This window comes from Vulpes lagopus, chromosome 13 (assembly GCF_018345385.1).
Source record: "Vulpes lagopus strain Blue_001 chromosome 13, ASM1834538v1, whole genome shotgun sequence".
Lineage (NCBI taxonomy): Eukaryota > Metazoa > Chordata > Mammalia > Carnivora > Canidae > Vulpes > Vulpes lagopus.
This window is the reverse complement of record NC_054836.1, coordinates 60,768,809-60,889,555: the sequence shown is the minus strand read 5'-3', so window position 1 is coordinate 60,889,555 and position 120,747 is coordinate 60,768,809. Positions and strand designations below refer to the sequence as shown.

The window sequence follows — 120,747 nt, the reverse complement described above, 5'->3', positions numbered from 1 at the left end:
CGAACAAACAAAATACTTACTCTTACCTAGTATGCATTCTGCTGCTTGAGAGAACCAAAATCTTAAAGTAAGACACAAATTAATCATTGGGAAATCATTCATTCATTCATCCAAAAATATCTGTTGATCTTAGCCTACTGGTAAGCAAAAACAAGTAGAGATCTCTCCTCTTAAAGCTTACTATCTTGTTGGAGAGAGAGAGAGAGAGAGAGAGATGTTAGAAAAATATCCACCAGGCACCTACTGTGGGTAAGGCATATGGTAAAGTACAAAGGGGTCCACCTAAAGATAAGAGTTCTCAGAATGTTAGAGTTGAGTCAGAGGTGATTTAAAAATGTACATATTAAAAGATAAGCAAATTCTCAACAAAATTAGTACAGAAGATACATATCTCAATATAATAAAGGTCATATATGACAAACCCACAGCTAAAGTATACTGAACAATGAAAAAAATGAATACTTCTCCTGTAGGATCCAGAAAAAGAATGTTCAGTCTAACCACTTTTCTTCAAGATCGTATTGGAAGTCCTGGCCACAGAAATTAGGCAAGAAATAAAGGCATCTACACTGTAAAGGAAGAAGTAAAACTGTCACTATTTGCAGGTGAAATGATATTAGATATAGAAAACCCTAAAAACTCCACCAAAACCTTTAGAGCTAATAAATGAAATAAGTAAACTCACAGGATACGAATGTAATATATGGAAATCAGTTGAATTTCTATGCACTAATAATGAGCTATCAGAAAGATAAATGGAAAAAAAAAGAAAATCCCATTTGGAAGAATTAATATTTTTAAAATGTCCATACTACCCCACATGATCTAGAATCAGTGCAATCCCCATCAAAATACCAATAGCATTTTTCACAGGACTGGAACAGAGAATCTTAAAATTTGTATGGAACCACAGAAAACCCAAAACAGCCAAAGCAATCTTGAGAAAGAAAAAAAAAGAGCTGGAGGTTATCACACTCCTTGATTTCAAACTTTACTAAAAGCCGTAGTAATCAAACAGTATAGAACTGGCATGAAAACAGACACATATATCAATGGAATAGAATAGAGAACCCAGAAATAAATCCACACTTAAATGTCAATTAATCCATGATAAAGGGGACAGGAATATGCAATAGGGAAAAGACAGTATCCTTAATAAATGGAATTGGGTAAACTGGACAGCTACATGCAAAAGAATGAAACTGGACCACTATCTTACACAGTATACAAAAATAAATTCAAAATGCCTTAAAGACTTAAATGTAAGACCCAAAACCATAAAACTTCTAGAAAAAAACGTAGGCAGGAAGCTCTTTGACATTAATCTTAGCAATATTTTTTTGTACCAGTCTCCTCAGGCAAACAACAAAAGCTAAAATACACAAATGGGATTATATTAAACTAAAAAAACTTTTCCACAGCAAAGGAAACCAAAAACAAAACAGGCAAACTACAGACTGGGAGACGATATTTGCAAATCATCTATCAATTAGGGTGTTAAGGGCAGCCTGGGTGGCTCAGCCCAGGGCGTGACCCCGGGGTCCTGGAATCGAGTTCCGCGTCGGGCTTCCTGCAGGGAGCCTGCTTCTACCTCTGCCTGTGTCTCTGTCTCTCTTTCTCTCTTTCTGTGTGTGTCTCTCATGAGTAAATAAATAAAATCTTTTTTTAAAAATAGGGTGTTAATACCCAAGATATATAAAGAACTTACACAATTTCATGTTTTAAGAAATCTAATTTTAAAATGGGCAGAGGGATGCCTGGGTGGCTCAGAGGTTGAGCATCTGCCTTCAGCCCAGGGTGTGATCTGGAGTCCCAGGATCGAGTCCCACGTCGTGCTCCCTGCATGGAGCCTGCTTCTCCCTCTGCCTATGTCTCTGCCTCTCTGTCACTCTTTCTCTCTGTGTGTCTCTTATGAATAAATAAATAAAAATTTTTAAAAATGGGCAGAGGGCTTGAATAGACATTTTTTTGAAGAATACATACAAGTGCACCCAAAAAGATGCTCAACATCACTAATTATCAGGGAAATGCAAATGGAAACCCCATGATATATCACTTCACACAGGTCAGACTGGCTATATTCAAAAAGACAAAAAAATAACAAGTGTTGGTGAAAGTGGCAAAAAGGGAATCTTCATACACTGTTGTTGGGAATCTAAATTGGTACACCTACTATGGAAAATAGTATGGAAGTTCCTAAAAAATTCAGAACAGATCTACAGAGGAGCCTAGGTGGCTCAGTCAGTTAAGTGTCTGACTGTTGATCTCGGCTCAGGTCTTGAGTTCCAAGTCCCACATTGGGCTCCAGGCTGGGCATGTAGCCTACTTAAAATAAAATAACAAATATAACTACAATACAATCCAGCAATACCACTTCTGAGTATCCAAAGAAAATGAAAACACCAATTCAAAGAGATACATGCCAGTCTATGTTCACATAATAGATACGATATGGAAGCAACTTAAGTATCTACCAATAGATGAGTGGAAAAAGGTGTGAAGTGTGTGTGTGTGTGTGTGTGTGTAGTGAAATATTAGTTAGCTATAAAAATATTGAAATCTTGCCATTTAAGATAACATGAATGGACATGGAGGGCATTATGCTAAGTGAAAGAAGTCAGACAAAGAAAGAAATACCAAATGGTTTTACTTATTTGTGAAATCTAAAAGACAAAATGAATGAATAAACAAAGCAGAAACAGACATAGATATAGGAGATAAACTCTTGGTTACCAAAGCAGGGAGGGGTTGGGGGAGGGGGGAGAAAAATCAGTGAAGAGGGTTAAAAGGTATAAACTTTCAGGTATAAAGCAAATAAGTCACGGGGGTATAATATATAGCATAGGCTATGGAATATAGTCAATAATATTATAATAACTTTTTATGGTGACTAATGGTAACTAATTTGAGGTAAGTAATTTTCACAATGTATGAAAATATTGAACCACTACACTAATAGGATGTTGTATGTCAGTTTTACTTCAATAAAAAAAATCTATCTTATGGAAAAAATAAAAGCAAACCAGTAGAGATTCAGAAAAATTCAATGGGAAAGAATAATCTTTTCAATAAATTGTGGTGGAAAGACTAGATAGACACATGAAAATGAAATTGAATACTTACTTCACACCACACACAAAAGTAGTTCTAAATGGAGCAGAGGCCTAAACGTAAGAGCTCAAACTAGAAAACTCTTAGAAGAAAACATATGTGGAAACTTCATGACGTTGGATTAGGTACTGGTTTCTTAGGAATGACATCAGAATCACAAGCAAACAAAGAAAACATAAATTGGACATCATTAAAATTAAAAACTTTTGTGCTTCAAAAGGCCCAATAAAGAAAGTGAAAATACAACCTATTGATAGGGAGAAAATATTTGTGAATCATATACTTAATAAAAGTCTAGTATCCTTTTTTTTTTTTTTTTTTTTTTTTTTAAATTTTAATTTATTTATGATAGTCACAGAGAGAGAGAGATGCAGAGACATAGGCAGAGGGAGAAGCAGGCTCCATGCACCGGGAGCCCGACGTGGGATTCGATCCCGCGTCTCCAGGATCGCGCCCTGGGCCAAAGGCAGGCGCCAAACCGCTGCGCCACCCAGGGATCCCAAAAGTCTAGTATCCTAATGGATTTTTAAAAAGCTTACGCCTCAACAACCAAAAAAGACAAATACCCAATTTCAAAAGTGGCAAAGGATTTGAGCACATATTTCTCCAAGGAAAACATATAAATTGCCAAAAAGCACATGAAAAGATGCCCAGCATCATTAGTCACTAGGGAAATGCAAACTGAAACCACAATGAGAAACTGCATCACCGCCCCTGGATATGGCTGTAATCAAAAAGAAAGTGACAAGAGTTGGTGAGTATTTGAAGAAATTGCAGTCCTCGTATAATATTGCTAGTGGTAATACAAAATGGTGTAACTCCTCGAAAAATATATTGGCAGTTCTTCAGAGAGCTAAATGTAAAGTTACTAAAAGACCCAGTAGCCTACTAATAGATATATTCTCAAGGGAACTGAAAACATAGGATCACACAGAAACTTGTATACAAAAAGCTGAAACAACCCAAATGTCTATTAACTGATGAACAGATAAAGAAAATGTGGTATATCCATATAATAAAACATTATTTAAGCCATCGAAAGGAATGATGTTCTGGTACATGCCACAATATGGATGAACCTTGGAAGCACCTCATCAAGTACAGGAAGCCAGATAAAAGAAGCCACATATTTATGATTCTATTTACACAAGATGCCAGTGACAGGCAAATCTATAGAAACAGAGCAAAGGTTAGTGGTTGCCAGAGGCTGGGGGGAGGGGGAAACGGAGAATGACTACTAATTAATTCATGTTTCCTTTGGAGGTGATGAAAATATTCTGGAATTGATAGTGGTGATGGTTACAAAACTTGGTGAATATATTTTAAAATGCTTAAAATGGGTGGGTTTTATGGTATGTGAATTATATTCCAATAAAAATAATTTTAAAAGAGAAGGCGACCAGGAAAGACTAAATAACAGTAAAATGCCCTAGTGCACAGCACAAAACAGCTGCTCAAGAGTGTTACAGGAGATGAGTGAGCTCTGAGAGGGCTTAGAGCATCACGAGAAAATCTCATGGAATAGGAGGGATCTTAGTTGAATTGGGAATAGGTAGAAATTCTATAGAAAGAAAATAAGAAAAAAATATTCCAGGTAAGTGGGACAATACACAGGATGAAAACAGAAACATTCTAGTTATGATCAGGGCAGTAACAAAATTACCTGGATGGGCTCTGGTTAAATTAGTGGGTAGTTAGACCCAAGGCAATAGAGAAAGTAGCCTGGGCAGCAGTGTGCAGAACCTCCAATGTCCACCCGTATCTGGACTTGGGTTCGTAAGCATTAGGGAATCACTGTAGGTGTTTGAGTGGGGAAGCAAGAAATTACAATCGATAGCTCAGAAAACAAGTGAGACAACAGGAATAAAGAAGAAAGTAGACCTGAGTTAAAAACTAGAAGAAAGAGGGGAGTGTATTTAAAGATATTCTGGGGTAGACAGGACTTAATGGATGTGAAGGACTTTTTAATCTATGAAAGGGAGGACATCAAAGAGCTCTGTCAGCTTTGACTTTGGATGATAGGGTTAGGAGGGCATGAGGCGGGGATGATGCTACCGGAGAGAGATGAAGCTGAGCCACTAGGAGCACAGGAATTGGATCGTGAGCTCAGACTGGACTGGCCCCAGAATCTCACACTATAGACGGAAGATTCATTCCGATATGCAAACACCTGCAAGTCCAAGTTTGAAAATCAGACTGGAAAACAGGCCTGAAAATGGAAGTGCAGGAAGGATTTGCCTAAACCTGATAGAGTTCATGAATAGGCCCTCCTGGAGGAGGGCGACGCTCTCTAAGGAATGCCCATACTTAGCTGCTGCCAAAGAAAGTGAAATCAGTGAAGATGACACTGAGGATGTCCAGGAAAGTAGGAGGGGGACTTAAAAGAGTGTCCTGTCCCTGAAGCTGAAGAAGGACATGTGTCCCAAAGGGCAAGGAGGCAGCATAGCAGTGTTGCTGAGAAGTCCTAAAGCATGAGGACTGAACGGAGGCTACTGGGTTCAGGAATCAGGAGGTCACAGGCAGCATTAGGAGAAAAAATAGTAGAGGGGTATCCAGCAAAGAACCCACACTGCAGTTCACTGAAGAATGAATGTGGCAGGAAAACATTTAAACCTTCAGGGCACCTGCTTTGGGATGTTTCGTCATTAAGGGAAGGGAGAGAGGAGGATTCAGCGGTTTGAGTGAGGAGCAGGGAGGGGATTGCCCAGAATGCTAGGCAGCCTAAATCCTGCAGGCACAGGCAAGTACCAGGCTGCACTCATTTAACAGAGTCAACTATTGAGTACCTACCACGCGCTTTGTACTGTTCTAAGTGATGAGGATGTAAGCAGTGAAGACCACAGACAAACATTCCAGCCTTTGTGGGGGTCACATCACTCAGATGCATTAACCTACCATCACTAGTGAGTGGGGAAGCGGATGTGGCCAAAGTGCGGACATTGGGGTTTACTTAACAGCTGGGGTTCAGTTGTATCACTTCCAGCTTACATTCTGACAGCTTGGTGACAACTGTGGGTGACTTTTACAGTGTCCCTGATCTTCAAATCAGTATGTTCTCAGTCTTGATAGGAACAACCAACCGCCAGCCAGATTGCAACCAATCCGTGGGCTGCAGCATCACTGCAGTGCACAGCACAAAACAGAGCAACAGTTCTCGGTGAACCAGGTGAGATGAAGGAAAGAAAAGTCCAGGCCCTGAAATGCCTAGAAGCTCCCATAGAGTAAATAACTCTATTTTTCAAGAAGCTCCCATTGTAAAAGAACTGCCCAGAGATCCAGCCACCGCTCTGTGCTTTCATCTTCATAGGAAATGAAACTTGTTCAAGTTATGCTTTTACGTTTGCAGGAAACAGCTGCAGCGAATCTAAGTTTATGGCAGGAACAATCCAAGTCACAAGATGGTAGAAAACTTTATTAAGACTTTTTACGTGAAGCAGATACATGCATTTTTTTTCTCTTAATTAAACTTGAAATTTTAAAAACTCTCGTGAGATTCTAAGGTGCTTTGGTTTGAGGACCACAGTTCTAAATCCCTTTAATGGAATCCAAAAAATTAAGATAAAAGAATTTAGGCAAGTTCTTATCACATTAAACAGTTCTTAAAATACACTTTTGCATCGTAAAGACATAATTTCAGAATTTTGAAGAAATGATGGGGAAAAAAATACAACATAAAATGTAATGGTCTTTTCTGACCACCCAATTTTCACCTTGTTCTCTAGGTACTTCCACTTCATTATAATTCTCTGCCTGGCACTCATTCTCTGCCTTGACACAATCTGAGGTTCTTTGTTCGTTTCTCCTTCCTAGAAAACAAGCGCCCAGGGGCTGAGACTTGACTGTTCATCCCTGAGCCTCCAGCACGCCAGAGTGTGTGGTACAGAGAAGGTCCTCAAACAATATTTATTAAATAATGATGGCTGAGAAGCAGCTCTTTATATAGTTGCTCATATGAATCAAGAGACACTCTTTTCTCTATGTGACATTTATAATGGGTTTCTTTTTTTTAAAGATTTCATTTATCTGGAAGAGAGAGCGGGTGGGCGAGAGAGGATGGGCAGTGGGGAGGGGCCAGGGAGGGGGAGAAGCGGCCCGACAAGGGGCGCGATCCCTGGATCCCCGACCCCAGGATCATGCCCCAGCTGAGGACAGATGCTTAACCGACCGAGCCTCCCAGGCGCCCCTATAACGGGTTTCTATGCGACATTCTTAATTTAACGGCCCCACTACAGTCCATCACTGGAAATGCCAGAATAACTTCCTCAGCTACCCCATTGGTGAGCGCCCGGGTTGGCTTTGGCCGCGGGGTGCTCCGGGGCGCGGCTGGGGCAGGGCTGGGTCGGGGCCAGGCCTAGGCAGGGCTCAGGGTGCTCGTGGGTGCGGGGGGCGCTCGGGGGCGCTCGGGGGCTGTGGGGGGCACGGGGGCGCTCGGGGGCGCTCGGGGGCGCTCGGGGGCTGCGGGGGGCACGGGGGCGCTCGGGGGCGCTCGGGGGCTGTGGGGGGCACGGGGGCGCTCGGGGGCGCTCGGGGGCTGTGGGGGGCACGGGGGCGCTCGGGGGCGCTCGGGGGCGCTCGGGGGCGCTCGGGGGCTGCGGGGGGCACGGGGGCGCTCGGGGGCTGCAGGGGGCGCTCGGGGGCTGCGGGGGGCGCTCGGGGGCGCTCGGGGGCTGCGGGGGGCACGGGGGCGCTCGGGGGCGCTCGGGGGCTGCGGGGGGCGCTCGGGGGCGCTCGGGGGCGCTCGGGGGCTGCGGGGGACACGGGGGGCGCTCGGGGGAGCTCGGGGGCTGCAGGGGGCGCTCGGGGCGCTGGGGGGCTCTTGGGGACGCGGGGGCTGCGGGGGCCCTCGAGGGCGCTGGGGGGCGCTCGGGGGCGCGGGGGGTGCTTGGGGCGCTGGGGGGCGCTCGGGGGCGCGGGGGGCGCTTGGGGCGCTGGGGGGCGCTTGGGGGCACGGGGACCCTCGGGGGCGCTCGGGGGCTCTGGGGGGCACAGGCGACTGTGGGGGGCGCGGGAGGCACAGGGGGCGCGGGGGGCGCTCGGGGGCTGCGGGGGGCACTCGGAGCGCTGGGGGGCGCTTGGGGGCGTGGGGGCTGCGGGGGCCCTCGGGGGCGCTCGGGGGCGCGGGGGGCGCTTGGGGGCGCGGGGACCCTCGGGGGCTCTGGGGGCACAGGCGACTGGGGGGCGCGGGGGGCGCTCGGGGCGCTGGGGGACGCTCGGGGGCTCTGGGGGGCGCGGGGGCCCTCGGGGGCGTGGGGTGCACGGGGGGCGCTCGGGGGCGCTCGGGGCGCTGGGGGACGCTGGGGGGCGCTGGGGGGAGTGGGGGGCGCTGGGGGTCAGGGCTGCTTCGGGTCAAAACCCAAACTGGGCCCAGGGATGAGGCCGCGGCCTGCGGACGCCCATCCTGCCCCCATGGTGGGGGCCGCCCCCGGGCTGAGCGGGGATCAGCGTGAGGATCCGCTGAGGCTTAGCCTCTGGCTCCTCCGCTCCTCGTGCGGATGCTGAGGATCTGCTGGGCTTGGGGCGCCTCCCTCTGTCTCGGGCTCCCCTCTTGGCCTCTCATTGGACCGCACCATTTGCAAACGGGCAGGCTGACCAGCACGCTGGGGCTCACTAGACCCCATTATTTCAAGAGAGGAGACAGGCCTTTAGGGCGAAGCCAGGGTGAGGGCGAGGGTGAGGGTGAGGGTGAGGGTGAGGGTTACTGGTTATAGTTAGTGTTAGGGTGAGGGTTACAGTTGGAACTAGGGTTAGGTATATTCTTAGGGACTAGGGGTTACTGTTTTGGTTTCCGGTTACTGATAGGTCTAGTTAGGCTAGGTTAGGTTTAAGATTAGGGTTAGGGGGGACGCCTCGGTGGTTCAGCAATTGAGCATCTGCCTTTGGCCCAGGTCATGATCCTGGAGACCCAGGATCGAGTCCCACATCAGGCTCCCTGCATGGAGCCTGCTTCTCCCTCTGCCTGTGTCTCTGCCTCCCTCTCTCTCTCTGTGTCTCTCATGAGTGAATAAATAAAATCTTAAAAAAATAAAGATTAGGTTTAGGGTTATTGTCTATATACAAGTAGAGATTGGATCTGGTCACGTGCTTGGCACTGGGGCTCCCAGTATTTTCAGTGGGTTAGTTTTAAGCCTTATAGTTATGTTTTGGGTTAGGGTTTGTGCCGGGCATCCATCCATTCAGAGGCCTCTCCAGAGAATCAAACTCCAGGGTTCTGCGGAGTTGAGAATAGCCATGGCAGGCATCTCCTGAGCTGGGATAAGGACGGGATTTGTGGCTCTAAATACTTTTTATTTGGATTTTCAATTTCCTTTCTGTTTTTATCTCTTGTGTGCATGCATTCTATCAATACTAACAATTGTTATTTTAAAGTTTTAATTGAATCCCCGTTTGTTAACACAGTATAATATAGTTTCATGGGTACGACATAGTGATTCAACCCTTGGCTACAACACCTGGTACAGGTCACAGGTGCCCTCCACTATCCCCATCCCCTGGTTCCCCATTTCCCCCCCCACACACACACACCTTCCTCTGGTATTTATTAGTTTATTCTCAATGGTTAAGAGTGTGTTTCTTGGTTTGCTTCTCTCATCTCCCCCCCTCCGCCCTTTGCCAGTTTGATTGGTTTCTTAAAATCCACACGTGAACGCAATCGTATGGTATTTGTCTTTCTCTGACTGACTTAGTTCATATAGCGTAAGTCCTTTCTGCTTCTCCCACGTCGTTGTCAACGGCTTCATTCCATCCCTTCTGATGCCTGAGTGACGTCGCAGTGACTGTATTTCCCCCATCGTCTGTGCCCACTCATCTGTCGGTGGACGCCTGGGCCCGGTCCGCTGTTCGGCTGCTGTTGATGACGCTGCTGCAGACACTGGGCTGCGCGTCCCCCTTCGAATCTGTACTTCTGTATCCTCGGGGCAAGTACCTCGCTGCGCAATTCCAGGATCGTAGGGTCGCTCTGTTTTAACTTCTTGAGGCCCCTCCGCACCGTCCTCCACAGTGGCCGCACCTGTTCGCATTCCCACCAGGAGTGCAAGGGGGCTCCCCCTTCTCCCCAGCCTCACCAACACCTGTTGTTTCTCGTGTTGTGAATTTTAGCCATTCTGACGGCTGTCAGATGACATCTCATTGTGGTTTGGGTCTGCATTTCCCTGGTGATGGGTGATGCTGAGCGACTTTCCGTGTGTCTGGTGGCCATCTGGATGTCCTGTCAATGTCCATTCATGTCTTCTGCCCATTTTCAGTTGGTAATTTGTGTTTAGGATGCTGAGATTTATATTTGCTTTATCTATTTTGGACACTAACTCTTTATCGGATGCGTCGTTTACAAATATCTCCTCTCATTTTGTACGTTGCCTTTTCGCTACGGTTGTTTCCTCCACTGTGCGGAACCTTTTCAACTTGATGAAGTCCCAATAGTTTATTTTTGCTTTTGTTTCCCTCACCTCAGAGGCATATCTAGAAAGAAGATCCAATGGCCAATGTCAAAGATGTTGCTGCCTATCTTCTCTTCTTTTTATGGTTTCAGGTCTCACATTTAGGTCTTTAATCCATTTTGAATTTATTTTTTATATATGGTGTAAGAAAGTGGTCCAGTTTCATTCTTCTGCATGTGGCTGCCTGGTTTTCCTAACACCATTTGTTGAAGAGACTGGTTTTTTGCTGTTGGATATTCTTTCCTGCTTTGTTGAAGATTAATTGATCATAGAGTTACAGGTGTGTGTCTTGTTCCGGTTTTCCATTCTATTCTATTGATCTAAGGCTCTCCTTCTTGTGCCCGCACCATACTCTTTGGATCACTAGAGCTCTGTGATATAACTTGAAATCTGGAACCCTAGATTTGGTTTTTTTTCAACACTGCTTTGGCTATTTTCCTAAACCGCTGCCCCCCAAGGCAGCCCATCTTCCATGGTTCTATACAAATTTTAGGATCATTTGTTCCAGCTCTGTGAAAAATATTATTGCTATGTTGATGAGGATCACATTAAATGTGTAGATTGCTTTGAGTAGTATATAGCCTTTTAAACAACAGGGCAGCCTGGGGGGCTCAGTGGTCTAGCGCCGCCTTCGGCCCAGGGCCTGATCCTGGAGACCCGGGATCAAGTCCCACATCAGGCTCCTTGCGTGGAGCCTGCTTCTCCCTCTGCCTGTGTCTCTACCTCTCTGTCTCTCTGTTTCTCATGAATAAATAAGTAAAATCTTTAAAAAATATAAACAATATTTGTTCTTCCAATCCATGAGCATGAAATGACTTTCTATTTATTTGTGTCATCTTCAATTTCTTTCATCAGTGTTTTATAGGATTTACAGTGCAGGGCATTCACCTCTTTGGTTAGGCTTAATCCTATGTATCTTACTGTTTTTGGTGCTGGTATACATGGGATTGAGTCCTCAATAACTTTTCCTGCTGCCTCATTACTGTTGCATAGAAATGAAACAGATTTCTGCAAGTTCACTTTGTATCCTTTACTGAATTTAACAGTTTTAGCAGTTTTTTGATGGATATTTTTGGGTTTTCTATACAGAAAACCATTCATCATCAAACAGTGAAAGCTTGACATCTTCCTAGCTGATTTGGATGCCTTTTATTTCTTTTTGTTGTCTGATTGCTGTGGCTAGGACTTCCAGGCTGTGTTGAGTCAGAGTGATGAGGGCGGACATCCCTGTCTTAGTCCTGGCTGTACAGGAAAAGTTCTTGGTGTTTCCCTATTGAGGATGATATTCTGGGTTTCTCATCTCATCTTTTTTATTATGTTGCGATACATCCCCTCTAAACTTAATCTGTTGAGGGTTTTCACCATGACTGGATGTTGTGTTTTGTCAGTGCTTTTCCTGCATCTGTTGAAATGGTCACTTCGTTCTTATTCTTTCCTTTACTAATGTGGTGTATCGCAGTGATTGATCTGTTAATATGGAACCACCTTGGCAACCCAGAAATAACTCCCACTTGATCATGGTGAATAATTTACTTAATGTATTGTTGGATTCACTGTGCTAGTTTTTTATTGAGAGTTTTTGATCTCTGTTAATCAGGAATATTGGCCTTTAGTTCTCTCTCTCTCTCTCTCTTTCTGTAGTGGGGTCTTTATCTGGTTTTGGTATCAGGGTAATGCTGGCCGCATAGAATGAATTTGAAAGTTTTCCTTTCTTTTTTCTTTGGGCGGGAGGATACTTTGAGAAGAATGGATATTAATTCTTCTTTAGATGTCTGGAGGAATTGCCCCGGGAAGGCCATCTGGTCCTGGACTTTGTTTGTTGGGAGATTTTTTTATTGCTGAATCAATTTCTTTGCTGGTTATCTGTCTGTTCAAGTTTCTTATTTCTTCCCTTTTCATTTTTGCTATGTTATATATTTCTAGGAATTGATCTATTTCTTCCAGTTTTTCTAAGTTGTTGGAATATAGTTTTTCTCTTATAATCATTTGTTTTTCTGTGGTGTTGGTTGTTATTTCTCTTCTCTCATTTGTGATTTTATTTGGGTCCTTTCTCATCTTTTATTTCTTTTTTAAAAAATATTTTATTTATTTATTCATGAGAGACACACACACAGAGAGGCAGAGGTATAGGCAGGGGGAAAATCAGGCTCCATGCGGGGAGCCTGATGTGGGACTCGATCCCCCAGGACTCTGGGATCCTGACCTGAGCCAAAGCAGACGCTCAACCACTGAGACACCCAGGTGCCTTGCTGATTCATTCCTTTGCTAGTTATGGGTCTGTTCACATTTTCTATTTCTTCCTATTTCAGTTTTGTTCATTTGCACATTTCTAGGGATTCGTTCATTTCTTCTAGGTCTCCTAGTTTGTTAGCATATAATTTTTCAGAGTATTCCCTTATAATTGTCTTATTTTTCTAGTGTTGATTGTGATCTCTCTTCTCTCATTTGTGATTTTATGTATTTAGGTCCTTTCTCTTTTCTTGTTGATGAGGCTGGCTAGGGCTTGATCCATTTGATTAATTATTTTGAAGAACCAGCTCTTAGTTTCATTATTCCACTCTACTGTTTTGTTGTTTCTGTATTGTTTATTTCTGCTCTCATCTTTATTTTTTCCCTTCTTCTGGCCTTGTTTGCTATTCCTTTTCCAGCTCCTTTAGGTGTAGGGTTAGGTCGTGTATTGGAGACTTCTTGTTTCTTGAGGTAGGCCTGTATCGCTATGTACATCCCTCTTAGGACTGCCTTTGCTGCATCCCAAAGGTTTGGAGAAACATATTTTCATTTTCATTTGTTTCTATTTTTTTTCAATCTCCTCTTTAATTTCCTAGTTGCTCCATTCAATCTCTAGTAAGATGTTCATAATCTCCACATATTTTTGGTCTGTCCAAATTTTTTCTTGCCGTTGACTTCGAGTTTCATAGCGTCGTGGTCTGAAAATGTACACAGTATGATCTCAATCTTCTTGTACCTGTTGAGGGCTGATTTGTGGCCCATGATGGGATCTGTTCTGGAGAATGTCCCATGTGCACTTGAAAGGAATGTGTATTCTGCTGCTTTAGGAGGAAATGTTCTGACTATATCTGTTGAGTCCCTCTGGTCCAATGTGTCAAGGTCATTGTTCCCCTGTTGATTTTCTGCATAGATGATCTGTCCATTGCTGTAAGTGGGTGTTAAAACCCCCATCAATGTATTATTATCAGTGAGTTTCTGTATGTTTGCTGTTAATTGGTTTCTATATTTAGGTACTCCCATGTTGGCAGCATAAATATTTACAGTTGTTTGATCTTCTTGATGGAGAGTCTTCTTAATTATGAAATAATGTCCTTCTTCATCCCTTTTTACAGTATTTGTTCTTTTTTTTAATTTAAAGATTTTATTTATTTATTCATGAGAGATACACAGAGAGAAGCAGAGGCAGAAACATAGGCAGAAGGAGAAGCAGGCTCCCCAAGGGAAGGCTGATGTGGGACCCGATCCTGGGACCCCAGGATCACATCCTGAGCTAAAGGCAGATGCTCAACCACTGAGCCACCAGGTGTCCCCAGTGTTTGGTTTCAAATCTAGTTTGTCTGATATAAGTACGGGTCCTCCAGCTTTCTTTTGATGTCCATTAGCGTGATAGATGATTTTCCGTCCCCTGGCTTTCAATCTTCTGGTGTCTATAGGTCTAAGGTGAGCGTCTTGTAGGCAGCATATACATGGCTCTGTTTTTTTGTTTTTTAAGATTTTATTTATGAGAGAGAGAATGAGAGAGGCAGAAACCTAGGCAGAGAGAGAAGCAGGCTCCCCAACAGGAGCCCGATGTGGGACTCGATACCAGACTCCAGGATCACACCCTGAGGCATTGGCTTGGATGTAGGGTGGAGGCTGAAGGAGAATGAGGAAGAACAAACTGGGGGAAAAACAGAAGCTGAAGGAGAGGGGGACAGCTGTCAGCATCGGGAGCCTTCGCGGGGACCCGGCGTCCTTTCCCAGGGGGGGCCCCCCTCTGTAGGGTGCTTCCCGCCGCCCCGCGCTCCCCGTGGGCACCCGCAGGCGCATCCCCGGGCCTCCAGCGCCTCTGCAGCCGTGGTCTGGAGCGTCCTCCGTGTGTCCTACCGGGGACCCCAGCGTCACGTCTGTAACCGTCCGGCTGCTGTCTGACAACAGTCGGGGGATTCCGACGTTTGTTGGGTTTGGGGTGTGTGCCTGTCTGTCGCCGTGCCGCGATCTGATCCTCGGGCCGCGTCGTCCTGACGCCGAAACGGTTGAAACACCATCATTTCTGGTGCTGGCGCTGGGCGGCTAGCTGGGTTCTCCCGGCCGACCCGGGCCACCTCGTGCCGTCCCGTGCCGTCCCGTCCCGCCGGGGGGTCAGCTGAGCTGGAAGGTCCGGCTCGGCCACATTCCCGTGGGTGGCAGCGGGTCCCCGCCGAGCGCCGGCCGCTTCTCTTCTCCCCGATGCCTCTCCAGCGGGGAGCCAGACCTCGGGGCCGCCCTGGGGGGAGCTCCTGAGGGGCCGGCTGCCCGTGGGGGGAGCCCTGGGGCTGCCTGTGTGTGTGTGTGTGTGGGAGTCGGGGTGGGGACGGGGACGGGGTCCCTCGGTCCCCTGTGCTGCCTGCCCCCAGGCCGAGCCCCGCGCTCACCCAGCCCCTACTCTCCAGGGCGTGCAGGGTGCCCTCCGCACTCTGGTGCGAGGGATCCAGCAGCACCGGGTGTGCACGCTGAGCCCGCCCGGTGAGGGTGGCCCAGGTGTGAGAGCTGCAAGGGCCTGCTGTCCTGACGTCCGCTCCGGGGCCACGCTGACCGCCCCGCGGGCCCTCTGTGCCCCAGGCGCACAGGCCCGGGGCGGGGAGGGGAGGAAGCGCCCCGGAGCCCGGGCAGCCCAGGCCCCCTGGACAGAGGGGGCACAGACCTCCCAGGGCGCTTAGCACAGACCCCGGTGACCTGAGGCTCCCCGGCGGTCACTCTGTCCCAGGCCCGTCCTGGCCACGGGCACAGGCTGAGTCGCAGTAGAGTCTGCGGGGTCCTGACCCTGGCGTCTGGCCGCCCCGGGAAGGCACGTGGGGACGTCAGCTGTGTGTGCCTGGCGGCGCCCCCGCAGGGGCTGGTCGGGGCCTGGGCGGCGCCCCCTCCTCCTCTCTGGGGGTGTCTCCGCACCCCGTGCACAGAGCTCCGGGAGACGCAGAAACGAGCCGGCCGTGCCCTCTCACACAACAACACTTTATTGAACTTGCAACAGCAAACAGGGGCTCAGAGCCGAGGGTGCGCGCCTTCCCCTGGGAGACCTTCCTGTCCTTAGAGGAAAGCGGGAATCCCACAGGGGTGCGGGTGCTGGAGTCCCCCGCCTGGGAGCCTGTGCGGACTCGGGTGCGACTCCGGGTGGGGGCGCGTGTCCTGAGGTCGGGGCGTTGAGAGGCGGTTCTGGGGGCGGCAGGGCTGACGTGGACCTGCGGCCCATGGGCTCCTGCGCTGGGTCCCCGCAGGGCAGCTGGACCCCGGCCTCGGGCCCCCTGGGGCTGGGTGACTGACTGCTGGAGCCCCAGCACGTAGAGGAGCCTGGCTCCTGGTGTGGGTGCAGGTGGGGCCCACGGGCCTGGCCCTGCTGCCCTGCCCTGGGGAGTCCCGGGATCCCCAGGGCTGCCCTACGTCAGCGACCTGTTTCTGTGGGGCACGCCCAGGGCCCAGGAGGCCACATCCAGCTGAGAAAAGGCTCGCACAGCCCGGGGCCAGAACCCAGGCCTGGCCAGGGCCCCAGGGCGCTGGATCCCATTAGTCTTCGTGATGGGCCTGGGGGAGCTCAAATCGCCCCTGCCCCGACAGAGTCCGGGGCCAGGCCAGCCCAGGTCCCTCTGGGTCAGGGGCTGGTGTCCCGTGCGGGGGGTGCCGCCCTCCGGGAGGGACAGCGAGACGAGGCAGGGCACGGTGACGGCGGGCCGGAGCCTCCGGGCCCCAGCCCTCACCGCCACGCTCTGCCCCCGAGGCCTGCGAGCATCGAGCTGCCCCGTGGACGCGGGGGGCAGAGGGTCCCGGGCCTGTGCGGGGCCTCGGGGCAGCGGGCTCAGCGCCGCCCTGGCTCTGCCCTGGCTGTGCCCGTCACTGCCCAGCGAGGGGCAGAAGCTGCAGTTCCCGCGGGGCAGGAAGGGTGTCCTGGGCCCGACAGCGTCATCCCTAGGGGGCTGGGGGACCCAGTGATGGGAGTCCCGGGGGTGCTCCAGGGCGCGGTCCGTCGCAGGGCCTCTGGGGTGGCCTAAGCAAGTGCCGAAGGGAAGGGGACCCCGTTTTTTGTCTTCAAGCCCACCATGTCCCGGGGCCGCATGCCTGCACCGCCTTGTTGCCCCGGGAGGGTGGGGAGGGAGTTCCACCGCTGGAGCTGGGGGGGAAGTTGGATGATGGCCTGGCCGGGAGAGGGTCCGGGCGGCTCAGGCCGGGCGGCTGGGCCCGGGGAGGCCGGCTCCTCCACCCTGGGCGGTGGCTCAGAGGCCGGAGAAGGGAGGAGAGGCCCGGGCGCCGGGGACACTGGCTCCAGGCCCAGGGGCCTCGTGGGGAACTCCTCAGGTCCCGCTGGAAAGAGGCCGACGGGGTCAGCGTCTCCAGCAGGCTGTGTGTCCCCCGCTGGGGGCCCCGGGGGTCCTCACGGCTCCCGCGTGGCACCCCCGTCCTGACCCTGTGCTCAGCCCCCCACACTGCTGCCCGGGCCCTGCAGTGGGTACCCGCCCGCCCAGCCCTGGCCTGGGGTCCCCGAGGCTGGAGCAGAAGAGGAGAGCCCCAGAGATGAGGACGGGGGCCCCCGGGGGCTCTGTCCCCTGTGGGCAGCCCCAGCAGGCCGAGTCGGGAGGGGCCGGGGCCCTGAGCCCACCTGGCGGGGGCAGGTCGCACTGCATCCTGCGGAGCTGGGTGATGGAGGCCCGAAGGTGTCTGAGCACGGCCTCGTCCTCCAGGGCCCAGGGCTGGGCCAGAGAGGCCTGGAGGAACTCTCGGAGCCCTTCCAGGGGCAGCTTCAGGAGGCGCTCTGGGCGGTGGGCGAGAGTCAGGCCAGCGGCTGGGGTCCCGCTGTGCCTAGGAGCGCCGCGGGCAGTGCGCTGGCCGGGGTGGCCCCTGCCCGCTGCTCCACTCGGGGAGCCCCGCTGCACCCGCCTGCCCCGCCGTCCCCCCGCCCCAGGTCTGGGTGCTGCTCAGAGCCCAGGGTCACCGCCCCTGCCCCCCGCCCCCGGCACACCTGGGCTCCCGGGGGCTCACTTACTCCTGTGCACCTTGAGGATGGTGTAGGCCATGGCCGTGAGCACCCTCTCCCCATCGAGGATGTAGGCATCCCACAGCTTCAGGGTGAGCGAGAAGGGGGTCTAGGGGGACGACGGGTTGGGAAGAGTGGCCTGAGCAGGGCCCCTGGGGGACTCGGCTGGGGCTAGGCTAGGCCTGCCATCTGGCCCCCGGCTGCCTCCGACGAGGCCCCGCAGCGCCCCCCCGCCCCCCCCCCCCCCCCGCCTCCCCGTGCGTGCCCTCCTCCCAGGGAGATCAGGGACTCCCGGCCGCTCCGGGTTCCGACCATGGCCGGCACCCCCTGCACCCCTGGGGGCACAGACTCTGCCCGCACTTGACGACACCACGCCTCGAGAGGACCCCAGGCTGGCCGCCCGATGGGCCGAGGGCCCGTCCACACCCCGGGCTGACCCGGCCTCCCCCGGGGGAGCTGAGGTAGAGACGGCCCGCCCCCCGGGACCTCGTCCAGGGACCCTCTGGGCTTCTCCAGGACGGGCTGGGCTGCGAGCCTCAGCCTCAGCCTCAGCCTCAGGACCCCGGGGTCGGGCCTGGCTCGTCTGGAGGGTGGGGCTGAGCTGGGCCCTCCCCGGGGGCAGGGGGCAGGTCCGGGAGCGGGGGTCCCGGGGTGGGGGCCTCACCCGGCCGAGGAAGCACTGCATAAACCATTTGGGGCTGTAGATGCCGGTGGACATCTGCTCCTCGTCCTGGCGGGAGGGCAGGGGGTGCTCAGGCCCCACGCCGCGGCCCCTGGAGCCGGGTGGACGCGCTCCCCACGGCCCAGCCCAGCCCCGAGGGCGCCCCCGGGCCCCAGGGGGAGGAACGTGACCCCAACTCTGGGCAGCTCGGAGGGAGGGCCATGCCCCCCACCCCCTGCCCCGGGCTCCGAGGACGGAGCCTCAGGAGCTCCCACTCGCCCCCACTCGCCATGTGCTTCCTCAGGTCCGGGAGAGCTCTTTGGAGGACCCGCTTGTTCTGACTCTGGAACCTGAGGAGCTTCGGGAAGCCCGGGACGAAGAAGCCTGAGAAGGCCCCAGGCCCCCACGGTCAGGGCCTCCTCCTGCACCAGGTGGGGTGGGGGGTGTCGGGGCAGGGGCCTCCCCGCCACACCCTGACCCCCGTGTGCTCACCGCCCTCGGAGCCCTGACTGGATCCGCTCTTCCCAGAGGGCAGGGCCTGCCTCCCAGGCAGGGGGCGCGGGGCCCGGGGACCCTCGTCCTCACAGAGACCCCGCGGGGCGTGGGCTGGGGGCTGAGGACCGGGCCCGGCTGACCCAGCACCCTCTCTCCTGCGGGGGCCGCCGCGGGGACAGGCGGGTCCCCAGCCCCGAGCGGCAGCGGGTGCAGGCCACGGGGAGGGTGATGGGCGTGCACGGCCCTCTGCTGTGGGGCTTGGGAGTGAGGCTGGGGGCCCCCGGGAGGGGGAGACGCTGCCCCCTGGGCCCCGTGTGGCCGTGGGCTGGCAGGGGGGCCTGGGGGACAAGCCGGCAGCCCGGCGGGAGGCTGGGGGAGCAACGGGAGTGCGTGCCTGGCCTGCAGACGGTGGGGCGGGTGGCCGTGGCTCCGGGACCCCGAGGCCACCGGGGAGGCGGGGCCCTTGCCCGTGGGGGGGCGAGCTGGGGGGTCCCCGCCTGCCCCCCGGTGCAGCAGCCTGCAGGGAGGCCCTCCTGAGCTCCCCGGCGGGCCCCTACCGTGCATGGAGTGCCGGTCGCCCACCATCAGCTGGGCCAGCGCCCAGAAGGCGTCCTCCTCGGGGAGGAACATGAGGAGGACGGCCGCGATCTCGCTCATGCCCTGGCAGTAGCCCACCTCCTGCAAGAGCCAGAGCCCCACGGAGGGCGTGCGCCCCGAGGCCCCCTCTGAGCCCTCCCCGCGGGCGTCAGGCTCCCCCGGCTCCCTCCCAGCCCGGGCTCCCGGAGGGGGCTCCCAGAGGGCGGGGGAGCAGGTGAGGGCCACCCGGACCAGCTGGGGCGCGAGCACCCCGGGCCCCGCTACCGAGCCCTGCGGCCGCCGTGCCACGACCCCCGTCATCAGGCCAGCAGGAGGGGCCTCCGTGAGCTGTGCCAGGCTGTAGGGGACCCGCCAGGTCTGGAGACCCCCCAGAGGGCAGGTCGGCGGGGGGGGGGGGGGGGGGGGGGGCCTGACTGTGGCCCCTGGCAGGTCCCACGAGGGGAGCTGGGCCAGGACACCCCGCGGGGCCGGGGAGCGTGTGAGCTGGGGTCCTCGGGGACCCTTCTGGAATGCGCCGTGGAAGGGGGCGGCCTCCTGGGCGCCTCGGCCTCGTTCCCTTCGGGGGAGTGGGAGCCTTCCCCGCCCGGGCTCTCGTCGGTAGTGCCGTCTGTCAGGGTCCAGACCCGAGCTCTAGGACGGCCGCGGTGCACGCGGGGGCCCTGGGCAGCCCCGGCCCTCGGGCACGCAGGCCCTGCCTCCCCTGGGAGGTCTGCACCCCGCCCCCTGCCCGTCCCGGAGGAGAGAGACCCTCCCCGGCATCTCGGGGGCCGTGGAGCCGGGGCCATAACTGTGAGTCCCGCTGGTCACCCCCACTCAGGACAAGGCCGCCCGCGGGGCAGGAGGCGGGGGCAGGGACACTCACCGTGTCGTACACCGAGTAGGCTGCCAGCACACAGAACAGGGCTCGCTGCCTAGGAGGGGGGACAGCGGGGGGCTCTGCTCAGTCAGCCCCCGCCCAGCGAGGCCGCCGAGGTGCCGACACCCGCCCCGCAGGCCCCGCGGCCCGCAGGGCCCCTCCGCGGGGGCCGATCTCCGGGGTCAGGTCTGCGCACGGGGACAGGCGGCGACCTCACACGTGCAGCGTGCCGGGGGTTCAGTGCACCCTGGGGTGTCCGACGCCTCCGAGCGGCTCCCGCCGTGGGGTGTGCAGCTCCGGGCTCCCCCAGCGCCGCCAGCGCCCCGGGCCTCCAGCCCTGGAGCGGCCCCGCCCCCCCCCCCGCCGCACGCCCCCATGGGAGCCAGCGCTCCCCCTGCCCCGGTCCCCGCAGCCCCTGACGCCTCTCCTCCGCTGCCCTGGCCTGGCCCGGCCCCGTGTCCCGGGAACACCACCAGCCCCACGTGACCCCTGCCCCGAGCCCACGCAGCCGGGGCATCCGTGGCCCTGAGCGCACCCCCAGGTCTTCCCAGGTGTCCCTGGGCTGGACTCTGTGGGGGGCACCCCGGGCCCGCCCATCCCAGAGCATCTCGGGGCTCCAGGTCTGAGCCGCCGTGAGGAGAGCAGGGAACGTCGTGCAGGTGTGACCCCGATACAGGCTGCGAACCCCTGGGGTCACTATCTGAGCACGGGGGGGGTACGGGGTGCGGCCCCCTCAGCGCTGCCAGGAGCCGCCCGATGCCCCCCGCACGGCGGCCCGAGTCTGCACCCCGGCTCCGCCCCCGCCCAGGCCCCGCCCACAGCCCTTCCCGGCCCCGCCCACCGCACGCTGCCGCTCCGAGCCCCACATCGCAGAAACAGCCAGAGACGGACAACAGGAGCTTCGCACGGACTGAAGCGAAGGTGGAGCTTCGTCCTGCGGCCAGGCAGCCCCGACCCCGCGGGACAGCGCCCGCACACAGCTCCGCGCCCGCGCCCGGGCTCCCCGCTCCAGGCCGGTCTGCGCAGGGGCCAGGAGAGGCAGCCAGAACCTGTCCTCCCACCTGACCGAGGGACGCAGCCACCGGGTCGCTGAGGTTTCGAGGGAGCCGCGTCCGCACCCGCCCCGCCGCTTTCTCTGATGCCCGCCGCATCCTAGCAACGGCCGTGCAGCCGGCTCCGGGTCTCGCGAGAAGAGGCGGCGCTCCCGCGGGACGAAGGGCTGTGGAGAGGGGCGGCCCGGGGCCCAGGGGGCGGGGCCGGAATCGGGGGGCGGAGCTGGGCCTAGGGGCGGGGCCAGGGTCGGAGCTGGGGTGGGCGGGGCCAGCGGCGGGGCGGGGCTGGGGGCGGGGCTTACGGGCCGGGCCGGGGGCGTGGCCGAGAGGAAAGCCGGGGGCGGGGTCTGGTGCTGGGCACCCAGATCCCTGAGTGAATGTGGCGCTACTGTCCAAACTCCCTCATACACTGTGCGAGGGCACAGTTCTCAGAACCAAACGCTGACAGCAGTTTGGTTTATAGATCTAAAAAATCAGGATTGGTGAAAATACAGAGTGAGAGTGAAAACCTTGACAGAGGAGAACATAGTCCAAGGCGTTAGGTGCCACTTGGCTTATGTTCAAATTAGAACTTGACTCTTAGCTTCCTGGCAGCCTAAGAGAAAGGGGAGACAGGGGCTATTTCCTCTTCTAAATCAGGAGAAGCAAAGGTTTTGTTAATCACGGAATCATCTTATATTTATTTTTCCATTGCTATAAATTCTGCAAATTAGGGTTTTTAAAGAAGCACGTTTATTGGGGGAAAGGATGAATTCTGCTCCTCTTGCAAATATATTGGTAACTATCATGTATTTTCATTTTAATTAGTTTCCATGAGTCTTTTTTAATTGTCTAATTTGCTGGTTGACCCTCTTCCTTTAGTGGGATGCCCAAACACTGAGTTTCTTCCAAATTTCTTCTTCTGATTGAGTTGTAGTTTCAAAGCATTGTGGTCTGAAAATATGCAGGGCACAATCCCAATCTTATGGTATCAATTGAGACCTGATTTGTGACCCAGTATATGGTCTATTCTGGAGAAAGTTCCATGTGCCCTTGGGAAGAATGTGTATTCAGTTGGGTTCGGATGGAACGTTCTGTATATATCTGTGAAATTCATCTGGTCCAGTGTATCATTTAAAGCCCTGGTTTCCGTGTTGATGTTCTGCTTAGAATATCCCTCATTGGCTGAGAGTGCCATGTGGAAGTCTACTATTAGTGTATTATTATAAAGTATCTCTTTACTTTGGTTATTAATTGATTGACGGACTTGGCGGGTCCCACATTAGGGGCATAAATATTCATAATTTTTAGTTCTTCTTGTGGAACAGATCCTTTAAGTACGATATAGTGTCCCTCTTCATCCGTTACTAGAGTCTTTGGTATAAACCCTAATTTATCTGATATTAGGATTGCTACCCCAGCTGTCTTTTGAGACCATTTGGAAGGTAAAGGAGGCTCCACCCCTTCGTTTTCAGGCTGGAATTGTCCTTAGGTCTGAAAGAGTCTGTTTAGCTTGTGTTCGCCTCTATGATATTAATGGATTCTTCTCTCACATTTAGATCTTTCATCCATTTTGAGTTCACCTTTGTGTCTGGTGTAAGAGAATGGTCCAGTTTCATTCTTCTGCACGTGGCTGTCCAATTTTCCCAGCACCATTTATTGAAGAGACTGTCCTTTTTCCAGTGTATATTCTTTCCTACTTTGTTGAATATTAGTTGACCATAGAGATCAAGGCCCATTTCTGGATTCTCTTTTCTGTTCCATTGATCTATTTGTCTGTTTTTGTGCCAGTACCGCAGTGTCTTGGTGATCACAGCTTTGTAGTACAACTTGAAATCTGGCATTCTGATGCCCCCAGCTCTGGTTTTCTTTTTCAATATTTCCCTGGCTATTCGGGGTCTTTCCGATTCCACACAAATATTTTTTTAAGATTTTGTTTATTTATTCATGAGAAAGTGAGAGAGAGACAGAGAGAGAGGCAGAGACACAGGCAGAGGGAGAAGCAGGCTCCATGCAGGGAGCGACGTGGGACTCAATCCCAGGTCTTCAGGATCATGCCCTGGGCCGAAGATGGTGCTAAACCATTGAGCCACTAGGGCTCCCCCATACAAATCTTAAGATGATTTGTTTCAGCTCTGAAGAAAGTCCACGGTAGGGATCCCTGGGTGGCTCAGCCGCTTAGCGCCTGCCTTTGGCCCAGGGTGTGATCCTGGAGTCCCAGGATCAAGTCCTGTGTCGGGCTCCCTGCATGGAGCCTGCTTCTCCCTCTGCCTGTGTCTCTGCCTCTCTCTCTCTATGTTTATCATGAATAAATAAATAAAATCTTTAAAAAAAAGAAAGAAAATTGTGGGCGACCGCGGACTAGCTGGAGTAACTGAACCAAACCAGGCCCGGACTTGCGTCCCTCATTCACTCAAAAGGCTCGGGAGCCTAAAGGGTAAATAGTTGGTAGACGCTTGAGACAGGGCTTGAGAAATGGTTCTCAGGGCTCGCTTGTACGTGATCGCCCACATTACACAATAGATACAACTTATACTGACCTGGTCATAAATGTAAATAAGGGTCTGTCTGTCCTTGCTGGTCTGTTTACCAAACCTAATATTCCTTTGAAGTATGCACATCTGGAGCAACAAGCTTATCTATTTACCAAGGTCTTCTGGCACCTGTGAGTCTGTCTTGCATGCTGAGAAAGGGGAACTTTGGAGGGTTTCACAAACCTGCTAAAAATAAACACCTTCTTGGCTTTGTTTTGCTCATGCTATAAAATGTTGTAAAACCTTGAATAAAGCTGGAACTGCTTGGACATCATCCACAGTGTCCCTCCTGTCCCCATCTCTTTACTTTTGTTTTCCTCATCCCCTTATCCTCAGGACCCTGATCGTGTTGCTGCAGCGCATGCAACAGAAAGTCCATGCTATTTTGATTGGGATTGAATTAAATGTGTTAATTGCCGGGGTAGCATTGACACTTTCACAATATTAATTTGTCCAATCCATGAGCACGGAATGTTTTTCCATCTCTTTGTGTCTTCCTCAATTTCTTTCACAAGTATTCTATAGTTGTTAGGGTACAGATCCTTTACCTCTTTGGTTAGGTTTATTCCTAGGTATCTTATGCTTTTGGGTGCAATTTTACATGGGATTGACTCCTTAATTTCCCTTTCTTCACTCTCATTGTCTCAGGGTAGAGAAATGCCACTGACTTCTGGGCATTGATTGTGTATCCTGCCACACTGCCGAATTGCTGTATGAGTTCTAGCAATTCCTGGGGTGGAGTCTTTTGGGTTTTCTATGGACAGTGTCATGTCATCTGTGAAGAGGGAGAGTTTGACTTCTTATTTGCCAATTTGAATGCCTTTTATTTCTTTTTTTTTTCTTTTATTTCTTTTTGTTGCCTGATTGCTGAGGCTCGTACTTCTAGTACAATGTTGAATAGCAGTGGTGAGAGTGGACATCCCTGTCGTGTTCCTGATCTTAGGGGAAAGGCTCCCAGTGCTTCCCTATTGAGAATGATATTTGCTGTGGGCTTTTCGCTATGGCTTTTAAGATGTTGAGGAATGTTCCCTCTATACCTACACTCTGAAGAGTTTTGATCAGGAATGGATGCTGTATTTTGTCAAACGCTTTCTCTGCATCCCTTGAGAGGATCATAAGGTTTTGTTTTGTTTTGTTTTGTTTTGTTTTAGGATCATAAGGTTCTTGTTTCTTCTCTTATTGCTGTGATCTATCACGTTGATTGTTTTATCAATGTTGGACCAACCTTGCATCCTGGGGATAAATCCCATTTGGTTGTGGTGAATAATCCACTTAATATACTGTTGACCCTATTGACTACCATCTTGGTGAGAATTTTTGCATCCGGGTTCATCAGGGATGCTGGTCTGTAATTCTCCTCTATGGTGGGGTCTTTGTCTAATTTTGAGATAAGGTAATGCCGGCCTCTTAAGATTGGAGGTGTTCATGCTCTTTATACCTTCAAAACAGCTTCACTAGAATAGGTATTATTTCTTTTTTAAACTTTTGATAGAATTCGCCTGAGAAGCCAGTTGTCCCTGTCTTTTATGTCTCCGGAGTTTGATGATGACTGCATCACGTTCTAACCTGGATATTGGTCCGTTAAGGTTCTCTGTCATCCCATATCGCAGTTTTGGAAATTTGTGGTGAGGGTAAGGGTGGTGGTTAGGCTTAGAGTAAGGGGTTAGGGGTTCGGGGTTAGGGTTCGGGTTCAGGTTCGGATTGGGGCTCGGGTTAGGGTTCTGGTTCCAGTTTGGGATTAGGGTTCAGGATTGGGTTCAGGTTCGGGCTTGGTTTAGGGTTCAGGTTCAGGTTAGGGTTCGGTTAGGGTTCAGGTTCGGGTTCAGGGTTGGGGTTAGGGGTTTGAGTTTGGGTTCGGGGTTAGGGGTCGGGTTAGGGCTTCGGGTTTCGGTTAGAGTTCGGGTTTGGGTTCCAGTTCAGTTTAGAATTTGGGTTCGGGTTTGGGTTCAGGGTTTGGGGTTAGGGTTACGGTTAGAGTTCGAGATAGGGTTCGGGATAGGGTTTGAGTTCGGGATAGGGTTTAGGGTTCGGTTTCAGAATAAGGCTTGGGTCCAGGTTTGGGATAGGGTTTAGGGTTAGGGTTCGGGTTCTGGTTCAGGTTAGGGTTCCAGTTCTGGTTCAGGTTAGGGTTAGGGTATGGGTTAGGGAATGGGTTGGGGTACTGGTTATGGTATGGATTAGGGTACGGGTTAGGATACGGGTTTATGGTACAGGTTAGGGTACGGGTTAGAGGTTAGGGTAGGGTGAGGGTACAGGTTAGGGTATGGGTTAGGGTATGAGTTAGGATACGGTTTTTTGTACCCCATTTTTTGTCTTCAAGCCCACCATGTCTGGGGTGGCACCTGCCTGCACGTATGAACCGTGCACCATCCTGCAGCTGGACACGTTGCACCGGGAGGGTGGGGAGGGAGTTCCATCGCTGGGGGGGAGGTTTGACGATGGCCTGGCCGGGAGGGGGTCCGGGTGGCTCAGGCTGGGTGACTGGGCCCGGGGAGGCTGGCTCCTCCACCCTGGGGGGTGGCTCAGAGGCCGGAGAAGGGAGGAGAGGCCCGGGCGCCGGGGACACTGGCTCCAGGCCCAGGGGCCTCGTGGGGAACTCCGCTGGAAAGAGGCCGACGGGGTCAGCGTCTCCAGCAGGCTGTGTGTCCCCCGCTGGGGGCCCCGGGGGTCCTCACGGCTCCCGCGTGGCTCCCCGGCCTGACCCTGTGCTCAGCCCCCCACACTGCTGCCCGGGCCCTGCAGTGGGTACCCGCCCGCCCAGCCCTGGCCTGGGGTCCCCGAGGCTGGAGCAGAAGAGGAGAGCCCCAGAGATGAGGACGGGGGCCCCGGGGGCTCTGTCCTCTGTGGGCGGCCCCAGCAGGCCGAGTCGGGAGGGGCCGGGGCCCTGAGCCCACCTGGCGGGGGCAGGTCCCACCACATCCTCCGGAGCTGGGTCATGGAGGCCCGAAGGTGTCTGAGCACCGCCTCGTCCTCCAGGGCCCAGGGCTGGGCCAGAGAGTCCTGGAGGAACTCCCGGAGCCCTTCCAGGGGCAGCTTCAGGAGGCGCTCTGGGCAGTGGGCGAGAGTCAGACCCAGAGGGCCCCGCCCTGGGGCCCCCGGGGCCCCCAGGCCAGCGGCTGGGGTCCCGCTGTGCCCAGGAGCGCCGCGGGCAGTACGCTGGCCGGGGTGGCCCCTGCCCGCTGCTCCACTCGGGGAGCCCCGCTGCACCCGCCTGCCCCGCCGTCCCCCCGCCCCAGGTCTGGGTGCTGCTCAGAGCCCAGGGTCACCGCCCCTGCCCCCCGCCCCCGGCACACCTGGGCTCCCGGGGGCTCACTTACTCCTGTGCACCTTGAGGATGGTGTAGGCCATGGCCGTGAGCACCCTCTCCCCATCGAGAATGTAGGCATCCCACAGCTTCAGGGTGAGCGAGAAGGGGGTCTAGGGGGACGGCGGGGTGGGAGGAGCAGCCTGAGCAGGGCCCCTGGGGGGCTCGGCTGGGGCTAGGCTAGGCCTGCCATCTGGCCCCTGGCTGCCTCCGACGAGGCCCCGCAGCGCCCCCCCCCCCCCCGCCTCCCCGTGCGTGCCCTCCTCCCAGGGAGATCAGGGACTCCCGGCCGCTCCGGGTTCCGACCCCGGCCAGCACCTCCCGCACCCCTGGGGGCACAGACTCTGCCTGCACTTGACGACACCACGCCTCGAGAGGACCCCAGGCTGGCCGCCCGATGGGCCGAGGGCCCGTCCACACCCCGGGCTGACCCTGTCCCGTGGGACCTGGAGGAGCCAGGAAGGCACAAGGCGCCCCCGCGGACCGCGGCTCCGGGTCTGGGGTGCGTTCCTGGCAGCCCGTGCAGCGCTGGGACGGGGGACTGGGGAGACACCCGGGGATGTCCTGGGGGACAGGGTGCAGACAGCTGGCCCCAGCCCCCCCCATGTCCTGCCCGGGGCCCAGGACGGGCTCTCACATTGGCCTCGCGGGGGCTGGGGCTGGGCAGCTCCTTGTCCCTGGAAGGCAAGAGACGCAGATCCCTGAGGCCCCAGCCCCCCAGACCCCCCCCCCCCCGTCTGCACCCAGGTGCAGCCCTCGGCAGTGCAGGTGACGGCAGCAGGATGCCGGGCGGAGGGCCGGGGCTGTTCCGATCAGGCCCGTGGCCCGCAGTCCTGCCAATTCAGAGCATTTCTTCCGGAGCCACCTAGACAGGGCCGTGTGTGCACATGTCACCGTCCTCACCCTGCTTGTGCCGTGAGACGACCAAGTGTCTGTGCGGTGACCCGGCGCTCGGCTCCCACGGACCTCCTGTCTGCGTGTCGGGAGGGGGCCGCGGTGACCGGAGCCACGGCGGTGGGGTGGACAGAGCAGCCTCCGTGGGAAGGGTGTTGGTGTGTTCAGGCCCCACGAGCAGGGCGTAGGTGTCCTCGCACACGGCGCACACTCAGCGGGCCGCCCCAGGGACCCCGGCCCTGCCTTGGGGCCCTCGTGCCGCACACGGTGGCGTGGAATTCCTGCTCACGCTGGAGACAAAGCGAGTGTGTGTGTCAGAACCTGAGCTGTTGATTCACGCCTCTGAGCAACTCCTTTGACTTTTTCCCTAGATCTTCAGCAATTAAGGAGTTTTTTCGAAGCCCAAGTACAACCACATTTTGAAGCCAGAAGACTGTCTGTCTGAACCGTGCACCATCCTGCAGCTGGACACGAGAACCGTGCAGATCGCTGACCTGGAGGTGAGAGCCCCGGAGGCTAAGTGGGCGGCGCACGGACCAGACTCTGTGCGAATAAACAGGTTGAGGAAACTTGCCTTTGATTTTCTGAGTCTTGTCTTTTTTATGCTCTGATTTTATATTTTTACATTATTTTTTCATGTACCTCTTTAACACCATCAGTAATTTTTATATTTATGTTTAATATTTTCAGCATCTTGAGATTCTAATAAATTATATCTAGTTTCTTCAAGGATTTCAAGTTAAAAATTTTTTTTCTAAGTTGTGCTGCCGTGGATGACAAAATTCTTAATTCTTACTCTTACATTCCTCCTGTTGCCACGAGGTGGCGCGTGTGCATTCAGGAGCGGCTCATTTTCAGGGTGTGCTCAGAGGTGCAAAGCTTGGGAGCGGGTCCCTGGAACCCCCTGGAGCTCAGCCGGGAGCTAAGCTGTTGGCTCTGCACTTAGTTTCGCAGTATAGAGAGGCCCGGTTCTTTATGCCAAGAATGAGAAGAAATAGGATTCCACTCAAATATGGGACCAGAAAATGAGGCAAGTGAGGCCCACGTTGCTTGAAACCTTTTCTGATTATCTGCCGCATGTGAATTTGTGCTGCCAGCTTTAGTGGTTCTTTCCCGAGGAGCAGGTTTGCTGTGTTTGTCTACACTAGCAAGTTGCATCCACAGTTACTGGACTAGACGTGGGCCCGGCAGTGCAGCGGCATTGAGCGGGGCTGGCGGGGGGACAGCTGCTAGTTCCTGCCCGGAGCCCTCCCGCCTGCTGTCACGTGCTCACGGCAGCCGCGTCCCTTCCTTATCGTTGCCTGAACAGACCATGAGCGGCGAGCTGCACTTTGAGATCAGGAAGGCCGGCGCGCTGCATGGATTCACTGCCTGGTTCAGTGTCCGGTTCCAGAGCCCGGAGGAGGACGAGCCGCAGCTGGTGCTGAGCACAGGCCCGTTTCACCCGTGAGTGTGCAGCACCCGCAGGGGCTCCGCTGCCCCGGGAGGAGCAGGTGCAGGTCCCCTGCCGCGAGGCCGTCGCGGAGGCAGCGGCATGTGCGGGCGGTGGGCGGGGGACCCGGACCGTGCCCCACCCCCCCCTGCCCTGGGCTGCCCTGCCTGCCCTCTGACCCCTGCATGAACGGGCGGAGCGCACTTTGCCTGCCTCAGTGGCCCTGGACACTGCTTCAGCTTCCCATGGTCTAATACAAGCACAACCCATGGAATTTTAGGGGCTTTTAACTCCCCAAGACTTTCTTGGGGAAGGTCAGTGTTTCTTGAGACAAATTTTTTTTAAAGATTTTATTTGAGGGAGAGAGTGGGCGAGAGAGCACATGAGCAGAGGCGGGGGCAGGGGAGGGGGAGGCAGATGCCCCACTGAGCAGGGAGCCCGATGCGGGACTCGATCCCAGGCCCCGGGGTCATCCCTGAGCCAAGGCATATGCTCCCCAGACCGAGCCCCCAGCCACCCCCGGGACACTTCTGTGCAGTAGCATCTTGATGCTGCTCGCTGCTCCGGTGAGCCGGGCGCTGCGGTCCGCCTCGGAGCTGGACCCAGCAGCCCGGCAGCGCTGCCTTCCTGGGACCTCCGCGGGCCTGTGCGGTAGGTGCCCGGGGCCGGGGCGGGCAGCTGCGCTGCTCGGGTCAACACTGGCTGCAGCGGGGGTCCTCGGGGCCTCGCGTCTGTCTGCACCACAGGAGCCAGGCTGTTGGCCGGAGCGTCCGTGGAGCTGGCGGGGCCAGGCCTCCGGCCGCCCTTCCCAGTCCCGGCGCACAGATGCGAGCTGTCACCAGTCGAGGGCGGGAACTCAGGCCCCTGGGGTCGTGCGCCCGCACACCGTGGGATGGGGCAGGCAGGTGCCGAGCCCGGGCAGCGCTCTGGGACGCGGGGACAGGGGCCCTCACGGCGACTGGGGCCGGAGGGACGTGAGGGCTGAGCGTGACCCCGAGGCCGTGGAGCCGTGTCCTCAGGGCCTGCAGAACCCAGAGAGTGCGGAGCGTGACTGTTTGTCCCAGATGTCGCACTTGCCACTCACCCTCCAGCCCGACTCCCAGGGGCAGTGACCTTCCTGCGCTGCGGAAACTAGAACTCGGCATTGGCAGCCTAGGGACCGGGCAGGGATGTGGTAGACGCCCGTGCCAGGGTGCTGGGCCCTGGGAGCACCTAGAGCCGCGTGCTCGCTGGGCTGTGGCCCAGTCCCTGGCGCCCACAGAGGCCTCGCCGTGGGCCTGGTGCGTCTGCCCCGCGGGAGAGCCTGGGGGTCCGCCCCACAGAGGTGACGCGTGCCCCGTGTCTTGCAGAACCACCCACTGGAAGCAGGTGCTGTTTATGATGGACGAGCCCATGTCCATGCTCTCGGGAGATGTGGTCACAGGCTCAGTTGTGCTGCAGAGAAACCCCGTGTGGAGGAGGCACATGTCCGTGGCGCTCAGCTGGTCCGTCACTTCCACACAAGACCCCACATCTCCCGAGAGCACGGACACGGGCTCGTCCATCATAAACAGCACCTGCCTCCAGTGGGTGGTTCTGCAAACCACGGGGCACGCATCACCTCTGTGGGGGGGCCCCCAGGCTCCCCCGCGGGGCAGACGCACCAGGCCCACGGCGAGGCCTCTGTGGGCGCCAGGGACTGGGCCACAGCCCAGCGAGCACGCGGCTCTGGGTGCTCCCAGGGCCCCGCACCCTGGCACGGGGCGTCTACCGCGTCCCTGCCTGGTCCCTAGGCTGCCAAGCCGAGTTCTAGTTTCCGCAGCGCAGGAAGGTCACTGCCCCTGGGAGTCGGGCTGGAGGGGGTGTGGCAAGTGCGACATCTGGGACAAACGGTCACGCTCCGCGCTCTTCAGGTTCTGCAGGCCCTGAGGACACGGCTCCACGGCCTCAGGGTCATGCTCAACCCTCACGTCCCTCCGGCCCCAGCCGCCGTGAGGGCCCCTGTCCCCGCGTCCCAGAGCGCTGCCCGGGCTCAGCACCTGCCTGCCCCACCCCACCGTGTGCGGGCGCACGACCCCCGGGGCCTGAGTTCCCGCCCTCGACTGGCAACAGCTGGCATCTGTGTGCTGGGACCGCGAAGGGCGGCCGGAGGCCTGGCCCCGCCACCTCCACGGACGCTCTGGCCAACAGCCTGGCTCCTGTGGTGCGGACGGACGCGAGGCCCCGAGGACTCCCGCTGCGGCCAGTGTTGACCCGAGCAGCGCGGCTGCCCGCCCCGGCCCGGGCACCTACCGCGCAGGCCCACGGAGGCCCCAGGAAGGCAGCGCTGCCGGGCTGCTGGGTCCAGCTCCAAGGCAGACCGCAGCGCCCGGCCCGTCCGAGCAGCGAGCAGCGTCAAGATGCTACTGCACAGAAGTGTCCCGGGGGCGGCTGGGGGCTCGGTCCAGGGAGCGTCTGCCTTCGGCTCAGGGATGACCCTGGGGCCTGGGATCGAGTCCCGCATGGGGCTCCCTGCTCAGCGGGGCATCTGCCTCTCCCTCCCCCACCCTCTGCTCATGTGCTCTCTCGCCCACTCTCTCCCTCAAATAAAATCTTTAAAAAAAAAATTGTCTCAAGAAACACTGACCTTCCCCAAGAAAGTCTTGGGGAGTTAAAAGCCCCTACAATTCCATGGGTTGTGCTTGTATTAGACCATGGGAAGCTGAAGCAGCGTCCAGGGCAACTGAGGCAGGCAAAGTGCGTTCCGCCCGTTCATGCAGGGGTCAGAGGGCAGGCAGGGCAGCCCAGGGCAGGGGCGGGTGGGGCACGGTCCCGGTCCCCCACCTGCACACACTGCTGCCTCCCTGACGGCCACCCGGCAGGGGACCTGCACCCGCTCCTCCCGGGCAGCGGAGCCCCTGCGGGTTCTGCACACTCACAGGTGAAACGGGCCTGTGCTCAGCACCAGCTGCGGCTCGTCCTCCTGCAGGCTCTGGAACCGGACACTGAACCAGGCGGTGAATCCATGCAGCGCGCCAGCCTTCCTGATCTCAAAGTGCAGCTCGCCGCTCATGGTCTGTTCAGGCAACGATGAGGAAGGGACGCGGCTCCCGTGAGCGCGTGACAGCAGGCGGGAGGGCTCCGGGCAGGAACTAGCAGCTGTCCCCCCGCCAGCCCCGCTCAATGCCGCTGCACTGCCGGGCCCACGTCTAGTCCAGTAACTGTGGATGCAACTTGCTAGTGTAGCCAAACACAGCAAACCTGCTCCTCGGGAAAGAACCACTAAAGCTGGCAGCACAAATTCACATGCGGCAGATAATCAGAAAAGGTTTCAAGCAACGTGGGCCTCACTTGCCTCATTTTCTGGCCCCATATTTGAGTGGAATCCTATTTCTTCTCATTCTTGGCATAAAGAACCGGGCCCTCTATACTGCGAAACTAAGTGCAGAGCCAACAGCTTAGCTCCCGGCTGAGCTCCAGGGGGTTCCAGGCACCCGCTCCCAAGCTCTGCACCTCCAAGCACACCCTTAAAATGAGACGCTCCTGAATGCACACGCGCCACCTCGTGGCAACAGGGGGAATGTAAGAGTAAGAATTAAGAATTTTGTCATCCACGGCAGCACAACTTAGAAAAAAAATTTTTAACTTGAAATCCTTGAAGAAACTAGATATAATTTATTAGAATCTCAAGATGCTGAAAATATTAAACATAAATATAAAAATGACTGATGGTGTTAAAGAGGTCCGTGAAAAAATAATGTAAAACTACAAAATCAGAGCATAAAAAAGACAAGACTCGGAAAATCAAAGGCAAGGTTCCTCAATCTGTGTATTCGCACAGTCTGGTACGTGCGCCGCCCACTTAGCCTCCGGGGCTCTCACCTCCAGGTCAGGGATCTGCACGGTTCTCGTGTCCAGCTGCAGGATGGTGCACGGTTCAGACAGACAGTCTTCTGGCTTCAAAATGTGGTTGTACTTGGGCTTCGAAAAAAAACTCCTTAATCGCTAAAGATCTAGGGAAAAAGTCAAAGGAGTTGCTCAGAGGCGTGAACCAACAGCTCAGGTTCTGACACACGCACTCGCTTTGTCTCCAGCGTGAGCAGGAATTCCACGCCACCGTGTGCGGCACGAGGGCCCCAAGGCAGGGCCGGGGTCCCTGGGGCGGCCCGCTGAGCGTGCGCCGTGTGCGAGCACACCTACACCCTGCTCGTGGGGCCTGACCACACCAACACCCTTCCCACGCAGGCTGCCCGGCCCAGCCCACCGCCGTGGCTCCGGTCACCGCGGCCCCCTCCCGACACGCGGACAGGAGGTCCGTGGGAGCCAAGCGCCGGGTCACCGCGCAGACACTTGGTCGTCTCACGGCACAAGCAGGGTGAGGACGGTGACATGTGCACACACGGCCCTGTCTAGGTGGCTCCGTAAGAAATGCTCTGAAGCGGCAGGACTGCGGGCCACGGGCCCGATCGGAGCAGCCCCGGCCCTCCGCCCGGCGTCCTACTGCCGTCACCTGCACTGCCAAGGACTGCACCTGGGTGCAGACTGGGGGGGGGGGTGGCTGTGGGGCTGGGGCCTCAGGGCTCTGTGTCTCTTGCCTTCCAGGGACAAGGAACTGCCCGGCCCCAGCCCCCGCGAGGCCAAATGAGAGCCCGTCCTGGGCCCCGGGCAGGACGTGGTGGGGGGCTGGGGCCAGCTGTCTGCACCCCGTCCCCCAGGACATCCCCTGGTGTCTCCCCAGTCCCCCGTCCCAGCGCTGCATGGGCCGCCGGGAACGCACCCCAGACCCGGAGCCGCGGTCCGCGGGGGGCCCTGTGCCTTCCTGGCTCCTCCGGGTCCCACGGGACCGGGTCAGCCCGGGGTGTGGACGGGCCCTCGGCCCATCGGGCGGCCAGCCTGGGGTCCTCTCGAGGCGTGGTGTCGTCAAGTGCGGGCAGAGTCTGTGCCCCCAGGGGTGCGGGAGGTGCTGGCCGGGGTCGGACCCCGGAGCGGCCTGGAGTCCCTGATCTCCCTGGGAGGAGGGCACGCACGGGGAGGCTGCGGGGCCTCGTCGGAGGCAGCCGGGGGCCAGATGGCAGGCCTAGCCTAGCCCCAGCCGAGCCCCCCAGGGGCCCTGCTCAGGCCGCTCCTCCCACCCCGCCGTCCCCCTAGACCCCCTTCTCGCTCACCCTGAAGCTGTGGGATGCCTACGTGTTGGATGGGGAGAGGGTGCTCACGGCCATGGCCTATACCATCCTCAAGGTGCACAGGAGTAAGTGAGCCCCCGGGAGCCCAGGTGTGCCGGGGGCGGGGGGCAGGGGCGGTGACCCTGGGCTCTGAGCAGCACCCAGACCTGGGGTGGGGGGACGGCGGGGCAGGCGGGTGCAGCGGGGCTCCCCGAGTGGAGCAGCGGGCAGGGGCCACCCCGGCCAGCGCACTGCCCGCGGCGCTCCTGGGCACAGCGGGACCCCAGCCGCTGGCCTGGGGGCCCCGGGGGCCCCAGGGCGGGGCCCTCTGGGTCTGACTCTCGCCCACCGCCCAGAGCGCCTCCTGAAGCTGCCCCTGGAAGGGCTCCGGGAGTTCCTCCAGGACTCTCTGGCCCAGCCCTGGGCCCTGGAGGACGAGGCGGTGCTCAGACACCTTCGGGCCTCCATGACCCAGCTCCGCAGGATGCGGTGCGACCTGCCCCCGCCAGGTGGGCTCAGGGCCCCGGCCCCTCCCGACTCGGCCTGCTGGGGCCGCCCACAGGGGACAGAGCCCCCGGGGCCCCCGTCCTCATCTCTGGGGCTCTCCTCTTCTGCTCCAACCTCGGGGACCCCAGGCCAGGGCTGGGCGGGCGGGCGGGCGGGTACCCACTGCAGGGCCCGGGCAGCAGTGTGGGGGGCTGAGCACAGGGTCAGGCCGGGGGGGGCCACGCGGGAGCCGTGAGGACCCCCGGGGCCCCCAGCGGGGGACACACAGCCTGCTGGAGACGCTGACCCCGTCGGCCTCTTTCCAGCGGGACCTGAGGAGTTCCCCACGAGGCCCCTGGGCCTGGAGCCAGTGTCCCCGGCGCCCGGGCCTCTCCTCCCTTCTCCGGCCTCTGAGCCACCGCCCAGGGTGGAGGAGCCGGCCTCCCCGGGCCCAGTCGCCCGGCCTGAGCCGCCCGGACCCCCTCCCGGCCAGGCCATCATCAAACCTCCCCCCCAGCGATGGAACTCCCTCCCCACCCTCCCGGTGCAACGTGTCCAGCTACAGGATGGTGCACGGTTCAGACGTGCAGGCAGGTGCCACCCCAGATATGGTGGGCTTGAAGACAAAAAATGGGGTACAAAAAACCGTATCCTAACTCATACCCTAACCCATACCCTAACCTGTACCCTCACCCTACCCTAACCTCTAACCCGTACCCTAACCTGTACCATAAACCCGTACCCTAACCCATACCCTAATCCATACCATAACTAGTACCCCAACCCATTCCCTAACCCATACCCTAACCCTAACCTGAACCAGAACTGGAACCCTAACCCGAACCGGAACCTGAACCCTAACCCTAAACCCTATCCCAAACCTGGACCCAAGCCCTATCCCGAAACCGAACCCTAAACCCTAAACCCTATCCCGAACTCGAATCCTATCCTGAACCCTATCTCGAACTCTAACCGTAAGCCTAACCCCAAACCCTGAACCCAAACCCGAACCCAAATTCTAAACTGAACTGGAACCCAAACCCGAACTCTAACCGAAACCCGAACCCCTAACCCGACCCCTAACCTCGAACCCAAACTCAAACCCCTAACCCCAACCCTGAACCCAAACCTGAACCCTAACCGAACCCTAGCCTGAACCTGAACCCTAAACCAAGCCCGAACCTGAACCCAATCCTGAACCCTAATCCCAAACCGGAACCAGAACCCTAACCCGAGCCCCAATCCGAACCTGAACCCGAACCCTAACCCCGAACCCCTAACCCCTTCCTCTAAGCCTAACCACCACCCTTACCCTCACCACAAATTTCCAAAACTGTGATATGAGATGACAGAGAACCTTAACGGACTAATATCCAGGTTAGAACGTGATGCAGTCATCATCAAACTCCAGAGACATAAAAGACAGGGACAACTGGCTTCTCAGGCGAATTCTATCAAAAGTTTAAAAAAAAGGGGATCCCTGGGTGGCGCAGCGGTTTGGCGCCTGCCTTTGGCCCAGGGCGCGATCCTGGAGACCCGGGATCGAATCCCACATCGGGCTCCCGGTGCATGGAGCCTGCTTCTCCCTCTGCCTGTGTCTCTGCCTCTCTCTCTCTCTCTCTCTCTGTGACTATCATAAATAAATAAAAAAAAAAATTAAAAAAAAAGTTTAAAAAAGAAATAATACCTATTCTAGTGAAGCTGTTTTGAAGGTATAAAGAGCATGAACACCTCCAATCTTAAGAGGCCGGCATTACCTTATCTCAAAATTAGACAAAGACCCCACCATAGAGGAGAATTACAGACCAGCATCCCTGACGAACCCGGATGCAAAAATTCTCACCAAGATGGTAGTCAATAGGGTCAACAGTATATTGAGTGGATTATTCACCACAACCAAGTGGGATTTATCCCCAGGATGCAAGGTTGGTCCAACATTGATAAAACAATCAACGTGATAGATCACAGCAATAAGAGAAGAAACAAGAACCTTATGATCCTAAAACAAAACAAAACAAAACAAAAAACAAAACCTTATGATCCTCTCAAGGGATGCAGAGAAAGCGTTTGACAAAATACAGCATCCATTCCTGATCAAAACTCTTCAGAGTGTTGGGATAGAGGGAACATTCCTCGACATCTTAAAAGCCATAGCAAAAAGCCCACAGCAAACATCATTCTCAATGGGGAAGCACTGGGAGCCTTTCCCCTAAGATCAGGAACACGACAGGGATGTCCACTCTCACCACTGCTATTCAACATTGTACTAGAAGTCCGAGCCTCAGCTATCAGGCAACAAAAAGAAATAAAAGGCATTCAAATTGGCAAAGAAGAAGTCAAACTCTCCCTCTTCACAGATGACATGACACTGTACATAGAAAACCCAAAAGACTCTACCCCAGGAATTGCTAGAACTCATACAGCAATTTGGCAGTGTGGCAGGATACACAATCAATGCCCAGAAGTCAGTGGCATTTCTTTACCCTGAGACAATGAGAGTGAAGAAAGGGAAATTAAGGAGTCAATCCCATGTAAAATTGCACCCAAAAGCGTAAGATACCTAGGAATAAACCTAACCAAAGAGGTAAAGGATCTGTACCCTAACAACTATAGAATACTTGTGAAAGAAATTGAGGAAGACACAAAGAGATGGAAAAACATTCCGTGCTCATGGATTGGACAAATTAATATTGTGAAAGTGTCAATGCTACCCTGGCAATTTACACATTTAATTCAATCCCAATCAAAATACCATGGACTTTCTGTTGCATGCGCTGCAGCAACACGATCAGGGTCCTGAGGATAAGGGGATGAGGAAAATAAAAGTAAAGAGATGGGGACAGGAGGGACACTGTGGATGATGTCCAAGCAGTTCCAGCTTTATTCAAGGTTTTACAACATTTTATAGCATGAACAAAACAAAGCCAAGAAGGTGTTTATTTTTAGCAGGTTTGTGAAACCCTCCAAAGTTCCCCTTTCTCAGCATGCAAGACAGACTCACAGGTGCCAGAAGACCTTGGTAAATAGATAAGCTTGTTGCTCCAGATGTGCATACTTCAAAGGAATATTAGGTCTGGTAAACAGACCAGCAAGGACAGACAGACCCTTACTTACATTTATGACCAGGTCAGTATAAGTTGTATCTATTGTGTAATGTGGGCGATCACGTACAAGCGAGCCCTGAGAACCATTTCTCAAGCCCTTTCTCAAGCGTCTACCAACTATTTACCCTTTAGGCTCCCGAGCCTTTTGAGTGAATGAGGGACGCAAGTCCGGGCCTGGTTTGGTTCAGTTACTCCAGCTAGTTCGCAGTCGCCCACAATTTTCTTTCTTTTTTTTTTTTTAAAGATTTTATTTATTTATTCATGATAAACATAGAGAGAGAGAGGCAGAGACACAGGCAGAGGGAGAAGCAGGCTCCATGCAGGGAGCCCGACACAGGACTCGATCCTGGGACTCCAGGATCACGCCCTGGTCCAAAGGCAGGCACTAAGCCGCTGAGCCACCCAGGGATCCCTACGGTGGACTTTCTTCAGAGCTGAAACAAATCATCTTAAGATTTGTATGGGGGAGCCCTAGTGGCTCAATGGTTTAGCACCATCTTTGGCCCAGGGCATGATCCTGAAGACCTGGGATTGACTCCCACGTCGCTCCCTGCATGGAGCCTGCTTCTCCCTCTGCCTGTGTCTCTGCCTCTCTCTCTCTCTCTCTCTCTCTCTCTCACTTTCTCATGAATAAATAAACAAAATCTTAAAAAAATATTTGTGTGGAATCGGAAAGACCCCGAATAGCCAGGGAAATATTGAAAAAGAAAACCAGAGCTGGGGGCATCAGAATGCCAGATTTCAAGTTGTACTACAAAGCTGTGATCACCAAGACACTGCGGTACTGGCACAAAAACAGACAAATAGATCAATGGAACAGAAAAGAGAACCCAGAAATGGGCCTTGATCTCTATGGTCAACTAATATTCAACAAAGTAGGAAAGAATATACACTGGAAAAAGGACAGTCTCTTCAATAAATGGTGCTGGGAAGATTGGACAGCCACGTGCAGAAGAATGAAACTGGGCCATTCTCTTACACCAGACACAAAGGTGAACTCAAAATGGATGAAAGATCTAAATGTGAGAGAAGAATCCATTAATATCATAGAGGAGAACACAAGCTAAACAGACTCTTTCAGACCTAAGGACAATTCCAGCCTGAAAACGAAGGGGTGGAGCCTCCTTTACCTTCCAAATGGTCTCAAAAGACAGCTGGGGTAGCAATCCTAATATCAGATAAATTAGGGTTTATACCAAAGACTCTAGTAACAGATGAAGAGGGACACTATATCGTACTTAAAGGATCTGTTCCACAAGAAGAACTAAAAATTATGAATATTTATGCCCCTAATGTGGGACCCGCCAAGTCCGTCAATCAATTAATAACCAAAGTAAAGAGATACTTTACAATAATACACTCTCAGCCAATGAGGGATATTCTAAGCAGAACATCAACACGGAAACCAGGGCTTTAAATGATACACTGGACCAGATGAATTTCACAGATATATACAGAACGTTCCATCCGAACCCAACTGAATACACATTCTTCCCAAGGGCACATGGAACTTTCTCCAGAATAGACCACATACTGGGTCACAAATCAGGTCTCAACTGATACCATAAGATTGGGATTGTGCCCTGCATATTTTCAGACCACAATGCTTTGAAACTACAACTCAATCAGAAGAAGAAATTTGGAAGAAACTCAGTGTTTGGGCATCCCACTAAAGGAAGAGGGTCAACCAGCAAATTAGACAATTAAAAAAGACTCATGGAAACTAATGAAAATGAAAATACATGATAGTTACCAATATATTTGCAAGAGGAGCAGAATTCATCGTTTTCCCCAATAAACGTGCTTCTTTAAAAACCCTAATTTGCAGAATTTATAGCAATGGAAAAATACCTATAAGATGATTCCGTGATTAACAAAACCTTTGCTTCTCCTGATTTAGAAGAGGAAATAGCCCCTGTCTCCCCTTTCTCTTAGGCTGCCAGGATGCTAAGAGCCAAGTTCTAATTTGAACATAAGCCAAGTGGCACCTAACGCCTTGGACTATGTTCTCCTCTGTCAAGGTTTTCACTCTCACTCTGTGTTTTCACCAATCCTGATTTTTTATCTATAAACCAAACTGCTGTCAGCGTTTGGTTCTGAGAACTGTGCCCTCGCACAGTGTATGAGGGAGTTTGGACAGTAGCGCCGCATTCACTCTGGGATCTGGGTGCCCAGCACCAGACCCCGCCCCCGGCTTTCCCTCTCGGCCCCGCCCCCGGCCCGTCAGCCCCGCCCCTGGGTCCGCCCCGCCCCGCCCCGGGGCTTCCCCCAGCTCCGCCCCGCCCCGCCCCTAGGTCTGCCCCGCCCCTAGCCTCTGCCCCGCCCCTGCGCTCCACCTAGGTCTGCCCCGCGCCTAGCTCCAGCCCCGCCTCTAGGCTCCACCTAGCTCCGTCCCGCCCCTAGGTCCGTCCCAAAGCTAGCCCCGCCCTTGGACTCCCCCAGCTCCAGCTCCGACGCTAGGCTCCGCCCCTAGCCCCGCCCCACCCCGGCCCAGCTCCTAGCCCCGCCCCCGGATCCCGGCCACGCCCCCCGGGCCCCGGCCACGCCCCTCTCCGCAGCCTTCATCCCGCGGGAGCGCCGCCTCTTCTCGCGGGACCGGCGCTGGCGGCACGGCCGTTGCTAGGATGCGGCGAGCATCAGAGAAAGCGGCGGGGCCCGTGCGGACGCGGCTCCCTCGAAACCTCAGCGACCCGGTGGCTGCGTCCCTCGGTCAGGTGGGAGGACAGGTTCTGGCTGCCTCTCCTGGCCCCTCCGCAGACCGGCCTGGAGCTCCCGGGAGCCCGGGCGCGGGGCGCGGAGCTGTGTGCGGGCGCTGTCCCGCGGGGTCGGGGCTGCCTGGCCGCGGGACGAAGCTCCACCTTCGCTTCAGTCCATGCAAAGCTCCTGTTGTCCGTCTCTGGCTGTTTCTGCGATGTGGGGCTCGGAGCGGCAGCGTGCGGTGGGCGGGGCCGGGAAGGGCTGTGGGCGGGGCCGTGGGCGGGGCCTGGGCGGGGGGCGGAGCCGGGGCGCAGACTCGGGCCGTCGTGCGGGGGGCATCGGGGGGGCGGGGCCGTGGGCGGGGCCGTGGGCGGGGCCGGGGGGGGGGCGGAGCCGGGGCGCAGACTCGGGCCGTCGTGCGGGGGGCATCGGGCGGCTCCTGGCAGCGCTGAGGGGGCCGCACCCCGTACCCCGCGTGCTCAGATAGTGACCCCAGGGGTTCGCAGCCTGTATCGGGGTCACACCTGCACGACGTTCCCTGCTCTCCTCACGGCGGCTCAGACCTGGAGCCCCGAGATGCTCTGGGATGGGCGGGGCCGGGGAGAGTTGTGGGCGGGGCCGTGGGCGGGGCCGTGGGCGGGGCCGTGGGCGGGGCCGTGGGCGGGGCCGTGGGCGGGGCCGTGGGCGGGGCCGCGACGGCGGGAGGGCTGTGGGCGGGGCCGGGCGGGGCCGTGGGCGGGGCCTGGGCGGGGGGCGGAGCCGGGGCGCAGACTCGGGCCGTCGTGCGGGGGGCATCGGGCGGCTCCTGGCAGCGCTGAGGGGGCCGCACCCCGTACCCCGCGTGCTCAGATAGTGACCCCAGGGGTTCGCAGCCTGTATCGGGGTCACACCTGCACGACGTTCCCTGCTCTCCTCACGGCGGCTCAGACCTGGAGCCCCGAGATGCTCTGGGATGGGCGGGGCCGGGGAGAGTTGTGGGCGGGGCCGTGGGCGGGGCCGCGACGGCGGGAGGGCTGTGGGCGGGGCCGGGCGGGGCCGTGGGCGGGGCCGGGAAGGGCTGTGGGCGGGGCCGTGGGCGGGGCCTGGGCGGGGGCGGAGCCGGGGCGCAGACTCGGGCCGTCGTGCGGGGGGCATCGGGCGGCTCCTGGCAGCGCTGAGGGGGCCGCACCCCGTACCCCGCGTGCTCAGATAGTGACCCCAGGGGTTCGCAGCCTGTATCGGGGTCACACCTGCACGACGTTCCCTGCTCTCCTCACGGCGGCTCAGACCTGGAGCCCCGAGATGCTCTGGGATGGGCGGGGCCGGGGAGAGTTGTGGGCGGGGCCTGGGCGGGGGCGGAGCCGGGGCGCAGACTCGGGCCGTCGTGCGGGGGGCATCGGGCGGCTCCTGGCAGCGCTGAGGGGGCCGCACCCCGTACCCCCTGTGCTCAGATAGTGACCCCAGGGGTTCGCAGCCTGTATCGGGGTCACACCTGCACGACGTTCCCTGCTCTCCTCACGGCGGCTCAGACCTGGAGCCCCGAGATGCTCTGGGATGGGCGGGGCCGGGGAGAGTTGTGGGCGGTGCCGTGGGCGGGGCCGTGGGCGGGGCCTGGGCGGGGGCGGAGCCGGGGCGCAGACTCGGGCCGTCGTGCGGGGGGCATCGGGCGGCTCCTGGCAGCGCTGAGGGGGCCGCACCCCGTACCCCGCGTGCTCAGATAGTGACCCCAGGGGTTCGCAGCCTGTATCGGGGTCACACCTGCACGACGTTCCCTGCTCTCCTCACGGCGGCTCAGACCTGGAGCCCCGAGATGCTCTGGGATGGGCGGGGCCGGGGAGAGTTGTGGGCGGGGCCGTGGGCGGGGCCGTGGGCGGGGCCTGGGCGGGGGGCGGAGCCGGGGCGCAGACTCGGGCCGTCGTGCGGGGGGCATCGGGCGGCTCCTGGCAGCGCTGAGGGGGCCGCACCCCGTACCCCGCGTGCTCAGATAGTGACCCCAGGGGTTCGCAGCCTGTATCGGGGTCACACCTGCACGACGTTCCCTGCTCTCCTCACGGCGGCTCAGACCTGGAGCCCCGAGATGCTCTGGGATGGGCGGGGCCGGGGAGAGTTGTGGGCGGGGCCTGGGCGGGGGCGGAGCCGGGGCGCAGACTCGGGCCGTCGTGCGGGGGGCATCGGGCGGCTCCTGGCAGCGCTGAGGGGGCCGCACCCCGTACCCCGCGTGCTCAGATAGTGACCCCAGGGGTTCGCAGCCTGTATCGGGGTCACACCTGCACGACGTTCCCTGCTCTCCTCACGGCGGCTCAGACCTGGAGCCCCGAGATGCTCTGGGATGGGCGGGGCCGGGGAGAGTTGTGGGCGGGGCCTGGGCGGGGGCGGAGCCGGGGCGCAGACTCGGGCCGTCGTGCGGGGGGCATCGGGCGGCTCCTGGCAGCGCTGAGGGGGCCGCACCCCGTACCCCGCGTGCTCAGATAGTGACCCCAGGGGTTCGCAGCCTGTATCGGGGTCACACCTGCACGACGTTCCCTGCTCTCCTCACGGCGGCTCAGACCTGGAGCCCCGAGATGCTCTGGGATGGGCGGGGCCGGGGAGAGTTGTGGGCGGGGCCTGGGCGGGGGGCGGAGCCGGGGCGCAGACTCGGGCCGTCGTGCGGGGGGCATCGGGCGGCTCCTGGCAGCGCTGAGGGGGCCGCACCCCGTACCCCGCGTGCTCAGATAGTGACCCCAGGGGTTCGCAGCCTGTATCGGGGTCACACCTGCACGACGTTCCCTGCTCTCCTCACGGCGGCTCAGACCTGGAGCCCCGAGATGCTCTGGGATGGGCGGGGCCGGGGAGAGTTGTGGGCGGGGCCGTGGCGCCTCGTCTCCCGGCGCCCCGAGTCCGCCGGGTGGTGGGAAGGAAGCCGGACGCGTGCTGACCCGGTCGGGCGGCAGGACACCGCGGGCGCCCAGGGCGACGGCCCCGGGTGGCAAATGGGCGGCTTCAGAACAGCGTCCTCCGTGGCACCCTCCGCTCCCCACGCTCGTGTCCGAGCCTCCTAAAAAACTTAAAGATGCAACAGGTTTGTTTGGCCCCAGGCAGGACTGGGTCCCCCGGAGCAGTGACGCCGGCCTCGTAGGCCCGTCGGGGACCGTGCCTGGGAGGTGAAGGGGCAGGGCCGTGTGGTCGTCACCGGGGCTGTCTTCCCTGCTGAGCAACTCTTAAAGTCTCAGACGTCCACGTCTGAACGGTCCACGGAAGGATGATGCCACCTGGAGCGGCGGCGCAGTGAGCAGCGAAGCCCCGGGGCCCCCGGCTCAGCCCGCCCTCCCCCTCCGCGCCGCGCCCAGGTGCTCCTGCTGGCGGAGGCGCCGCGTTGGCGGTGACCGGGCCCGCTGCGGGCGGGCGGGGAGCCCTCGCGTACAGGGCTGAGCCGCAGGGTCGGTCGTCGGCCCCTTCCTGTCTCCTAGTATGTGGGTCGTGCCTCCACCGAGGAACATTTGTTTGCAGGGTTCGAGATCGAGCATAGGGGCTTCGTGTACTTTCGCAAGCAAATTTGGTGTGAATGTAGTTTTTCACTGCATCAGGGCACACAGACTGCTAGGTGATGTGTGTGTGATTCCATAGGAAAACGGACACTTACTTCAAACGCTGGACCAGTTGCCGCTTTTTTTTTTTCTATGTAAGGATTTGTGCTTAATGTGTTAGCCCCAAACACAGCTTTCCCACTTCACTACTGTTCCAAATTTTAATCCGCCCCTGCTCTTGCCATAGAAATACACCTCCAGGCCACTTCCATCCTCCCTTGCTGGCTGCCAGTTTCTACAGGTAGGCTCCCTGATGTACTGGCTCCTCAGAGCTCTGATCCCGCTGCTGCCCCTGCAGCCTGGCCCTTGGCTGCCCAAGCCCACTCTGGCCCCAGGTCCTGGGTGCTGTCACAGTCTCCCAAGCCAGAGCTCTAGATTGCTGTACCTCGGGCCCCAGGCAGCTCCAAAATCAACCCACACTTGATTGTTGTGGGGAACAAAAGTCATTGGAGACTTGCTACAGTTTGTGAGAACAAAGCTACTACAAAGAGTGCGTACCATCCAGGGTGTGGTTGCTGGGTCCCTGGCAGATCCCTTACAGCTTCTGATCGGTTGTAATACCAGAAATAAAAGTCCTGTGTTAGTTTGTATTCAGAAAGAAAGCTTTTCAAATAAGCCCTTTCACAAGGCATTGTTCATTGGATAGGGAAGCGGTGACAATATATTTTGAAATATTTTTCAATATATTCTTGACAGTAGATTTTTCTCAAATTTATTGTGTTTTGAGGTTCTCGTTTAGTGATATTTTTACTTTTCATGGTGTTTTTATTAAAAATTCCCCGGTGCTTTTACCTAATGCCATTACTAAAATAATCAGTATTTAAAAGAAAGTAGTGAGCAACATTGCAGTATGTTATGAACATCACTGTACACCAGCACTGAATTTGATATTTGGTGTAAGAATTTTTTATGTCTAATAAATACATATATTTTTTTGGTTCAGAAAAATGTCTGATCGGGAAGAAGAATTTGGTGCTCAGAATGCTGTTACTGCATCAGAAGAAAATGATGATGCTTTTGAGACTATCAATGTTCCAGTTTCCTCAGAGGAGCTTCCAGAGTCAGGTCAAGCAGAAGGCAGTGAATCTGAAGTCACACCATCCAGTGAAGGCCACACAACACATGTTAAAGAGGAAAATGACCAGAGCTTCTTGAACGAGGAGCCAGAAGATGAAGAACAACTCATAGAAGAAGTTTTGTTCCCCAAACGAGTTTCATACTCTCGAAGAAATTCTGTAAAGCACAAGTTCACTAAACATGACAATGCAGTGCAGTCAGCCAAACAGTTTTCACATGCTGGATCTCTGGCATTTCTGGATAAGATAAAGGCGATAAAGGAATCTCTGAAAGCATCGATGAAAGATCCTTTAGCAACAGGTATTACTTAGGGAAGACAGGAATCTCTTTTCCTCGTTTTGAAGAATGGTTGCTTTTTCAAATTTATTTTGCTTGAAGATTTGTTTTATATTTGATATTGCGTACTTTTCCTTCCCTTCACCCACCAAACCTCTGTAGCCGCTACCACTTAATCTCTTAATTAAGTGTGAAGGTACTCTATTCTATAGTATATGTTTTCCCTGAATAGATGAACACCGTTACATTTTAAGTTGATATTGATCCATCTTTCCTAAATAAAGTAGGTTTTTAAAATGTTTAGGGACCTGGTAAAATGGGCAAATTCTTGAGTACAATTGTCGTTCTTTTGCATACCTCTTTGGAATTACTTGTTCGTAGCTAGATAGAGTTGGAAGGGAACTTGACTCCAGATTTCTTAGTTTCATATCCAGAGTTCATTCCTCTTATCTCGTTACTTATATATATTTCCACACTTTTTCTTAGTGTTAACTTTATATTTAGCTTCAGAAAAATTGTTGTCCTGAATTGTTGTTTATTTTATTTTATTTTTATATTGTTTAATTTTAAAGGCATAAGATTCATGGCGTGTAGGAGTTACCACTACATTGCTGGTAAAAAAGCCAAAGTGGAGCAGCAAGAAAGTGGTTACATCTAGAACCAGCTTAGTTGGCTGATTAACGGACTGCTACTTCTCTCTCTTGTCCATAAGTTTTTGAAATTGTTCATCCATAGGGTGGTGAATATGGGGCCATCTTTTAACAATAATAACAGCAGCTTGTTTGGCTGATGAAATGTAGCTTTTGAATCCAGTGGAGTAGTTTACCCTTGTGTGGTGTATCCATACAAGAGAAGAATGAGAAGGAAGGAGAAGAAATTAATTAAGCCCTATTATACCTAACTGAAGCTGTTATCCCTCGTTTTCACTATTCACTATAAATTTGGTCTCCATTTGTTTATTTGTTTTTTAAAGTAACCTCTGTACCCAACATGGGGCTCAAACTCACAACCCCGAGATCAAGAATCACATGCTGTACTGACTGAGCCAGCCAGGCGCCCGTGGGCTCCATTTTTTGGTATTTCTGTGATTGCCGGATAGTAGTTTATAACAAATACTTAGGGATTAGAATAAAGTTGTCTTAGTCCTGTACTTTCTGAGGCTCACAAATTCATACACCTCCCTTTCCCAGAGCTTAGGAAGTCACTGTTATGAAAATGTTAAAATATATTAACCATAGAATTTTGAATCCATAGAACAACTAGAATAGCCTTCTGATGACTTAACATCTATGAAAGTGTTTTCTTTGTTGATAGCTGTGAAAGTAAATTTTAACAATCTCAAAGAACCTTAGCATCAACAGTGCCTGGTTAAATTTCATTCTGAGATTATTGATAAAAGTCTCATTTAGCTTTATGAAAATTGTTATGTGTCAGGCATCTAGAAATATATAAAACTTTTTCAGCCTACAGTTTGTACTCTCCCCTCCATCTTACTTATTGATCTTCTCCATTAAAACTTAAAGTCAGTAGATGTAAAAGAAGAAAGTTTACCCCATTATATTAAACTTTTGAAAAGTTTTTATTATTAATATGTAAGTGTCTTGAATTGCTATTTTATAGAATGGCTAGTGAGCCATGTAATGCCTATTTTTGTGAAAAGTAGATTAGTGTGTAGTTATTCTAAATATTTGTAATTAAGAGTGTTTTTTCTGTTTCTCATTTTAGTAACTGTAGACATAAATCAATTATGGAAAGAAGAATGGATTTAGAGATCTTTTACTTTGAAAATTTCTCTATTGGATTTTTTTTAAAGATTGTATTTATTTATTCATGAGAGAGAGAGAGAGAGAGAGAGAGGCAGAGACGACACAGGCAGAGGGAGAGCAGGCTCCCTGCGGGGAGCCTGATATGGGACTTGATCCCAGGACCCCAGGATCATACCCCAGGCCGAAGGCAGGCACTAAACCATTGAGCCACCCAGGAATCCCCCTCTATTGGATTTTCTTAACTTGATGAGTATGCACTGATTTACTGATGCATGCTATCGATATGTAACCAAAGTGTGCACATCATAAGTTCAGGGACACCTTGTAGGTCTCAGGGTCTCATGTTCCAGTACTCAGTACACAAAAATGCTTGATTTTCTGAGCTGTTCCCGTATTTATATCTGAGAATATAATACTAGATGCCAATACCAGATTAGTACCAATTAATACCAAATATTGGGAATCTTTAAAAGCAGTTTAGTTTTCCTATTTCTTGTGCTATTCTGACTGAAGAGTTAATTCTAAATGTGCACTGATACCCATAGCAGAGAATGGAAAAAGGATCTGAACTTTAAGCTGGAGTTGGGGTGCAGGTGTTGACCACTGATGCTAATTATTGAGATTCTGGATTAATCTGCAAAATAAAATCTGAATGTCATTTCCTGTAGATATTAAAATGTAACTCTTATCATGGAGGTGCAGTGGGGGAACATGGCAGGGGCAATCTGCCTTCAATATTATTAAAAATTGTCCCATAATTCTCTGTTTATGGACTGTAGGTTGCTGACCCTTGCTTTTGACTATGATTCTTTTCTCTTTTTATCTACAGTAAAAGTTGTGCTTTTTCCTGTGGGCCAGGAAATTATAATGCCTTTTAAAATAGACACCATTGTAAAATACCTCAAGGATCATTTTTCATACCAATTACTTATTCCATCCAATATACTGCAGATAAGATATGCAGGTAAGTTTGGAAGCTAACAAAACCTACCAAGACTTCTTTAGCTTTACCAGTAAATAATCAAGATCTTTGATTTGTTAAAATATATTGTTATCTTCTGTTGGAACATTATATTGTGATTCTGCATTCATTTGACACATTTTTATTGAGGCTATATATATATTTTATTTATTCATGAGAGACAGAGAGGCAGAGACACAGGCAGAGGGAGAAGCAGGCTCCATGCAGGGCCTGACATGGGACTCATTCCCAGGACCCCGGGGTCACGCCCTGGGCTGAAGGCAGCGCCAAACCACTGAGCCACCCGGGCTGCCCCCTATTGAGTATATATTTGTTCTAAATACTTAGCTAAGAACTGAAGATGTAAAGAAACATGAAACAAAATCTTTGTTCTCAAATTGTTTATAGACTAGTCAGAAAGACAATGTATGCAATAGTTACCACATAATGTGTAAATGTTTTTTAATGGAGATAAGCACAAAACACTCTGAGAACAGAGAGGAAGGAAAGTGGGAGATTCTAAAAAGCTTCATTTAATGAAATGATAATACTTGTGCTTAGTCCCAAAGGGGTGAGAAAATCTGGGACTTTGGGGAAGTGATAAGTTTAGAGTGGCTAGAAGTAGATTCTCTGTGAGGAGTGGGAGGCAATGAGGTTGAGAGAAGTAGATGAGGAATGAGAATAAGAAGAGGACTAAAAATGGTTTATCTGTCAGACTTTATACACTAAGGTCAATTCACAATCCTATGATGTTCAAGTTTATTTATATTTTTGTGGGCAATACTGAGTAACCCACTTTATTGTAGCCTTATGTCATGAGAGGACTTGGTATTTGTAACTGTGATAGAGGGAGTGAGAGCAACATGGCTAAATAAATGTTTCTATAGAATATGTCTGCACAGAGGCTAATATTTTAGTTTAAAAAGTTTTGCTCTTAACTTATAAAATGCCACACACAAAAAAGGTTTCCATGGAGATAAGAATACTTTTTTGTGGGAAAATCCTAAACACTAAAAAGAGGGTAAGCCTTACCTATTAAATTCCTCATCAAATCAAAGAAAAAACAATAAGTTCAATTTCAAAATTATTTTTAAAAAACTATTATAATGAATGTGCTACAAATTAAGATGCTCATGCATTCAAACAACTGACTATTAAAGCTTGGATAGGGAAACAACACGAACATTTAAATAATTACTAGTAATAACAATCACGATGGTTAATTTATTAAGACTTACCATGTGCTAGTCCATCTACAAGATATTTTGCGTCATTATCACATTATCATTAAGTCCACACAATAACCCTTTGAGGTAGGTATTTTATTAACTTTTTTTTTGAAGGAAGGAAACTAAAGCTTGAGAAAGTTGTACAAATTCACGCAGCTAATGAGTGACAGGGTCTGAACTTAAATATACGTATGACTCCAAAAAGGATATTTGAAACTGCTTGGCATTAACTATAAGATGAAGTTCCAAATTGGAGAAGAAAGAGCACTTTGAGAATGGAGTAACTAGCCAGTGGTATCTGAGACTGTTCTTTGTACTTCATGACCTTCATTCGCTGTATTGTAAGTGGCGGCATCTCCACTGGGTACCGGGCTTACGTGAGCCACGACAGTAAAAGAGCGGATTCTGTGTCAGCTTCCCTCTAACATAGGTGCTTTCTTCTCGTCTGCGAATTGGAGTTCAAATTTGGTGGGACTAAGCCTACTACACAAGCCAGAGGAGTGAAGAGGGCTCTGGGCATCTGTATTAGTTTCCTGTGGCTGTTGTAAAAATTAACCACAAGTGTAGTAACACGTGATTCCTCTTAGAGTCCCGAGTGCCGGCAATTGTAGGCCAGTTTCACTCAAATGAAGCCAACCTGTGGGCAGGGCTGTTCCTCCTCTGGGGGTCCTGGGGAGAATCTGCTCCTTGTCTTCTCCAGCTCCTAGAGTTGTACACCTTGCATGGCCCCTTCCCCCATCTGTAAAGCAAGCAGCAGAGCATCTTCAAATCTCTCTCTGCTTCTGGTTTATCATCTTCTCCTCTGTAGTCAAATCTCCCTTCCATCCTCTCTAAGGGCATTTGGAATAAGTTCTGGGGATTAGGACATGGATATATTCTGGAGCCATTATTCAACCTATCACAAAGTCCATATAATATTCATATTAATTTTTTAAGTTAAGAATTTGGGATGTGAAATTGAAACTCAAGGAACTTTGTGCTTTCTTAAACATAGCTAAAGTAGGCTGCGGTATCTGATATTATTTCTAAGAAGGAGGGTAACAAAACCTTTGCTATGTTTAAATTCTTAATTGTAATTTAGGAAGACCATGCATTGGAAGAGTGATATAGATTCTATCAAAACAGCAGCCATTAACATTATGCATATTTTTTATTCCTTAAAATAGAGAAGTAAAATTTGGGTCAATTTATAGAATAAACCAATAAAAGGAGATAGAACTAAAAAAAGACAAAAAATAACATAAAAATAGAGTGATGTACACTTTTTCCAGCACAGACCTGAGGCTTAACCCCACTTTTTCATGAATTTCTTTATATGAGTTTCTGACTATAGGAACAGAAGGGGAACGATGCAACTCTGAGTATATGCTTTTCTGTACTGGAGAGAGGGATGGGTATGAAAATCAATTTTTCCCTGATAAAGATATGTCCTGTGTTTACATATAACACACAGATTTTTTGGAGAGTCAATGTCTAGAATATGATTTTGCTATAGAATATGGGTTTTTCTTGTTTTTGTTTTTAAATAGTTACGGAGTTTCATGGTTATTATGTATTTGTATTTCTGATGAGAAATCCTACGAGAGTTGTAGCTTATAATGCTGAATTCTTGCATCTTAACTTTTCCCATTGTGGAGTTTTCTGTACTAACATTACAGCAAGGAATGAACATCATCAATATTCTATTCAGTACTTAAACTATATGTGTTTATTATATAATCATCTTTGACATTTTCCATCCCCTTGAAATTAGTATGTATAGTTATTTCTTTGCCATACTTCTACGAATGCTTCTTCTTCTAATTTCATGTCATTTTTAGGAAGGATTCTTAAAAATAATGAGACTCTACTGCAATATGGAGCTAAGCCACAGGATATTGTACAGGTGGAAATCTTTTCTACAGATCCGGATCAATTTCCAATCAAAAGAATACATGGATTAACTGATGCCTCTCAAATCATAACTGTCAAAGTACAAACTGGTTAGTTATTTGATGTCTTTTAGATAAAGTATTTTAGAGTCCCTTTGTAGGTGAACTTTCATTCAATCTTGGTTTTACCTCCTTAGGCATTGCTCAGTACCAGGAGGTACCTGTTGAGATTATTAAATCTGACTTTCACAAACCATTTCTTGGTGGATTCAGACATAAAATAACAGGAATAGAATATCATAATGCTGGAACACAAACTGTACCTAAAAAGATTCCTGAAAAAGACAATGTATTTTGTAGAGATACCCAGGTAATATTTTTATTTTTCTATGTAGGTTTTTCAAACTGCAAATCAACAAATGTTCTGTGTACCTCTCTAAAATAGAAATTTTCCCCATTTGCAATGATTTGGATGGTGCTAGAGCATATTAGCTAAGCAAAATAAGCCAGTCAGAGAAAGACAAATACCATTCATTCTTTTTTTAAAAAAATTATGTATTTATTCAGAGAGAGAGAGAGGCAGAGACACAGGAGGAGGGAGAAGCAGGCTCCCTGCAGGAAGCCCGATGTGGGACTCAGGACTCGATTCCGGGGTCTCCAGGATCACACCCCAGGCTGCAGGCGGCTAAACCACTGCGCCACTGGGGGCTGCCCAATACCATTCACTCTTATGTAGATTTCATTCCTATGTAGAATTTTGGAAACAAAAAAAAGAGAGAGACAGAGAAAGAGGCAAATCAAAAAAACAGACTTAACTATAAAGAACAAATTGACAATATGGGAAGGGAGTGAAGGGAATAGGTAAGTAGGTGATTGAGATTACGGAGTACACTTGTCATGATGAGCACCTTGTCATGATGAGCACCGGGTCATGTATAAAAGTGTTCATTCACTATATTGTACACCTGAAACTAATATTACACTGTATGTTAACTAACTGTAATTCAAATAAAAACTTAAAAAAATAAATTAAAATCTTCCAAGGAATTATATGGTAATTCATATAATAACAGAAAATTAAGAACACAGGAAAATGTACTCTTTACTCACTGATTAATGTCTATATTGTGGATATTTAAATAAATGTTTATGTTTTTATTTTAGACAGTTTTTCTGAGAAAAAAGCTCCAACAAACTACAAATACAACATCCACACAGATGACTAAAATTGGTGTGTATGTATCAAATATGACTGATAAACTGGTGATACCAGGAAAATATTTTTCAGCAGCAGAATACCACGCTCAAAGATTACAGGCGGTAAGAGAATGTTTATTATGAGTAAATACTAAAAATGAAATAAATGAGCCAGTTGTTCTGTGCGTGTCTACATGTGTTTTCTTAAGCCACACCACTTATAAAACAACCCACATGAGTGTTCTTAAAGAAAAAATTATTCATAATACATGTTAAAGATGATAAGGAAGACTTTATTTAAGAGGGGCTAGTACAGTGGAGTTTTGTGGAAGGGAAGAGAGATTGGGTTCAACTCTAAATATAAGGAAAAGTGGGAATTTATAGCCAAGGGGTAGGGTACGGGTCAATGGTGGAAAATTACTAAAACATCAGGAGTAAGGGGAGAGTAAAGCATTCTAACAGGGTCTTTCACTGAGTGGTTAGGCATCATCTGGGGGGTTATGTTTTAAGATGAGGAACCTGATCAAATGAGGGAGGGATTCTCCTTAAACTTGACTTAGCAGGACTTGGGGAAAATCGAACAATGCGGAGATGATCACAGAAGCCAAGAGTTGAAGCCTAATTGAGAAACTGCTCAGAGGAGCTTGATCAGAGTTTGGTCAAGGAGAGAGTCTTTATCAGTGTGAGTTATGTTTCACAGGTATTAAAGGCAGGTTTTATCTCCATTTTCCCCTCAGTAAAAGGAACCAGAACCCTAAATGCTCCTAGTCCTTTCCTTACGCTTGCAGAGCCCCAGGGATTTGTGTGTTACCTCTGGCCATTATTAGCTTTGTCTTCTCTTTACCTTGGCCTTAATCCTTGGTATAGTAGAGTCACCTACGGAGCTTTCCAGAGTAATTGAGAGCAACAGGATACTAAAGTCTGCTTTCTTTGATATAAATATATAGCTCCTCCAACTCCTTTATGTTATTGTTTGCATGGTCTTTTTCTATCCTTTTACTTTCAACCTATTTTGAGTCTTAATCTAGAATGTATGTTTTATAGACAGCGTATAATTGGATCTTATCTTTTTATGCAGTCTAATAATCTCTACTTTGTGATTGGAATGTCTAATACATTTGTTTTTTTTTAATACATTTGTTTTAATGTTATTATTGATAAGATTGGATGGTATCAAACACTTGCTACTTGTTTTCTCTATGTCAGATGTCTCTCTCATCCTCTCTTTTTCTTTTACTGTCTTCTTTTATGTTACATAGGTATTTTCTAATGTACCATTTTAATTCTTTTGTTTTTATTCCATTTAAAACTTTTATTTTCAATATAATATATACTTTTTTAAAAAGTATACAATTTAATGTGTTTTTTTTTTTTTTTTTTTTTACTATAGAAACAGTTACACAACATTTTAGAACATTGTCATCATCCCAGAAAAAATTCCTGGACCCACCAGCAGTCAGTCCCTATTTCCATCCAATGTTTTCTGCCTTGGGAGACCACTAATCCACTTTCTGCCTCTATCAGTTTAACTATTCTGGATATTTCATATACGTGGAATCATACAATATGTAGTTTTTTGTGATTGGCTTTTAAAAATATATATTTTTGGGGATCCCTGGGTGGCTCAGCGGTTTAGCGCCTGCCTTTGGCCCAGGGCGCGATCCTGGAGTCCCGGGATCGAGTCCCATGTCGGGCTCCCGGCATGGAGCCTGCCTCTCCCTCTCCCTCTGCCTGTGCCTCTGCCTCTCTCTATGTCTATCATAAATAAATAAAATCTTCTAAAAAATAATAAAAATAAAAATAAATATTTTTAAACATAGCATAATGTTTTCAAGACTCATCCGTGTTGTGACATGTATCAATACTTCATTCTATTATATTGCAGAATAATATTCCATTGAATATACTCAATTAGGTATATATTGTATCCATGCCAATGCATATACTGTATGTTGTCTGTTTATGGGTTGATGGACATTTTCATGTGGACATATGTTTTCATTTCTCTTGGGATGTAATTGCTAGATCATATGGTAAGTATAGGTTTAACCATTTTAAAGAACTACCAGACTGTTTTCCAGAGCAGCTGCACCATTTTATGTCCCACGAGCAGTATATGAGGATTCCAGTATCTTCACATCCTCATCAATACTTGTTATTTCTGTGTTTTTCATTATAGCTCTCCTAGTGAGTGTGAAGGGTCGTCTCATTGTGGTTTTGATTTCTATACCCTGATGGCTAATGATATTGAATATCTTTTCATGTGCTTAATAGCAACATTTACATTGGTGCAGACATTTTTGATTATGATGACTTGGGGGAGGTGCTACTGTACTTTAATGAGTAGAGGACAAGGATGCTGCCAAACATCCTGTAAGCATAAAAACTCCAGCCCCACTGCAACAGATGATTATCTGGTCCAAAGTATCAACAGTGTCATTGCTGAAATCTGCTTTAGAGAGTCTGTCTCTAGCACGGAAGGTAGCCATTGTGTCTCCACTCAATTTTTTTTTTTTTTTTGGTTGTTGTCTTCCTATTTGTAAGTCTGGCTTCCTAAGGGTTGTCCCTGGTTTAGCATAGCATAATGGTTAGGTAGTGACTGATCAGAGGCTGTGTTCAAGTCCCTTGATCTAGTAAAGCTTCCACTTTTGCTAATGGACTCGTGTGGATTGGAGGATGCATTCAAAGTTCAGACAAGTTGAGTTTCTGTTCATCTTGGCTTTTACTTTCTGCTGGGTTTTCTTGTATTTGTTCTGCACAAGGCCTCACGGTTAGCCTGGGATATTGAAGGGGGGGCCTTTTCTGCTCGCTCCTAGTATGTGTTTACCCTGTACCTGTGTTCCGCCCAGGCTACCAGGCATGCTGGGGATGTTATGGTGGCTCCCTACGGCTGCCTCACTTTCCTGATCTCCCTGATTAATTTCTGGCCACTCACCTGTCTGTTGCTTGCTCTGGAAACCCTTGCGGCTGAGTTGCTGGCCATTTTTTTGTTGTTGTTGTTTCTTTTTGTTTTTTTGGATTGAGTTTACTGTTGTTTGTGACATTGCTCAGGGAATATGGAGTTTTTTCCTTGCCTCACCTTAAATCAATTTAGCGGCCTGAAAGTAGACACAGATGAAGCCAGGGATTAGGGGAAGGAGGCTATGAGAGCAACCCTAAGTTGAAATGCCACAGACTGTCAGTGTTCCTACTTGAAGTTTAGTAATTTTTTTCAATAAACATTTATTTGATGTGTGGCTTTGGTCAATTTCCAGAATCCTGAAATGGCTATTTTTTAAATACAATTTTGTCCAGTTTTATCATTCTGGACAGAGTGTTTGCTGAGACTTTGACTTTTCTGATCTGGTAGTCCTGTCCCCAGGCCCAGATAGAATTTTCAAGGACTTATTTTGACAGGACATGACAGGATTTTTACAATTGGAATAAGATTTACAGGCATTCCCTGTCCATTTCGTGTGTGATGCTTGGAAAGTCAGCTGAACACCACAGCTAGTGCAGGCGTTAAGGGTCTGGAGGAGGTAGGCTGGGCTGGTAGTTTGGAGGTCAAGGAGCCCAAGAACACGAAGGCTTCCCTCCATGCCCCAGTTCATTTGTTACGAGATCATGCATATAACAACTACCGTACTTTCACCACCTGCAAGATCACTCTCAGCAGCCCTGTGCTTTGACTTGATTGTGTCCTGAGGAACCTGCCTCCGTGAGGAAGCCAGAGAAACCACAACCCATGCAACAGGACTCATTAACTTGAAGGAGGGGAAACCAACCAGGACAATTTGGTTAAGGGTGAAGTTGAAACAGAAATTTGATAAAAAGTAATGCTCTCATATTATTGGACTGGCTGGCGTATTTCCTCTCATTTTCCCACACGTATAGAGCACAATTGAGAGCATGCCATGTGTCAAATTGTGTGTCTTGAATTCTTTACTGAATAGCTTCTGGATTGGGTTAAGCTTAAAGAATACCTACTTAGTTTCTTCCTACCCGAAGGTGCTCAACTGAATTGCGTAGTTTTAACACTTGGCAGTTGAAATGGAAAAGACCACTTATTAGTGAAGAAAGAAGTAGCGCTGACTAGCAATCCTCCTTCTTCCGTGCTGGGTGTTTCTGGCTGATTCAGACTCAGTGTTAAGGGTCCTCTTGGATTATGACTCAGCTTTGCTGGGTCTCTAGCTCAGGGCATCATTTGAACAGAAGCAGCCCTTGATGATGACAAAGACTCAAGCCTTTTAGGCTAGTGCAACACAAGTACAAGTGTATGAAAAGTTACGGAATCTGTGCCAGACTATGTCAATGCAGTGCTCCTCTCATTGAAAAGTCTTCCTGTGAGAAAAAAAGTAACCAGATTAAATAATGTGATTTACATTGTGGTGCAGGGTTCCTGAGGACAATTGTATCCTGTTAAAAAGGTAAGAAGCAGTCTAGGCCAGCAGTAGAATCGTAGGCCACATTATGAGTACCACTGTGAGAATTTAGTTTTTTAAAAAGATTTTATTTATTTATTTGAGAGACAGAGAGCACGAGAAGAAGAACAGGAGGAGAGGGAGAAGCAGACTCCCCGCCAAGCAGGGAGCCCAACATGGGGCTCCATCTAAAGATCCCAGGATCAGGACCTGAGCCGAAGGCAGATGCTTAGCTGACTGAGCGAGCCACCCAGGCACCCGCCACTATGAGACTTTTAGACAGATTCCTCCCCACTCGATGTCTCTCTAGTGGTGATGGCTGTTAAATCACAAGATGTCCATTGCTCTTTACTACTTTCTTTTTGAGACTCTGAAGAAGCATCTGATTATTAGGGCCAAAGTTTGACTAATATTCAAGATACTAAAATTCTTTGAATTACTGTCTTACCAACTCAAAATTGTCCAGTACACCATATATTTCATGTTATTTATTTTTTTCAAAATTAAACAATTTTTATTGAGCTATAATTGATACATAACAGTATTTTTTTTCAGGTATACAATTTGATATTTGTAGTACATGTGAAATGATCATCACAGTAAATCTAGTTACCATCTGTCCCCATACAAGGTTAACTTTTAGGATTTATTCTCATGACAACTTACAGGCATGCTTCATAATATAATTAACTATAGTCACCATGCTGCACGTTACATACCCATTTATTTTATAACCGGAAGTTTTTACCTCTTGACTCCATTCATTTCACCTGTGCCCTAACCTTCTTCCCCTCTGGCAACCACCATTCTGTTCTTGACATCTATGATTTTTGTTTGTTCATTTGCTTTGTTTTTAGATCCCGCATATTAACTGAAATCACATGGTATTTGTCTTTGACTTATTTTACTTATCAAAATTCCCTATAAGGTCCATCTATATTTTTACAGATGGCAAGATTTCATTCTTTATTATGGCTGAGTAGTATTCCATAGTGTGTATAGATATATTTATAGATGTATAGATGTATAGATGTATATCTCGCATCCTTTTTATCCACTCATCCACCAGTAGACACTTAGGTTGTTTCCATAGCTTGGCTATTCTAAATAATGTTGCAGTGAACATGGGGGTTCGTGTATCTTTTTGAATTAGTGTTTCTTTCTTTTTCTTTTCTTTCTTTTTTTTTTTTTTTTTTTTTGGCCAAATACCCAGAGGTGGGGTTGCTGGGTCAAATGGTAGTTTTGTTTTTAATTTTTTGAGAAACCTCTATACTGTTTTCCATTGTGACTATATCAATTTACATTCTCACTACAGGGCACAAGGGTTCCCTTTCCTCCACATTCTCACCAACGCTTGTTACTTCTTATCTTCTTGATAATAGCCATTCTAACAGGTGTGAGGTGATATCTTACTGTAGTTTTGATTTGCATTTTCTAGATGATGAGTGATGTTCAGCATCTTGTCATGTGTCTGTTGGCCATCTATATGCATCTGGGGAAATGTCTATTTGAATCCTCTGTCCATTTTTAAATTAGATTGTTTTCTTGCTTTTGAGTTTTAGGAGTTGTTTATGTATTTTGGATGTTAACTGCTTCTCAGATATATGATTGCAAATATTTTCTCCCATTCAGGAGGTTGTCTTTTCATTTTGTTGATGGTTTCCTTTGCTGTGCAGAAGCTTTTTAGTTTGATATAGTCCCACTTGTTTATTTTTGGTTTTGTTACCTTTGCATTTAGAGTCAGATTAAAAAAAAAATCATTGCCAAGACTGATGTCAAGTAGCTTACCACCTATGTTTCCTCCTAGGAGTTTTGTTTGTTTTGGGTCTTACATTCAAGTCTTTAATCCATTTTGAGTTAATTTGTGTGTGTGGTATGAGATAATACCTAGTTTCATTCTTTTGCATTTCAGTTTCCCCATTGTATATTCTTGCCTTCTCTGTCATAAATTAATTGACCATATATGTGGGGGTTTATTTCTGGGTTCTCTATTCTGTCCATTGATCTATATGTCTGTTTTTATGCCAATAGCATACTGTTTTGATTACTCTAGATTTGTAATGTAGTTTGAAATCAGGGAGCATGGTACCTCCAGCTTTGTCCCTTTGGTAACAAAGTTAAGAGGGATGTGGAATGTCTCTTCTTTGAAATTTAGCACGTTGGTTGTAAATCAAGGCTGGTTTTCTCTATCAACGTGACATACGTCCCCCTTGCAAGAATGGTATGTTTCATTCTTAGTTATCTAATTTGAAATAACAAAGTTTCTGGTAGATTATGATTTTAGAGAACTAGATTTCTCAGTAAGTAAGAAAATAGCAGTGACTCCAAGGAGGGGATTGTCAGGATATTTTATAGCTGCAGAATGTCCTTGAAAGAAATATTGTTTCCCATTAACTTCATAACTGACTTTATTAGGGCCTGTTATTCCATCCTGATAGGTTTTTATGTTCTCAGTCCAAACTAATTTTTGCTTTTTTACTGTACAGGGTTTGGATGGTGGCTCTGTGATGTCATATAATTTTTTAATAAGGAAGTAGGGAAAATGGATTAGGTGAGGAGGTGGAAATCTCTACAACACTTTCCAAAATCCAATACAATGATTTTAGAGGAATAAAAAAATATACAGGAACAAAGAATACATGAGAAAAGAGAAGAGTAAATGCCAGTCTATTATTTTAAAGTTGTAAAGAAGACAGAGAAATGTTAGCTTGACTTACTTAAACTGAGGAAGAGAAAATCTAAATGCCTGCCAAGGGGGATGGCATCAGGAACCAAACAGATTTGCCCCATGGAATCCTGGAACATGAATAGGAGGTTCAGAGGGGGTCGAAGTGGGATGTGAGGTGTAAACAGAGCGGTTGATTAAAAGCCAGTATAAGGAGTAAATTTCCATTTAATAAGTTCTTCTTTTGCCCACTGATTCCTTTCTACTTGTATTATATTTATTTTATTCTTGGGCTTTTTATAAACATTTTATTTATTCAGAGGGACAGAAGAAGAAAGAGAGAGACAGCATGAGTGGAGGGAGGGGCACAGGGAGAGGGAGAGAGAGAATCTTAAGCAGACTCTGTGTGGAGCACTGAGCCCAATGCAGGGTTTGATCCCAGGATCCCGAGATCACAACCTGAGTGGAAATCAAGAGTTGGTTGCTCAACCAGCTGTGCCACCCAGGCACCCCTCGAGCTTCTTGATTTCAGTACTTAGTACTTACTTTAAATCTTTTTTGTTTTAACAAGGTTGTATTATGTATGACTATTGATATTTTTGTACTCATTCCTACCATCTCATTTTGGTTTTTATTTGTTCTTCATATCTTGTTTATTTATTCTTTTACTAACCTTTCTTTATCTTTGTTAGTTTGAACTTTTTCGTTCTTTTTTTGTTCTTTCATAATCCAGAAGCAGGTGCCATATTTATTTCTCTTTTTCTAATGGTGCCTCATAAAAAGTTTTAAATTTTTTTATTTCCTAATTTTTTTTTAATACCTAAAGCATATTTATTCAGGTTCTATCTTTTCCATGAATAAATCAAGGACTTTAGCAGGCTTTTCTGTTTTTCATTTCTTTGTCCTCCTCCCTCATTCCTCCTATCCAGTGATGATCTGCAATTACAATTATATATATAATTTGCTATATACTTAAATTTTCTACATAATTATAACTGCTTACTGTTATATGTGTTTATATTGATATATATGATATTTTTACAAATAAGATATATTTAGCTTGATAACTCTCTTGGAAATTTTTGCTCAATCTTTAAATTTTTCCCTTTTAACTTTTTTAATAAAGATTTTATTTATTTATTCATGAGAGACACACAGAGAGAGGCAGAGACACAGGCAGAGGGAGAAGCAGGCTCCACGGAAGGAGCCTGATGCGGGACTCGATCCCTGATTCCGGAATCAGGCCCTGAGCCAAAGGCAGATGCTCAACTGCTGAGCCACCCAGGCATCCCTTAACTTATTTTTCTTGCTAGAACACATTGTCTAATAATTCTTTTAGAGATTATGCATGGGAGATAAACTATCTTAGTCTTGTTGAATCAACCTCATTCTTGAAGTTTAATTTGAGTGTGTGTAGACAGATTTAAACTTATTTTCAAAATTATTTTTCTTTATAACTTTGAAGCTCTATTTGTTTAAAAGTCTGATGCCAATTTCTCATTTCTTTGTTTTCTCTTTCTGGAAGCTTTTAGGATTTTTACTTTACCCTTAGTAATCTTATTGTGATATGCTTGGGATTTGTTCATGAACCCTTTCTATCTGAGTGCTCATGTCTTTCTTTAGTTTGAGGACATGCTCTTTTATTATATTCTGAGTAATTTCTCTAATCAACTTTCTTCATTCTGTCTAGAAATTATATCAGACATATTTTGGAATGTCTGCATTTATCTTCCATGTCTCTTAATTTTCTTTCATTCATTCTCATTTTTATGACTTTTTACTCTTCATCTAAAAGACTTTCTCACCTAAGTTTCTTGCTTACTAATTTCCTCTTAGGCTCTGCACATTCATGCAGATCATTTTATAGTCAACTACTTGCTCTCCACCAATATCTATTCATCTCATTGTGATAAAGCTTTAGCTGGACACCTGGCTGCCCCATTGCAGACTATGTTTCAAAATCTCTTTCGTATATTGGTAATGCCAAATAACTAAGGCCTGAAAATGAAATGTAAAGGGAAGTGATGTATGCCACTTTTTAAAGTCACTGGGTTGCAATTCTTTTGTCTTTTTTCTCCCTGTCTACTTTTCAGAAGATGATGAGAAATAGATCAGCCACTAGGGCAGAAGAGTGGGAAGCCATTTGTTGAATATAATAGAGCTTCCTACCAGCCCTAAACTGCTTGCTAATCCCTGGATTATGATGTAAAAGGGTAAAATTTATATATTATTTAAAAGACTGTGATTTGGTGTCATTATTTAATAAGTTTAACAAGTTTAATAGCACCGAAGTTAAATGCATTCTAATTGATTTTTTAAAATAAAAAAATTGTTTTTTAAATAGTGATTCAATATCCTTTTCTTTTCCTCCATCTGAAAATGTTAATTCTAGTTCTGGTCTTGGCTTTTGTTTTGTTTTGTTTTACTCTAGTACAGTGGTTCTAAACTTTAGCAGACATCAGAAACTTGTAAGATACAGAATCTGTGCCCCACCCAGGATTTCTGATTCAGTAGCTCTGGGGTGGAGCTTGAAAATTTGCATTTCTAACAGTTCTCCAGATGATACTAATAGTGCTGAGTTGACCATCACTCTTTGAGAACCACTATTCTAGTAATTCTGTTTCACACAAAAGTAAACTTTTTGTTGTTGTTGTTGAATGAGGAGCCTTATATTTTGTGGGCTCTTCCCAAATGTTTGGTTATTCTTGGGTGTGTAGGCAGGGTATTGAGATCCCTGATGTCCAGTGTGCTACCCATATTTATTTACTATAGCCTTACGGCAGTGGTTTTAGGAATGGCTAAGCCTTGATTCTGGAAGAGAGCTAGTTTTCTGAAGAAGGAGCTTCTATTCATCCAGGGGGTTGCCAGGGACTCTAACTGTTCTTGCCCAGAGGCAAATACTTCTGTTACTGTTTACCTGAATTGTTTTAGAGATGTCTGTCCCTTTTGTATTTCTCACAGGATGCACTGGTTTGGGGCTTGAAGCAGTCTCACAGACCCTTGTGTGTTTTCTAGTTTACCTTTCCCATGCAGGATAGGCATAGATTCCTTCTCCAATATATTCTTCCTGCCTCCTTTCTTGAGGGAATTCTTCATAGTGTCTGTTCTTTGGAGGACTCCTTTAGTATGATCCAGTATCATTATTGATTTCTGCTTATATGATTTTATATAATTACCAGGGGTTAGGATACAGTACAGAGATGTGTCAGTGTATTCCCTGTCCTCAGTTTTGATCTAGCCTCTCCATATTTTATTTTAATTTATGTGTTTGGTAAATAAAAATGTAAACTCAGCTACATTGCAAGTTTCTTGAGGACCTAATACTATACTATAACCTCAGACATATTTATATCTCTCACAATTTAATACATACTTGTCTGCTTGAGTCTCTCTTCTATCCAGCCTGCCTTTGATGGTTTCTACATATAACCCTATCTACTTTGTGTTTAGATAATGAAAGTTTTAAATATGAGCCTAAGCTAATGATGGTTAAAGACAATATTCATAACAATAATATATTCATTGAGGATTTGTAAGGGTGAAGCTAAACTTTATATGCAAAATAAACCAAAATCAAAAAACAAATGAGTAACAGAGGCAAAATCTAGACTAAATTTTAATCCAGAGACTATGCTTTTAAGCATTGTACCTACTGCCTCCTAGGAAGGCATATTTGCTAGATTTCAAAGTCAAATTGCTGATGTGCATTATCCACAGCTTATATGTTCTAATGGGTTTGAGAATCTCTGGCATAGAGCTAAACCTAGACTCGGTACTTTATAAAAGTTACTACATTGGAATAGAAATAATCACCATTGCTTTTTGTTATTATCTGATATAGTTGATGATAAACACTTTTGATTTCCTTTTAATTGAACTATAGGTAATAGTGTTACAGACTTACTATAGACAATGGCATGCTAAAGTCGTAGTAAAGGATTTAAAAAGACAGAAAATGTTAAGGTTGAAGTGGGAAGCAGAGGAAGAACTAAGGAAGATAAGAGAAAAAGAAGAATGGATTAAATTGGACTATTACCGGAGGCATAATCCTCAAACAAAAGAAGATTTTGAAGTTCTTTATAATGCACTGGAACGTAAGTTTGAAACAGCCTTTGTGTACAATAATAATTTTATAATTTTTCACTAGTAGAAAAAAACAGGTTTACTAAAGACAAAAGGAAGATATTATTTCAGGATGATGTCATTTTGGATTAGAGAATTTAAAGAGATGAATAATGTTTTATATTCGGGACAGGAATTAAGGCAGGAATGAAATTGGGAATGCCTTTATATTAACAATGGATAAATAAAATGTGCATACTGCTCTGTAAATTCTGTGGTTTTAGTGTGTTATCTCACTTGATCATCCCTGTGAGGTAAAAAGAAAAAGTATTGTCCAATCTGGGTCTCTGATGGTCTTGGGAAATTGTGAATTCAGAGTTGAACCATTTGGAATCCCTCAGTTCAGCATCCTGTCTCTGATTCTGCTCTTTAGGGAGGGTACGGGTAATATCTTTTAATTACCACCCATTAATGATCAATATAAATGTATATTCTCAACGCAAGTGACTTTTATGCTTTGTTTCTCCCACGAGATGTGTACTAGTAATTGGCACAATTAAAAACTTCAGTTACTTGACCGATCAAGCACTCCCTACTCAGGGCAGTAGATACACTTTTCTTGCAGCCTTTTCCCATTGCCCCCTTCCAATCTCAGCTTAAATGTCACTTACTCAGAGGCTTCTGTGACTAACAGGAGAACTTGGATTCTCCCCAAAGTTTTCATTTATGTCATCACCACAATTTGTAATACATCTTTTTAACATTAATTTTCCCCACTGGACTGTAGGCTCATGACACAATAACTTTTTCTTTTTTTGGATGATCTCTCTTTTTCTGTGCTCAGCTCACATGCTCAACAAATACTGATAGAATGAATGATTGTCGATGAAGTGGAAACCCAAAGATGTTGTAATGCAGCATCTCTAGCTTGAGTAACAGAACATATCATTGAATATAATTTTAGGTGTCCGATACTGGGTCTGTTCATATAGCTATACGGTAACATGCTATTTACCAAAAGATGATTCGGTCAAACACTAGGTCTAACAAGCAATATTAATAAATTTATCTCTTTGTAACATGCAAAATCGAGTGGCTTTAGGAATGTGGCACAGCTGGAGGTGACAGCCCGCTCCCTTGGCTTTGCCTCCACTTTCTCCTAATTGTTGGCCTCTGCAGATACTTTCTGTTTTACTTTAAACTTCACTTCTATTTTCATTTTCTCTCAGAAGAAAACAAAATTTGTTTCTAAGTGTTAAGAGTTAGAACTGTTGGCAAGGTGTCTATGAGAGGCCTTGTTCACAAGTATAAAACTACAGTTCTGTTATAGCAGAACTCTACTCAGATAATATTTCAAATTCACATGAACAAACTAAAGGATAATGTTACTTTGTTCGGTTGACAGGTGGTTGTGCAAAACAACAGAAAGTTTGCTGAATGAGGTCCCACCTTTCCTACTTATTGGTGGCTATTAACTTGGACAGGTCACTCACTTCTAAGCTCCAGGTTCTTCATCTACAAAAAGACTTAATGATCTCTGGCACATTTACCTCACAGGACTTTATAAAAAGAAAATAAGTACTGCATTTATGAAAGTACTTTTTTATAAGTTTTTTTTTAAGAGATTTTATTTATTTATTCATGAGAGACACTGGGAGAGAGGCAGAGACACAGGCAGAGGGAGAAGCAGGCTCCATGCAGGGAGCTGGACGTGGGACTCAATCCCGGGACCTGGGGCCACAACCTGAGCCGAAGGCAGACGCTCAACCACCAAGCCCCCCAGGCGCCCCTATGAATGTACTTTATTTATTTTTTTGAATGTACTTTAAAAGTGCAAAGACTTGTGCATATATGTTACTATTATGTGATAAATAATTTTATACAGATTTTCTATATTAAAATAGAACACATAGTTTGTATGTATAGACATGATTTATGTGGAAGAAAAGGAAATTTCTTACATAAAAGAGGCATTTTTAAAGTTTTCTTCCAGCCCTAAAATTCTAAATTAAAAGTCTCAGAGTAATAATTTTTAGGTTGTTTTGTTGTAGTCTTTGAAACTGCTGCCCTCCTGTGGCTCATGGTGACAATTGCATAGTTTGAATTCTAACTCCTAACAGGAAGTTTAGCTTTTCCTCTGGGTTCTGTCCCTCGTAATAAAGGCAAAATATATCACTTTAGGAAAATGAACTTAACTATGTAAGATAATATAATGTATCAAAGTCAAAGCCGTTTCCAGGAACACTATTTTATTTTCATGTGTTTTTTTTTTTTTCCTTTCCTTATGAGAGCAGTATGTTGAAGGTGACTCCTTTCATTGATCCGAATTGTCACTCTTACTTCAGATTCAGCATAGGAGTCATCGTCTTCAGGAAACTTCTCTTGACAGCATGAATTGGGCCCAGAGCCTCTTTTCCTTGTCCTTGATTCTCTGTAAACATTGCTTCTTGTGATCCCGGGGGGCTCAGCGGGTTAGCGCCTGCCTTGGGCCCAGGTCGTGACCCGGGTCCCGGGATCGAGTCCCACGTCGGGCTCCCCGCATGGAGCCTGCTTCTCCCTCTGCCTGTGTCTCTGCCTCTCTCTCTCTGTGTCTCATGGATAAATAAATAAAATCTTTAAAAAGAAACATTACTTCTTTAACTGTCTACATTTGTGCCAAGGATCCCTGATAAGAGCCCTGCTCATTATATCTAGTGAGTATCTGTTGAATTGAATCTGCTAACCCTCTGCCTTGTTTTGACTTGTGCTGATGGCAGCTTCCGACTCTTCTCTAATTATTACTTGGTGATCTCAAGGGAGTCCACTGTCATAATCTGGCTCTGGGGATTCGGCCCGAATCTTCCTTGGTTCTCTCCATTCAGGCTTTCAGTCCATGAACGAGAATTTTAAAAAGCATATGCATATAAACTATAGTGGTGGACAAAATCTTGTATGTTCTGCTCTTTCTTTTTTGGAAATTGCAAGTTTATATCTCAGAAATTTTAGAATGTATATAGACTTTAGGACTAGTGCTATCCTTTCACTTTATAGTTGAACTTCAGACCCTGGAAATTGGATGATTTGTCCAAGAAGATAAGTTAAGGAGACAGAATAAATATATTCTTTCAAATGCACTAATCCCTTTAAGATCTTTTTATTTAAAAATATTGGTGGCTATTGACATCTGTAATGGGCTGATGGCTCCTCCAAAATTCATATATTGAAGTCCTGACCCCAGTACCTCAAAATATGACTGAGTTTGGAGACAGGACCTGTGAAAAAGTAATTCAGAAAAAAAATAAGGTCCTACGTATGAGCCCTAACCAACATAGCTGATGTCCTTAGGAGAGGAGATTAGGACACATACACACAGAAGGTCACGTAAAGACCCTGGAGGATAGTGGCCCTTTAGGCACTGGGAGGGAGGCCCTCAGAAGAACCTGACCCTACCATCACCTTCATCTGGAACTTCTCTCTTCCAGAAGTGTGAGGAGATAGATTCCTGTTGTTTAAGCCTCCCAGTCTATGGCACTTTGTCATGGCAGTCCTAGAAAACTAATTCAGTATTCCAGGGTTTTGTTGTTTTTTTTATTAACATCATCCATGTTTTATGAAAGGGGTCAGAGTCTCTTGTTTTCTTCAATGTCTTTTCTGTATAGGCCTAGAAAGTGTTAATTCAGATAAAAAATAAGTTTTGTCCATCTACTCCTGATTCCTGTGTGTTTCCATTCCTTATCCGTAGTTGGAACATGGTATTTCTCCGATACCGCATTCCATTCCTTACCATAGATTTACAGGGAGGTTGTTCATCTAATGGAGAATTTTACTGGAATTGAAGCCCATTATTTTCATTTCTAATTAGCTTCGCTGGATTTTTCCCTTTTTAAAAACCATGCTAATAACTTAAGCAAAATGTAAAGTCTGAATATACATGAATATAAGTGAATTTGAGTGCATATATCTCCAGATTCACCCAGGACTTAAGTATTAATCTAGGAGAGCAGTATATTGCTATTTGAGTTTGGCAGGATAGCTTAAGTAATATCCTAGTGGCCTAAATTTATTACTGGTCCCAAAGGCTTCTAATGTAAAACTGGAAGTAAAATAGGTTTACTTACTTATATCATTCAATTTTTATTTGCTTTCTGGGAGCATCTATATAATCCCATGAGATAAATATTCTCAGTTATTATTTCCAGAAGCAAGCAATTTTTCTCTTCTTTCATATAGTGCCTTTGGATATGTGGATTTTGTCCAATTTTTAAAAGTTCTTTGGGTTGAGAAAACTAAAGGATGAACTCATCAATCATAGATTTCCTGGACTTTCATAACATAATTTAGCCCTTAAATTTACAACCCCTTTGCTGGAGACAATTTAGCTTTTAAATTTAAAAATCTTCTTTTCGAATAGACCAAGCTGTACAGTGCCTGAATAATGTATTCCCGGTAAGGGACAGAGTGGATTCTTGTAAAGAATATCACTGACATGTCCTTGGCCTGATCAAGATGATTTCAAATTGATTCAAGTTGAGAGGAGGGAGAAGTAGTTTGATAAAACTGTAAAACTAAATATCACAAAAGTCAGTGGTTATAGCAGAAGAAGGCCAGAAACAACAGAGAGAACACGAGCAAGTGGAAAGGGCGGAAGGAGAGGGAGAGAGAGAATCTCAAGCTGACTCCCCACTGAGCGTGGAGCCCCACACAGGGCTGGATCCCAGGACCCTGAGATTGTGAACTGAGCTGAGATCAAGAGTCAGCCACTCAACTGACTGAGCCACCCAGGTCCCCTAAAATAAATATTATTAATTTTTAAAGATTTTATTTATTTATTCATGAGAGATATCGAGAGAGATGCAGAGACATAGGCAGAGGGAGAAGCAGGCTCCCTGCCAGGGAGCCTGAGGCAGGACTCGATTCTAGGACCCTGGAATCAAGACCTAACCCAAAGGCAGACAGAGCCACACAGGTTCTCTATAGTTAAGAATCTGTTTCCTGGTTTGTCCCCCCCCAGTCCTGTTTTTTTCTTTTGTTTCTTAAACTCCACAGGAGTAAGATTATATGGTATTTATCTTTCTCTGACTGACTTCTTTTGCTTAGGTGGCAAAAGCAGCTATTCTCTTGATAGGAGATCAGAGTAATATGTGTTCATGGCTGCTACAAACCCAAACCATGTATTTTTTAATACTGGGGAGAACACGTGCTTACTTGGAGGCTTAATTTATCATCATTTTGGCTGATTTCCTTTGGTTTCTCTTTGTTTGACTCTAATTTTATTGCTTTAAGTTTCTCAGCTTCCATTTTATCCTATTTTTTCATATGTCAGGTGTACAATATGAATGCTTATATTCATGTTTAATTTTATTTAAATTGACATAAAAATAAAATACTATTTGTTGGGATATGATGGTAAAAATTTTTCTGGAAAGATGTGGGATTTTAAAAACTCAAGTCTTTCATGTTATTCCTCTAGTCTGGAGGCAAGAAGAATTTGCACGCATTAACCAGTCTTTCACTGGAGCTGAAAGGAAAGCTGCTTTGTGTGAACTTCTGGAAAAAGAGACCCAGATAATTGCTTCCATTGGGAGACATAGATATATTGCAAATATGGCAAACTGGGAAGCATTGATACAAACCTTTTTGGATAAGGTTAGTAAAGTAACAATTATTTAAATAAGAATGTACCCTGAGTTTAAAAATGTAGAATAATGAGCTGAAGAAGAGACTTACATTGTACGAATTTGCATGTTTAAATTTTTTCTAATACAGTGTTAGACTTTTAACTGTGGCGTAGACTAACAGTTAACAATTAACATGAAATTAATATGTTCTTAGCTACAAGGTTTCAGGCCATGAAGGAAAAAATAAAGATACCTTTGACTGTTCATTTAGCTTTAGGTTGGCTATGGAAGTTCGATGACTTGCAAATCCTGATGAAATGGACAGCTACTGAAGTCACAAAATGTCTGGGCTTGGGATGCCTCATAGTAAAGCAACCTGGGGAAAAGAGCTATCGACTAGTGTTTTTGCTTTTGCTCACCAGGTCATTAACTGACTGGGACTTTCTGACCAAAAGCATATATGATTATTGAAAACCATGAAAACATACAATTAATGGAAAAACTAATTATCTTTTCATGTTGAAACTGCCTGTTTGATACTGATTGCGTAGCCTGTTTCCATAGTGACCAATCTCCTATAAACCTGATCTTTCCAAACAAAAGCCAATCCAGACACAAGACGAAGAGTTCTTCAAGATCTTTGCCTTTAGTGATTCTAGTTGTATGGTTCTTGTTACTTGAGAACATTCATTCTTAAAAACCATATTTTTTGGTACCATAAGTGCCCTACTTTCATTTTACTAATACACCCTCCTGTTTGAATCTCAGATTTTCTTGTGGCTTTAACTACTACCTACAGCCTGGAACTTCCTGCAGGTCCAAGTCAGACCTGTCTTAGGAGCTTCCAGATCACATATCCACTTGCCTATTATTTTTATTGCTCTTTGGGTGTCCCAAGAGTACACCTTAAATTGACATGTAAACATTGAAATTACATCATCTCACCATTCTCTGCCTCCTCATCTCCAAACTGATCCTGTTTTGTAGCACTCACATAATTTATCTTTATGAATGTTTTTATCATCTATCCAGTTGCTTCAGGCAGACACTTGGGCATTATTCTTGACATTCCATCCAGCCACCAGACAGTTTGTTCTTGCTTTACTAATCATCTCAATTCTTTATTTCTTCCTTTTCAAGCCCACTACTATTGCATATTAGGGAAATGGCTCTGCCATAGCACACTTGCACGTATCCAAACAGGCCAGGAAGGCAAAGACTTCAACCACAGCTTATCTGAATCTTGGTGGAATGCCTTATGATCCTACTGGAAAATGAAAGGCTGAGAGGCTTCTGAAGAGGTGTTATGGAGCAGTTCCTTTCTTTTGCTTCCCTGTCCCCTGGGAGGCTGTCATGAGACGGCTCTTGTCTTGTGTGTGTGAGCTTGACAGTGATTTAGTTGAATGTGGATTTCCTTCTCATTTGGATGACTTTACATCTCCAAATTAGGCTCTCAGCCTCCAGTCTCACTTCACAGTTCCCTCCTCTGTCATCCATACCACGGCCATAGTGACCTCCCTACGCACAGCTCTACTCTTGCCCCTCCTTACTGCCCTCAGTAAGGGAGTAGGGATTTCTGATTTCCATAATCAATTCTCCACACACCTCACCTGTCCTGCTGATGTCTCACTGTCATCTCCTCTTGCATACGGTAGCCACACTATGCCGGCTATGCTTGGTTACTTGCATGTCCTCAGAAATCCACGTGCTTTCCATGCCTTTGTATCCAGTGTTGCTTATACATGGAGCATCCTCTCCCTGTTTCCTTACTAGCTAACAATGTACCCTTCGATACAAGCTCAGATGCCCCTTCTTCCAGAAAAGATCTGGTGATCATCCTACTTTAGCCTATACTATATACTCTCATGAGACCTTATTTCACTTCTGCCTTAGTACATAGCGGTCAGTTTTTATTATATCTGTTTACATATGTGAATCATTCCTAGATACTGAGCTTCTTAAGCAAGAGCTATCTTTTATCTCTGTATCCTCATATGCTAGCACAGTGCTTATCACAGAGGGTTACTATATGCCTATGGAGGAAGGCAGGGAGGAAAACAAAGGGACAGAGATAATGGTATGTAATTTCATATTTCAGGTGTTATCAAGAAATTAGACAATGTAGATATTGTCATTTCAAATTCCTGAATATCTTCATTCTAGGAAAGATGAAGGCATAATATTCATACTTCTCCAGAGTCCTATTTCAAACTAAACTTAATCTGTTAGCAAATTTCTTTATCTTGAATCCAGCTTCACCACTGGGAACTGTATTCCTTATGTGTTGGATAGTTAAACTTACCAAGGAGGACGGCATGGACTCAGGGCAGCAGGGACCCAGGGTGAAGGAGCTGAGGGCCTCTGAGGTGCAGGGGACAAGCAAGATGAGTGGCACCTTCCTTATTTGAGGCTGGAACTTCTACAGGAATTTCTACTTAGGCTTTCTCTGATGCTTTGTTTCCTATAAACTATTTTAAATTCTTGTTGTAAATATATGGTATCTATTCTTTTTATGCCTTTATGCCCCCCTCCTGCCCTACCACCCCCAGGCCTCATGTTTATCTAACATTGTATCTAAACCTGTTATGAATTATAAAGAGTTCAAAAGTAGATAAAGTCCCAACATATAATATTGACTCTGAAGCCAGCTGATGACCATTGCTCTTTCTCATGAAGTGTAGCACTCTACAAAGGTCTTGAAATCTCATCAAGAAAAGATAAGATGGAGAAATTTTGTTCACAAAAATTTTCGTGAAGAAGAAAGATGAGGTCTTTTTTTGTTTTTGTTTTTGTTTTGTTTTGTAAAAATTGTTAAGTTGTTTAGGTAGAAACTGAGGACCCGAAGGATCCTGGATGTAGGAAGAATTGCCAGGAAGATGGAGATATTTTGATTTCGTTGCCAAGAGAGAAAAAGATAAAGTAGAATGAGGAGACAGTTGGAAGGCAATGGGGGACAGTGTGGCTCCTTGTGACTTTTTACTTAAATTCCTAAATAAACGAAGTATTAAGGGCAAGATTATTATTTGTTTGGCAAGAGGAGAGGGAACACAAGAAATGATTGGGCCTTAGTGTCCACACTGATTTAGGACAGCACACAAGGGTACAAGACCAGAAGACTGAAGGAAAGAGGGAAAAATTAGCCACAAGAACTTGTAGAAATCAAGGGAAAGGCTTTTTGTGGGTCATAGGTTTTAGAATTTGAGTTCTAAATCCATAGTCACCTTAGTTGATCCTAATCTATTACATAGCCTAATTAGTCTAGTCTTTAAAAATATTGACTAACAGTGACTCTGGCCTACTTTTAATCTGTTATAGTAAGGACGCCTGGGTGGCTCAGCGGTTAAGCATCTGCCTTTGGCTGAGGCGGTGATCCTGGAGTCCTGTCCTGAGCCGGAATTCCTGCAGGGAGCCTGCTTCTCCCTCTGCCTGTGTCTCTGCCTCTCTCTCTGTGTATCTCTCATGAATAAATGAAATCTTTAAAAAAAATGAATGAAAGAAAGAAAGAAAGAAGAAGAAAGAAAGAAAGAAAGAAAGAAAGAAAGAAAGAAAGAAAGAAAGAAAGAAAGAAAGAAAGAAAGAAAAGAAAAGAAAGAAAGAATCCTGAATGGAGAAGCAAGTCTAAAAAACAATAATAATCTGTTATAGTAAATGATCAAATCTTTGTTATTTTAATGCAGATTCATTTAAATCACCTTTTTGTATAGGATGCCATGTGAAGCATCATAGAAAACAACTGAGATAGATTGTATAGTCTTTCTTTGCAAATACTTCTACAATATCTATTCATTTAGGCCTACCTACCTCTGCTCCCCCATACCAGCATTGTCTCTAATATTCAGGAGGAGACAGTGCTGATTTCATAAAACTTGAAGTAACTTTGTTTTGTTTTGTTTTTGATTACTAAGAAAAAGTAGCTTATAATTAATCCCTGAAACTAGACGAGGTCAGAGTTTTTTTTTTTTCAAATGTCAAAACTAGCAACCAGAGCTGCTGGTTTATTATGTGGTTTATTGAACTAATATTTTATTTTTTAATCTTCTTATTCCTGATCATAATATTTTCCTGAGTAATAAATGATATTATTTCCAGTTAGTCCAATCAAGGAATTAAACTAATCAGCTATTATGGATTCTATACTAAACCTTCATTCTCCATAAAAGGCTTAACCTAAAGATTTTTTGAAGTATTAGTTAAATAGTTTGTAATTTTAACACATCAAACGTTGCCCTCGGCAGGTTATCAAATGTTAAAAACCCACAAGCTGACCGAGGTGAAAAAAGCAGGTCAAGAAATTTGAATAAAAAACTGTCAGCCAGTTTCTAATGCATCTTGAGTTCTCTTCACCCAAGCTGTGTTCAAGAGACAATTTGAATTTCTGCAAGAGATTTTCCCTAGATTCAAGACCGTTTATTTCTTTGATTCACATACCACTTCTCACAGTCCTTGTTAGCTGTGTCATTTAAATGTTATTTTCTCCCCCATACTCTGGTGGCCAACACCTAATGGGATAGAAAAATGCAACCGATTTTTGCTTCTCTCTGAGCACCATAGTGCACAGGGGTGTCCTCTGTATATGAACAAAACCTCTTTTCTGTGTCAAAGAAAACTTGATCACTACACAGTAGCTTTTGGGGGGTTGGGGTTATTCTTAATTTGTGCCCTTGGGGACCTGAGTATTAATTTAGGAGGAAGAAAGCCCTCTTCTCCCAATGCAGTCATTTCTTCTCTTTTGTGGAAGCCTGCTGCTCTCCAGGTTTTTGTTATCTCTGCACCGTCCCCTCCTTGAAACGTGTCTTCCTGCTGTTCTTCTGTTTCTCTCCTCCGGAGACTGCCCTGTCTCATTTGTTGGCAGCTTAATGGAATTTATTACGCTCCCGTTTTCTGAAGCAATTTAAGAACATGATTGTTGTATATCTCTTATTACAGCCAAAGCATTCAAAGAAAAAAGGAGATAGGAAAGAGAAATAAGCAAAGTTGACACATTTTCCTGTGTCAGAGTAAAAAATAAATAAAATAAAATAAAATAAAATAAAATAAAATAAAATAAAATAAAATAAAATAAAAATACCTTAAAGCCTGAAATCAAAGCAGCTTAAACTTGAATGAAGACCAAGTTATCAGTGTTGGCAGAAATACATCCAAGTATTAAAAACAGCTTTGTCAAACAGATTTTAAAATATATCTTTGAGTGCTAGCTAGGGAAACTCAAACTTCAAATCCAGAATTATTTGATTATATCACTCAGTTCACTTTACTCTGGCTAATTCCTGGTTATTCTTCAGGTTTCACCTTAGATACGATTTTCTTTTCATAGCAACCTTTTCATTTACCTGCAGTCATCAAGCATAATAACCCTTTATTTTAGTTACTTATTTTCTTTTCTTTACATGTTATTAGATTTGAGAATTCTTGAAATCAGTATATATATTTACTCTGCCTGGTACACTGACTAATATATAGTAAACATAACAAATATTTGTTGAATGAATGAATGCATACCCTAGGCCCTATCACATATACAGAACTATATGAGCAATTTATTTCTTATAATCTTTCAGGAGAAATAAAATTAACAAACAAAATAACTATATAACAATTTGTATTTAGATTTCATTGCCCTGAGTGATTGAAATAGAGACACTGCATACTCGTGTGTGTTTGTGTTACAAGTACAATAGGACTTCAGGTACTAGCAATTTCCATGGTTCAAAACATAGTGGTTAGGAATTTTTGTGGAAAAGGTAGGGTTTGAGTTAAAAATTGGAGGGTGGGGAGGATTTGACTGTTGAATATATTTGGAAAAAACCCAAGAGATTACTATATCATAGTACATTAGATGGGGTTAAAAACTTGGAGGGGAGGTGGAGTTAAATCAGTCTGTCAGCTAAAATACAATTTAGTAGATGAACTAGGCATTTCATTAAAAGGTAATTATACTTAGATTACTACAAATAAAGTTACCGCCTGCAGAGCAAAAGGTATAGTCCATATTACTGGAAGAAAGGAAATCACATTTGGTAGAACCACCCTGAAGAAAATTGCATGGGAAGATTAAGATATTAGTTAGACTTTAAAATATCACAATATGAAACAGCCTAACATTGCTTATTCCTTAAAACTTTTAAAAGGAGCTTGGAAACAAATATTGAACTTTAGTACACTCAGAGGCCCATCCCAAAGGAAGCTATATCGATTTAAAACAATACGTATATTTTTATTTCTAAGTGATAATAATTAAATTACATAATATTTTCCTTTTTTTTTAAGGATTTTATTTATTTAGTTGAGAAGAGTGCAAGAGAGAGAGAGAGAGAGAGAGAGAGCAAGCACGTGCAGGAGCAAGGGAAGAGGCAGAGGGAGAGGGAGAAGCAGACTCCCTGCTGAGGAGGGGCTAGATCCAAGATCCAAGGACCCTGGGATCAGGACCTGAGCTGCTTAACTGTCTGAGCCACCCAGGGACCCTGACAAGATATTTTCATTGAGCTATTTCCCTTTTATAATCCTTAATAAATTTGAGTTAATTCTACTGGTGTGCTCATTAGCAGTGCATTATTTAATATTAGATTTATGTCTTAAGAATATAAATTAATTATAGGATTGCAGCCTCTCATTTGCTGGATTAAAGCTAGAACTGAGAATCTAAAGTTTCTGATAAAAACTCCTAGCTCTGAACAGCACTTATTTTGTCTTTGATCAGAAAAATGCTACTATTACTTTGAAAGCATATCAAGTATAGTTGTTTTTAGGTGGTAATTTTCAGTTTTTAGTGTAATTAGCTAATATGAAATGTAAAAAAAAATTAATTTAAGGCTGCAACTAAAAGTTCCTCATAAATACTGTCAGTCTAAATACAGCCTTATATTATTTCTCTCTTTGGCTAGTCTGCATTTCTGATGATTTGTTCCCATACATGGGCTTCTGTTTAAACTTTATATCAAATCTAAGATTTAAGTGGCTGCAAGTATGGCATAAATTGGGACTACAGGTCTCCAAAGCAGTTACCATTCAGCTTATTAAAAAAATCCAACATTTGGACAGTTAATAGTTGTGATCAAAATAGCCTTGTTCTAATAGATTAAAAACACAGAAAGGCATCAAGCAGCTTTATACCATGAAGGAGAAGAGAAAATAGTGAGTTTTCACTGGGAAATTTCTAGGTGAATGCATCTTTTCTTAAAATCTCGGTAAGGAAGAGGAGGAGCCCTGTCAAACAGGCTTAATCTTCATTAAAGGTTGCAGTGGTGTCTCCGGTGTGTCACTCGAGCTCTGTCTCCTGGACTCTTAGCCCAGGAGCCCACGGAGGAGCTGCAGGGCCAGTGCGCGCCAGGGTTAACCTTCAGTCCGTGGGGGGCGGCTAGGTTGGGGGGCTCCACGCCAGATTTGAAAACAGGGAGTGAGAGTCTTGGCGTGTCTAGCTTAGATGGGGATCACGGCGCTGCTAAGAGCCAAGGAAAGTCGTCCGACTACGGGCACCTGCTTTGTGAGCAACTGTGAGCCTGTTAGAGATTATGTTGATGGGAAACAAAACCCTAAGTGGCGGATCTCGTGTCGCTCTGTGTGCAGGTCCAGTGCACTGAGGATTAGAACAGTCGGTTCGCAAACGTCTTCAAGTGGCAAAGCATGATCCAGGCACATTTCTCTAAATCAGTGTAATGGAACCAGCAGATCATGTTTGCCGTCCCCCAAGGACTCATCCGAATGCTCATTAAGTCATTCAGCATCCTAGTTAGTCCAGATTAGTAGCGATTAGTAGCGATTTCTGAGTCCTGTAGAAATGTTTGCACTTCCACAGACTAAAGAGCTCTTCCCTGTTTTTTTCCTATACTGTTTTGCTTTCCCAAGGTCTACAAGTTCTTCAATTAATTTCCTCATGTTTTAGTGATACTTTTATTCGTAATGTACATGATATTAAGTTAGTCTTCAGTAGAAGTAGCAAAGTTATTTTTTAACCTTCAATTAACTGATAATCATAAACATAATATTATTTTTAAGTGTTCAGCTCCAAAGGTATGGAGAACATTTAGTGGCAAAATAATTGAGATGGATACACAGTTCACCATCAGAGCCAGAGAGTTGCAGAACATCTATAAATGCATTATGCTGAAAAATCTCTCTCAAGATGAAAGGCTGGATGTACTACTAACGCTTAAACATACTGTGAAGGTACATTAATTTTCTCGTCATTTGAGATATCACTATCACTATTAATAAAAAAATGAATACTAAAATAAGCTTTATTAATTATAAAGATGATTAATCAATGTTTACATATATGAACTTATTTTGTCAACAGCTATATTATTTTGGTATAATTTGGGGACAATGTGGTTTATGCATTAATATTTATCTAAAAGTTCTCAAAACTATATATTATGATACATAGTAAATATAAATATAGCATAATGAATATTCTAAACATAAATATACCCATATCTATGCAATGGATGCAAATATATAGCATGGGATTAATACTCAGTTTGATAAAACAGCAATTGTCTATATATTTTGACACTTTTCAGTGAAAATTTTATTTTTAGCAGTTTTAAAGCAGCAGTAGGGTATTTTAATTTTTTCTTTATTTTTTGATTTAAGATACTTTTAGTTGAGTAAATGATTCTTGTTGAGAGGTAAGTCTCCATAGATCTCTTGCGTTTCTCCCCATCTTGAGAACAGAGGCATTGACCCAATTAGGCATTGACTGCCTTTGTTTTAAATTGCCGTTTTAAAGATATTTGTGCAGTGACTAACCCTGGAAGATAGAGATAGTTAGGATGAAAGGGAGAAGCAGTAGGTCCAGAGGTCAGAAATAAGCATGATGTCCATGGTGGGCAGTAAAAAGGCTGGACTGGAAAAAAAGAGAGTGCAGGTAGGAAATTCAGTAGAAATCTTCCTAATTGACATATTTAGGAACATTAGCTGGTTAATAATAATAATAATAATAATAATAATAATAATAATAAAAAACAAAGGATAGGCTTATAAAAATAAATTGTGCATATCTTAATATGTTTAACCAAGTATATTTACATGTACATTTATTTAGTAATATTTTGATGGAGGATTAAGGCCTTTAAGCATGACTCAAATTCTGGATCTATTCACTATGGCTGCATAATCTTAGATAAGTTATTTAATATTTCTGAAAATCAGTTTCATTATTTGTAAAATTAGTTGGGGGATATAGTTGTGTGCATATATATATATATCTATAAAATACAAGTAAGTATAATTTATATATCTCAGCCCTTAATGAATAATAGGTATTACTTTGATGACAATTACTAAGAGACACCAGTGAACCTTAAACCTCAGTACACATTAGAATTGTCTGTAGAGTTTGAAAGAGAGTGAGATTCACAGAGACAGAGTGAAAGAGAGTATGAGAATAAATGAATAAGGATGATAGCCCCCATTTCAGAGAAATTAAATTAGATCCCCCCATTTCAGAGAAATTAAATTAGATCCCCAAGTGTGAGGGCTATGTTAAAACCTTTAAAAATACCCCCCCTCCCGTCATTCTAATATGCCTTCAGGGTCAAGGACCCCTGATAGAGATTCTTGCATAAGTTATACCAAATACATATTAAAAAGTACAGGAGAACATTATTTTACGGTCACATTGACTTTGCATTCTGACTCCTTCATTCAAACTGTGTTTCTTTTCACCCTCTCTTGAGCAGTTGGAGCAACTTACTTCTATTTTACTATTCATAAATCCTACCTTAATCACTTAATTCCTAATTGGGGCTTTCTTACTCAACCACACTCATTTTTGTGAGTTTATTTAAAAAGCATTATGAATTATACAAATTTGCAGAAAAAGTATATAAAATATACATATATGTACAATTTAACAGATATGAAATTATCAACCATGTAACCTGTCTCTGACCCAAAATCAGGACATTGCCAACATTGCCAGTATCTGCCTTTATCTTTGTAATGCCAGTTCACCCTCTCATCCCCTAGAAAGAACTACCATGTTGACTTTCACAGTAGTCATTTCCTTGATTTTCTTTATAGTTTTACCAATATATATATATAAATATATATATATTTAATATGGTTTAGTGTTGTTTATTTTTAGATTTTATTTAAATGGAATATACAGTATTATTTCGTGCCTTGCTGCTTTTGCTCAGCAACATTAATGTGTTAGATTTAAGCTTTTACTATTTATAGCTATAGTTTATTCATTTCTATACATTTGATAATATTCTATCAATATATGTGTTGTATGAATAAGCCATCACTTATTTATGTCATCAATTTATTTATGGGTATTTTGTTGTTTCTAATCTTGAACTACTGTGAAAAATGATTCTATATGCACATTTCTCTAAAGCACTTTATGGTTAGAATTGGTGGGTTTTAGATTACCCATATCTGAAGCTCTACTAGATAATGTCAAAGTTTTTTCCAAATTAGTTGTGCCAATTTGTATTCCTACCAATTTCTTTTGGAATCTAGTTTTCAGGTTGTTTGGTGATAATTTTGAAAACTAACTTAGTGATGTTAAAAATTCTGTACTGAATATGTTTGTGTTTTATATAGGAACATGAATGTAAACTGACTCAGGAAATTCTAGAATTGATTGACAGAGAAGTTGACCTTATGATGAGAGGGGTCAAACATCATAATCTTGAAGGACTCAGAAAAAGAATTGCAACACTCTTTTTTCATTATATCAAAACACCTCTGTTTAATCCAGAAGTTGCGAGACATCTTAAGGTAATCGACATATTTTTTCTTGCATTCCTTTCTCAGAATTCTAAGATTTGCAACGGTCAATTGAAGAACCTTCAAATTTTGCTTTAATGCTTTCCTTGGGGTCCATGTGGAGGACCATCTTATTGGTGAAATCTCTTCTGAATGATTATTATGTCAATAAATTAAACTTGGTCGTTTAACTTCTCTGAACCAAACTGAATATTGCACTGTGTTGAGCGCATGATGATCTCTCACACTCCGTGCTCTTGAATGTTGTTACTTCCACCTGCAATGCTGTCCCCTAACTCCTCAGCTAACTCCTGGTCATTTTCAGACATTTGATTCATGAGTCCCCTCCTTCTAAGGCCTCAGAGAGAGTTAAACTCTTCATTTCTGAGATTCTGCATGTACCTAGTTTGTATTCCCTGACAATACTTCTTGTTTAGTCATGGTTGTTACTGAACAGATCTATGTAGATATCCTGAGAGAACTTCAGATGTAACATGTATTTGAATTAAACTACCTTTTCCAAATCCAACATGTTTAGGCTTCTATGAGGATTTTGCTGTCTAGAGTCAAAATAAGTATCTTACTGTCTTTTTATTATGCAGAACTATTTAAAACACTTTTAGTAAAGTTTGGGAGTGGTTTACTAAAGAATTCTAAATAGTGTTTTATTTTAATGATTGTATTTAGAGTTATAATTTGTTAAGAAGCTGGTTAAACATCTATTTTGCTTTTTTGATATTAAGTCTCAATATTGGGGCACCTGAGTGGACCAATTGGTTAAGCGTCTGCCTTTGGCTCAGGTCATGATCCTGGGGTCCTGGGATCGAGCCACGCATCAGACTCCCTGCTCAGCAGGAGCCTGCTTCTCCATCTGCCGCCTGCTCATGCTTTCTCTCACTTTCTCTCTCTTGCTATCTCTCTTTCTCTCAAATAGATAAATAAAATCTTTTTTTTTAATCTCAGTATTTAGTCAAAACTTTTAGAAAAATATAATTTTTATGTTTTCTTTTTAATAGATTTTTCTTTTTTCTTATTATTTCTTAAAGATTTGCTTACTTTTAGAGAGAGAGAGAGAGAAAGAGAGAGAGTGCATGTGTGCAAGCGAGGGAAGGGACAGAGAAGAGGGAGAGAGAGAATCCCAAGCAGACTCCCCACTGAGCCTAGAGCCTGATGTGGGGCTTCATCTTATGATCCTGAGATCATAACCTGAGCAGAAACCAGGAGTCAGATGCTCAACTGACAGAGCCACCCAGGTGCCCCTCTAATGGATTTTTGAAACTTAATTGTATTGCAAGAGAATATAACAGAAAGTCAGCGGTGCCTGGCTGTCTCAGTCGGTAGAACATGTGACTCTTGATCTCAAGGTTGTAAGTACGAGCTCCACATTGGGTGTAGAGATTGCTTAAAAATAAAATCTTAAAAAAAAAAATCTTAAAAAAATAAATATAACAAAAGTCCAAGAGAAAAGTTGCCCATTATATTATTGCTTATTCAAATTGGTGTTTTATTTGCCCAAGCTACCTTCTGGTCCTCTATAGACTTAACTCAACTTTTATATGTTTACGGTAGTAGAATCTAATATTTTACATGTTCACATAATGTGTCATTTTATTCAGTTTTTAAATTTACCTTTGGTAAAATTCACCATTGGGGGTCAGGTTTGACAAATGCAGTCATGTGATCAATAGCACAATCAAGTTAAAGAATAATCTTGCCTCCTTCCTCCAAGTTCCCTCAGGCTGCCACTTTGTAATCAGCACTTCCGGCTCCCTAACCCTTGGCAGTCACTGGTCATATGGTTATACCTAACCCAGTGTGTCATGTAATTGGAATCCTACTATATGTAGCTTTTTGAGACTGGCTTCCTTCATTTAGCATATTGTATTTGATGTTCACCCATGTTTTTGAATGTATTGTTAATTTGTTATAACTGAGTAATATTTTTGTTGTCTGGATATACCAGAGCTTGTTTATCCATTTGTAGTTACAGGACATTGGATTGTTTGTTAGTTTTGGGCTTTTGTGAGTAAAAGCACTATATTAATTGTGAATTTTTGCGTAAATTTATCGTTTGGGGTTAAATAACTAGAAATAAGGATTTTTGAGTCATTTGGTAAATGCATATTTACCATTATAAGACATGGCCAAACTTTTTTTCTGCACTGGCTGTACCATGTTTCATCCCCATCTGTAATGTGTGACACTTCCCATAGTTCTGCATCCTTGAGAGCAGCTGGTATTGCCAGTCTTTAATTTTGGAATTCTAATGAATGTGCAGTAGCATCCCATTATATTTTAATCTGTGATTTCCTAATGAATATAATTTTAAGCATCTTTTCATGCATCTTTTCTGCCAGCCATATGACTTTTTGATGAAGTATATGCACATATCTTTTACCACCACCCCCCTTCTTAACATTGAGTTATTTTCTCATTACTGAATTTTGTAAGATATGTGATTTGCAAATATTTTCCCTCAGTCTTTAGCTTGTCTTCTCATTCTCTTAATGGTATCTTTAACAGAGCAGATGTTTGTTTGTTTTTTATTTCAATGAAGGTAAATTTATCCATTTTTGAAATGGATCATGCTTTTGGCATTTATTTTGTACTTAAGAAATCTTTTTGGAAGAATTAATATTGTTAAAATGTTCATACTACCCAAAGTTATCTATACATTTAAGACAATCCCTATCAAATTCCAATGGCATTTTTCACAGAAATAGAAAAAAAAATCCTAAAATTTGTATGGAACCACAAAAGATCCCGTATAGCCAAAGTAATCAAGAGAAAGAACAAAGCTGGAGGCATCATGCTTCCTGATTTCAAACTATATTCCAAAGCTTGAACAGTATGGCACTAGCATAAAAACAAACACATAGATCAATGCCACAAAATAGAAAGCCCAGAAATAAACTCACAAAGGAGCTAAGAACATGCAATGGGGAAAGGATAGTTTCTTTACTAACTGGGTTGAAAATTGGATAGCCACATGCAAAAAAAAAAAAAAAAAAAAAAAAAAAGATCAACCTTTATCTCACACCACATACAAAAATCAACTCAAAATAGGTTAAAGATGTAAATATAAGGCCTTAATACTACTAGAAGGAAATATAGGGAAAATCTTATTGACATTGACCTTAGCAATAATTTTTTGGTTATGATATCAAAAGCAAAGCTGACAGAAGCAAAAATAGACAAATGGGATTGTATCAAACTGAAAACCTTCTGCACAGAGAAGAAACAATCAACAAAATGAAAGGCAACCTACAGAATGGGAAAAAAATATTTGCAAATCATACATGTGGTGAGTTAATATCCAAAAAAAAGGAACTTATACAACTCCATAGCAAAATAATTTTAACCCAATTTAAAAATGGAAAAAAGACCAAAATAGACGTTTTCTCAAAGAAGACATACAAATGGCCAACATGTACTTGAAAAAATGCTCCACATCACTAATCATCGGGGAAATGCAAATCAATACCACGGTGAGATATCCTCTTACACCCGTCAGAATGACTAGTATCAAAAAGACAAGAAATAACAAGTGTTGGCAAGGATGCGGAGAAGAGGGAACCCTTGTGCTCTGTTCCCTGAAATTTAAATTGGTACAGTCGTTATAGAAAACAGTGTGGCATTTCCTCAAAAAATTAAAAATAGAACTACTATATGATGCAGTTTCAAGTTTTGCCATTGATCATTGAGCCAATCCAAATTTAGTGTTAAGATAAATGAAATGAGGAAAACACTTAGTCATGTGAATCTAGCTATTGCCTGTGACATGAATGTAGCAAAACACCAAAGATCTCAATTCTTTTAAAAATAAGGCAGAAAAAAAAATAAGGCAGATTTCTTAACATTGTGCCAGGGTAAATGAATGCTGCTTGAATTTAAATTTTGTGTAGAATAGGAAGTTAAGGGAAAACAGGACTTTACAAATGAACCAACTTTTTATCTCATTCTAAGGTAACTTAGCCCTAGTGCCTCCCGTGGTTGGTGTATTTGGCCTGACTTTTATGGTTTTCTTAACTTCTGTTGTTGTTTTCTACTCTTTAGGTCCCTCAAGACCCGCTGATGTTTTCTAAGAAGGTGGACTTCTGCCGCAGCTGCCGGCTCTACCTGCCCCTCACGGAGTTCGCGGCCTCGGCCGGGCCCGGGCCTCCACCCCACGGGCGCCTGTGTCGCCGCTGCTCCGCCCTGGGCCAGGAGGCCCGGCAGCGACAGTCCTTCCTGAAGCTCAAGTGCTTACTCTGGCGGCTGCACTCTGCAGAAGCCCGTTACGAAGATGACCCCAAAATTGCTTTCCTGATGCAGGTAGGAGCAGTCGGGGTGCCAGTCGGGGCAGAGTTTACTGGAAGGTTCCTGCTTTTCCACAGAAGCCTTTGAAGATAAGGCTCCTTTTGTTTATGCCTATACCTTGCGAAGCTTGCCCCTCCAGCAGTTTTAGGTTTGTGTATGCAGACCTCATGCTAAAAAGTCACTCCTAGAGTTTTAGCTACTGTGATTTAAATTTAATAAGTTTTTAAGCGGTTACTTCATTTCCCCCATTTCCTTTCTTTTTTCATTAAAAGGACAAATCTTTTTAATAACACTAAGCAAATTGCTTAATCTTTATCAAATATCAATTTCTTCATTTGTAAAAGGATATAAATGACCTACAGTCACCCTGAGATTGAGGGTTAGGATGAAGATAAAGACAGTGTAAATGCATTGGAAAAGCACTGAATACCAGACAGGGAAGGTAAGATTAGCAAATGGGAGGAACCCTGGGCCGCTTCCGCGGAGCTGAAGATGCCGTCGTGACTGCGAAACTGCTCGTGCAGCTCGGGCGCAGGGGGCAGAGATTTGGTGAAAAATAAGCTATAAGAAGCATTGAAAGCTTCACGAATAATGTTCCTCTTTTAAAAAACAAACTAAATTATCTCTCCAAATAATAATCTTAAAGGAATACTATATTTAGAAAAAAAAATTTTTTTTCAAACTTGTTTTGACATGTAGCTACAAGACATTCAGTACCTGGTAGAGAACATCTGGGCTTCCCAGTCAGTGCTCAGCGCCTGGAATGATCTCAATGATCTGGTCCTGGTCAGGTGGGATCGGTCTTTGGAATGGTCCCCCTGGAACTGCATTCTTCTTACCAAAGACGAAGGTGTTGCTCATCTCAAGCTAACAAGTATTGAGGAGGTAAGAGAGTGGGACTTTATCTGAGGAAATAATTTAATCCTTGAAAATATTAGAGGGTAACTTTACTGCCTTTTACTGCATTCCATGCATAACTTAAATACTTCCATTGGATTAAGAAACAACATGAATAATAGTAACAAAATCTGTGGATGGTATGTGTGGCTGAGATTAAGATTAAAAAGCACAGAAAAGGACAAGATAAGAGATCTGAACATCTTACAGGTATCTAAACTTGATACCACCCTCTGCTAATAACAGCAAGTTCAAGCATGTCATTCCACGGCAAATTCCACGAAGGCGAGGATTTTATTTAGCTTACACCTGTCTGTATATACCACATCAGTGCATGTCACAGACTAGGGGTTTAATAAGTATTTGTTGAATGAATAAATGAAATACCAGATATATATTAATAATCTAGAATCTGCCCTTCTTTGATTAGCCATCATGAGTCTGCCTAGCACACTAAATTCTCAAATTTTGTTGAGAATCGTGTGCGTTAAATGGCAATCATACTGATGGAGTATGATTCTGAGGCCTGAGGCTCCATTTTTCATTTTCTCTCAACTGACTAGAAGTGGGGAAAGGACTATAAAAATTCAATACCATTTAATTTTAGTAACTTACAAGATGAAATCTGTAAAACATTTGGATGAGCAGAATTGAGTTCATCAGAGAGTTTCACTTACACTGAGCAAGCTTGGGATCCCAAAAGCTGAAGCTGATTCTCTGCCTTCTACTGATTAAATTTCTCAACTATTAATTTCATGCAAAATGTCATTTAAGAGAAAATAAAGAAATGACTTCAAATATAATAGTCATTTTGAATGTTGCTATTTCCTGCTTGTCTTTTTATTGGGGAATGAGAAGGTATAAAAGAGGAGAAACTAGTTAAATTTTTAGCTTTTTAAAATAATTTTCCAGTAGAAGCCAGGCTTAGAAAAATTTCACTCTAGGGATCGAAAGAAAGAGCAGCATGAAATTGAAACTGTGTTAAATATTATATTTAGTAAACTAAGCTGCTTCATAAATATTTAATCACTGGAAGCATAGCCAACACTACAATATTATTTCATCCAGGACCCATAGTGGGATTGCAGTTCATTCCCAAAGCTGATACTCTACTGCTTCAATTAATCCACACACTCCCTTTGTGTATTTAATCAAATTACTGCAGTATCAAATTAAATGTTCTATTCACATGCATTTCTAATTTCAGGCTGCCGATCTTACTGAATTTCTATAAATAGAGCTAAGGTTCTCAACCAGATAATCTAAAAAAATACTGTCTTTTTATTATTTTGGACTAGTATAATCCCTTAAGTATCAATATTCAGCCTCGTTAAAGAATAGGTTATGTCTTGCCACAAGTTAAAACATTTCTAGAGTTTCCTTAATGCACAGAGATATTTGCTTTCTCAGTAAGTAAAAAAATATTCAAATTTTAAAATAATCTTGGCTCCCTGCAGTCATGACACAAGTTATAGGAAAAGCATGGGAAAAGACTGCTGTTCTCTGAACTGGAAATGAGGCAGAGCAGGTTCCCGTGGTGTGCACACTGGTCACAGTAGGAAAACAGTGGATTTAAAGTAAGGAGACCCGACCCAGTATGTCCCCATCTCTGTCACTAACCATCTTGGCTTCATAAATTTGTATAACGGTTAGCTAAAAACATGGAATCAATACAGAGGATCGGAGCAGCCCTGGTTTAATTCTGGCTCTGTTACTTATGAGCTGGGATAAGTTGAGCAAATTTGCAAGTGTCTCAGTGCTCTGATTTTCTCATCTGTAAAAAGAGGATAATAGGAAAAGGGGATAATACGTATTGGATATCTTTCCATATTATTCTTTAAAAGTTGAGGATTGTTCCTTTGCCGTATGTACCATAATGTGCTTGTCTTACCTTTAATGATTAATTTGCTATTCTATAAAGGTGCTTTGAAAACCTATAAAGTTATGTACATGTAGAATTTACTGTTGCATAACAGAAATATGTAGAAATATGTCCTTTTTTTTTTTTTTTTTTTTTAGTGAAATGAGGCCTAAGGAGTGGTAGGACATAGATAGTGCAAAGGATGAGTATTTTGACTTAGTAAATATGTCTGTAGAAAGGAAACTTAAGATAAGCCTGAATACTCCTACCTGATACTCTCTGCCAGAGTATCGTTTGCTTTGGCTCCTTTTCTCCTTTTCTCTTGTTTACCTTTGTTTTGACACTGGAGGGACCTTTAGTGAGGGGTGCCTTCCCTTTAGAAAACTAGTTTTAGGAGAAGGTACGAGTCATGTTTGTGATTTGGTTGAAAAGAAGGGTCAATTAAGATTAATAAAGGAAATAGATGGTATTTATTAATTCAACCAGAATTTTTTTTTTTTTTAATGTGCCACATACTGTGCTAAGTGCTTGGAGAAAAACAAGGACGTGTAATGGACACAATTCTTCAGTTTCAGTTGTATTCAAGTTTGGTTGCAAATAACAGACTAAACAACTTATAATGACTTAATCAAATGTGAAGATAGTTTCCATATCAAGCAGGAAGTCCAGATGGTGGCAGTCTGGGGTCTGGATGGTAGTTCCACAGTGCTCCCAGAAACCCAGGCCCTCCGACTTTTTCTTCATCTGTATTTAACTTTTGACTTTCATTCTCATGCTTGTGGACTCTTAGAGATAAAATAGCTGCATCAACTCCTATATTCTCTTAAAAAGCTTTCTTGTAAGCTTTGTCCAATGCTTTCTGTTATATATGCATGTGTGTATAATGGCCTGAAACTTGTCACATGCTACCCCTAGCTAGAATAAAGGCGGGAAAGCTGAGCACATCACAAAATACAAAATCAGGCCCTTGTGCAAAATCAGGCCTCTACATACCAATGGTAGAGAGAATGAGTATTGGGCTGGCAGCCAGCAGTCCGCCACTCTCATTAGAAAACACGTGGTCTATACCGTGGCAATGCTACATAACAGAAAAAGATCAAGTACTGTTCTAGCTGTGTAGGGACAAGAAGCCTAAACATTAAGAATAGAATTGGAGGGACACCTGGGTGGTCCAGTGGTTGATTATCTGCCTTCAGCCCAGGGCATGACCCCAGGGTCCTGGATCGAGTCCCAGGTAGGGATCCCTGCACGGAGCCTGCTGCTCCCTCTGCCTGGGTTCAGCCTCTCTCTCTCTGTGTGTGTCTCTCATGAATAAATAAATAAAATCTTTAAAAATAAAGAATAAAAATGGAAAGATACAGAGTCTTGATAAAGGCAGAAAGGTTATTTTCTATTTAGAAGACTAGAATGAACTCCTGAGGTGGGAATCTAGGGTGGTAGGAGGAGGAGCAAAGGAAGGTTTATACTGTCAGAATGCCGTCATGATCTTTGTTTTGGACCGTGGAGATAGTACTCATTATAGAAAAAATAACTCAGTCAAAAGTTGGTAATTGTATCAGTGTTAAAGTAGATTTAAAGAGGGAACCAAGGTGACAAGATCATTCATTCAAAAATTTTGGTTTTTGATGGTGTTGACAGATGCTTACATGAAAAAGACTCAGTTTGAGGGGGGGGGGCGGGGGGCTCAGTGGTTGAGCGCCGCCTTCAGCCCAGGGTGTGACCCCGGGGTCCTGGGATCGAGTCCCAGGTCGCTCCCTGCATGGAGCCTTCTGCTCCCTCTGCCTGTGTCTCTGCCTCTCTCTCTCTCTCTCTCTGTGTCTCTCATGAATAATAATAATAAAAAAGGCTCAGTTTGAACCTTCAAAGGAGTATTCCTTATAATGGAGACACTTTCAAGCAGATAGTGAAATTGAAGGCTGAACGAATTAAATATTACAATTAAAATACATAAAAGTACTTGCAAGTAAGTAAGGAAGGAGGAATTAATTTGTGTTCAGAGGTCAGAAAGAAAGTCAGGAAAGGCCTCGGGTTTGTAGTGTCCTAGGAGCAGAGCCCTGAAAGATGATGGAGTAGTAGCAGCGTTCTGGGCTGAAAGAATGGGTAAGCAAAGGCTTTCTGGGATAAGAAAGTGTGCATGCGTGTGTGTGTGTGTGTGTGTGTGTGTGTGTGTGTGTGTTAACCTGGTAAAGTATATCTATGACATTTAATAGAATTTGATTTTTCTTTTCTTTTCAGGGATATGAACCCTTGTTTATTCACAAGATCAAACACAAACATATCCTGGCTAAGAACTACTTTTCTCACATTCCAGTGCTGGCTTCATTTATACTTGATGATGGTGAAATAGATGAGATCAGAAAAAAATATCACTCAGAAACAACTCCTAAGATTATAGTGGCCCAGAGGCCCAGTCCCTAGAAGATCCAGGAGTATTTGATGATCAGCATTTTTATCCACTGCTAACAGAGGAATACAGAGGCTATACATTATGGAAATAGAATTTTATCTTTTAATTGATTTTAATTGTTTTTTGTTTCTCATGGTATCATAAGTGGTATGAAGACAAAACATCCATATGTAATGCTTTATTGTTAGATAATTAGTGAAAATTGAAATACCGTTTTGTTCCTGAATTATATTTTAAGGTAAAGAGAATATTTTATTTTCCATATTTTCACACTAAAATTTTTAAGAATTTCAAGTGCCCACTATAAAACCAGCAAACAAAAGCTGGTTTAGCTTTTGGCTCAAGTAATTTATTTTAGGTTAAATGTAGTTATAGAAGAATAGTCAGTATGTGGATGAGAGGAAACAAAATTTTCTTTTTTAAAAATCTATACAGGTAGGATAAAAGATGCTGTTTTTTTTAAGATGCTATGTTTTAATATAGCAGTTTGAATCCTCACTTTTTATTTTCTACTTTTACCTTCAATCCTTCCTAAAATCCTGGTAAAACAACTGGGGTTATTTATAAACAAACAAACAAATGCATTCTATGCTGGAAAACAGGGTAAACAGTAGAATTATCTTCTATCTAGGAGGAAAAACTCTCAGTGAGGCAATGATGACATTCTGTAGGAAGGATAAACTTGGTTAGGCAAACTGTAACAGTCCCTTTCCCCAATAAGCTGAAGGAATTACCTTGACCACATGCATGTCAGAGACCTACAGTGATGAGCGCAGTGTGTGAGTCCATCTGAACAGGGAGTTGATGGCACATTCAAATTAGGAAAATTCAAGAACAGTGTATTTACAAAGGGACTTACTATAAAGTGAGGACAGTATTTAAGGAAACTAAAGGAATAATACAGCAACGCAGGGCCAATATGAGATAAGCTGTTTCTACCTCTAGTCTCAAATAAACCTGGGGAGGGAGAGGTCTGAGAATGCTCAGTGTAAGGGAGATAACTGAGGGTCAGAAACCAACTGTCAAGGGATAGTCAACCCTAGGTGGTCTCATGAACTGGAGAAATAAATACTTCATAATTTTACACTCTCCCTTCCTCCAGTCTCCTGCTTGCATTTTCCATTGATAGAACCCAGAAGGAAAGTAGGAGAAATAGAATTTTGTTTTCATAATTCATGCAGTTTCAGGGCAAAGAGTGGAGTAGACAGTGGTGATAGTGGATCTGGATGGCTAAATAGAAGATATTTTGCTAGAAAGAAAGAATTTAAAGTGAAACTCTATAACTCAAGGGGTAGTATTTCTCACCCACGCAACATAATTCGAGAGAGAGAGAGAGGGAGGTGAGGTAATTTTTCTCCTAATTCCAATCAGTAATTAATGAGCTGTTTTCTTCAGTTTCGGGTTTAAGAAATTCAATCTCAGTAATAATATTGGTTCTATATCAATATTTGCCAATATTTCAACAACATCTTTTCTAGGATATCTACAATTATTTTTTATTTAGCAAAAGCATGGCACTTGGTGGTTATTTTTAAAGGAAATAAACATAAAGGAGGGAAGTGGTATGGTGCTGTTATTTTCAGATTTTCATAGACAATTTAGACATTCTGGGACCCTTCTAAATAGTAACTTACCAATAGGGTTACATTGGGGAGCATTCCAATCACTAATGAACAGGTAACAATTTAACACAGACAACAGTGGGTTTGCCCTGGAATGTAAGTGATTTTCACAAAACAGTTTAGGAGAATGTCCTTGGAGAAGGAAGAGCTGGGGAGGCAAGCTTCAAGGTAGAAATTTTCAGATAGGGACCAATAACGGTCTGTGAGAATTCCTCTATGTACCCTAGGGATGAAGCAACTGACTAGACAGCATTTGCTCCTAGTATGGAAGATTGTGGAATGCAGCTAAGGGGGGTGGACCAGCTAGAGCAATTGAATTCATGTATGGAAAGGGGCAGTACCTTCAGCACTAGGAGAATAACCACTTAGGGGGCAAACAGCTCAACAGCACACAGACTTTCCCCCATATTCTGGGAAATGCCTTTCAGTCCTTCTGGAACTACAGTTCTCATTTTATACAACTATCTAAAAATCCACAGCAGAAGGGGCTAGAAGATGTATCTGGCTACAGGGACATCTGTGGGGGAAAAGTCAGGTTGCTACTCAATAAAGTCCTAACTCTAGCCATCTGGCGAGCAACAGCTTGTTTAGCAGTTGGTTCTCCTGCCTCTGTAGTATCCTCATTCTTCGAGTTTATAACCTGATGACCGTACTTCCCTTGGCCCACTAACAAATGAAGCTATAGAAAGTGTTTCCAGGGCAGCCCCAGTGGCTCAGCGGTTTAGTGTCACCTGCAACCCAGGGCCTGATCCTGGAGACCCAATCGAGTCCCACGTTGGGCTCCCTGCAGGGAGGGAGCCTGCTTCTCCCTCTGCCTGGGTCTTTGCCTCTCTGTGTGTCTCTCATGAATAGATAAGTAAAATCTTTAAAAAAATAAAAATAAAAAAGAGAACGTGTTTCCTTCTTTCACCTTTATGAGGACTGTATTATACAGATAGACACCTAAGCAATACATATAATAGGACAAAATTTTATATCTTCAAATTATAAAAGTAAGCTGATAAATAGTCAGTAGATAGAGTTTCAGAAATAAAAAAAAGACCCTTCTGAAGAATGAGAACAAATAGTCACTTATCAAATTTCTTGATTCATGTTAAGGATATTTGATAGCACTTTTCATCCTTTGGAAAAAAAATACTGGGAAGAATTGCTATTATACAAGATAAACAATTGCTAAACTACCAAAAGCAATGCATAAATAGCAACAAACAGCAGATTTGGGGCTTTAAAGATGAAGCTAGGGATCTCTGGGTGGCGCAGAGGTTTAGTGCCTGCCTTTGGCCCAGGGTGCGATCCTGGAGACCCGGGATCGAATCCCACGTCGGGCTCCCAGTGCATGGAGCCTGCTTCTCCCTCTGCCTGTGTCTGCCTCTTCCTCTCTCTCTCTCTCTCTCTCTCTCTCTCTGTGACTATCATAAATAAATAAAAATAAAAAAAAAAAGATGAAGCTAATCCAGAGATTTGATGGATTAGCTCAAGATTGCTCCCTAGAACTTAGAGGAAAAGGACAAATTAATGAAGTAGGTGACCAAAAATAATGTTTAATAATTTTAATCTGTCAACACTAGAAATAACATGAGTCTGGAATGGAGTAGAAAAGGAGAAAAAATTGGTAAAGAGAGATTTAAAGCCAGTTTTCCTAAGCTAGGAAGATATATAACCTTAGTTGTGTAAAGAATCTACCAAGTGCTGGGAAATTTATATAGAGACACATATAGACACAATTTCATGGTATTTCTGGTTAAATGTAGTTATAGAAATTAGTCTGTTCAATACTCAAGAATATTGGACAAATTCTATAAGCATTCAAGTTGGAGAGGAAAAGTTAGCCACAAGAAAATAAAATCAATAGCAACATCATAGATTTATCTTCCCCAACACTAAATGTCAGAAGGGAGGAACATCTCTATTGAAGAATTTTGAATTTTGCGGGTAAAAAAAATGACCTAAGAATTTTACTGTGAGGCAAATATTTGTGAAGACATCATAAAGACGTTATTAAACAGAAAGCATATCATGAATTTCTGTGTACCCATTCTGTCCTCCAGCCAATCTTAAAACTGTGGAAATAGGTAAGGGGTTGATATAGGAGAAATAACAGCACTACAGCCTCAAGATCCTTTGCAAATGATCATTTGTATGGTTATGAAACAATGTAATGAAAAAAAAATAATTCCTCAAATGAAAATCTACACTGCAAAAAAAAAAAATCAATCTACAAAAATAATACCCTAGCTATTCCAATAAAATGTCTACTATAGGAAGGTTCAGAGGGATAGAAGTATCCAAGTCTTTTTAATGGAAGAAGGGACAACAGGTAGGCAGGAAAATGGGTATCTAAATATATAGTTTAAAAATTTAAAGGCAACTGCTAGTAGAATGAAGACGGAATTATAAATGCATTTCAGAGAGAAAAGGGGAATGACAAATGAGAACTATTGTGAGATAAAGGGTTTGGGTTTTTGTTTTCTAAGGTTAGCAGAAGGAAGAAGCACATGTAAGAGAAAAACCAGGTTAAAAATATCACAGTGCTTCAATTCAGATAGTTCTCTAGCAAAAGATAGTTATTTTCATGTTGTATCAAGAGTGAACTAAATGCTGTGTACCAGATATACACCCCAAATGAAATGACCTATAGAGTGTTAAAAGTATGATAATTTATAAAATTGTAATAGTCAAATATAAGCAGATAACAAAAAGTGTTGGTGATATTAATTTCAAGGGAGTTACTTTATATTGATAAATTATTATTCACAATATAAATGAATAATTTATCTCTGTTAGATACAAAAATAAGTTTAAAAAAAAGTCACTTGAAAAACAATTCTTAGGTTTCTTGAACTTCTACATGTCTTTTGAGCAGAAATGGTAGTTCTTTTTTTCAGACTTATTTTGAAGGTTGTTTGTATAGCAAGCAGTCTTGGAAGATAGGGATAGTATTTAGTGTTCACTATAAATAATTCAGAGTCTCTAAGCCCAGGATTTCCACCCTGCAAAGAATCTCACTGCATGTGCCTATGTCATCCAGACTTTGTATCACCCGGGGGGGAATTAGGGCAAAATACTGATATTTTGCCTGCTGCTTTTTCTGTGAACAATAAATTGTGCTTCATCTCTGACCCAGGAGTCTCATGTCTTCCTCTGTTCTCTATGAAATTCTGACAGGCAAATTTGTTAACTTGTAATTGGGTAGCATCTTGGACCCTTCGTAGTTGTTGACCTAGATAACTTTAAAAATGAGAAAAAGAGAAGTCAGTCAAGAGGTAGAAAATGTTTCTTTTCTCCTTCCAGGAGCACTGGGTGACTGATTGCAATTCTTCACCGTCTTGAAATGAGGCAGGATTATGTGACATGCTTTGCCCAATGGATAATGCGGGTACAATTGTCTTGTGTCACAACTGAGCATTGAAAGTACAGAGATTTCTAATTCTATAGATAGTCTTCTAAGGAATAGAAAAAGAGTGAGTACTCCCCAATTCTTGAAGTCAAGACATCCTTGACATCAAAATTTGACAAGGACAGTATGAGAAAGAGGCCGACTTCACAATGATTATAGATGCAAAAATCCTAAACAAAATATTAGCAAATAAAATTTTAAGATATATTAAAAGATTAAAAAATGGCTTTTGCTGGATAGTCTTCGTTTGCTTCTTCAGATCTGCCTTCCACCCTTCTCTGCTTTGCGCCCCGAGAGTCTGCTCTTTAGGCAGAGCATCAATGAATAACATCCTCCAGGTGCATTCGGTCATTGGGAAGCATCAGCAGGCCATTTGAGGTCTGAAAGACAGACCGAGGTTGGGTGTTTATTCCCCTGACTTCTTCAGGGGAAGAAATGATATGCTTTCTGCTTCACGTAGATGTTTTTGATCTATTATTGTCAGTGACTGCATGTATCTGCCTAAGACCGTATGTCTGGTTGTATGGTCAGGCCTTCTACTCTGTAGCTCTCTTTGAATTCTGAGATTCATTCCTTCTCTTGTCTCCTTCAGCTGATGGGTGAATTGCTTTCTTTTATAGCTAGGTTCAAGGTGCTTCATTTTTTCATTTTGATTTCCTTAAACAGTGCCCTTTGCTTTGTAAACAACCCTTTTCTAAATACTTCTCAAATTAAGCACTTTGAGTGTGCCTGATAGACTCTGAAAAAACAGTAATTGGTACCAGGAACGATCCAAGCAAACAGACTTTAAAATGGATACTAGGCTTGGGCTGCTCACATATTTGAAGAACATATGGATAACCTCCTTGCCAGGGGGAAATAGGACACTGGTAATATGCAGCATGTGGTAGCATCCTGATTGCTCAAAATATCACAAGTGGTGGCATAGAACGAGGTATATGTGGAGGATAAGCATAGTGAGATCAAATGGCTGAGCCAGTTAGTCACTTTGATGACACAGATTGTGTCATAGGATGTTATTTGTTACATCAGGAAGGGTTCTTAAGGAAAAGGATAAATTGAAAGCCTCGAAGGTCCAACAGGAGGCCCAGATAGAAATTCAGAAGACCTGGGACACCTGGGTGGCTCAGTGGTTGGGCGTCTGCCTTCGGCTCAGGGCCTGACCCCAGGGTCCTGGGATCAAGTCCCGCATCAGGCTCCCTGCAGGGAGCCTGCTTCTCCCTCTGCCTCTCTCACTGTGTGTCTCATGAAAAATAATTAAAATCTTTAAAAAAAAAAGAAATTCAGAAAACCTTTATGACAACTCTATAGAAATTACTTTTCTCCTGTGTTTACATGGCAGATGTGGCTGAGGATTAAGTCTGGAGCCTGTAAGGCTTAACTGATACTGTCAGTTAAGTGTGCCCCCAGGCTAAATCTTATGCTAAGGTGAGGATGTGGTGGGGAAGAACAGCAAGGTAGGGTCTGGTATGAGTTGACCTATATACTGAAAGAGTTGTCAATTTTTATCAAGAGTCAGGGGGACATGTGTAAGAGTTTATTCTAAGACTATTAGGCCAAAAAGGACAAAACAAAAGATTGTATCACGCCAAATTCATGTGCTTGCCTAGAATTCAGGATTTAATCTGTTAGTTTGAGGCCCCAGGAATTGCTAGATATGTTAACTGAAGCCTGGACTCAAAAGTGATGTTTATCAATGAGCTCAAAATCCAAGAACTTCCCTAGAAAACATTACTCAGGAAAATGGATTGAGGTGGAAGGGATATTATATATGACTTTCTCAGATATCTCTTGGAGGTGGCAGTGTTCCACAAGAGGATCTTCACCAAGGCATTAAGAAATGCAGTCATGACTGGATTACCAGCATCCTTGAAAAGTTCTTGGTGGTGGTTCCCTACAGGCTGGAGATGACAGTGGGCATGCTGTAATGGAATTTGATAACCCAATTTGATAGAAATAATGTGATCACGAATGCTAAGAGCCAAGGGGTGAAGTTTAACCATTAGAGAAAAAGAGAGCAGAGTTATAATAAAAATCCCTAGGAGCCAAGTGATTTGATCCTGCAGGGATTTAGAACAAGGATTAAATGATAATCAGATCCACAGGAAAGAAATAGATAGCTGTATTCACTTCCTAGGGCTCCTATAACAAATTACAACAAACTGGGTGGCTTAAAACAACAAGTCATAAAGTTGAATGTACCCAGTGTCATTCCATTGTAAAGTAGAAATTGTACATCCAAGAATAGCCTCCCAGGTTTGGAAGTTACAAGTAAATCGCATGAAGTAGATACTTCAGACTCCCACCGTATAGGATCCTATTGCTTTCCCACTTACCCCTCCACAAACAACTATGGACTCATGGAGAGTTCCCCAAGGTCACTTAAATGGAAGAAAATAAAAAGATCTGGTTTACAGAAGGATCCATACACCATAGTGTCAATTGATGGTCTGGTTTAGGGAAAGGCCTGTCCATATGCTTCCACTGTGTCCACTTGGAAGGCCAAGGAAGACACTGATAAGGATTTCTCTCAGAGGGAAGAATTTCACGTGGTGCATCTCATTATCCACTTTTCATGCAATGGGACATAGCTGGTGGTATGGATCTATGGAGATCCATGGCACTGCCTAAGGTTAATCTACTGGAAGGAGACTTAGAATAATATTTAAAAATCAGTGATAAGGACTTTGGGGGAGATGTCTGTGGGTAAGCCTATCCTATTTAGAGCATTCCAGATGGCATCCACTGCAGAGGATTCTGTCAAAAATCAAGTGTTCAAGGTTATTCTCCTGTGTATCTCAATAAACTTCTTTTACTAGATTTTTGGTGTTTGCTCAATGGATTCATTTACAAACTAACCTCAATAGTATGGATGGAGGGGATCCCTGGGTGGCGCAGCGGTTTAGCGCCTGCCTTTGGCCCAGGGCGCGATTCTGGAGACCTGGGATCGAGTCCCACGTCGGGCTCCCGGTGCATGGAGTCTGCTTCTCCCTCTGCCTGTGTCTCTGCCTCTCTCTCTCTCTCTCTGTGACTATCATAAATAAATAAATAAATAAATAAATAAATAAATAAATAAATAAATATTAAAAAAAATAGTATGGATGGAACTTATCTTTGGGTTTAACAACAGAGCTTCACCAAGGCTCTTTTGGCTACCATCATAGCCGGGTGTCTAATTTACCATCAACAGAGGACACTAATTAGCCACAAACTGATAATACTCCCCCAAGGAAGCCAACTGGCGATCTGATGGATAGTTGAGTGTATTTGATTTTTTGTTGTTGTTGTTACCAGGGAGAGGGCATTCTCATGAATATAGATATTTAAAATGCATATGGATTTGTCTTCCCTGCTTAGAATATTTTTGTCCACACAATCATTCATGGACCTCCTTATCACGGTGGTGTCATGTTTTACATTACCTTCAACCAAGAACTCACTTCACAGAGGAGGAAGTGAAGCCTTGGGTTCATGTTCACAGAGTTCACTGGTCTTACCATGTCTTTACTACCTAGAAATGTCTGGCTTGTTATAATTCTAGAATGACCCACTGGTAGGTCAGTTATGGCATCATCTGAGTGACAGGACCCTGAGTATTGGAGTATTGGAGTGCTGTCTTACAGGTTACCATATACGCCTTAAATCATTGGTCAGTATGTGTTGTCTCCTTCACAGGCAGAATGCATAGGCTGGGGAAAAATGGGCAGAGCTGACTAGTGGGTGTTGCTGTCTCCTATCCTAAAAATACATACATAGACCTGGGAATAAAAGGATAAAGCTGAATGTGGCCCCTTTCATTATTATGCCACATAATCTACATAAACTTATTACTTTTCTTCCTTTCGACCTTGGACTCAATAGATTTGTAGGTCTTAATGCACAAAGAAGAAATTCCTCCAGGGAAAACAGTAATGTCACCACTAAATTAGAATTTGAGACTCACCATGCAATTCTTTAGAGAGCACAAATTGTCCAGTAAGTGTGTCTAAGTGAACAGGTCATAGTTTCTATCTTTTACAAGTTGAGAGTTACCAATACCTGGTTGAGAAAGAACATTTTGACTTTTGTTTTAAGTTTATTTTATTCTCATCAGATCTCACAAAAGAGGGTCGCCTGGGTGGCTCAGCGGTTGAGCACCTGCCTTTGGACCAGGGTGTGATCCTGGAGTCCCAGGATCGAGTCCCACAACAGGCTCCCTGCATGGAGCCTGCTTCTCCCTCTACCTGTGTCTCTGCCTCTCTCTCTCTCTCTCTTTGTGTCTCCCATGAATAAATAAATAAAATCTTTAAAAAAAATCTCACAAAAGACCCTAGCAATTCCAATGATATTCCAGATAGTATGCAATATGCCTTGTTAGAGGCCAATGGGCGTTTTAAGACATCATTCTGCCCTCTCAAAACTCACAAAATTTTATAGAACAGTAATATATATTTAGAGGTGAGACTTCCAGAGGGAGAACTGAAAAAGTTTAGCCAAAAGAGTAATATACTGGATACTCTTTGTTTGAGAAGAAGGTATATCCTGTAGGATGATGTAGTCTGTAGATGTCCATTATATGCAGCTAATTGGTGGTAGCGTTGAGCTCAACTGTGTCCTTACTGACTTTCTGGCTGCTGGATCTGTACATTTCCGACAGAGGGATGTTGAAGTCCGAGTGATAACAAAATAGTCCTAATTCCTCCCTTCCATCCCTTGTATCATTGTTGTCATTCATTCCACTCACATATATAAGCATATATATGACATATACAAACACACACAAATGTATTGTTGCTATTATTTTGAACAAAATGTTATGTTAGATCAATTAGGAATACTGTTGCAGTAGGTTGTGCTTCTCTATTTGCCTGTCATTCTCTCCAGTGTTGGGGGCAGGGGTTTGTCTTGTGACCTTACTTCTATTAGTAGTGTATCAAAACTGAAATTGAGAACTTATCAAAAACTGAACTGAGCACTGTTTAATCATTGCTGATTCAAGTGACCTGGTGTGAAGATAAGTGTAGGGTTACAGAAGCAAATTGATACTGAACAGAGTATAAAAGGTTTGTACAGGTCAGAGAACAGATAAATAAAATCTTAAAAAAAAAAGAAATTCAGAAAACCTTTATGACAACTCTATAGAAATTACTTTTCTCCTGTGTTTACATGGCAGATGTGGCTGAGGATTAAGTCTGGAGCCTGTAAGGCTTAACTGATACTGTCAGTTAAGTGTGCCCCCAGGCTAAATCTTATGCTAAGGTGAGGATGTGGTGGGGAAGAACAGCAAGGTAGGGTCTGGTATGAGTTGACCTATATACTGAAAGAGTTGTCAATTTTTATCAAGAGTCAGGGGGACATGTGTAAGAGTTTATTCTAAGACTATTAGGCCAAAAAGGACAAAACAAAAGATTGTATCACGCCAAATTCATGTGCTTGCCTAGAATTCAGGATTTAATCTGTTAGTTTGAGGCCCCAGGAATTGCTAGATATGTTAACTGAAGCCTGGACTCAAAAGTGATGTTTATCAATGAGCTCAAAATCCAAGAACTTCCCTAGAAAACATTACTCAGGAAAATGGATTGAGGTGGAAGGGATATTATATATGACTTTCTCAGATATCTCTTGGAGGTGGCAGTGTTCCACAAGAGGATCTTCACCAAGGCATTAAGAAATGCAGTCATGACTGGATTACCAGCATCCTTGAAAAGTTCTTGGTGGTGGTTCCCTACAGGCTGGAGATGACAGTGGGCATGCTGTAATGGAATTTGATAACCCAATTTGATAGAAATAATGTGATCACGAATGCTAAGAGCCAAGGGGTGAAGTTTAACCATTAGAGAAAAAGAGAGCAGAGTTATAATAAAAATCCCTAGGAGCCAAGTGATTTGATCCTGCAGGGATTTAGAACAAGGATTAAATGATAATCAGATCCACAGGAAAGAAATAGATAGCTGTATTCACTTCCTAGGGCTCCTATAACAAATTACAACAAACTGGGTGGCTTAAAACAACAAGTCATAAAGTTGAATGTACCCAGTGTCATTCCATTGTAAAGTAGAAATTGTACATCCAAGAATAGCCTCCCAGGTTTGGAAGTTACAAGTAAATCGCATGAAGTAGATACTTCAGACTCCCACCGTATAGGATCCTATTGCTTTCCCACTTACCCCTCCACAAACAACTATGGACTCATGGAGAGTTCCCCAAGGTCACTTAAATGGAAGAAAATAAAAAGATCTGGTTTACAGAAGGATCCATACACCATAGTGTCAATTGATGGTCTGGTTTAGGAAAGGCCTGTCCATATGCTTCCACTGTGTCCACTTGGAAGGCCAAGGAAGACACTGATAAGGATTCTCTCAGAGGGAAGAATTTCACGTGGTGCATCTCATTATCCACTTTTCATGCAATGGGACATAGCTGGTTAATTCTTTAATTTCCTGTTGACCCATTCATTCTTTAGTAGGATACTCTTTAACCTCCATGTGTTTGAGTTTCTTCCAAGTTTCCTCTTATGATTCAGTTTAAGTTTCAAAGCATTGTGGTCTGAAAATATGCAGGGGACAATACCAATATTTTGGTATCATTGAGACTTGATTTGTGACTCAGTATGTGATCTATCCTGGAGAAAGTTCCATGTGCAGTCAAGAATAATGTATATTCTGTTGTTTTAGGATGGATTATCCTGTATATATCTGTAAAGTCCATCTGGTCCAGTGTGTCATTCAAAGCCTTCGTTTCTTTATTGATGTGCTTAGATGATCTGTCCATTGCTATAAGTGGGGTGTTGAAGTCCACTACTATTAATGTATCATCTATTTGTTTCTTTGGTTATTAATTGGTTGATATAATTAATTGGCTGCTCCCAAATTAGTAGCATAAAATGCATATGGATTTGTCTTCCCTGCTTAGAATATTTTTGTCCACACAATCATTCATGGACCTCCTTATCACGGTGGTGTCATGTTTTACATTACCTTCAACCAAGAACTCACTTCACAGAGGAGGAAGTGAAGCCTTGGGTTCATGTTCACAGAGTTCACTGGTCTTACCATGTCTTTACTACCTAGAAATGTCTGGCTTGTTATAATTCTAGAATGACCCACTGGTAGGTCAGTTATGGCATCATCTGAGTGACAGGGACCCTGAGTATTGGAGTATTGGAGTGCTGTCTTACAGGTTACCATATACGCCTTAAATCATTGGTCAGTATGTGTTGTCTCCTTCACAGGCAGAATGCATAGGCTGGGGAAAAATGGGCAGAGCTGACTAGTGGGTGTTGCTGTCTCCTATCCTAAAAATACATACATAGACCTGGGAATAAAAGGATAAAGCTGAATGTGGCCCCTTTCATTATTATGCCACATAATCTACATAAACTTAAGGAGTCAATCCCATTTACAACTGCATCCAAAACCATGAGATATCCAGGAATAAACCTAACAAAAGAGGTAAAGGATCTATACTCTAAAAACCACAGAACACTTCTGAAAGAAATTGAGGAAGACACAAAAAGATGGAAAAATATTCCATGCTCATGGATTGGAAAAGTAAATCTTGATATTTGTAAATGATGTATCAGATAAAGGGCTAGTATCCAAGATCTAAAAAGAATTTATTAAACTCAACACCAAGAAACAAATAATCCAGTCAAGAAATGGGCAGAAGAGAGATGCCTGGGTAGCTCAGTGGTTGAGTGTCTGCCTTTGGCTCAGGGCGTGATCCCAGTTCAGGGATCAAGTCCCACATCAGGATCCCTGTGAGGAGGCTGCTTCTGCCTCTGCCTGTGTCTCTGCCTCTCTCTCGGTGTCTCTCATTAAAAAATAAATAAATTCTTAAAACAAACAAACAAACAAACATGAGAGACTCTTAACTCTGGGAAACAAATAGAGGGTCGCTGAAGGGGAGATAGGTGTGGGATGGGGTAACCGGGTGATGGGCATTTAGAGGGCATGTGATGTGAAGAAGACTGAGTGTTATATGCAACTGATGAATTATTGAAAACTACGTCTGAAGCTAATGAAGTACTTTATGTTGGCTCATTGACTTTATGTAAGAAAAATTTAAAAAACAAAAATCATATACCTATACTTCTACTATAGTCTCCGTAAATATTATGCATTTATGTGATCAGGCAAGAAAAATATATACTAAATTATGAACCTCAAATATAAACAGTTGGTGACAATGACAGTGTCTACCTTCCATAGCATTTTATGGGCAGCTGTTGCAAGATGTTTGTGAAATCTGAACTGGATTTGAACTTCTCCTTTCCCACATACAACGTAGAATTAAATCACGATCTCAGCAAATACATGCTAAAAGTGATCTCAGATTCTAGAGACCTGATCTATTTGTAGTGTATCAAAACTGAAATTGAGAACTTATCAAAAACTGAACTGAGCACTGTTTAATCATTGCTGATTCAAGTGACCTGGTGTGAAGATAAGTGTAGGGTTACAGAAGCAAATTGATACTGAACAGAGTATAAAAGGTTTGTACAGGTCAGAGAACAGATAAATAAAATCTTAAAAAAAAAAAAAGAAAAAGGAAGCAGAATTCTGTCTCTTTTGAATAAAAGGAAACCATAAAAATAAGGGATGCCTCATGGATCAAATTAGCAAATATGTTTTTAGCAAATTAGCAAATATCAAATATGTTTTTCTGACTCTGCAATAACGTAATATACTAGAGTTTAACATTTCATGCTAGTATTGGATCTGTGAATTGAATTAGGTGCAAGAACCAGTAATGAAAGAAGGAGACTGGATAATTTTTTCCTAATAGCTCTCTAGATTGTTATCTGCACTTACGGACATGCATTTTTACATGCTGGATATTCCCCTTGTTTTGTTTTTTCTACCTTCTCTCCCATGCCTCAATTTGTTCTAATCTTATTTTATTTGTTGGCCAGACCAACTGTACTTCATTCATACTTCTTTACTCATATATTCAACACATATTTCTCAAGTTTAACATGGACTAGTTATTATACCTTGGGGCCACAATATTAAGTAAAATACCATCCATGCTCTAGAGGAATCCATGTAGATAAATAGACAAATAATTGCAATCTTGCTATGCTTCTTCATCTATAAAGTAAAGTTGGCAATACTTCAGCTTCAGGACTGTTGAAAATTAGGCTGTATCTGTAAAATATATGGGAACAGGAAATATTAAATATTTGTTAAATGAAGGATTAAAGTTTGCTTCCTTTAAGTGTTTTTCAAGACAGTGTAATTTTTTCTTTTATGATTTCATATGCAATATGTTGTTGGGGGACATGCAGAATTAGGCCTGCCCTTTAATGACTGGTTATTTATTTATTTTTTTGTGGCCAACAGGCTTGTTAACTATAAAATAGTGATATGGCTCTCTGGGAATTTGCCCAACAGCCAGTGTATGCTAATTTGATCCATGAGGCATCCCTTATTTTTACGGTTTCCTTTTATTCAAAAGAGACAGAATTCTGCTTCCTTTTTCTTTTTCTTTTTTTCTTTTTTTAAGATTTTATTTATCTGTTCATGAGAGAGAGAGAGGCAGAGGGAGAGGCAGGCTCCCTGCAGGGTGCCCGATGTGGGACTCGATCCCTGGACCCCAGGGTCACGCCCTGAGCCTAAGGCAGACGCTCAACCACTGAGCCTTCCAGGAGCCCCAGGATTCTGCTTTCTAGAGGTGAATGTTCCAGGTCTATAAAATGTGAACTACTGTGATACTTGGCAGCTATGAGCTTTACACGTGTTATGAACGCGCTATGGCACTTCCTCACAAAAAGCCCATCTTCCCAAGGGCTTTACCTGCAAATTGTTTGCTGGGCTCTCTCCTCCCCTCAGGTTGTTGGCTCCTTACTCATGCTTGTGTTCGGCACCGTCCAGTGGTCTTCCTAACCTGCATTTATCTTTCCTGAATTAGAAGCAGCTAGGCAATCTTAGGAAGACAACAACCCAGCAATTCTCTCTTTTCTAATTTGTAGAACCAGGAGTTCTCCCAAACTTTAGTAGGAGACTGCTTTGGCTTTGATACAAAGAACCGTATATGGTCTTAAATTTTTTAGGCTTTGTAATTTGCAAATATCCTCTTAATGTAAAAGGTTTTAAAATATCAGTTATTAGAATAAAAAATATTATATATTGTGATAGCTCTATTTTCTTTACCTATGTTTAAGTTGATATGAATAAAACCAACTGGAGTTGGCCTCACATTGTAAGAAACCATTTAATTTGCATTATGCACAGCAAGTAGCAGAAAAGACTCTTGAGTTGAAAAAAAGTTTTTAAGTTGCTTTTGAAAAAATAAAGAATTCTTATCTGCTAAACAAAAACCCCAGCTGTTTTATAGTAACAATATATTTTTGTAATTGTTTTCTTTGGAGAAAACTCCAGAGATAACTATTTTTGGAATGAACTTAGTGTCTGCTGTTTTTTCCAGCTTTTAAATTGCATTATTATTTGACTAAACTTATCTTGATCTGCCTTTTAAACCATCTTCTCCAAAAATAAATAAATAAATAAATAAATAAATAAATAAATAAATAAATAAATAAAATAAACCATCTTTTCCTTATAAATATCTGTTAGGGAAAAATTTACTGTGTAGGCCAAAATGTCACAATGTTGATTAGGCTCCCTCCAGGTATGCAAGTATGGAAAAAGAAAGCAGCCATGAGTATTTGATAAATCATACCAATACTTTATTTTAAAAACATCAATATGCTAATTAAAATGCTATGATAAATAGCAAAAACGGTGATGTTATTCTCTTAATAAAATCTGTATTACAGAAGACATAAATTTGACAACCTATGGCTCATAAAAAGAATCCTAAGTCCGGCTCTCTTCCTCTTCGGAGGCGGAGAGCCCGTTTGCAGCAAACGTCCAATAAACCCTCTTGCTAATTGCATCTGCCTGTCTGGGGTCTGAGTCTCTGGGGCGTCCGCCGGGACACGTTGGCACCCGTGAGCCAGGGTCCAACATTTGGGGGCTCGTCCGGGATCCGAGACGCCCCAGGCTCAATCCTAAGACCGGTAGGAGGTAAGACCGAGCTCGCTAAATGTCATATCTGTCTCGTCCGTTTGTCTGACTGGCCGGGTCTGTGCCCGGTCTGTATTGTGCCTGCAGGACGCTGTACTCTGTATTCTGTATTTGGACCAGCGGGGGAGGCAGACGTGCCCGAGACCCCTGGTCCCCCTCCGGAGTCGGACTCCGGAGTGGACTGGAAGAGGAACGGAGCCCCGGCACTCCCTCCTCTTCAGGGACGGTCGTTGTTGGCGACTGCTCCCATCTGAATCCGCCGCGCCAGTCCTGTCATTCGTGTGCGTCTGTTCGTTCTGTGTCTTTCTGGTCCCGCTCCGGAGTCGGACTCCCGAGTGGTCTGGAAGAGGGAGGGAGCCCGGCACTCCCTCCTCTTCGGGGAGGGTCGCTGTTGGCGACCGCTCCCGTCTGAATCCGGCTTGCCGGTCCTGTCATCTGTGTGCGTCTGTCTGTTCTGTGTCTTTCTTCCTGTCCTCCTCCCCGCTCACCTCTTTTCTACACCCGCGGGGCAAACTGTAACCACCCCTTTAAGCCTCGCTCTAGTCACTGGAAAGAAGTCTCCGGCCGAGCACACAACCTGTCGGTGGAAGTCAGAAGACGAAGATGGGTCACCTTCTGCTCCTCAGAGTGGCCGACTCTCAACGTCGGGTGGCCCAGGAATGGAACTTTTAATATTGATATTATCTTGCAGGTGAAGGCCCCGGTCTCTCAGCCAGCCCCACTGGGCACCCTGATCAGCTCTTGCAGACTCTCCTCACCACGGAGGAGAGACCCCGCGTCTACAGAAAAACGTCCCCGGGGCGGATGGGAGGCCGACCCAGCTGCCTAATGAAATTGAGGACGTTTTTCCCTTGGTTCGCCCGACCTGGGACTACGACACTGCTGCTGGGAGGGAGCGGCTCCGTCTCTATCACCAGGACAGGCTAAAGGCGCTCCAGATTATCCAGCGCCAGATCTGGAAACCCCTTGCGGCTGTCTACTGCCCTGGAGACACAACCGACCCACACCCGTTCCAGATCGGTGACTCCATCTACATCAGGAAACATCAGTCCAGGACGCTTGAGCCCCGCTGGAAGGGCCCATACACTGTACTACTGACCACCCCAACCGCCTTAAAGGTAGACGGCATTGCTGCTTGGGTCCACGCCTCACACGTCAAGCGCGCCCCATCAACGAGCACCGCTGACGCCAGCCAGGCGGACCGGACTGGCGGACCGGACGAGCCACTCCAATGGAAGCTCCACTGCACCCAAAACCCGCTCAAGATAAGACTTTCAAAAAATTGTTCAATGACAGTTGTTATATTCCTACCTCTCCTAGCGCTCTTCACCTCCGCCAAAGGTGACCCTCATGCCCTCAAAAGGTTAACCTGGCAGGTACTAACGTCTGGGGGTGACGAGGTTTGGTCTATAACTAAGACCGCCCCCGTGGGAACCTGGTGGCCTAACCTATATCCTGACCTATGCAAGCTAACCATAGGGGCCCCTAGCCCATGGGACCTAGAGGGATACTTCGACACCTCTAGAGCCTCTAACCAAGAAAGCCCTCCAGGGCGACTGGGATTAGACCCATGGGGAGGATGTGGCACGCCTGACAGAAGGGCCATGCTCAGCACTCTTCCCTTTTATGTCTGTCCTGGGTACCACAGAGATCGCAGGCTAAATCCCACCTGTGGAGGAGGGGAATACTTCTATTGTAAAAATTGGGGGTGCGAGACTAGGGAGACACAGGATGAGAGGCCCTCCTCCTCCTGGGATTACATCACTGTCAAGGCTAACTATACTCACCCAGGGTTACCAGGAACTCTGCAATACTACCGCCCCGATTTTAGGGACTGACTCTTACCTGGAGCCCCAGCCGGGAACTTGGTGGGCATGCAACAAAGGCCTCACCCCCTGTGTGTCAGCTAAGGTTCTAAATAGCTCAAACGACTTCTGTGTCATGGTGCAGATCATACCCAGGGTGTTCTATCACCCTGCTGAAACTCTAGAAAATCAGTATAATGAACATCCCACCCGTTTTTGGCGCGAACCTGTCTCCCTAACCCTAGCCGTTATGTTGGGACTAGGGGTCGCTACTGGGGTGGGTACTGGCGCAGCTGCTCTGATCCAGGGCTCACGACGTTATATAGAACTCCAGGCAGCTGTAGATGAGGATCTACGGACACTAGAGCAGTCCGTTTCTAAGTTAGAACAGTCCCTCACCTCACTTTCAGAAGTAGGACTTCAAAACAGGAGAGGCTTGGATTTACTACTCCTGAAAGAGGGAGGCCTGTGTGCGGCCCTGGGAGAGGAATGCTGTTTCTATGCAGGCCATTCTGGAGTCATCAGAGACTCCATGGCCAAACTCAGGGATAGGCTAAATAAAAGACAAAGGGACCAGGAGGCCCAGCAGGGCTGGTTTGAAAGCTGGTTTAATCAGTCTTCCTGGTTAACCACCCTAATCTCTACCATTATGGGCCCTCTAGTTATCCTGCTCCTGCTGCTAACTTTCGGCCCCTGAGTCCTCAACTGGCCGCTCCAGTTCATCCGAGAAAGATTGCTTATTACCCAAGCTCTGGTATTAACTCAGCAATGTCGGGCCCTCCAAACTGAAGAAATAAATGTTCCCTAAGATTTTAAGGTTAAAATCAGCCCAAACAAGAGGAGGGAATGAAGAAACCTCCCCCCTTGTAAGTAGGGCCAGCCCTAATCCAGAGGCAGCCCATCCAGGTGCCTTCCTGAAATTTTAGCAACTAAAAGCATTCTGTTTACAATAAGAAAACCATTTCCCCCCACACCCTGATTGGAATGTCCCTGAATAGGTTCATGTTGACCCTCTGTGAAATCAATAACCTGAATGCTATGCGACTCCCGAGGTTCTTTTGTCTTTAAGCGGTTTTTTTTTTCCTTTTGCCTTTAAAAGATACCTGTAATTGCTAATCGGGGCTCTCTTCCTCTTCGGAGGCGGAGAGCCCGTTTGCGCAAACGTCCAATAAACCCTCTTGCTAATTGCAAAAAAAAAAAAAAAAAAAAAAAAAGAATCCTAAGTCCCCAGATATACCTGTAGTTGCAATTTTTATTTGCCATGATTGAAGTGTACATAAAGAATTTATTTTTATTGCATCATTTTATTGTTGAGGTAAAATTTGTAAACAGTGAAATCCATAGATCTTGTATGTATAATTTAACGGGTTCTGAAAAATGTGTATACCTATATAACCAATAATGTTAGAGAACATTTACATTACCTCCAAAAGTAGTTTTGTGGTCCCATATGGTCAGTTCCTACAGTTCTATGGTCATAGACAATCACCACTCTGACTTGAGTCATCAAAGATTAGCATTGCTAGTTCTTGAGTTTTATGAAGAACTCTTGTACCTGTCTTCTTTTGTGCAATATAATATTTTCAGGATTCACTGATGTTGTTCAATTCATCAGCAATTTGTTAATATTAATTATTGAATGGCATTTTATCTGGTTTATTGCCAGGTTTGGGGGGCTAGTATAAATAAACCACCATGAACTTTCTTTTACCAAGCCATTTTCTGGATATATACTTTCATTTCTATTGAGCAAATACCTAGAATTTGAAATTGTTGGGTCATAGGGTAGGTGTATCTGCAACTTTAGCACAAACTGCTCAAAGGTTTTCCATAATTGGTTATATTATTTTGCATTCCTACCAACAATGTATAAGAACTGTATTTTCTCTGAATCCTCACTAGCAGTTGGTGGTGTAGGTCTTTTTGTCATCTTAATGGATGTGAAATGGCATCTTATTGTAGTTTTAATTTTCATTATCCTGTTGACTAATGAAGAACAATTTTGCGTGTTCTTATTGTGTCATTCTTATACATTCTGTTTGAGTGTGTTTCTTCAAGTGCTTCACCCATTTTTTTAATTGAATTGCCTTTCTTGTTATTTAGTTGTGTTCTTTATACATTCAGGATACAAGTCCTTTGTCAGATACATACATGGTGGATATTTTTTTCTGGTCTATGGCTCTCTGTTTAATTCTATTAGTTGTGTCCTTTCATGAGTAACAGATTTTACTATGAAATTGTGAAAATCCAATTGATCAGTTATTTCTTTGGTGGTCAGTGGTTTTGTGTCCTAAAAATAGTTTGCTGTCCCTAACATCTATCATATATTGTTTCTTTCTACTTGCTTTGAATTTTAGCTTTACATTTAGATCCTTGATTTACCTGAATTAATTTCTGCATATTAAGTGAGATTGGGATTGATTAAAGTTTTTAAAAATCATGAATATCTATTGTGCTAGCACCATTTGTTGAAAGGAATTTCCTTTCTCCTTTCTTTTATTCATACTTTCATTGGTTTTTCTGTATCCTTTGCTATCTACTTCATTGATATCTGCTCTTACTTTTATTAATTATTGTTTCTATTTCTTTTGGGTTAATATGCTTGTCTTTCCCAATTTCTTCAAGTGGAAACTTAGACAATCGATTTGAAACCTTTTTCTCATATAAGCGTTTATTTCATGCTGTAAGTTTCCCTCCAAGCAACGCTTTAGCCATAATTCAAGAAATCTAATGTTGTATTTTCAACATCAATTTATTTTATAAAAATGCAAAATAGTCAAATACTATTCTTTGAATAAGTTATTTTCCAAGGTAAATATTCAGTCACATATTTGTTTGTTTTTTTAGATACTTGACTCTGTGACTTGTTATATTCACATATAATCTAATGGCACATTTCAGAGAAGAAAAGTATGAGGCAAGTCTATATTCATATGCAATTATATGCATAAATGCATAATTTGACTTCGGGCATAAAAATGACTTCCTTTAGAATAATATATGAGTATATTACATCAACTGAATTTATTAGATTTTTTTAAACAATTCAATATAAGAAGTAAGAGTATTCAAAGTGAAATTTTTTTAGTAGTTTACTCATCTATAAAATCCAAATGATGAATATTCTCAACTTTTAATATCAAATCACTAAAATTGCATCTTTTATTTCTCTCCTCTCTTATTTTGTTCTTTGAATTGTTCTGGTGATGCATTATGAGGGAGGCTAAATATGCCTCAGAAAAGTTCACCTGTTTTGAAAAAGATTGACTATATCCCCAGGAAGGAGTACTAGTCAAGAAACAAAATAATGCATTCTGTGCAATGGTCTGTATTTTTATTTGCCAGTATTGCTTAGAGTAATGTAGCCACATTTCACCTGTCCAGAGCAGAAATGCCAAATAGCATTTCTGACTTCAATATTTATTACCCACAATATATTTGTCTCATATACATGTACATTATCTAAGAGTAATGTGGCTAAGCCCGTAGGTTGAACAGGAAATCAAACTTACAGTTTTATAGGGTTCCCATATATGTCTTTTAGGCTAGAATGTATACATATACCACAGTTAAGGAATTAGAAGGTGTTATAGAAAGGTACTGAGATACATTGAAAGAGACTTGGGTTTTCATCTTGATGCTGCATTTGTGTATGTATTTGGTTTTGGATGAGTAAACTATCTCTCCATCTTTGCAATGAACCATTTTGGCCCCATAAATCTCTATGCTGCCTTCCATCTCCAGAATTTTAGGTCTGTGATACATACAAAACCATATCAGAATTTGGATAGGCTTAGCAGAAAGGTAACATCTGAAATATTTTGTTAGCATTCTTCAGCAGTGGTTGCTAATCCCCTTCCCAAACAGCATCACAAGGGAAATTGCTGTTCATAATCATTTCAGTGAATGCGTTATGGGGTTTATGGAAGAAAGGCATACAAGAGATTCGGATTTCATATATCTGGATATTTGGTTTCCCAGGAGCTTCATACTGTCAAACTAGCCTACACTTGCCTTGTGCTAAGATTTGTTAGTCATTATAATCATTTGGTTTCCAAATTCAGAGAATTAATAAGACTTCTCAAGTGACTATCAACTATATTTTTTTCGTACAGACTTTTAAAGACTTTTTTTCACTTTTAACCCAAAAGGCCAAGAGAAGTCTCTGAAAATTAAATAAATACTATTGATTTCAAAAGACCTTTGCCAATACAATGTTTTGGTTAATAATGCTTTTTATTATATTACATACTATAAATATACTCTTTTCAAAATGTGAGACTACAGATTATAGATTTACCTCACTCAGTTGTGATGGCTACGAAAATAAGCAACTGCCTTGCTGTGGGGAGCACCACTGACTGGCAGCTCCAGTTGCTCTTCAGATTTACCACTGAGTTTGCATTGAGGTGCTGCTTTCCTTGGGCAGCTCCCCACTAACGGTGCCAGCCATTCCTGTGAATATGGGGTTCCTCTAACACACAAGTTGGGACTCTATGTTCTCCGAACTGCATTGCACTGAGGCTCTTCCTTCCTCTTCTCCTTTCCAAGGTGTCAGGACTACCTTGTGTTCTGAAGCCTATACTGACAGTTCCTGCTCCTTCTACTGTTTTTCTCTAAAAGGTTTCCTTCTTTTCCCCCTAATAAATGTCTTGCATGTTTAATCTTGTCTTGGCAAAAACATCTTGAAGGAACGGAAGTGACATAAATTTTTGTATAAGTCAGCCCTCGAGTATAATCAACAAAGCCAATCCTCAGAGTCAATACAATCAGCCAAATTAGACTTCATTTTTGTTGGAAAGCATGGCTCTCTTTTCCAATTTACATAAACATGGTAATATGAATTTTCAGGATATAAGATAAACTATGGACTATACCTCATAAAAGATTACTGAAAGTGGTCAATTCAAGATTAAAATTATATAAAAACTAATATAATTAATATTAATGTAACTAATGTAATAAAGCTTTTGGAAGATTATAAAAGCAATAATAAATTTATATATTATTACGTATTACTTAATTTTAATAATGCATAATATGAATAGCTAATATTATAATTTATTTATGATGCAGAAGATGCTAAAGTGCATAGTATTCCTTGAGTAAATCAGTATACATGCATAAGTAGACTATGATATTAAGCTTGTAGAAAAAATTTAAAAAGAATGTGAAAAGTCAGAAATAATTCCAGTAATTTTTTAAAATGGTAAGATTAAGCTTTTCCTATGTATTAACAAAAGAAAGAACCATATACTGCTAAAAACTAATTGATCCAGCAGCTACTATTTTTATTGTTTTGTATTACTGATAGAATATGATAAATATTACATAATTTATAAAATAAACTAAGTGAATGTTCTTGAAGATTTAATTACATATACATATAATATAAATACATATGTGAAAATGTATATTTTTCATCATATAATTTGACAAAATATATACATATACAAATGTACATGCATATACACAAAATACATATACAAAATATGTATACATGAAGTGTATATACATTTCATCATATTTTGACAAGATAGGTTCTTAATTATATTGCCTTCTGTGTAATTATACCAAGTTTAAATGGTATCACATTAAATTTGCATCTGTAGGTTTTATTTGTTATAATTAGAGGGTACGGTACTTGTTCTTTGGTTGTTTGGAGGTACCTTTCATTCCACCTAATCACTCATTCTGTGGATGATATTGAGAGAAATGGAAAGAAATGTTCATGCTTATATAAAAAATAATCCATATTCAGCCTTTGTTTTCTTTCATATGATCTATTTGCTTTGCTTATATATTCTTTAGTAATTAAGTCTTTTATTTTTTATTTTATTTATGATAGTCACACACACAGAGAGAGAGAGAGAGAGGCAGAGACATAGGCAGAGGGAGAAGCAGGCTCCATGCACCAAGAGCCCGAAGTAGGATTCGATCCCGGGTCTCCAGGATCGTGCCCTGGGCCAAAGGCAGGCGCTAAACAGCTGCGCCACCCAGGGATCCCAGTAATTAAGTCTTTAATAATAATTTAAGAATGCCATGATTAAAGTTTATAAAGAAAAATCATCATTCTAATTAACCATGTTCTACAACATACTTGATTTTGTATTATCCTGACAAGTACCAAAATACCCAATTTTTCCATATTTGCCTACAATTAATATAAGACACAGGAAGACAGGACACTTTAAGGTAAATCTGATTTAATTACTCATTAAATGAGGTTCCCCAATAACATTATTTGTAATTGCCCCATAGTTTGTTGCCTTGGAAGTTGTTATCCTTTGGAACAATGTACCATAGAGAGATTCCTAATGGCCAAGGGTATGATTTATGGTGGGAAATGGGATATTGTGAAGGAGATGAAAAATAGAATTGACTTGATGTTAAGAATGCAACTGCATGTTGGGAGTATGAGAAATTAATTCCTTCAAAACTTGGTTTCCTTATACCCCTTAAAAATCCTCCTGTGCCTCTCTCATCCCAAGGCTGTGCATGCTTCAGGCTGAAGATTGCTGACTTTGCATTCCTTTCGCAAGTATTGCTGGCCCTTAACTCTTCTTGTATAAAAATTCTGGAGCTATCACTGGCCTAATTGCTGTAAACATTTGAGCTTGTAAATCCATAGTACAGTCAGAGAAGGCAGGAGGAGAAAAAGAGAAAAAAAATTAAGAGGAAACAAGAAAAAGGAAAGATACAAATCTCTATAGAGGGAAAGAGATCACACACACATACACACAAGGATGAAGAGGGTGCATCAATTAAGAAAATAGATATGATGGCAGTTTTTAAAAGTATCTGGTTAAGGGGGTCCTAGGTGACTCCATTGGCTAAGCATCTGACTCTTAATTTCAGCTCAGGTCATGATCCCAGGGTCATGAGATAAACCCCATGTTGGGCTCTGCACTGGACTTTGTGCTGGGCTTGAAGCTTGCTTAAGATTCTCTCTCTCCTTCTCTAAAAAATAAAATAAGTACTTGGTTAAGATAACAGTTTTGCATTTTTTAAAAGATATTTATTTGTTAAGAGAGAGCAAGGGAAGAGGCAGAAGGACAGAGAAAGAGAATCTCAAGCAGACTCCATGCTGATTGCAGACCCAACCCAGGTCTTGATCTCACAACCCTGAGATCATGACCTGAGCTGAAGTCAAGAGTGGGATGCTTAACCAACTGCCACCGAGGTGCCCCTGAGATAACTCTTTTATATTTTGGTGTAAATATTAGGGTGAGTGGTAACTTCTCTTTGAAATATCCATTGATTCAGTTGTTTCCAAAGAGAGGGTACATTGGAATTGACAAAGGAAGTTTAAAAAATGGAGTCCAATCCTTTTCTAGACGTACTGAAACAGAATTTCTGGGATAGAATTCAGGAGGCACTTGAATGACCTATTTGTATGTATTATTATATCGTCACAGGACAACTTCCAGTTCCAGGAAATAGGAAACACCATGTGGGGACACTGAGGGAAGATGACAAAGAAGAGGAAAAAAAATTTTTTTTAAATCCCCAGGAGTTAGAAAATGAAGAAATAATAGAACTTGTATTTGTGGGCATATTTTAGAAGAAGAAACCAAGAAGAGGACTCAAGAAGGGACTGAGGCCTCCCCCGATTTCTGATTTTTGAGGAACAGAGAAGAGAAAAGTTGAATGTGTACGCTAGGGTGCTGGAATGAGGGGGTGAGCAGGGAACAGTGCACAAGGGTCTGGAAGCATAGTAGTCAAAATCAGGAGGAAAGTGTGAGATAAGCTGTGCTAACAGCAGATTTTGTCCATTTCATAAACAGGCCCCAACCTAGGTGGCTCTCAAGAGTCTACGTCTCCTCTTTCTAAGTCTCAGTGTAGAGAGGTCACCTGGATCCAGCCCTCCCTTTTTCCCACCTAAAGTCACTGCTTCTCGTATTTTTCTCCATTCTATCTACCTCTCACTCCCAGACACCACCTATCTTCTCATAATTTTCCTTCTCTCTTTTCAGACTTCTTCCCAGTTTCAATCCCCATCCATGTCTGTCTGCTAAGCTTTCTATTTGCATGATGAGTCTTATTTTTTTTCATAATCTACAAAGATCCCTTAATTGGAGAATGCATTGCTCACCTGGAAGAGCATTGGCAATAAGCACTGAGATAGCAAGTACATTTTCCCGTTTATCACTCTAAAAAATAGAAGTAATCAATACCTGAGTGAATATAGATTCCGAAATACTTTCACTAATGAAACTCTGACACCTTCACTTCTTAACCTCTTCCACACTCTACAAGTGCTGGGAAATTCCTGTTATTTAGCCAACTTCTCTCATGTCACAGACCAGGCCTATGCCCACCGTTCCTCTATAAATGAGGTTGGAAAATATTTGTACCATTTTTTTTTTTGTATAATAACCTCTCATTTGATACCTAGAAATTGCAGTTAACTTTTTCCCTAGATGTTTATTATTTCTACAGATTCTAGCATAAATTTCAACATTTCTTCACAAAGGGACATGCCACCCCACACTCCCTTTAAGTCCAGCTTTACTGTCTACATGGGAAGTGCCACACAGCAGTTTTCCCCAAGGCCATTCTTGATTTCAGGTGACAAAACACAGGCTACCTGCTGTGGGTATATTGACTCACGCCTGTTATTTCTTCGTGAGTCCAGGTCTGCAATCGCTTCCTCTGTACGTCTCCCTCTTCGGAAACTAAATGTTCAGAAAAGATATCTAAATTGATCTGAGGCTGTTTTCCTCAGCACAAGTGATTTCTCAAAACTCTATGCCACTATTCTTCATTCCAGTTATTAAAATTCATAGCAGCAAACTCTGTGAACATTGGATCCATGTGGGTTGGAGGTAAATTTAGGCCTTAATAGAGGATGTCACTCACAAGGCAAGATAATTTAAAGATGGTCTCTTTGCATTTGAATTTTAAAGTACTACAGCAGGAAGAAAGAAATGTTGCCAGTGTAAATTTATGTATAGATATGGCGTCTGAAAAGTATCTTTAGAATCAACATATGGATCCCAGAGATCCTATAATAAGCTTGGATAAGGAAAGATCACTTATTTTTATCTCAGTTTATTTTTAAAGATGATTTTATACATTTTAATATACCCAGGAGCCAAAACTACATTTCCACAGGAGAAAGACATGTTTGGTGATCCAAAAACTTGAAGCCAAGTACCTGCCCCCAAAAGTTATACGACTATGTCATTTGACCATCTGGGAAAACAATATTAAATGGATAAATTGCAAACAGTGGCCATGATCTGCAAAAGTAATCTTTTTATTGTAGTTGCATCCTGTCTCCCACATGGGATGGGATGGCAGTAACACTACAAAGGTGATTTTGGCACCTATAGGTGTAGAACATCCAGTTAAGTTTAAATGTTTACTTGCTATATATTTTTTGCTAAATCTAGCAACTTTATTATAGTGGTAATTCTTTTTTCTTATGTGCCTCATTTCATTTGGCAGCAGGTAGAGAACTGGAGACTTTCACTAGAACCAGAAAATTTATTTATTATACCTCTATTTTTAATAAATTTTCTTCATTTCCTCCCTAGGCCTTTCATCCTCAATAGCCATAAAGTGCAGCAAAACCAAACCAAACAGAACATGGTGAAATTCATTAATGGTGTTTTAATTTCACTTTTGTCTGTGCTTATCTATATAAATAATGTGCATTATTATAATGATTTTAGCAAGACAAGCTGTTCAGCCTATTTACAAAGCCTTACTAGGGCAGCAGAAGGTGTCCTGCCTCCCAATCTAGATTCCCGGACATTCTCTGTTAAATGTCTTATGTTTTTAAATAAATTTAGAAATCTACGTACTAGTGCTCCTGTTAACTAAGCCAGGGAAGCCAACTCTTCAGGTCAAGGAGGAGCTTCAGCATCCGGTTTCGTATTTATGTGAAATTTGCATCAGGAACCAAGGGGGAAAAGCCTGGGTGAAGGTCGGGGAGACGGAGGGAGGGAATGAGACAGTGCTGGGTGAGGGCTGGGAGGAGCCGAAGCAGCAAGCGTGTCATTTGGGAGAGGTTCTTTAGGAAGGAGAAAGGCACCGGGCCTCTGTGGCCCTGGATACACGCCAGGGAGCAGCTGTGTAAGTGGGGCCTTTGCTTGGGCTCCCAGGCTAACGTGGGTTCCAAATTCTTTTGTCTTTCTGATGTTAATTTTACTTGCCTCCTTCTCATTCTAATCTTTGTCCTACCTTTCTTTCCCCCCTTTGGAACTGATCACTTGTTCACCACACACAGATCTAGATTTCTCTGTGATCACTGGGGGAGACAGTGATTGCCAAGGGAGGATGGGCATGGGATTTCACAGGGCAGCCGTTCAACCAGAGTTCTGTGATATTTTTATCTCTAGCATAATTTATTCTGGCTACAGTATTTGGAAGCAAGTATCTTCAATTTTATTTTTAAGTCTTAAGTTTGATGTGTGATGATATAGTTTCTTTCTTGTAAGTATATCAAAAACATTTCCTATTGGGTTTAAAAGCCAAAATGATCTGCCAAAGCGCCAATGATAGGCAAAATCCGGGCTCTGGAAAAAAATGATTGGGGCTCTCTTTACCCTCCCACGTATTTACTCATTTGGCAGGCCCTTCCCTGACCTCAAATACCCGAGCCTGATTCCCTCATATTGCATTCTGTCTTCCCACCAGGGTACTCTGTCCAGCTTTTCACCTTTTTCTCCTACCTGTCAATTCTTTTGTTCATTCAGTTATATATTAGTTCATCTTGCAAATAATTATCATCCATCATGCACTTGGCTCTCCTGGGTGCTGAAGTGCTGCAGTGAATGTCCTTGCCCCCACGTGTACGTGGGGGTGGGAGACAAATAATGCATAAGTAATATAATGTGTATGTATATAAATATATATAAATATTTAAATATAAAACATAAGTATATAATGTTAGCTGGAGATAGATACCATTAAGAAAAGTCAATCAAAGTATGAAGAGAGAGGTTCTATTAGTTATGCTGTCATGAAAGGCCTCTTTGATAGGATGATATTTAAGTAGCAACCTAATTAAAATGAAGGAATAAGCCAGGCAGATAACTAGGGTAGAGAGTTCTGGGCAGAGGGAAGAGCAAGAAAGCCAGTGTGGGAGTAGGTGAGATCCCAGTGGTAGCCAGGGGCCTGGTCATACATGCCTTTAAGGACTTTGGGACTCCTTTTTCTTTTATATATATATATATAAATTTATTTTTTATTGGTGTTCAATTTGCCAACATATAGAATAACGCCCAGTGCTCATCCCATCAAGTGCCCCCCTCAGTGCCCGTCACCCAGTCACCCCCACCCCCCTCGCCTCCCCTTCCACCCCCCCTAGTTCATTTGGGACTCCTTTTGGAGTGAAGGACGACTCTGTAGGGTTTTAGATGCAGGAAAATAACAAGGTAAAACTGCTATTGTGAGGCACTTAAGTAGCACTTCCCAAACATACCGGTTGTTTCCATGCACCTGTGGCTTTGCACATACTGTTTTGTCTGCCCTCAAATGTTCTCTCTCAACCCATCTCCCTGCCCCCATTGTGTTCTTATGCCACAGCACTTATGCCACATTTCTTATAAAATGCTCTAATCTTTTTTAGAAGACTATCTCCTTCGATTGTGAAGCTGCAGATGATGTCCTCAGGCATTGTCCCCCGAAGTTAGAACAATGCATGTAGCCCTGCCCTTATCAGAGCATTGAGTGGATACATCAATGATATGGAGTGGATAAATAAATAATAAACACTTCAGATTCTTGTTTGACTAAGACAGTTCCACATTAAAAAATACCTTTAACTCTGAAGATTGGTTTAATAATATATAGCATGAACTTGGCTTTTATGTATTTTTCTAAAAAGTCTCTAAAAGCTAACTAGAGTCAACAGCCCTGTTTTACTATGTTTCGTTTTCTAAAATTTTTTTCTTGACACTCTATAGACTTCTGTCAACCAGTACTATTAAAATAGGAGCCTGCTTAAATGGTATCATTCCTACCTTGTTTTTTCTTGTTAAAATCTGTGGGTGTGCCAGACACTGTGGGTTAGTACTGGACCACAACCCCTCTCTTTCACATGCTCTACTGTTTCCAGAGAGACCAGAAGCACTTTCCCAGAACTCCTTGAGGGTTAGGTTTCCGACAGGTGCTGCGGGGGGCGGGGAGGCACTAGAGCAAAATTAAAAGGCCGCAGGAAGAGAGACAGCCTCCTGCTTCTGGCTATGGTAGTGGGAGATAACTTCAGGTTCCTCCACGGTGGTCTTGGATCCAGCAGCCCCAGGAAGAGCTGCTCCAAGAGTTGGTACAGCACAGAGCCAGCTTCATCTGTAGCCCGGGTGAGGGAGCAGGGCAGCCCCTTCTCAGCTGTAGTGCCTGAATCTCCACCAGGCTTAGCGATGAGTCCAAGTTCCTGGCTCCGGCTCCACGGTAATGAAGGTGGCTTCCTGGTTTTGGGGTAACATCTCATCTCTGCTCTTCCAACGGGTTCCTTATAAATTCCCTGCATTAAATCCCCTTTTGTTGGAAATACTTGAAATAGGTTCTGTGTTCCTCAGTGGATGCTGACTGATAACGGAAGGAGGAGACTGCATTTCTACATTCACAGGTGTTGACCAAAACGTAGGCTGGAAGTCATTCTCCCTACCCTAGTTTCTAAATACATATGCTGTCCAATCATTCAAAATGATGCATTTTTAGGCTCAACAGAATTCTTGTCATTTCCAGGTTTTTGACAGTTTTTTGTTGTTGTTGGTTTGTTTTTACTTAATTAGGAGACGACAAAATCTTCTGTTACCCCACAGAACCCAGCATGGTGCTGACTCAGAATCACATGTACAAAAATATACCTATTGAACTGAAGGTAGGTTCATACAAAAGAAACTATAATCCACAAAGCTAAAAAATATGGATAAATACTTGGATGTATGTCATGATCAATCTGTATTGGGGGCCTAAGAAAGGGTGGTGATAACCTTGACTTTGCTGGCTTTCGTGTTGTCTGTCGTCTGTGGGAGGACTAAGATGATGTGCAGACTTTACTTGTCTCATTCACATAAATACGCCAGTTTAGTAGGTGAGTGTCTTACTCAGCCATGGAGTTTGAAGTGACCCACCACCTCTTCAGTGAGTGCAGCTCTGCTGATAACTC

At 44.8% G+C, this 120,747-nt stretch overlaps 3 protein-coding genes across 7 annotated transcripts; 2 read left to right on the top strand and 1 right to left on the bottom strand.

Annotated features, from left to right (window-relative positions):
* Window positions 1–15,727: 15,727 nt before the first annotated feature.
* Window positions 15,728–27,838, bottom strand: LOC121474594. The gene is made up of 12 exons (XM_041727521.1): window positions 27,488–27,838; window positions 27,246–27,345; window positions 26,823–26,975; window positions 21,718–21,824; window positions 21,425–21,582; window positions 20,370–20,418; window positions 19,468–19,588; window positions 18,705–18,799; window positions 18,419–18,484; window positions 17,764–17,863; window positions 17,380–17,532; window positions 15,728–16,770 (listed from the first exon to the last, which is right to left on the bottom strand). The coding sequence occupies exons 1-12, from the start codon at window positions 27,836–27,838 to the stop codon at window positions 16,166–16,168; spliced, it is 2,058 nt and encodes a 685-aa protein (XP_041583455.1). The 3' UTR covers window positions 15,728–16,165.
* A 6,232-nt stretch (window positions 27,839–34,070) lies between these two features.
* Window positions 34,071–36,080, top strand: LOC121474593 (vegetative cell wall protein gp1-like). Its single transcript, XM_041727520.1, has 4 exons — window positions 34,071–34,764; window positions 35,035–35,187; window positions 35,491–35,708; window positions 35,940–36,080. The coding sequence occupies exons 1-4, from the start codon at window positions 34,734–34,736 to the stop codon at window positions 36,078–36,080; spliced, it is 543 nt and encodes a 180-aa protein (XP_041583454.1). The 5' UTR covers window positions 34,071–34,733.
* Window positions 36,081–40,870: 4,790 nt separating this feature from the next.
* On the top strand, window positions 40,871–92,666 carry IQUB (IQ motif and ubiquitin domain containing). Of its 5 annotated transcripts, none has more exons than XM_041727375.1 (13): window positions 40,871–40,982; window positions 45,451–45,884; window positions 48,456–48,590; window positions 51,637–51,798; window positions 51,885–52,057; window positions 52,852–53,007; window positions 63,833–64,043; window positions 69,461–69,636; window positions 77,601–77,771; window positions 80,163–80,339; window positions 84,384–84,641; window positions 85,326–85,511; window positions 89,620–92,666. In XM_041727375.1, exons 2-13 carry the CDS (start codon window positions 45,455–45,457, stop codon window positions 89,800–89,802), a joined length of 2,418 nt encoding a protein of 805 aa, XP_041583309.1. In that variant the 5' UTR covers window positions 40,871–40,982; window positions 45,451–45,454; the 3' UTR covers window positions 89,803–92,666. The 5 variants fall into 5 exon arrangements, with proteins under 5 accessions (XP_041583309.1, XP_041583310.1, XP_041583311.1 ...); XM_041727376.1 differs by having other exon boundaries at window positions 40,935–40,977; XM_041727377.1 differs by lacking the exon at window positions 40,871–40,982 and adding an exon at window positions 41,197–41,206.
* The last annotated feature ends 28,081 nt before the right edge of the window (window positions 92,667–120,747 follow it).

Coding starts and splice junctions, on each gene's coding strand:
- LOC121474593 (XM_041727520.1), top strand. CDS start 34,734: ATGGCCTATACCATCCTCAAGGTGCACAGGA. Junction 34,765..35,034: donor CATCCTCAAGGTGCACAGGA/GTAAGTGAGCCC, acceptor CCCACCGCCCAG/AGCGCCTCCTGAAGCTGCCC. Junction 35,709..35,939: donor ACTCCCTCCCCACCCTCCCG/GTGCAACGTGTC, acceptor TACCATAACTAG/TACCCCAACCCATTCCCTAA.
- IQUB (XM_041727375.1), top strand. CDS start 45,455: ATGTCTGATCGGGAAGAAGAATTTGGTGCTCAGAATGCTGTTACTGCA. Junction 69,637..77,600: donor TACAAACCTTTTTGGATAAG/GTTAGTAAAGTA, acceptor ATTATTTTTAAG/TGTTCAGCTCCAAAGGTATG. Junction 77,772..80,162: donor CGCTTAAACATACTGTGAAG/GTACATTAATTT, acceptor TGTTTTATATAG/GAACATGAATGTAAACTGAC.
- LOC121474594 (XM_041727521.1), bottom strand. CDS start 27,838: ATGGGGGGGGCTGGGGCCAGCTGTCTGCACCCTGTCCCCCAGGACATC. Junction 27,346..27,487: donor TCTCCCTGGGAGGAGGGCAC/GCACGGGGAGGC, acceptor CCGTCCCCCTAG/ACCCCCTTCTCGCTCACCCT. Junction 16,771..17,379: donor GTGCGACCTGCCCCCGCCAG/GTGGGCTCAGGG, acceptor GCACTTGCTTAG/GCCACCCCAGAGGCCCTGCG.